At 42.9% G+C, this 125,290-nt stretch overlaps 2 protein-coding genes across 2 annotated transcripts; one reads left to right on the top strand and one right to left on the bottom strand.

Moving 5' to 3' along the window:
• Positions 1-7,853: 7,853 nt before the first annotated feature.
• On the top strand, positions 7,854-9,532 carry GJA10 (gap junction protein alpha 10). The gene is given in 2 exon segments (XM_068985477.1): positions 7,854-9,495; positions 9,498-9,532. Coding segments are annotated over 2 exon segments (1,677 nt in total).
• Positions 9,533-28,617: 19,085 nt separating this feature from the next.
• BACH2 (BTB domain and CNC homolog 2) lies at positions 28,618-114,846 on the bottom strand. Its single transcript, XM_068984945.1, has 4 exons — positions 114,604-114,846; positions 48,934-50,529; positions 36,495-36,701; positions 28,618-29,103 (listed from the first exon to the last, which is right to left on the bottom strand). Exons 1-4 carry the CDS (start codon positions 114,844-114,846, stop codon positions 28,618-28,620), a joined length of 2,532 nt encoding a protein of 843 aa, XP_068841046.1.
• Positions 114,847-125,290: the final 10,444 nt, after the last annotated feature.

The raw sequence follows: 125,290 nt of genomic DNA, 5'->3' as shown, positions 1-125,290 counted from the left end.
GTTCAAAATAGTGGCGTGGCTAGCTAAATGTGTTGGAGTAGATGCATTGGAGCAAACCAGTTGCTTTTGCCTGCTTTGTCACAGCAGGTACTGGTACAGTGAACAGTGCCCCAGAGGTCCTCACAGATAAAATCAGGGCAGTGCAAAAATTCCTTTTGGGTGAAGATCTGGGAATAGCAGGTAAGGATTGCCTAACTATGCATTATTTATCCATCCCTCTCTCTTCAGACTGGTGGTACTGGTAGGTTACAGTCTAGGCTTGGGGCTCTGAAGTTACTGAGGAAATGGCCATTTCTCCCAGTTTCTGCAGGGGAAGGAAGCCCTGATCTGAACAATTACTTGGTAGCTAACAAACTGAAATAGTGAACTGTGGTTGTATAGTTCTAGGGCTGTCTGCCATAAAGCTTGTCCTTTCCCCTTTCTTTGAATCCCCAGCATAGCCAAGCCCTCAGCTGGCCTTTAGCCCTTCTTCAGTGCATACTGTCACTCAGAACCCTGACCACCGGCTAAATGGGTTCACAAGCCAAAGTAAAGAAGCAACTAAGAGATACCACTGAATCACAAGAAAACAAACTGGATTACATAAGACCATAAAGATCTAAGATAAAGCCAGTACACACTAAAAGGAAAAAAGGATTTTGGCAGTGTGGTATAAGAAATAACCAAGTAGAAATATCAGAAACATAATGTTTAAAATAAAGGATCAAATGGAATGAAAACAGTGGATACAGATGCATCACTACAAACAAAGCTAGTGGAGGTGATGGAATTCCAGTTGAGCTATTTCAAATCCTCATAGATGATCCTCTGAAAGAGCTGCACTTAACATGCCAGCAAATTTGGAAAACTCAGCAGTGGCCACAGGACTGGAAAAGGTCAGTTTTCATTCCAATCCCAAAGAAAGGCAATGCCAAAGAATGTTCAAACTACTGCACAATTGCACTCATCTCACGTGCTAGCAAAGTAATCCTCAAAATTCTCCAAGCCAAGTTGCAACAGTACGTGAACCATGAACTTCCAGATGTTCAAGCTGGATTTAGGAAATGCAGAGGAACCAGAGATCAAATTGCCAACATCCAATGATGGATCATCAGAAAAGCAAGAGAGTTCCAGAAAAACGTCCATTTCTGCTTTATTGACTATGCCAAAGTGTTTGGCTGTGTGGATCACAACAAACTGGAAAATTCTTCAAGAGATGGGAATACAAGACCACCTGACCTGCCTCCTGAGAAATGTGTATGCGGGTCAAGAGACAGCAGAACCAGACATGAAACAACAGACTGGTTCCAAATCAGGAAAGGAGTACATCAAGGCTGTATATTGTCATCCTGCTTATTTAACTTGTATGCAGAGTACATCATTTGAAATGCCAGGCTGGATGAAGCACAAGCTGGAATCAAGATTGCTGGGAGAAATATCAGTAACCTCAGATACTCAGATGACACCACCTTTATGGCAGAAAGCAAAGAAGAACTAAAGGGCCTTTTGATGAAAGAGAGAGGAGAGTGAAAAAGTTGGCTTAAAACTCAACATTCAGAAAACAGATCATGGCATCTGGTCCCATGATGGGAAACAATGAAAAGAGTGAGAGACTTTATTTTCTTGGGTTCCAAAATCATTGCAGATGGTAACTGCAGCCATGAAATTAATGGCTGCTTGCTCCTTGGAAGAAAAACTATGACAAACCTAGACAGCATATTAAAAAGCAGAAACATTGCTTTTCCAACAAAGGTCTGTCTAGTCAAAGCTATGGTTTTTCCAATAGTCACGTATGGACGTGAGAGTTGGTCTATAAAGAAAGCAGGGTGCCGAAGAATTGATGCTTTTGAACTGTGGTGTTGGAGAAGACTTGAGAGTCCCTTGGATAGCAAGGAGATCAAATCACTAGATCCTAAAGGAAATCAGTCCTGAATACTTATTGAAAGGACTGATGCTGAAGCTGAAACTCCAATACTCTGGCCACCTGATGTGAAGAACTGACTCATTTGAAGAGACCCTGATGCCGGGAAAGATTGAAGGTGGGAGGAGAAGGAGATGACTGAGGATGAGATGGTTGAATGGCATCACCGACTTGATGGACATGAGTTTGAGCAGATTCTGGGAGTTGGTGATGGACTGGGAAGCCTGGCATGCTGCAGTCCATGGGGTTGCAGAGTCAGACGCGACTGAACTGAACAGATGCATGAATTAGTGAGTTGAAAACTAGGATTGTCGGATTGCTGTCCAGAGGAAGCAAAAAAAGGTAAATAGAAAATATGAATGTAGAAGTGGGATGAAGGACAGAAGTAGATGTCCTAACATTCAAGCAACACACAAGGTCAGAAGAAGAAAACATTTTAAAGATTGAGACGCCATAGGCTGCCCAATGGCAAAAAGTACCCCACATCTAGACACATACTGAAATTAGGAATATTAAAGATAATAAGAAAAATCTAAAGACTTTTAGACAGTAGATCATTGTGCGAAGAACAGGAATCATATTGACCTTACTCTTCTGAAGGGCAATGCTTCCTGTAAGAAAACTATTTTTAAAGTGTTAGAGCTAAAATTTTATGTTCATTTATATTGTTATTCACATGTGAAAGTTCAGTAAGATTTATCACTGAACAAGATCCACATTGTAAACATTTTTGGAGAGAGTACTCCACAAAAAAAAAAAAAAAAATGCAGAAAATGTTTCAAGAGCTAGGGGTTGAGTGAATTACCTGATACCTTGGTGATGTGTGTATAGGCAGACCTCAGGGATATTGCAGGTGTGGTTCCAAACCACTGCAATAAAGCAAGTCATGAGCCTCAGGGGGGTCTTGCTTCTGCCCACAGGAGTTTATATCACCAGGTGTGAACAAGGTGGCATTGTGAATACTGGAGACCATTGAGAGCACAAAGGTGGAGGCTATGGACCTGTGCCTCTTTCTCTACCCTGAGATGTTTATTCTCGCTAACCTTTCTGTTCCCTTCTGTTTCATATCTGAGTGTGTTTTAGGCCTACTAGTGACTCCACAGATTCAGCTAAACTTTTGGTGTAAAAGTAGGACCTTTAAAAAAATAAATAAAAAACAAAACCAAACTTTTCTTCTATGGCAGTGAATTCTCAGCCTCTGGTATGCTAATTTTTGCTGAACCCTTGGGCGAGCTTTGATGAAGCTCAACCCAGTGGTGCTCCTATGTTTCCCAAAGCTGTGTTACTGACCTCATCAGGACATTTCAGGTACTTCTGTGAGGTTTGTAGAGTTATTCACTCTGCCTGTCTTAAAGATAATTCTCCTCATTGCTCAAAGTCTTCAAGAGTAAAGATTAGATTGATTCATATGCTGAAGACTTTTTAAAAATTCAGATGTATGGTTGCATTTTTTTCTTTCTTTCTAGCTTGAATATTTATTTTCTTGAGTAGGTAACACATTTAGAGAATTCTGTGTAAAAGTATTCATCTCACCTCTTCCTCATCGTGTTCCCTTCCCTTCAGGCATCTAATGTTAGGACTTATTTTATATACCCTTATAAATATATGAATTTAGTATTTTGATTGTGGTAAAATGCATTTAAGCTTTTAAATCCATTACTGTGCAGGTGAACTTTAGGAGTAAATGTCAAGGGCTTTCTTGGACAATATACCCAATACTAGGCAAATACACACATTAATACATTGTGTGATTTCACCTCTAGTTAATTCTGTCAGTTTGTACTTGAGGCTAGTGTGCCAGGGTAGTGGAATTTAAACTCCGCACCTCAACCTGTCTACCTTTCATAATCATCCTTTCTTTAAAACTAAATATATAGGCAGATGATACTTAGGAATGATTTTATGTACTGTCTATGTATTATATGGAAAAGGCCAAGCTTAGAAGTGTGCCTCAGAGCTGTGACTTGAAGCCATTCTTGTGTTCTAGTGACACCATTGCTATCAACTCTAAGGTGACAGTAAGATTATGTGCTTCAGATGTGACGAATGGAAGATTCTGCAGGGCTGGGAGTTAGAAGATCTGGTCTCTGTTTGCCTTGGGCAAATCATTTGACCTCTCTCAAAACACTTTACAAAACTTTGACATGGGTTTCTAAGGTTTTCAGATTCTCTGCTGGACTGAGCTGCCTGTTTCAGCCTAATAGAATATTGCTAGAACACATAATCTACAGACAGGCACAGCCCCCTCTTGGTGGTCTGAAAATGTTTAATTTCCTTTTGAGCTATTTCTCCTTTCAGCCTGACATGATTTGCAAGAACACTTGGGGTTTGATTGTCACTCTATTATTACTTGTTCCCATTTGGTGAGGCCAGACTTGCCCCAGGCGGCTCTTGATGAAATTGGACATGACCCATTGATCTGTGACATCGATTCACAGAGCAATCAATTGACTGAAAGAAATGCACTGAAATTCAAATCACTGTAATCACCCACAAATTAAAAAGGAAAATTCTCATTTGTTTCACTTTTCATTTCCAAATATGGTACACCAGGAGGGGCTCCAGCCCTGTGCCAATTAGGAAAAAACAAGAAAATTTAAAAGCACCAAAGGACACCTTGACCTCAGGGGAGGACTAGGTTAGACTCCATTGATCAAAATTACTGAGCTTATTCTGAACTGGGCCCCACAGCCAGCAGGTCAGAGCCTTTATATCTGCAACCAGCAGCAGTTCCACTAATTAGCCACACATGGTCCAACTTAAAGGTTCTTGGAGCCCAGTCATTTTTTTATCTACTCCTAAGGTAAGTGGTAAATATATAGTATCTCTTTTGTTTGTGAGAAATACAGGAAATTTCTGTGGGGATACAAAGGTAATATTTGAAGTAAAATTCATGAAAGGAGCACCAGCTTCTTTATATTTTATTTGATAATGAAAGAAAATTCAAGAGTATTACTTGGACCTGAGGAAACACATTTGTCTAAAGGATCTCACTGTTTCATGCTAATATGCATGATTGTTTTTCTGTTTCATGTATTTCCTATTTCCAGTTTTCTTGCTATTTAAAAATACTAATTTCTGTGTTTTAAAGAGATAGTGGCAAAAAGAACATTAAATAGTTTAGGATTTCTAAATCGAGAATAGGTAATAAAATGAGTTAGCTTTTTCACTTTCAGGTTTTTTATATAAAATAGAAGCTCTAGATTTTTTTTAAGTGCTAAAGGAGTTAGTTTTTAATAAAGAACAATGGCCAGACAATATTAAAGGAATAATTATGTGAAAGGACTGAAATTCTTTAAGAGAGGATAGAGCTTAGTAAATTATTGTTTCAGTTAATGAGGCAATAGTCCAAAATTTTATAATCTAATTTTTATTTGCAAGTGGTAGATATGACTACTTTTTGAACTTTGAACAAGTGTATGGAGTAAAATACTAGAGAAGGAAATGGCAACCCACTCCAGTATTCTTTCCTGGAGAATCCCAGAGATGCGGGAGCCTAGTGGGCTGCCGTCTATGGGGTCGCACAGAGTCGGACACGACTGAAGCGACTCAGCAGCAGCAGCAGCATGGAGTAAAATAGAAAAGACTCATTAATACCTCTTCTAGATTCTGACAGGTACCTAGTGCTTCTAAAATTTTATTTTAAAAGATGTTTATGCATATATATGTACATACAAGTATGCATTTATATAAATGTGTGTACTAGATGAGAGTCAGTCATGCTTCCTTAGAAGCATCTCTCTCCTTTATCTTTTTGCCTCTGCCTTCAAGCTCTTCCTTCCACCCTCATGTTCTCCTACAGACCTCCAGTAACCTATATGAACTTCCTCATGTGTGCCTTCTGGGTCTTCTCTCCACACTTATATAATCACATATATATATATATCTCATATACATATGTGTACATATATATGTGTTTATAGGATTTTACTTTATTCAGTGAGCTACAGATGAATGAATTTGGAAAGAACTGACATCTTTATAAACGTTTAGTTTTCTAATCCCTGAGCATGATCTATCCCACCATTAAATTGATTTATTTAAATAGTGGTATTTGACATTGTCAACTCTTCTCTCCTTGAAACTCTGTTCTGTTTTGGTTTCAGTGACTTCACCCTTAGAGTTTTCCCCCTCTTTCTCATTGGCCATTTCTCATTTTTATTTGTAGACTTTTTTTCCCATGCTGTTTCTCAGGGTTCTGCCATTGGCTTACTTTTTCTTTTTGTCCATAGGTGATCTCAACCTATTCAATGATTATTTACAAATGCTTATTTATCTGTAGTTTGCATCGTTTGTTATTCTCTAGACCCAAATACCTTCTGGACATCTCCACTTTTGCTATTCAGTTTTGTTGGGTAAAATCTAATTTTTTTCCTAATTATAATTTCTTGTATTGATGTACTTAAAAAGCCTCCTTCTACTTCAACATTATAGGACATTCTCTTACATTTTACTTCAATACTTCTATGGTTTCGTTTTTTTACATTTAATACTTTATTCCATCTGGAATTTACTTTTGTGTTTGGAATAAGTAGGGAAAATATAACAATTCTGTGGGGTTTTTTTTTTCCTCATATTTTTGATTTGATATTCATAACTTCTTCACTGTCCATTTTATATGTTACTGGGAATTCCTGGTGACTACTGTGAAGTCTGAATGAAGTATGTATTGTTCATTGTTGAATTCCTTGGTATCAAGCACAATGCCTATATGATAAATTATATTACACATTATTGAATAAATGAATTGTGGAAGGAGAGAATTGTTTCATTATTTGTTTAACTTAACAACACTTACCTGTTTTTCCTCTGTTTTTTTCATATCTGGAAGTCGTCCACATTAGAAGCCTGTAGACTCTCAAGTATTTTAACCTCATTGAACCTTGAAAAACATCTTGTTTTTTTCAAGGTGAACCCAATGACCCATTCATGTCAGCTATGCTTTGATTCTTTCGCAGCTCCCAAGCTTGCTAGCAAAGCAGTTATATTCACTTTTCTTCTAAGTAAGCAGAGCTTGCGTGAAAATCTTCTGTTCCAGATATGGCTTTGTAGATCTAATCATATGTCATTGCTGGTACTGCTTCTGAGCCTGCTTAGTCTTTACTGCTACCCTGTGCCAGTTCCTGAGGGTTTATTTGGCTGAGTTCTATTCTCTCTACTTGTACTTTCAGTCTTGCAGTAGGAGCCATCGATAATATATAATGAGTATCTACTTGGTTTTTCTGTTGATGATTTTTCCAGTGATAGAGTCAAGGAGCTGAGTCGTTGAAAAGACAATTCAGTTCACTTATTTATTGATGCCTTCATATGTCAAGATCAAAATGAAATAGCATCTCTGTCTATAAAAAGAGTACCTTTTCAGAAAAGAGAACATAAGACAACTATCACAAAGCTCATTTTAGGCACGGTACCAAATGAGTAATACAAGCACTAGTGTTGTATGAATTCAGAGATGGGAAAATCACTCTGACTTGAGATGGCTGAGGAAGACTTCCTAAAGAAGTTGAGGCTTATTTAAGATCATGTAAGGCTGCCGTCTGTGGGGTCGCACAGAGATGGACACAACTGAAGCGACTTAGCAGCAGCAGCAAGATGTATGGTAAATATGGCATCTCATATGTTAGAAAAAATGAGCAAAATTATGGAATAGAATGTATTGTACAAATATGATGGCCAATGAGTATACTAGAATGACAGTTAACTTTGTATAGGAGAGAAGACTATAGGAAGGAATTGGGTTGGACTGGGGAGGGTCTTTAGTATTTTTTCCAAAACCTATTCCTTAGAAATATTTCAGCAAGCATGAACCATAAGTATTAGGGCTGGAAAATCCTTCATAGTTTTATTGACATGAAAAGAGGACCTGCTGTATTGATCATGTTTTTATATGTTATACCCATGAATTCTATTAATCTTAGTGTTTTCTGTATGTTTCAGACATTAGTCTCTTACCATGGGGGATTGGAATTTATTGGGTGGCATCTTAGAGGAAGTTCACTCCTACTCAACCATGGTGGGGAAAATCTGGCTGACCATCCTCTTCATTTTCCGAATGCTGATACTTGGTGTGGCTGCTGAAGATGTCTGGGATGATGAACAGTCAGCATTTGCCTGCAACACCCAGCAGCCAGGTTGCAACACTGTCTGTTACGATAATGCTTTCCCTATCTCCTTGATCAGGTTCTGGGTTTTACAGATCATTTTTGTGTCTTCTCCCTCTCTAGTATATATGGGCCATGCACTGTATAGACTCAGGGCCTTTGAAAAGGAAAGGCAGAGGAAGAAGTCACAGCTTAGAGCCCAGATGGAGAATCCAGAGCTTGAATTGGAGGATCAGCAAAGGATGGATAGAGAACTGAGGAAATTAGAGGAGCAGAAGAGGATCCAAAAAGTCCCACTGAAAGGATGTCTGCTGCGTACTTACATCTTACACATCTTGACCAGATCTGTGCTGGAAGTAGGGTTCATGGTAGGCCAATATATTCTCTATGGGTTTCAAATGCACCCTCTTTACAAATGTACTCAACCCCCTTGCCCCAATGCAGTGGATTGCTTTGTGTCTAGGCCCACAGAGAAGACCATTTTCATGCTCTTTATGCATAGCATTGCAGCCATCTCTTTGTTTCTCAACATACTGGAAATATTTCATCTGGGCATCAGGAAAATCATGAGGGCACTTTATGACAAATCCAGCAATGAGGGCATTGAGGATGAAAGGAGACCTCCATTCCATTTGAAAAAATATTCAGTGACCCAGCAGTGTATGACTTGCTCTCCATTCCCTGAAAAAATCTCCCTACTTCAAGCCAACAATCAACAGCAAGTGATCCGAGTCAATGTGCCGAATTCTAAAACCACGTGGCATATCCCACAGCCCAGGCAGCTTGATGTAGACCCTTGCCATAGTAAAAAAGACTGGGCTGAGAAGAATCAGCACAACGGACAGCTCCATGTCCACAGCCCATGTCCCTGGGACAACGGTGCTAGAATTCAGCACCCAGGACAGCAGCCAGACCATTCTTTATTTGGCTTGCAGAATATAAGACCTCACTCCTGGCTAGGTACAAAGATGGCTCCTAGGCATTGTCCATCACATACAACAGGACCCTGGGAGCAGTCCCAGGACCTACAACCCTCAGGGGAACCTCTTGCAGACTTGCACAGTCACTGCAGACACAGCGATGGCAGCATGACAGACAGCAGGGTCCAAGAGGCAAGAGACAGATCTTACCCTGGCAGTCGCAAGGCCAGCTTCTTGTCCAGACTGTTTTCTGAAAAGGGACAGCTGTACAGTGACTCAGGAAGCTCCAGTTCTCGAAATAGCTCTTGCCAAGGCTTTCCACACCGGGAAAACAGCCCCTCACTTCTGCCTTCAGCCCCTGGGCGAAGGACATCCATGGTAAGTAAGATCAGACAACCTGACTGATCATGGAACTTTCATAAGAGGTGTCCCCCTCTGTTCCCTTCTTAGCCTTATCTTCCCTTCTTAGCCTTCTCACCCCTTCTTAGCCTTCTCTTCCCTCCTTCTTTGTGTGTATATGTGTGTGTTGAGAGAGAGGGAGAGGAGGAGAGGGAGGTTAATTTATGGAGAGTTAAATTCATTCAGTACATTCAGTTAAGCTCAATTCATAAAATAAGCTTATTGAAAACTTTCTATCGATTAGTCTTATAAGTCCTGGTATATAAATGAATCACCATCTCTGCCATCAAAGCTCTCTGAGCCTGTATGGGAAATTGGGTAAACATATAAATGATCAAGTGAAATGTGCATGTTAGAGGGGCTAGTGAGCAAAAGAAGGAGAGGTCAGTTCTTTACAGACAGGTCAGGAAAAGCTTTATAGTTGAAATTACTTTTGAACTGAGTCTTGAGATATGAGTTTCTCTAGACCTGTGAGGACTGGGGTACATGGAAGAAGGCTATCTCAGTACAAGGAGAACATGGACAAAAGCTGAGAGGTGTGATAAAGCAGAGCTGTCTGGGGGCCATGTGTGTCTGGAGCACAGGGTAGTAAGGAAAACTTCAGAGATAAAGAAGACTGGAGAAGGGGGAATGGAAGCTTTGCAGGGAGGCAATGGAGAACCCATAGTGCTAGACAGTGTGTAACAGAGGAGTGCTTGGAATGGAGTTGCACTTTATAACATAATATGGAAAATAAAAATCAGAGAAGGGATCATTTGTAACCTTGAGTTGCCCTTGTCTCACTAAGGAAGGAGGGTATGCTCCATTGTTTTAATAATTCTGGCATTTAAAAGTCATATACAAACATTTGTGACATATTCCACAAAGACTAAAATCAATATTGTATTGATTTTAATTCTGTTCTCTGAAAAGCCACAATGGAATAAACATTCCTTGGCTATCATAGGGCACAATGGATATTTACTGTGGATTCTTCTTGATTCTGGAAATAAGAGTGACTCATGTTTTACCCACTGCTTGCTTCTAAGAACTTTTTTTTTTCCCATTAAAAAGAAAAATCCCCCATGTTAATAGGGGAACTTCTCAGCTGATTTGCTTTGTTGAGCCCATACATTTGCTTTTTCCTTTGTTTCATTCTTTGTGTTAATAATAATTGAATCCCTCTACACCAGTTTCATATCTTCTATGAATTTAGAGATATTTTCTTACTGCACTAATGCCTTAACTTGAGAAGGAACCATCCTACCAAGACTTTTTCCCAAAATGCTTTTTTTTTTTCAAACTTATACTCATTTCTTGTCAGTGACCAGCCATCTTCTCAGGAGGTTGATTATATTTAGGATCATTGTATGGGTTCTTGGAACCCTATGCCAAATTATGGGAGGGTTTCAACTCTGGCTTGAGTTAGTCATCTGGAGCTTAAAAAAAAATCTCCAGCCCAGGACCCATCCAATTCCAATTAAACCGGAAGCTCTGGAGATGGGATGCAGGATCAGTGTTTTTAAAACTCCCTTGGTGATTGCAATATGCCACCAGGGTTGAGATTCACCATCTTAGAGTAATCTTGTCAGTGGCCCCTGCTTCTTATCTGCATTTGTGAAGCCAGTATGACAATTTTCATCATTTTCTTTCTCGTACCTCCTTCCATGTGAGAGAAGCCTTTGTATTGGCAGAGAACTGAGGGAAGAACGGCAGCATTTAGTTGAGACAGATTTTCTTCATCTCAGATTATCTTTTGGGAGAGACAGGCCATGCTGCAGAGCTTGGAGAAAAGACGATGAGGGTGACAGGCCCTCTTTCTATTTTCATCTTCCCCTTTCTTCTTTGTTATGTTTCTAGGAATTATAAATAATGCCTCCAGTCACAGAGCTTTCCTACTAATGGTCACTTTCCCCCAAGCCTCTTTCAGAGTTGACAGGCCACTGCACTCCCAAGATGGTAGGGAGACTTGGAGATTGAGGTCACAGCTATCAACTCCAGAGCACTGTGGCTGACACATCATACTTACTGCAAACAGAGGGAGCTTTCATGAGAAATTAGAGCAGTTGGGACTTCCGCAGTGGCCAGTGGTTAAGACTGCACCTTCCAGTGCAGGGCAGGGGTTTGATCTCTGGTGGGGGAAATTCAGTCCCACATGCCTCGTGGTGTGGCCAAAAAAAGGAAAGACATTAGTGCATCAAGCAAAGGATTGTGAGCATCCACTTTCAATATATGGACTATAAACAGTTTTTGACACTGTATTAGGTCCCAGAGAACTGAATTTTTCAGGGTCAATCAGATGCATTCTGATTGTAGCAGTTGGTGTTTCAAATAAAATGAGTTCAAGTAGAGACCACAGTTTCTTTGCCACACATTCCCCTTGCAGAGAATTGTTCTGAAAAAAGAAATCCACTATATTTTAAAAGGTCAGGAAAACCACCTGTAAGAGCCATGATTTATACTCCAAGATATTTTGCTTGCCATCACCACTCAAATCCTGTAGTTTCTGCAAGTCTAAGCCTGTTGGTTATTGAATAAGTTTCTATCAAGTTTGATTCTTTAAGGATGGAGTTCATAGGGCATGGAGAGCAGACTTTTAGTCCTTTTAGTCTGGCCCAGTGAGCATGGGGAGGAAGAGTGGTTGAGTTTTAGGAACCCATGCTCCCCTCTGTAATGGAGAGGGCATGGAATGGCATTCATCAATGAATGCCTTCACTTGTCAGAGGTGCTGTGACGTAGTCATTCTATTGCCCAATTCCACTTTAAATCTGCAGAGAAGCTTTGAAAAATGGTGCAATAAGAACCTCTGCAGAAAGAGCCTGAGTACCAATATTTTTAAAGCTCCCCAGTGATTCCAATATGAACTACCACTGTAGAGTAGGAAGATTTTGGCATAAGGAAGATTGCCCTGTGAACGCCTCTGATCTTTTGTGATATTCAGTTCAGTTCAGTCGCTCAGTCGTGTCCGACTCTTTGCAACCCCATGAATCGCAGCACACCAGGCCTCCCTGTCCATCACCAACTCCTGGAGTTCACTCAGACTCACGTCCATCGAGTCCGTGATGCCATCCAGCCATCTCATCCTCTGTCACCCCCTTCTCCTCCTGCCCCCAATCCCTCCCAACATCAGAGTCTTTTCCAGTGAGTCAACTCTTCACATGAGGTGGCCAAAGTACTGGAGTTTCAGCTTCAGCATCATTCCTTCCAAAGAACACCCAGGGCTGATCTCCTTCAGAATGGACTGGTTGGACCTCCTTGCAGTCCAAGGGACTCTCAAGAGTCTTCTCCAACACCACAGTTTAAAAGCATCAATTCTTCAATGCTCAGCTTTCTTCACAGTCCAACTCTCACATCCATACATGACCACAGGAAAAACCACAGCCTTGACTAGATGGACCTTTGTTGACAAAGTAATGTCTCTGCTTTTGAATATGCTATCTAGGTTGGTCATAACTTTTCTTCCAAGGAGTAAGCATCTTTTAATTTCATGGCTGCAGTCACCATCTGCAGTGATTTTGGAGCCCCCCCAAATAAAGTCTGACACTGTTTCCACTGTTTCCCCATCTATTTCCCATGAAGTGATGGGACCGGATGCCATGATCTTCGTTTTCTGAATGTTGAGCTTTAAGCCAACTTTTTCACTCTCCTCTTTCACTTTCATCAACAGGCTTTTTAGTTCCTTTTCACTTTCTGCCATAAGGGTGGTGTCATCTGCATATCTGAGGTTATTGATATTTTTCCTGGCAGTCTTGATTCCAGCTTGTGCTTCTTCCAGTCCAGCGTTTCTCATGATGTACTCTGCATAGAAGTTAAATAAGCAGGGTGACAATATACAGCCTTGACGTACTCCTTTTCCTATTTGGAACCAGTCTGTTGTTCCATGTCCAGTTCTAACTGTTGCTTCCTGACCTGCATACAGATTTCTCAAGAGGCAGGTGAGGTGGTCTGGTATTCCCATCTCTTTCAGAATTTTCCACAGTTTCTTGTGATCCACACAGTCAAAGGCTTTGGCATAGTCAATAAAACAGAAGTAAATGTTTTTCTGGAACTCTCTTGCTTTTTCCATGATCCAGCAGATGTTGGCCATTTGATCTCTGGTTCCTTTGCCTTTTCTAAAACCAGCTTGAACATCTGGAAGTTCACGGTTCACGTATTGCTGAAGCCTGGCTTGGAGAATTTTGAGCATTACTTTGCTAGCATGTGAGATGAGTGCAATTGTGCGGTAGTTTGAGCATTCTTTTGCATTGCCTTCCTTTGGGATTGGAATGAAAACTGACCTTTTCCAGTCCTGTGGCCACTGCTGAGTTTTCCAAATTTGCTGGCATATTAAGTGCAGCACTTTCACAGCATCATCTTTCAGGATTTGAAATAGCTCAACTGGAATTCCATCACCTCCAGTAGCTTTGTTCATAGTGATGCTTTCTAAGGCCCACTTGACTTCACATTCCAGGATGTCTGGTTCTAGATGAGTGATCACACCATTGTGATTATCTGGGTCGTGAAGATCTTTTTTGTACAGTTCTTCCATGTATTCTTGCCACCTCTTCTTAATATCTTCTGCTTCTGTTAGGTCTGTACCATTTCTGTCCTTTATCTTTGCATAAAATATTCCCTTTGTATCTCTAATTTTCTTGAAGAGATCTCTAGTCTTTCCCATTTTGTTGTTTTCCTCTATTTCTTTGCATTGATTGCTGAAGAAGGCTTTCTTATCTCTTCTTGCTATTCTTTGGAACTCTGCATTCAGATGCTTATATCTTTCCTTTTCTCCTTTGCTTTTCGCCTCTCTTCTTTTCACAGCTATTTGTAAGGCCTCCCCAGACAGCCATTTTGCTTTTTTGCATTTTTTTTCCATGGGGATGGCTTGATCCCTGTCTCCTGTACAGTGTCACAAATCTCATTCCATAGTTCATCAGGCACTCTATCTATCAGATCTAGGCCCTTAAATCTATTTCTCACTTCCACTGTGTAATCCTAAGGGATTTGATTTAGGTCATACCTGAATGGTCTAGCGGTTTTCCCTACTTTCTTCAATTTGAGTCTGAATTTGGTAATAAGGAGTTCATGATCTGAGCCACAGTCAGCTCCTGATCTTGTTTTTGTTGACTGTATAGAGCTTCTCCATCTTTGGCTGCAAAGAATATAATCAGTCTGATTTCGGTGTTGACCATCTGGTGATGTCCATGTGTAGAGTCTTCTCTTGTGTTGTTGGAAGAGGGTGTTTGCTATGACCAGTGCGTTTTCTTGGCAAAACTCTGTTAGTCTTTGCCCTGCTTCATTCTGCATTCCAAGGCCAAATTTGCCTGTTACTCCAGGTGTTTCTTGACTTCCTACTTTTGCATTCCAGTCCCCAATAATGAAAAGGACATCTTTTTTGGGTGTTAGTTCTAAAAGGTCTTGTAGGTCTTCACAGAACCGTTCAACTTCAGCTTCTTCAGCATTACTGGTTGGGGCATAGACTTGAATTACTGTGATACTGAATGGTTTGCCTTGGAGACGAACAGAGATCATTCTGTCGTTTTTGAGATTGCATCCAAGTACTGCATTTCGGACTCTTTTGTTGACCATGATGGCTACTCCATTTCTTCTGAGGGTTTCCTGCCTGCAGTAGTAGATGTAATGGTCATCTGAGAGTGATGATAAAGAGCACTCTCCTGTAGCTCCAGGTGCTGAGGACCTTTGTACTTATTAGTCCCTCTGCCTGTGTTGCCCCACCTACCCAAGGACCTCAGTGTGACTGATGGTGTGAGCTGTGTGCTAAGGTCCCAGGGAGCACTCTTAGCCTGTGATCATGGAGGGGAGAGTTAGAGATGATGAGGTTGGAATGGGCAAGAGCTGATATGTCAGGCTTTATAAGCCATGGGAAGGAATTTGAGTTGGATGGCACAGGAATGGTGGTGGTCTGATATGTACATACATGTATATATATATATTTAATTAATTTATTTATTTTTGGCTGCACTAGGTCTTTGTTGCTGTGTGTGGGCTTCCTCTAGTTGTAGAGAGTGGGGGCTGCTCTCAAGTTGTGGCGTGCAGGGTTCTCATTGCAGTGGTTTCTCTTGTTGCAGAACATGGGCTCTTGGGTACGTGGGCTTCAGTAGTTGCGGCACATGGCCTTTGTTGCTGCAGGGCTCATGGGATCTTTGTTCCCAGACCAGGGATTGAACCCATGTCCCCTGCATTGGCAGGTGAATTCTTAACCACTGGACTACCATGGAAGCCCATGATACATATATTTTTAAAATCACTGTTTCTAATGAGTCTATTGTAGAGATGCTGTGGTCTGAATGTCTGTCTCCCCTAGATTCGTATATTGAAACCTTATCCCCCAGTGCAATAGTGTTTGAAAGTGGGATATTTGGGAGGTAATTAGATCATAAGGATGGAGCCCTTTCGAATGGGATTAGTGCCCTTTTAAAGAGAGCATCAGATAGTTCCCTAGCCCATCCACCATGTGAGGGTACAATGAAAAGATGACCATCTATGAGCCAGGAAGAAGGCTCACGCCAGACGCTGAATCTGCCAGTGCCTTTGTCTTAGAATCCCCAGTCTCCAGAAATATGAGCAATACATTTCTATTCTCTTTTTGTTTTTAAATATTTGTTTATTTTTGGCTGCATTAGGCACTCAGGATCTTTCATTGTGCACTTGGGCTTCTCTCCAGTTGTGGCATGCTGGCTCAGTAGTTTCTGCATGTGAGCTTAGTTGCTCCGAGGCATGTGGGATCTTAGTTGCCCAACCAGAGATCAAATTCACGTTCCCTGCACTGGAACGTGGATTGTTAATCACTGGACTGCCAGCGAAGTCCCTACATTTTTCCCCAGTTTAGGGTACTTTTTTTCTATAGCAGCCCAAATGGCCCAAGACGGGATAAGAGTGCAGTCAGAGAGACCATCTCGGAGGCTTGCATAGTGCTCAAGTAAGAGGGGAGTGACTCACTCCAGGGATACTACTATTAATGGTTTGAAAGAAGAATCTTTTTCTTTTTTCTTAGCTTTCAAATTAAAGTATACATGTTCATTGAAAAACATTCAATCAGTATAAAAGAACACCAAGTAAAATGTGAACCTGACTATGTGAGGGTTCATCTCTCACTCTCACCTGGACTCAATTCCCATTTCCCTCCACCAAAGGCCATCACTGTGAACAGCACGGGCTGTGTTCCCCTACCTCCCTCACTGCATTCATAATCTGTCTTGGAGTACAAATATATGTCCACATATATTTGTTATATGTTTTCAAAAATGTAAATATGATCCTGCTATAGAGATGTCTCTGCCGTTTGCTTTTGCTTAATTAATGAGATGTCTCAGAAACTCTTCATTTCAGTACCCATGGAGATGCCTCAGTTGGATATGCTTCATGCTTTTCCATGAGCTAGGTGAACCATAACATACTTAATGACAACTTAACCATTCTAACTTTTTTCTACTGCAAACAATGTTGCAATGAATATTTCATACATACTTTGATAGGTACCTAGAAGTGGAATTATTGGTTTAACAGGCATGCATATTTTACATTTTGATAGATGCTGCCAATTTTTGCTCAGGAAGGACTGCCAATTTATCCTCTTTCCAGCACATTAGCACTTTTTCTCCACACTCAGACATTATCTATCCCCACCCTCAGTCTGATAAACTAGAAATGTTTTCCTTTGTTTTACTTTGAATTTCCATGATCACTAGTAAAGTTGTTCCTATGTTTATTAGCCATCTGTATTTCTATTATGAATTATCCTTGTCTATTTTTTTGTTGAGATATTTGTTTTTCCTCTGATTTCTAGGAGCTCTTTTATGGTATTATATTAATGCCTTGTCAATATACGTATTGTAAGATTTTCTCCCAGTCTGCTTATTTCTTATCGTTGTGTACGGTGTCTTTAAACTTTTAATATTGTACTAAATCTAAAATCTCTGTGACTTCTAGGTTCTTTGCCTCATTTGAGAAGGTCTTTTTTGACACAGCATTATCAACACGGGTAATTAGATGGATGTTTGGAGGGTTGACTGTTATAATTTATTGAGCCTTTTACTAGAGTTTTCTATAATATATTAGTTGCCAAAGAATCTAAAGAAGAGGGAGAAAGTCTCCCATTTTATGGAGTCCCTGATTCTGGTCTAGACACTGCCATGGGTTTCCTCATTGTGACCCTGTGATTATTCCCATTTAAGAATAAGGAAGTAGATGACTTGTCCAAGTTATGCAATTAGGATGTGGTCAACCACAGTCTTTGGGACACAGCAGGAACATAAACGAATATTTACTGAATGAGCGAATGAGCTGGAATTTTACCCGAAATTTGTCTGACCCAACCCAAGTTCCTTTTCCCATTGCTGCTTCCTGCTCTCCCTGTGAAAGTGATAGTCATTCAGTCATATCCAACTCTTTGTGAGCCATGGATCCTCTGTCCATGGAATTCTCCAGGCAAGAATACTGGAGTGGGTAGCCATTCCCTTCTCCAGGGGATCTTCCTGACTCAGGGATCAAACCCAGGTCTCCTGCATTACAGTCAGCCTAACTGTAGCATATTTTTAGGATAGATTATAACAAAATGAATCATCTACATTTGGATCCATGTTCCCATTCCACATTATTGCAAAATCAGGAACTCTGGTTAGTTGTGGAGGGGACAAAGATGGAGATTAGGAAAAGGTTGGCCTTTTAGTTTTAGACCTGGAGTTTGGACACAACAAGCACAACTGGAAGAGGAGGAGGAGATGGCAAGTGGGATTCAGATCTTATGCTGCAACGCTGTCTGGCAACAGAACCTCTTACCTGGACATTCTTCTCTGGGGTGATGTGAGGAGGGGACTATCTTCTGCAGAGCATTTTGTTTGGATTTGGGATATTTGTGACACACACAGAGTCTTGGGTGGGTGGGTGGGACTAGCTTTTACTAGCCCTTCTGAGTCTATTTTGTTCCTTTTGTTTCAGAACATGCTTCTAGAACTTTCATCTATTATGAAAAAATAATCCATGCCTGGGACCAGAAAAAATGAACCCAGGAGACAGCTGGCATCTGTGAAATAAAAGTCGTATGTCTGTGAGCTCAAACTGCAGGAGAAACTCAGAACCATCCCCTCTGGAACCCCTGGTCAGGCAGTGGCTCTGCATCAGAAGCTCCCAGCTGGGCCCCCTGACCTCTGAGGTCAGCCTCTCACTGCCCTACTTGGCTACACTTCCTGAAGCTGATCTGATGCCTCACCAGGGAGGCACTGTATTCCATCAGAGAAAATCTAGGGGCCAGAGCTGCCGCCTGAAGGGAGGAGAAGTGGGATGTACTACCCTCCCGGCCAGCAGCCAACTCTGCAGCAGCAGCAGTTTGGACCCTTGAACATGGGTCCAGAGCAGCCTGGGAGCTCTGCCTGCAGCCTGGGCTCAGCATGCTTCCTGTCTGTACATGGGAGATAGGAGGGGAGCCTTTTGTTTTCTTCCTCTCATCAGCTCCTTTCTTGGGGATGAAGCAGCTGCATCTTCGTACCTACATGCTATGACATAAAATATTGATGACAACACTGGTGAACAGTGGCATCACACGACTTTATCCTTCTGTTGGACTCACACATCATCAGTGGTGATGCCATGACTGTGGGCCAACAGGTGCTGGTGGGATCTCATTACTGACCTCCAGAGGAGAGACTGGAGTTGGCACCACTTCCTCCTGCACCCCACCCTCCCAGGGGTCCCGAGCCATCCAGCAGAAGGCACTGAACATTTATAGAGCACTGAGGCCCAGATGGCTGTGATTCTACTAACTCTCCAATCTGTGAGGCTGGTTGGCTGAGTTCTGAGAATCATAAAGGTGGGGTGAATTCCCAAGGCAGGAGACACTTAGCTCCTCCATCCTCTGTCTCATGGCCAGAGTCTCCTATCTCTGGCCACACACCTTCTAACAAACGTTTCAGGTTATCAGGAGAATCAGTTTGTTCCAAAAGCACAAAATCCGCACTCCTTAGCCTGCACGTGGAGCCTTCAAGGGCGGGCTCCTGCCTCACGTTCATTCCCTCCCTCCTGGTATCTCCTGTACTCTCTGAATAAAGCAGATTGCCCTCCCAGTGTGACGGACCAGCCGCCAGTCTGTTGAGAACCTGCACAGAATAAATAGGTTGAGGAAGGATAAATTTGCTTTCTCTACTTGAGCTGGAATGTCAGTCTTCTCCCTTGGACTGGGACTTACATCATTGACTCTACAGCTCTCAAAACTATACCACTGGCTTCCCTGGGCCTCCAGCTAACAAAAGGTCTAGATTGTGAAATTTCTTAGCCTCCATAACTGTATGCACCAATCCCAACAAATCATCCAGTCAATCAATCAATCAACCTGTATCTGTCTCTCTAATAAAATCTCCCATTGGTTCTGTCTCTCTGGAGAACGCTATCCTGGATAACTGCCTGGAGTGTTGCAGAAGGGAGCTCAGCATTGACGGGCTGGTCTATGCTTCTAGCCCAACTGGCTCCTGAGTCTTCTCTGTTCTGAGTTTGCAGAGGAGGAAATGAGGTGTGGAGATGTGAATAAGTGTTTGGTCTTTTCTGCAGGGAGTTGGTAGAAGAGCCTGTGAAGACCAGGAGGATGAAAATGACACCAGGGCCAAGCCCAATTAGGTGCCATTTTCAGGGGCATTCCATATTCCAGGTGCTTAAGTCACATTATCTATGACCTATACAACTGTGTAAAGTTGTTGTTTGTCCCCCTTTTATAGATCAGAGAAGGCTGAGAGAGCTCAAGTAACTTGCCCCATAGCTAAATTCTGGCTGAAGTCCCTGCTTTACAGCTGGAATTCAAACCCAAATCTTGTTGCTTTAAGGCCCATACTCCCCGTGCTCTCTCTCACCCATAACCATCAGCAGCCCCTGCACAATGCTTTATTGACACATCTGTCTCCTCAACTAGCCTATGAAAACTTGAAGGGTAAGTCTGTGCATTTTAAATCTTGGATGCCCAGTATGTAGCCCCGTGGTGGTTGAGCGAACGTATGTTTATGTATAGATGCCAAAGACCAGACACTACTCATCACTTCCAACTCTCCAGTCTATTCCTTATTCCCTGGTGTCCTGTCCTTTCTTGTCAACACATTAATTATGAGAGACTCAGAAGCCTACATGGCACTGTTCTCCACTTCTGCACCCCCCCTTTTTTTGTAATTTAAAATTTCTTCACTCTCCAAAGCCTTTATCAGGTCATGAACTGTACTGCACAAATAGAGATTTAAAAAAAATAAAGTTAATATGACACAGTGTAAAATGCAATGCTTCCAGCAAATGCTGCTGTATCTCTGAAGGTTTCCAGCCATTGCTTTAGGATGAAAGTCAGTGCCTCAGGGGTACACTTGTCTTCAAGGGGAGAGAGTGAAAACTAGCCATGAAGAAACAGCCCTGCCTGTTTCTGGTTGAACAGATCTTCAGCAGCAAGTAGATGTCCAGATACGTAGGAGCAGGGGTCGGGGAGGGAACAGAAGGGATGATGCTCTTGATTCAAATGAAAGGAAAGACACTTTCATAATGGGATGTGGGAAGTGCAGCTTTCTCTGTCTCTCTGGCCCTTGATTCCCCGATACCAGGAAGTATATTTATTTATGCCAGGAAGACAGAGGTGCTCAGTGCAGAGAATTGGAAGCCCATTCCACTCTGGACACCATCACAAGCTTGTGGTGGACATGCAGTACAGTCATGGTAATGTATCCTAACTGAGGGGCTGGGGTGATGAGCTGCAGAAGAGTGAAAAGTTCTAGAACTATTTCCAAGAACTGCTCAGTGTTTTCCAAACAACATGCACTAGACCTGCTGGCAGGGAGAAGGCAGACCAGATTCCTCACTGTGCTCTAGAAGTAGATTCGATTCACACCTAAGGTGCATATTCAAAGCAGGGGAGAGAGGGACTTCCCTGACTCCATGTCCCCAATGCAGGAGGCCTGGATTTGACCCCTGGTCAGAAAAGTAGACCCCACATACCACAATTAAAAAAATATATGATCCTGTATGTCACAACTAGAAAGATCCTTCGTGCTACAAGACCAGATGCAGCCAGATTAATTAATTTAAAAAAACAAAGTAGGAAAGAGAATGACTGCTGTCCATCTGGGGCTGGGTGGTGTTTGAATGCTTCCCTTCTGCAGGATGTAAGAGCCTTATTCTGTATCAAACCACAGTGGTCATTCCCTGCCACAAGCCCTAAAGTCAGGTGGAAAGTGCAAATAATCGTTGGTTCTAAATGAACAGGTTTTCCTACAGAGAATTTTGGAATCATGACCCACCCTTTCCCCAGAATGGACTGAATAACTTCATGTCTTCAGGCAAAGGACTCTTTTCTTAACCTCTAACACCTGATGCAAAGAACAGACTCATTTGAAAAGACCCTGATGCTGGGAAAGATTGACGGCAGGAGGAGAAGGGGACGACAGAGGATGAGATGGTTGGATGGCATCGCCAACTCAATGGACATGACTTTGAGTAAACTCCAGGAGTTGGGGATGGACAGGGAGGCCTGGCGTGCTGCAGTCCATGGGGTCGCAAAGAGTCAGACACGACAGCAGCTGAACTGGCACCTGAGATGTTTGGACCATGGTGATTTCATAACCGAGAACATTTGCTAATCCTGTTAGATACTCCCTGAAGCTCTGACTCAGCGGGGAGCCCATGGAGGGAGTGGAGTTTGGCAGCTGGTAATTTCTGTTTTCCCACCTGGCTAATGGAGTTGGGCACTTCCAGAAGCTCAGATCCCAGCAGCTCTGCTATCTCCTGCTATCATGTGACTCCATCCTCACTGCCAGACCACTCATGAGTCCAGCGTACTCAGGTCATCTGGGATGCCCAGCATTCAGTATCTTGCCTTCCCTTTACAGCAAAATTCAGACTCATGTGATCAAATATTCTTTTCTGGCTTAGCTGTATTTCTGCCCTAACCACAATTCTAAACTCTCTGCCCTGCAGTTCACTGTATCTAGCATTGGTTTTTCCTTTTCCCATTTGCATTCATTCAGCTTTTTATTTTCACTTAAACCTATTACTATGAGATATAGATTCACATGCCTTAGTAAGAAACAATATTCTTCACCCAGCTTCCCCCAAAGGTGACTCTGCATAATGATAGCACAACATCAAAACCAGAAAACTGGGTTTCGTGCCTTTTGTCTACTCTCAGAGGTATTAGGGATTCTTTAAATGGAGAATTGAAGAATCGCATGAGTATTATCACATTTTTAAGATTTCTTATCAGATTAATCAGGTAGCAGGTAAGGGCCCAGGGCTTCCCTGGTGGCTCAGATGGTAAAGCATCTGCCTGCAATGCAGGAGACCTGGGTTCATTTCCTGGGTCGGGAAGATCCCCTGGAGAAGGAAATGGCAATCCACTCCAGCACTCTTGCCTGGAAAATCCCATGGACAGACGAGCCTGATAGGCTACAGTCCATGGGGTCACAAAGAGTCGGACATGACTGAGCGACTTCACTTTTACTTTCTTAGGTAAGGGCCCAAACAAGGAAGAGGCATGGCCTCTCTCGAAGGAAACAGTTCTGAAGGCCTCTGGCTCTATAATCTCCAACACAGGGATCAGAGAAAATCAGTTTACAATGCGTAATGATATGTCTTTATTTCATCAACAGAAATGGTGTCTAGACAAAATTCAGTTAACACTAGCAATTCAATCGAGTGAATTTTTTTTTGCACAATAGTGTATTTACAATGAGTAAATGAAGTTTCAATTCATTAGTTCATAGCAATGCTTTTTTTTCCCCAAAAAAAGGTAAAAATTCTTAGTTACAGAGAATAAGCATCAACAGCCATTTCATTTTTACAATAAAAACCACAAGAAAAAACCACAATCACTTAGGAAATAAAAAGACAAGCCTAAGAACTAGTACAACAAAATGATGCATTGAATTGTTACATTAATCGCATAGAATTTGTGTAAAAAGTATGTAGAAAAACACCTGATGTAACCTGTTACAGTCGTTGACCAGTTATGAGAGGTACAGAGGGTTATACAGGTAGATATGTGTGAAAACTGTCCGTATTGTTCGACCTGGGGAGGAAGAGGAGAGGGGCAGTAGCCCCTTGCATACACTGAGAAAACCCTGTTTTGAAAATGGCCTCTGGAGTTTGTAAGGCATAGATTGGAGGTGCACTTGCATTAGACTGGTTCTGGAACAAATTCTCACAGGCCCATAGGACCTCACAAGCAAAGGTGGCACTTGTCTTGAATGGCTCACCGTGTCTAACCAGCACCCGAGGCTCCTGAACGCCCGCCCGTGGACGCGTCCGGATCACTCACTAGAAGTGGCAGGTCTTTTACATCGGGGCGTGAATGGGCCTCTCAGCATTCACACGTGCACAATGCATTGTTAGGACTCACGTGGAGGTCACCCCTCTGCCTCCAGGCATGTTTTGGTAGAAGACTTAGCATCAAACTGTAGGAAGAAAAACCCTCTTTGTCCAAATCCCTTCACTCTTTCCTGTCCCCACAGGAGAGTCTGGTGCTGCAGTTGAGTCTACCTCAAATGCATACTCTGGGTGCACTTCTGTGACTAAGGTGGCCACTGTGTTATCTGAGGTCAGTCCACTGGAATGGAAAGGAAAGCCAAGGTTGGTTGTCCATTGCTGGAGAGTGAAACGTACACACCGTGTCGCAACCAGAGCTATGAAGGTGGGGCTCTGCAACTGAGTGGGTTTTCTTCGCAACATGGCAGCATCCTTGTCATATGACAATGAAAATGCATTGATACTCATTTGCTATAAATACTATCTCCCAAGGTGGAGTTTAGGAAAATACTATACACTTACTTTTCTTTGCAAGAAATGTTTTTGCACCGTCAGTAGAATAATTTATCCTCCATCTGCTGCAATAGGTTTTTTCTATGTACAAAGACTGCTTGCACACACTATTTGTGTACAAATACATTTTATTCTGCAGCATCCGTCTTTGATGCTTGGGTCAGGAGATAGCTTGGGCAGTATTCGGCACACACAGCTTACACACAGAATGCCTCTAGGCACACAGAATGCCTGCACAAATTCCAATTCCACACAGGCTTCCCACTGAGCACTGACGTGCCAACAATGGAACCCACAGCAAAATCCTCAATTTGGGGAAGAAAGACTAACTCATGATCCAGTGAATAGCTTTATTCTTTAAAAAAAAAAAATTGTGTTCTTTGCCTATTTATAGTGATTTGAGAACAAAACTTCATTCTTTTTGCCCTCTTGATCAGCAACTCCTCCAACAAATGTTAAGTACTAGTGGTGCAGTTTGAAGTCATTTATTAAGTGCCTCCTAGTTGAAACGGGGTATAATGTACAGAGCTAGGGAGTCTAAAGAGCTTTGCAGGCTTTTACTCATTTTGAGAGGATTATGCTACATAATCTAGCACATGGATCAGCTTGAAGGGGCAAGTGGGTTCTTCAAAGCTGTGCATTTTCACGCCTTTGTCTGTTCATTTCTTCTTCTTCAATGGCAATCATAAAGCATTTAGAGAGAAAGTGTAGGTTTAGACCTCCTGACAATAGCACTGGACTTCAGTGTGCCCACCTGGTTTTTAGAAGTCCCCTCATGTGAATTCTGTCGCTGGTCCCTGCCTTCCTTTTCAAGGAGAAGTGGCAGCTGACATACTAATCATCAGCCTTTTTTTCTTTTTTCTTTTTTACTTCCTTGGGAAAGCAACACAAGGATTAAATCCAAAATCATAGTGCATCTTAAAAGCAGCATACCTTTAGAAATACAGTTAATAAATTACTTGTACACTATACAAAATACCCTTCCCTACGGCAGCATCACCTCTGATGCCTGAGTCATTAATAAGGGAACCCAGAAGAGGAGGAGCAGGTGGCCTAGTCACTTTTCCAGCTTTTTGTTTGTTTGTTTGTTTTTGCCATGGTTTTGTTCCAGAATCAGTATGTCATGAAGTTATTTTATTCAAGGCACCCCCAGATAACGCAGAGAAACAGACATATACAGCAAAGCATGCACCTGCCCAAGCCGGACCAATCTGAACGAAGTGAGGTTGTCTGGAGACACAAGTAGAAAACAGGCAGATCCGAGGGGAGGACTAGTTTTAGGCAGATGTTAAGTAGCCACAGGACCACCTCCACTGTCCCTGCTGCAGCAGCCCATGCCTACCCCGGCCACTTGGAGACACAATTTCCTGTCACAAGGACCCTCCTGAACATTTCATGGCTGGAATATAAATGCCAGAGTTCTTTATATCTGTAAGGACAGAACCTTAATGGTATAACTAGATGTCACCATTCCACACAAACACTATTCCTGGCTATTAACTTGTTTTTCTCTTTCATAAAAGACTCGGGTTGCACTAATGGATCCCAGGAAAAGGAGACAGGCTGGTTTTAAAACTCCACTTAAGGCAACCTGGACCGTGGTTCCCAGCTAGTCCTCCCTTTGAATCAACCTGGAAATAATCTTGACAAGCACATGGTTCAGACCAGTAAGAGACACAGACACGTCACATCAACAACTGAAAAAAGCCAGTTGCTGTTTCTGGTGGACAGTGAACCAAATTCCAACAACTTGTTCAAATCTCCAAGAAATCGAAAGACAGTTTCTCCAGCAGTGTTTTTAACTGCTTCCCATGGTAGGCGTGGCGAGGGTGTGGTTAGGGAAGAGGAAGACATTTGAGGCAGGGGCTGGCCAGAGGAGGCCGTGGGCTGAGTTGGGGGGAGAGAAATACAGGAAACCCCCTCCCCAGCTGGAAGCCAGCAGCACAGGACAAAGGAAAGGGGGGTGTCCAGAAAGGGGTCAAGATGACCAGATGCACATGAGTGGGTACCAGGGTCATTCACAGCAATGAGCCAGTTTGGACCTGGTTATGATATGAGCAGAAAACATTCCTATTTTAAAAGAAGAGGAGGTCACTTAAAAAAGGCAGCAAGAGAGTTAAAAAACCAAAAAAAAAAAAAACAAAAAAAAAAAACCTTTTAGCCAACTCTTCCACCAGAACACACACCTATGATGGATCACGGCATTCACATTGAGTTTAAACGAGAGCTGTCCCCAGTTTCCCCAAAGGCAAACCTCACAGAGAAGCACAGAACTAGGCCAAGAAATTCCAACAGCCACAACAGAAACCGTAGCTTCAACTCAGAGCAGGAGAAAAATGTATCTTAGACAAGTGCAAACACACACACACACACACACACACACACACACACACACGAGAAAAAAACAAAAACCCAGAGGCAGGTTCTAAAAGTGGAACTATTTTCAAAGAAAAGCCTTTTTTTGTTTTTTAAACCCTACCGCATGAACCAACAAATTTCTGGCATTCATACATACTTAAACATTTAGCGCTAATATTTGTACAGAAAAAAGTTAATAATACTAAAACATGTTACTATGATTTCACTTTTCGCCTACATCATATACTAATTTCCCCTTTCACATGCAGCTTTAATATCGTCCAAACAATGGCACAAATGAAGAAACAAAATCAACCATCTAGTCCCCACGCCCCACCACCCCATCCCCACATTAAACTGTTCGGGACTCCTCCCCGCAGCCGAGCTGAAGGACCCACAGGAGAGGGGGTGCTGACCTCTCCCCCAGCACAGGCTTCAAGGGGTCTGCACCCCTTCCTGTAAACGCAGCCAGGGGCCCACACGCCCCCTGAGCCAAGGGAAGCCGCTCTCTGTGGGTTGCAAGCCAACTAGTTTTGCAGCAAAAGAAGAAAATCATCATTAAGAGAGAGTAGGGAGGTGCGTGGTGGGGGTAAGGGGCAGGTAGGGCTCCTGCACGCATCGTGTCCAAAGCCTCAGAATGAAATCTGCCTTCAGACCAAGAGAATTGGTGGGAAAACCTCAGAATGCAACTTAAAGCATTTGGAGAAAGAAGGGAAAAAGAAATACTTTTGTCTGCGCCAGGAACAGACTTCAGGCTACAACTGTCCTGCTCTCTCCTACTCGGGCGGGGCCAGCGGCATTAACCCCAGGATAGCCGTTTAAAGGTGGGACCCCCAGGGCGATGACTCAAACCCCCTCAGGTGAGTCCCGGGGGAGGCAGGTCTGGGGTTGGGTGGCCAAGCAGCCAAGTCCTTTGAAGGAGAAGTTCCTACTTGTCCTATACATCCGGAGCAGGCAGAGGCCTGGGGCAGTGTTGAAATGAATGGGACCTACTCCCTGGCTGAGAAACCAGTTCTAACTTGGTATCTAGGAGTTCCGGTATAACATCACGATTCCTGCTGTTTCAATGCACTTTCCAGTGAGATGTCCAAACTCTTTCCCCACTTAGAAATCTGAACATCAACTCTGAACTCTCTGTATTTTAACTTTGCTTAGGAAAAGGTGGGGAGGAGGTGAGATATAAAAATATTCAAGCAGATTATTGTCTACATCCTAGGATGAATTCATTATTTGGCAAGATTGTTTTTCCTACATAATTATCACCTGAGTGCTTTTTTTTTAATTAGCTGTTTTACTTTTTGAAGTAAGAGCAAAGAATATACAGTTTACTTGAGTTATACTGAAGTGACAACTTCATTTAAGAAAATAGGTTTGACCCAAAACTCAGTGCAAGTGGCAAAGTTGACCTTGACTGTACAGTATCCGCAAAAAAAACAAACAAAAAAAACCCCACGATACTCAACTGGCGCCATCTGACAGTGCCCAAATCAAACCAAACCAACAAAAAATAAAAGGTCTGAAATAAAATGTCAAAGAAAGCTTCCAACACTGAATTCTGTCCATAAATAAGCACAACTTGAACTGTGAAGCAAGAAAAATGACCAGGTTAACAGTTACAAATCGGTTCTAGCATCAGAGACAAAAGAAGAGGAATGTTGGAACCTGTTTATAAACGAGAAACCAAGTTTCCAGTTTTAGGATGAGAAAATTGAGGCATGCAGGACTTTTGCATATGGAGAGAGATAATATATTTCATATATATTATATATATAATATGTACAGTCTAGCTATAAAACTTTGATGTGTATAGAAGCTGTCTTCCATGAAAAAAGTTGAACATTCAGAAGAAATTCCTGAGATAGGGTTTGTGACATGGGCCACTGAGAAAAGAAATCCGTGGTTGGGTCCTAGAGGTGTTATAGTCTATCCCTGTAAAGACTGAAATGAACCCACAGACAGACAGCGTTGCCACTGTCGTCTTTCCTTGCCTGAACAAGGGGTAGCACCATTGTGAAGGTAACTATATGCTCCTGCTTGAAGGGAGGAGAGAATACTAAGAAACAGTATTGCTGCTAAGACCGCTGTAGTGTGCACCAGATTCCTTCTCGGTTCTTCCAGACGACAGACGAACAGCACTGCAAGCTGACCCAAGGACACCTGTGTGGGAGAGGGCTGAGAACTCGGGGGCAGGCCGTCACTGGGCGTAATCCTTCCTGGGTTGTTCATCCGTTGTACACTTATCAGTCATTTCCTGGCAGAAGTCCACGGTCACCGTTTGGCTCCTGGGTTCCAGGGGAGGCCCTCTCTCAGAGAAGGTCCCTGGGTCAGTGCCTTCCAGCCTCCGAGCAGAAGTACAGTTCTCTGAGGCGTTGCTGGGGGCCCAGGGTGGGCCAGGGGCCGCTGCCCCCTGCTCCAAGCAGCAGGGTGCACTTTCCCCCACTGCGCACTGAGGGGCGGCAAGGTTCTGCTCCACGCTCAGGGGCGCGGGGTTAATACTGGGGGCTGTGGGAAGACCCACAGGTCTGAGGACAGGGCAGTACCGATGCAGGGCCTGGATCTGCTCGGGGCTCTGGATGTCTCGGCAGACTTCCTGGGAGAGGCAAGAGAAGTTGTCCAGCAGTTCTCCCATGCATGCTTTCAGCTGATTCCTCTCTGACAACAGCTTCTCTTTCTCACACACCTGGATAAGACAGGAAAAAGAGGAGACCTGATCCAGCCTGAATGGGAGGAGCTGAGACCCTGTGTTCTGTGGGGGGTTCCTACTTCAGTTTTTTGCATCCTACATTAGAGTGTAACTCAAGAGTGACTGGGGCTTCCCCAGTGCCTCAGTGGTAAAGAATCTGCCTGCAGTGCAGGAGCCACAGGAGACATAGGTTCGAACCCTATGTCAGAAAGATCCCCTGGAGAAGGGCATTGCAACTCACTCTCGTATTCCTGCCTGGACAATTCCCATGGACAGAGGAGCCTGGTGGGCTACAATCCATGGGGTTGCAAAGAGTTAGACATGACCGAAGCAACTTGGCACGCATGCATTCATGAATGACTAGGTCAGAATCTAGAAACTTAAAAGCTCCCTATCCAGGGAGTCAGGACCCATATTTTCGCCATGTCTCCCATCTGAGCAGCCCACTGAGATGTGCCAGCGTCCCTGACACCTTCCCTGTGGCAGCTCTTCATCCTTCTCTGAGGCTTAGCCAAAAAAGTGAAAGTGTAAGTTGCTCAGTCTTGTTTGACTCTTTGCGGCCCCATGGGCTATACAGTCCATAGAATTCTCCAGGCCAGAATACTGGAGTGGGTAGCTGTTCCCTTCTCCAGGGGATTTTCCCAACCCAGGGATTGAACCCAGGTCTCCCCAGCTGCAGGTAGATTCTTCATCAGGGAAGAATCTGGCCAGGGAAGTCCTGGCCAAGCAACCAGCAAAGTCTCCACCCACCAGAAAACTGTAGACAGTCAAGATTCCAGTTTCCTGGTATTTGGGGTTTGAAGAGAATCGACTGGAAAACTCTTCAGTTCCCAACTTTATAGTTGAAAATCTCCCCTAGATACATTAGGGTTTGATTTCTGAAGGTCAAAAATAATTTAGCTGACCAATTCCAACTATAAGACATTTCGTAAAAAGGCAAAACTATAGAGACACACCGAGAAGGCAATGGCACCTCACTCCAGTACTCTTGCCTGGAAAATCCCATGGATGGAGGAGCCTGGTAGGCTGCAGTCCATGGGGTCGCAAAGAGTTGGACATGACTGAGTAACTTCACTTTCTCTTTTCACTTTGCACTGGAGGAGGAAATGGCAACCCAGTGTTCTTGCCTGGAGAGTCCCAGGGACTGGGGAGCCTGGTGGGCTGCTGTCTATGGGGTCGCACAGAGTCAGACACGACTGAAGCAACTTAGCAGCAGTAGCAGCATAGAGACACAAAAAGATCACTGTCTGCCAGGGGTAGGGGTTGGGGAGGGAGGTAAGAGTAACTGAAACACAGAGGATTTTTAGGGCATGCAACACGTCACCGTCACAGCAAATATGTATCATTATACATTTGTCCAAACCCACAGAACATCCAACATCGAGTGAGCCCTAAGGTAAATTATGGACTTTGAGTGATTGCGATTTATCAATACAGACTCACCCACTGGAACAAACACACCACTCTGAGAAGACTATGAGTGAGCAGAGGGAAGGAGCAGGTGGGAACTCTTATTTTCCCTTCAATTTTTCTGTGAACCTAAAACTTCTCTAAAAAACAAATCTATTTAAAAAAAAAACATAAAAATTGCAAAAAAAATTCAACCACTGCAGTTCCTTATGGTTCACCCTATATCAGCACGCTCTTAGCCTTTGCAGCAGACAGACTAAACACAACAGTCCTCTTACGATGACTGAGGACTGTGTAGTTAGTCTCAAGTACCCAGTCTCTCTGGACATGGAAAGTGCCCACAGAGGTGCTAAGACAAGCTTAGTGTACTAGCCCAGGGTTCTGAGATGTTCTCCTGAGAGAAAATGCCATATAGACTCTAGTGTTACTAAAATTCATCACCCTATCAGAGAGATGAATGTGGTCATAATTATCTGTGTAAGGACAGAACATAAGGAATCTCCCTGAGACGCACTGCTGTGAAATGGATGGAGAAACAGGACATTTGAAGGGGTGTGAAGTGAGTCCTGACCCTTTGCAAGGGTATGCTGAGGGCTGAGGAGTGGATGAGAGAGGAGGAGAAAGAGAGAGGGAAGAGGGAAGAGAGAGAGCCAGAGATCGAGCAAGAGACAGCGAGAGGAGAGTGAGGCGAACATGTGACCACAGGGTCTCCTACATGGGAGCTGCACGTGCTGAAACATGAATGCAATCTGGCAGGCAGTGTGGGCGTGTGTGTCAGAGATAGAGATTTACACGGGGAAAGGGCACCTGCTAAAATATTTACAAATTTATCAAGAAAACATGTTTTATAGATGAAAAATAAACAGATGTACACGTGCAACTCGAGAGAGAAATACATTTTGTGAGTTTGCAAAAGCAGAGTGAGAGCCATGAGGGAGACCAGTGGGAGTGAGTGGGTGGGACCAGCCTGTGGACACCACCCCCGGGGGGGCTGGTGGAAGTGGAGGTACGGAATAAAACACATCCGGAGGGCTCCCGAGGAAAGGACATCTTACACCAGTAGCTGTGCAACTTGGACCTCATTCCCTGGACCTGCAACTCAGCAAACTGAGAGGCAACACCATCCCGGGAAAGGATCTCGGTCTCAATTCTGCCACATCTTCTTGGCCAAGTCACCTACCCCTCCACACCCACCGACCTGCAACATGTCCTGGGCCACTTTCTAGAAGGAAGAAAATGAAATGCTCCCTGTGGCAGTGTTTTGGCTCTCTGCAGGAAAGGCTGTACAAATCCAGGCCTCGGTTAACAGCAAGATGCTTTAAGTCACAGGTGTACTGTGGATGAGCACGTGATACTCGCATTCCACGGGGAACGTAGCACCTTATTCAAGGGGTTTCCAAAAAGGCAAGTGGAGAACTAGGAGATGCCCTCCGGTTTCAGCTGAGCAGTATCAGCACAGAGCTCTAAGTTTCTGCTGGGTGTGTGGCTTAGTCTTTTTCAATTTGTTCAATACGACACAAGTACACAGAGAAGAGAGCCAATTACAAAAAATCAGGCATTTCTCAAATATGGGCGATTAGATTTATTCCTGTACCTGGAAAAGAGCACAGGGCCAGAATTACCATAGGCATATGCTTAAGGCTCGACAGCTTATCCGCAGCAGGCCCAGCCTTGCCTGAGTACCCAGCTAAGCCAAGAAGGTGTCCAGAAGACCCACACTCACCAGCAGCAGTATCTAGCTTCCTGATGTCAGCTTAAATTAAACATTTTTGTTGCTGTTGTTACATGTATGTGCTCAGTAGCTCAGTTGTGTCCAACTCTTTGGGACCCCATGGATTGTAGCCCTCCAGGCCCCTCTGCCCATGGGATTCTCCAGGCAAGAATACTGGAGTGGGTTGCCATGCCCTCCTCCAGGGGATCTTTCCAGCGCAGGAATGGAATCTGGATTTCTGACATTTCCTGCATTGGCAGGAGGGTTCTTTACCACTAGCGCCACCTGGGAAGCCTCGTTGTTGTTGTTGGTAGAACAACATTAAAGAAAAATTTTAAAAAAGAAGGAATTTTCAATCCCAGGACTCAGTCACAATTTCCGATACATTTTAGGGCAACAGACATTTCTTGAGAGGCTTGCACTGGAGACTCAGAGATTGTCAAGACTGCCCTTGTCATGAGGAATCTACAGTCTAGGGCCGGGATTGAGGAGACAGACCGCTACACAGAGATAATGCAAGACTAACGTGGTAAGTATGAAGTCAGACAGGGCTCCGAGGACAGAGACTCAGCCTCACCAAAGACTCAGGAAAGGGGCTTCTAGGAGGAGACCTGACTCTTAAGGAACAAAAGACACAGATAAGAAAACAGTCGAGGACTGTCCCAGGTATAGGGGACACAGCCGAGGCAGGAACACAGAGGTGCAAACAGCAGGAGATGCGGCTGGGGGAAGTGCACCCAGTTAGATTTTATTGGGGGTCCAGTTCCAGGAAGGGAGTGGAAGGTGACACTAGAAGGGCAGATTGAGTCACAGATAGCACAGTGCCTCTTGTTGAGGAACCTGGCCTTTATTGTGTAGGTGATGGGAGCTGCTGAACATGGGTACATCTTCCCTGCTTGGTGGGTGTTAATTAGATTAAAAAGAAAACAAAACATGACATCCAGGACTATCTTGAGAACGGGTAACATTAAAATAAATTTTCTTTAATTTTTAAATTGCTTTACAATCCTGTATTAGTTTCTGCTGCATAGCAACGTGAATCAGCTATACCTATACATATATCCCCTCCTTTTAGCCTCATTCCTGCCCCCCACTCCCTTCTTACCCCTGTAGGTGTCACAGAGCACTGAGCTGAGCCCCCTGTGCTGTACAGCAGCCTCCCACTAGCTGTCTATTTCACACATGGTAGTGGAGATATGGAAGTGTTACTCTCTTGGCTCATCCCACCCTCTCTTTCCCCCACTGTCTCCACAAGTCCAGACAACAAGTAACATTTATTCAAAGTTTCTCAAGTGGGCCTTAGGAAGCATCACTACAAACAAAGCTAGTGGAGGTGACGGAATTCCAATTGAGCTATTTCAAATCCTCAAAGATGATGCTGTGAAAGTGTTTCACTCAATATGCCAGCAAATTTGGAAAACTCAGCCATGGGCACAGGACTGGAAAAGGTCAGTTTTCATTCCAATCCCAAAGAAAGGCAATGCCAAAGAATGCTCAAACTATTGCACAATTGCACTCATCTCACACGCTAGTAAAGTAATGCTCAAAATTCTCCAAGCCAGGCTTCAACAATACGTGAACTATGAACTTCCAGATGTTCAAGCTGGTTTTAGAAAAGGCAGAGGAACCAGAGATCAAATTGCCAACATCCACTGGATCATGGAAAAAGCAAGAGAGTTCCAGAAAAACATCTATTTCTGCTTTATAGACTATGCTAAAGCCTTTGACTGTGTGGATCACAGTAAAGTGTGGAAAATTCTGAAAGAGATGGGAATTCCGGAGCACCTGACCTGCCTCTTGAGAAACCTATATCCAGGTCAGGAAGCAACAGTTAGAACTGGACATGGAACAACAGACTGGTTCCAAATAGGAAAAGGAGTACGTCAAGGCTGTATATTGTCACCCTGCTTACTTAACTTATATGCAGAGTACATCATGAGAAACCCTGGGCTGGAGGAAGCACAAGCTGGAATTAAGATTGCCGGGAGAAATATCAATAACCTCAGATATGCAGATGATAGCACACTTATGGCAGAAAGCGAAGAAGAACTAAAGAGCCTCTTGATGAAAGTGGAAGAGGCGAGTGAAAAAGTTGGCTTAAAACTCAACATTCAGAAAACGAAGATCATGGCATCTGGTCCCATCACTTCATGGGGAATAGATGGGGAAACAATGGAAATGGAGAGACTTTTTATTTGGGGGGCTCCAAAATCACTGCAGATGGTGACAGCAGCCATGAAATTAAAAGATGTTTGCTCCTTGGAAGAAAAGTTATGACAAACCTAGACAGCATATTAAAAAGCAGAGATGTTACTTTGCTGACAAAGGTCTGTCTAGTCAAAGCTATTTTTTTTTCCAGCAGTCATGTATGGATGTGAGAGCTGGACCATAAACAAAGCCGAGTGCTGAAGAACTGATGCTTTTGAACTGTGGTGTTGGAGAAGACTCTTGAGAGTCCCTTGGACTTCAAGCAGATTCAACCGGTCCATCGTAAAGGAAATCAGTCCTGAATATTCCTTGGAAGGACTGAGGCTGAAGCTGAAACTCCAACACTTTGGCCACCTGATGCGAAGAACTGACTCACAGGAAAAGACTCTGATGCTGGGAAAGATTGAAGGTGGGAGGAGAAGGGAATGACAGAGGATAAGATGGCTGGATGGCATCACCAACTCAATGGACATGAGTTTGAGTAAGCTCCAGGAGTTGGTGATGGACAAGGAAGCCTGGCATACTGCAGTTCATGGGGTCGCGAAGAGTCGGACACGACTGAGTGACTGAGCTGAACTCAACCTGAACTCTCAAATGTCTTATCTTGCCCTTAGGTTCTCATCAGGACACTGGCTTACCATGAGGCAAAGGAGTGTCATGTATAGCCTGAGGACTCAAACTCAGGTCTTGACCACAGTACGTGGCCTCCCTCTTCTTCAGGATGCCACAGACATGGCACCTGGGATGAATTTCTAGCATTGGGCCAGCAGGAAGGATGAGCTGAATGAGGCTGTACTGACTGCCTTCAAGGGTACAGTCAGGAACCAGAGGCCACTTGGATTTACTTCCTGTAGCTTAAGGTTGCTGATCCAGAAGGGAATGCAGACTACTGAGTGAGGGGGAGGCTTGAAAGATCAGAGAACAGTCCCAGAGACAAAAGACTCCCAGGCACAGGAAGAGGTGACAACCACTCTGAGGCAGACGCGCAGAATTCAGGACCCCCGCGCTGCTGAAGGGCTTCAGGAGATCAGGTGGCTGAGGGGCCCCTGGTGGCAGGCTGGCGTCCTGCCCCTAACCTACACCTCCGTGGGAGGCAGGAGAAAGCAGATAACAAGATCTGGGATCAGACAACCAGACTTGCATTCAAGCTCCATCACATGGTGGGGAGTTACCAAACCTCTCTGCACTCTGGTTTCCTCCTCTGTGAATGGAGATGAAGTAGTACTTAAATCATAGGGCTGATGTGAGGATTACATGGGACATCTACTGAAAGAGACCAGAATAATACCTGGTCCACATACGCAGCAATAAATGTTAGCTCTCGACTCACGTTGAATGGAAAAGAAGAAGAATGATCTCTATGGGAGGGAAGGAATGGCAGTTTCAGATTAGCAGAGGCAAGCTATTATACATAGGATGGATGAACAACAAGGTCCTAGTATATGGCACAGGGAACTACATTCAATATCCTATGACAAACCATAATGGAAAAGAATATGAAAAAGCATAAGCATATAACTGAGTCACCTTGCTGTACAAAAGAAGCTAACACAACACTGTAAATCAGTTAGACTTCAAAAAAAAAAAAATCAGCTCTATACGAATGTGAAAGTGAAAGTTACTCAATGTTGTCCGACTCTTTGCGACCCCATGGACTATACAGCCCGTGGCATTCTCCAGGCCAGAATACTGGAGTGGGTAGCCTTTCCCTTCTCCAGGTGATGTTCCCAACACAGGGATCGAACGCATTTCAGGAAGATTCTTTACCAGCTGAGCCACCAGGGAAGGTTGGTGGTTTGAGCACACCCAGGGACGACTGCCTCTGTGATCTACACAAATGGCTAAGATATAAAATACTGACATACAATCACACAGCCGCACAGACACACCTATATTACACATGTAAAGCTATTATTTTTTGTTAAGAATTCCTTTAAAAATCAATGCGAATGTCCCTGAATGGTGGCCTTTCTCTTTGCCTGTCTGGCCTTTGCTACTCAAAGTCGGTATCAGTCTTGGTCATTCCAGGTTGCTGACGACACAGGGCGGGTTGACTCACCAGTTTGCGGATTTCACATTCTAAGTTCTGAATACAGTCCAGCTTCCTCTTGCGGCAGCGCTGGGCAGCGATGCGGTTTTTGCTGCGCCGGCGGACGTCGTGAATGAACTCTAACTGCTCTGACGTCAGCTTGTGCATCTTGATCATCATCTGGAAGTCATTCCTCGGAAGGTCTGTGATTTGATCAACAGGAAATGGAAGTTTGACCTGCAACCAAGAATAACAGAACATGATTACGGCAGCTGCATTTTATAGTTTTCATTCTGGCGAGTGGAACATCAAAAAATGGTAAAATCTCCTTTTTAATGATGACCAAGTACTATGAAAATGACTGAAGCAAGCAGTGATGATTCTTTCCTGTTTCAAATACAAATAAGATGAAATATGCATACAGTCAAACAGAATGTGAACACACACATATTATGATGTGGTTATCATTCCTGAGATCTTAGAAGCAAACAGCATGGAAACAATGGAAAATGTATACACTGCCATGACCACAGCACTTTTGTAAGCAGGGCTCTACAATTAGTTGAAACCCACTCCCACTGAGCCTCAACTCAGTGAAGTAACAATTTATAGACAGACATCATCTGAGGAATCATCTAAAACCCTTGAATTAAGAGAGCCCTGTACACCTTGGAGATGCTGGAAAGATGAAACAGTTGGTGTGATTTGCAGTTACAGCAGCGTAAGGGAGACAGACATAGGGAGAGAAACTGGCGAGGCTACATCATTGTGACCTAGGAGTTAGAACTGGCTTTTAGTCCTTCCTGCCAGACATGAGACCTCAGGCTGGTCACCATACTTTTCTGAGCCTCAGTTTCCTCATCTGCAAAATGGGGCATGCTTTTTAGCTGCACAGTGCTATTATATACCCATGAGGCACTACGGATTTTTGGAAAATAAAATGGCCCACGCTCTCACATTTTCTTTTACAATGTGATGCTGACCTTCCCCTGTCAAAAGGTGGCATGCATGTTCCTGCCTTTTGACCAATACAATGAAGCGGGAGTAATCCATGTAACTTCTGACGTGACATCATAAAAGCTGTACAGTATCTTCTTAGGCCTCTTAGATCAGGGCCAACCTCCAGGCTGTGGACCAGTACCTCCTGACAGATCAGCGACAGCATTTGATTAGGAATAAAAGGCACAATAAATGTAATGTGCTTGAATCATCCAGAAACCATCTTCCTCACAATCAGTCTGTAGAAAAATTGTCTTCCACGAAATCAGTCCCTGGTGCCAAAAAGGTTGCGGACTGCTATCTAAGATTATGCTCTCTTTAGGACACCTTGTGGAGAGGCCCAGGTAGAGAGGAACTGAGGTCTCCAGCCAACAGCCAGAATCACCTCATCAGTCCCATGAATGAGCCACCTTGGATGAGGATCCTCCAGCCCAGGCAAACCTCCAGGGGTTGCCTCCTGCCAACATCTGACTTAAACCCCATGAGATATTCTGAGCCAGGCATGCTCAGATCGGTCACTTCTGAATTCCAGACCCACAGAAACAGTGAGAGATGTTAAACGATTGTTTGAAGCTTCATTGTTTGAAGCTACAAAGTTTTGGGGTGATTCGTTGCATGGGTGTGTGCTAAGTCTCTTCAGCTGTGTCTGACTCTTCGACCCTATGGACCACAGACCACCAGGCTTCTCTGTCCGTGGGATTCTCCTGGCAAGGATATTGGAGAGGGTCGCCATGCTCTCCTCCAGGGATTCTTCCCCACCCAGGGATCGAACCTACATCTCTTACATCTCCTGCATTCGCAGGCAGGTTCTTTACCACTAGTGTCACCTGGGAAGCCCTGGGATGATTTGTTACGCAGCAACAAATAATTGATGCAGATACTGTTTTCAGCAAGAGTCTCACTTTTAAATTCTTGCAAATCAAGGAAAAGGTGAACATCCTCCAAAGAAAGAACACTAGTCATTTTAGAGATGGATCTGTGTCCTAATGCTTCTTTAGCATTTAGCAGAGAACCAATGCTCTCTCAAGCTTCCTCAGCACCCACAAGATAGAGAACACAGACTGGCACCTTCCAGCAGTCTGCCACTACCCCCTTCAGGACTCCCTGTGAGGCAGAGACTTCAGGAGTCAGCTCTGGGCCTGTCCAGAAGCTTCTGGAAGTAGAAGGTTGAGCGTTGCTTGGCCAAGACACAGTGTTTCCCAGCTCAGGGGCTGAGCTCCTGCTTAACCTGAGCATCTGCTTTGGATACACCAGCAGATGGCGCTATAAACCTAAACTTCGTTCAGGCACTAGCCCAGCGCTGTCCAATGCAAACAACGCGAGCTGCCAGTGGGATTCTTACGCCTTCTAGTAGGAAGTGAAAAGAAACAGGTGACACTAATTTTAATAATATATTGACTAGGACCCAATGTAGCTAAAATATTATCAACAGTAATCAGCATAAAATTAATGAGATATTTCACTTTTGGGGGGATACCGCATTTTAAAAACCTAAGGTGCATTTTATACTTGGGTGTGCCTCACCATTCAGACTAGCCTCATTCCCAGGGCTCAGTAGCCACATCCGGCATGTGCCTCCCATACTGGACAGCATAGCTTTAGCAGACAGAACAAGTCGACTAGAGTGAACTTGGATAACCAGAGGAACAGACAGGCCACTCTGGGTTTAATTGATCAAAATCCTTTTGGTGAAGAAATGGCCCTACAGAACCTACAGGGTTATGTCTGGGCCGTTCAGGGGAGTGAGAGGAAGATCTTTAATCCTGAGCTCAGGCTTTTGCTTTGGTTGCATCAGAGGCAGGCAGACCCTGAGTGAGTCTGGACCCTGGCATTTGTGGTTACTTAATCCCTTGGCACAAAGGCAATCCTACTAAATGATCATTTGCCTTCCTGCGGCTGGGTGCGACGGCTCAGTCAGGTTACTTCATAGCTCTGAGCCTGTGAGACGTGGCATTTGCTGGAGGCTCCCAATGGGTGCTCTGATTGAACCTCCAAAGGGCGACCTCTGTCCCATGACACATGTCCAGTGCTGGCTCAGGAGGGCAGAAATCCCCACAGTCCACATAACAGCACAGTCGGCTCAGCCCTGCTCCAACCGCTAATGACGGGTGGTCAGCACAAACAGCTCCTTGTTATGGGCCCGGCAAAGGGCTTTGTCCACGGGCTGTGTTTGCACAGGGCTTATAATGATACGAAAGAATGTTTGATTTCCCTTTTATATGCCTTGGATAACAAACAGACTCAGATCCTGGACAGTACTTACACAACACAGAGGTCTGTCTGTTGGGCACATGGATGTCCCCACACCAGGCAGCAGGTGTGTTTTCACAACAGGGGTGACGATGCTTTGGGCCTCACAGCATCTCCCCCTCTGCTGACAACAAAGCAATTCTGCTGATGCTCTACACAGTGTTTGCTTATTTTCAGACAGAATATATACCTATGGCTCAGGCCACAGGGAAAGTCACAAGGCCTTCTATACCAAGGGCTACTGTATTTAACATTCTTTAGACAGCCTATATATATATATAAACCCATTATGGTAACAGCACCGAGGTTGACAGGAAAGAGGAAAAATCAACAAAATCAAAGTCCTTGAAGCAAAAGGCCATATAACTTTTCAGCAGAGCTGTTGCAACTCAAGCTGCTCTGCAGAGGTTGAAGGAAAATTGTCCACTATAGACTTTCTTCCATGTGAAAAAAATCCTCCCAGCCCCAACTACTCTGGTCTCTTTCTAAAGTGTGCTGCGACCCCTCGAGCAAGGGAGGGCTTCCCCCAGCTACCAAAGGGAAGCCCCTGACGTTGTTCTTGGAAAGGTGTGGCAAAAACCTTACCACAGCTATTCGCTAATTTTAGGGTAGGAAGTTCCAAACTGACAGGCATCTTCCCTGGAGATAAATGTCAGCCACAGACCCACTGAGGGGCTGGGAAAACGTTCCTTTCCCAGGCTGGCAGGCACCCACCTATTCCTCAAATGGGCTCAAAAGTCAGCTAAAGTGACTTGGCCTTGGACACTGAGAAGCCTGAGGCCCTCCTGCCTTTCTTCCAGCAAACTTTTCTAACCCAAATAGACCCAATAGGGCTTCACATCTTATTTACTGTCCCTCCACCCACTGATTCCTCCAGGATTTCAGTTCTCAGAGGTGACACAGTTTCCATTCCCCAGACCCTCATAAACAGTGAGGTGACGGGATGCAAAGTCCAGCGAACCAGCAGCATCACCTGTTAGGCGGCCAGCCTGCAGCTACATTCAGTGATCCGTCATGCATGAGGCTCAGCATAGAGGCACAGAAAGCTGACCAGGTTGTTTAGAAGGGTGAGGGCCCAAGGGGTCCAGGGAGCCCATGGTCTCTTTAGACAGGTGGTGCCCCAGCTTGGCTTCTCAGTGGAGACTCACTCTGAGTGTCAGGGGCATCTTGGCTTGTCTCATCCTCTAAGGACCATGGTGGAGGATGTTTTCACCTGGGACTCTGGGCTGGGTCAGTATTAATCAGAGGAGGGGATTTCACTCCTGGGGCCTCCAGCTCTGGAGCCGATGGTGAAATGAGTGGCCCCTGCAGTGCAGGTAACCTCTGGCCCCAAGGGCTGACAAAAAGTGGGAAGAGGCTGTGACATTTGGACAGTGAATGAAGCTTAAATATTCCTCCTCAGGGGCCCCACCATGGGATGCTGCCAGCTAGACCCCAGGGGCTGGCACTTCTTTCTCACCAGACAGAAATCAGCTGTTCCCTTTCTCTCTCCTGCCAACACCTACCCTGGTTCTACCACCCAAACAACATCCCCTCTCTTCCAGTGAAACAAAAATATCATTTAAGAATTGTATGAGAAATATAACTTCTAGCAGCAAATTCAATTATGAGACCAAAGAAGAGAAAAGAATTCCCACTCCCAAACACCAGCTCTCCTGGGCTTCCCTGTGACCTTTGTCACCTGGCACGCTTGTTACAGGCTGGTGATCAGCCAGTACTCTGGCTACCTCACCTCGCCATGCCTCTCAATACACATCTCACTTGCCTGATGTCTTTGGTGTGCTGGATGGGAGCTACTGGAGAGGCAGGACAGAGATGCAAATGTTGCAGAAAAAGGCGAAAAGAAGCACCTCTTTCGTCTAGAGATCCCAACTAGAAGCACCAGCCCCTGGGGTCAAGCTTCAATCCTATCTCCTTTCTTGGTTTCACTATTAGATGCTGAGCAGAAGCTGCAGGAATTGGATCCTGGGAGAAGGCAATGGCACCGGACTCCAGTACTCTTGTCTGGAAACTCCCATGGATGGAGGAGCCTGGTGGGCTGCAGTCCATGGGGTCACTAAGAGTCAGAATCAGACACGACTGAGCGACCTCACTTTCACTTTTCACTTTCAGGCATTGGAGAAGGAAATGGCAACCCACTCCAGTGTTCTTGCCTGGAGAATCCCAAGGACGGGGGAGCCTGGTGGGCTGCCGTCTATGGGATCAGACTCTGTTGGACACGACTGAAGGCGACTTAGCAGCAGCAGCAGCAGTACCCTGAGGATCTTAACAACGCAGTCACTTCTCCAAAACCTGTAACATATATGTTCTTCTTTAAAAAAAGTTTCTAGCTGTGCCATGGGGCACGTGAAATATAGTTCTCTGACCAGGGGTCAAACCCACACCCCTGCATTGGAAGCCCAGAGTCTTAACCACTGAACCTCCAGGGAAGTCCCTAACACTAATGCTCTCGAAAGGCCCTCAGATTCCTGTGAGCTGTCTGGGGATCTGATGCCCTGTGGGCTCACGATTCCAGTCCTCTTTGAATGAGGACAGCCGGCTTTGAGCCGGGCAGATGCCAAAGACAAAACCTCCTCTGCCAAAGACAAGCTTCTCACACAACTGTCCTTCTAAGCTCTAATCTTGCGGTCCAGTTTCTGGAACAAACCCAGGACATCTAGAATTTAGTTGTGATGCTACAATTACTGAGTCGTGTGATCCCAGGCAAGTCTTTTCCTTCTCTGTCCTGAAGTTCTTTGAGGATCTGGGAGTCAGAGGGATCCAACATCTGTCCTACTTAGCTTACAGGGTTGCCATGAAGAAAAAAACTGGATAACAACTGGAGAAAGTGCTTTGAAAAGTTGGAATTGCCTTATAATTATGAAGTATTGCTAATATTAGTAGTAGCTGTAGCAGTAGCATTAGTGTTTCAGTTTGTCCACCATCTTTCTTTGTCACAAAGTTTCTTCTTTTGGTCATACGGTATGCTTTGGAGTTCCAGATGCTAACAGTCTTTCCAGCCAACACGAAAACATTGTTTTCATTAGAAATATGGCCAAGTTCCATGCTGCCCAAAATGGTTTTCCTTTTATTAAGCAGACCAACGATAGTTACTTTTAAAAAGATTTCTGATTCAACAAGCCACAAAAATGACTGTAAAATCTTTATATCCAACATATGTCTGGAAGTCAGCATCTGGGTGGAAGAGTTAGAGTCAGACAGGGCTCTTCGATAACATTTCAGTGTTTGTTCTGGACCTTACTTTTCCCTGCCCTCACACATCCACAAGCATACACGTACACACAGCATCCTCATATGCTTTTACCACTCTTGACATGAAATGTGTTAATAAAGCAAATCCAACTAATCAGTGCCTTTGACTATATAAATAAACTGTCTTCCTGCTGCTTCTTTATTAAAATCTACAGTTAATGCTTGTGGTACAAAACTATTCACTAAGACTCTTACTACTTGGCACATGCTTGTGACTTTTCAATAATTTTCAAATTCTAAAAGCAAACCTGTAAACCACAATGAGGTACTATACCACTAGAAGGACTATATAAAAAAAGGACAATAACAAGTGTTGATGAGGGTGCAGAGGAACTGGATTCCTCATACAAGGCTGGTGGGAATATAAAATGGCTCAGTTACCTTGGAAAACAGCCCAGTCGTTCCTCAGAAGGCTAAACTTAGAGTGATCATATGATTTAGCAGTTCCACTCCCTGGTATATAATGAGGAGAACTGAAAATTTATGTCTATAAAAAACCTGAACACAAATACTCTTCATGGCATAATCCATAATAGCCCTCAAATGGAAATAGCCCAGCATCCCTCAATCAATGAATGGATCAACAAAGTTAGTGTATCTACACAGTGGAATATTATTCAGCAATAAAAAGGAGAGAACACATACATGATGAAGTGCCAGGTGGATGCAGTGACAGCATGCTGTATCATGCTGTACAGCAATGCTGTACTGAAAACAGGCTCAGCGATGGAGCGAGACACAACAGGCCACACGGCTAGATTCTACTGAAATGAAACATCTGGAATAGGCAAATCTACTGGAGACAAAGGTATGTTAGTAATTTCTTGGGGTAAGGCAGAGAAGCCAATGGCAACCCACTCCAGCACTCTTGCCTGGAAAATCTCATGGATGGAGGAGCCTGGAAGGCGGTAGTCCATGGGGTCGCCAAGAGTCAGACACGACTGAGCGACTTCACTTTCTCTTTTCACTTTCATGCATTGGGGAAGGAAATGGCAACCCACTCCAGTGTTCTTGCCTGGAGAATCCCAGGGAGAGTGGAGCCTGGTGGGCTGCCATCTATGGGGTCGCACAGAGTCGGACACGACTGAAACAACTTAGCAGCAGCAGCAGCAGCTTGGGGTAAGGGAAGAGGGGAATGAGAAGTGTTTGCTACTGGATATTGTATTTCTTTTTTTGAGGTGATGAAAATATTTTGGGATTAGACACTGTAATGGTCATACAACTTTATGAATCATTAAAAACCACTGAATTGTTCACATTAACAGAGTGAATTTTATGGTATATCAATTGTATTTCAATTAAAAAAAAAACCTGTGTGATATACACACACAGAAATCAAACATTACAAGAATACACAGAAATAAATCTTTCCCTATATTCCCTCTCTCCAAGTTTGCCTCCCATTTCATCTTATTATCTACTGCTCTAATTGTTTATAATATATTTATAAAGTAAACTAGAACCATGTTATGTATACTGTTTGTTACTTTTTTCACTTAATATGACCTATTCATTTTTTCATAATTGGAAGTAAGAAAAAAAATTCCCATGTTGACTTTGTAGGTATGAAGGCATGAAGAAACACACTGATCACTTGATTACATAAAACTTAAGCTTTTTAAAATGGAAAAAGATACTATAGAAATAGACTAGGAAAAATAAAAATTTTAAAAAATAACAAAGAATTCAAGAAACTTAATGATAAAGGTCATGGTTCTGAAATGACTTGACAATCATCAAACGTGATTATTTTTCAAGATTTGTGCTTGTGCTCAATTGCTCAGTTGTGTCCAACTCTTTGTCCCACCAGGCTCCTCTGTCCATGGGATTTTCAAGGCAAGAACACTGGAGTAGGTTGCCATTTCCTTCTCCAGGGCATCTTCCTACCCAGGAATCGAACCTGCTGCTGCTGCTAAGTCACTTCAGTCGTGTCCGACTCTGCGACCCCAGAGACAGCAGTCTCCCAGGCTCCTCTGTTCCTGGGATTGAACCTGAGTCTCCTGCAAATCTCCATATATATGAACAATTTTTATTTCATGATAAACAAAGACCAAAAATTTAGTTTAAAAAAACAGACTAGTAGAAGATACAGGCAACATGTGCAAGAAAGGATTAATATTCTTAAATTAAGGATTCTGTAAACTCATTAAAGTCAAACACCACACACACACACACACACACACACACACACATAAACGGACAAATGGCAAGTCCAAGAAAGAAAATACAAATGATGAATACATATAAGAAAAATATCAACTGCATTAGAAGTCATCATGTTTTGTCCATCAGACTGGCAAAGGTAAAAGGACTGGTGACCACTACTACTGGCAAGAACAGGGGGCAATGGATATGCTCGTAAGTTTTGCTGGAGGATGTGTGAATTGCTACCACCTTTTGAGAAAGTAAATAGGTAGTATTTAACAAATGAGTATAACCTTTAACCCACTTATGGAACTTTTAACTCACAAAAATAAAAGCACTGCCACTAAATAAATATGTTCACAAGAATGTTTATTGCAGCAATGTTTGTAAGAGGGAAATACAGGAAATGGAAATGTCTGCTGATAGGTGATCACTGAGTCAGCTGTGATGACAGGAACCAAGGATATTAAAGAAGCTTGTGTTACCCCTACACAGTTGACCTAGAGGCATGTACACAGTAGACAGCAATGTGCAACAAGCAAGTTGCTTACTAATTAAATGTGTGTTGTGCTGTGCTTAGTCACTCAGTCGTGTCCAACTCTTTGCAACCTCATGGACTGTAGCCCACCAGGTTACTCTAAATGCTATTAAAATAAAACCCAAACCCATAGACATGTGAATATGTTTACATATTATTGTAAGCACAGAGAAAGCCTGATAAATTTGGTATATTACAGGCTTGGTATGTTCTGCTTGATTATTTTTAAAAAGGAACTTCAAAAAGATGGTTGTTGATAAAGGACAATAGTGTGCTTATTTAAACTTTCCTCAAGCTGGAGAATACTTAGGATGAGAAGTCAACATTGACGAGATGGGAGGGTAAAGAGAGTATAACTAGAAATCAGAATATTCTGTTCACTTGGAAAAGAAGTCACCTGGAACCTTACATGAGAGCAGATCAGGGCAGAATCAGCCCAAGAGATACTGGCTTCTGAATCATTTATGATTCACTTTGTGAAGGGTTTGCTTTCAGTGTTATTACTGGAGACCACACTTCCACTGGGGTCAAAGAAACTCCCCAAAGCAAATAATTAGCTCAAAGAGAAGCAGTCATGCTCAGTCCCTGGGACGGTTCTTGGAAAACCTAATCTCTTCTACTTTAGGAAAATCAAACGGTCAAATTGGGAAAACCTTAACTTTACTATAACAATTCTACCCAAAATGTACTACTGAGAGGGGCTAAATGTGACTCCTGAAATGGCACTGAAATTTGGAAAATTCCTTTTGAGACTGTTTAGGAATGTAAAGAATAGATTCATTTTTTTTAAGTGAAAATAAAAATATTTTTGAAAATACTGTATATTTTTTGAGGGGAGACTAGTCCTGTTCATGACTACTGTGTAGGCTGAATAATTCCTCCATTTCACTGATTCATTTAAAACTGAAAAGTTCTAGGGACTTCTCTGATGGTCCAGTGGTTAGGAATCCACCTTCTGATGCAGGGAAATTGGGTTCGATTCCTGGTTGGCGAATCAAATCCCACATGCCTCGGGGCAACTGAGCCTGTGCGCCCCAACCAGAGAGAGGTTCATCTACTGCAATGATGAAGATCCCACATGCCACATCTAAGACTCAGTGAAGCCAAAACAACACAAACCCTGCAAAGTTCTAAGGCAGACAAGCGATAAAGCCTCAGCACAGGAAAGATACCTGTGCCCTTGTTGGTGGCACTCAGTTTCAAGAATTCACTTCAAGTTCTCTTTGGGGATGTAAGAGAGAGAAAAGGAGATTTTTCTGAAACTGACAGGTCCTTGGACATATGCAGCTGTCATGAACACACACCCTTTTTAGTTAATGGTGGGGATCCTCTTAAGAGAGAGACAAAAAGAAAGAAAGAAAGACTGAGAGACATTTGTCTTTTGCACGAGATATGTATCCTTAGAGAAATCATTATGCCAATGGACTCAGTGGGCTTCTGAATCCAGGAATGCTTATGAATAATTTCAGGGGAAAGAAAAGAAAACCTCCTACAAGTTGTGATCAGAGAGAAAGAAATGAGTGAAGAGAGAGAGAGAACACAAACTTTAACTGTTCTGACCAAACCTCCACCTTCTCAGGTGATGGACCCAGATGTGACTGTGGCTTGGGACACTGAGCCCAACCCTCCATTCCAAACCCTAGGGGATACAGTGTACTCAAACAGTTTCCCATTCAAATTTCCTTTTTATTGTGTCTTAGCTAAACGAAATCCTCTCAGTATATTTCTCTTTCCATTTCTGCTAGGCAGTAACGGAGGAGTGGGGACCAGGCTAGGTAGAAAGCGAGGAAGTGACCACAGGGCATGTCTGTAGTTGGTACAGGGAGCTTTGGAAGCTGTTTGCAAAACATGCCCAATCGAAACCCTTCATGTGCTTCTTGCCAACCTCACAGAGGGCTGAATAAACTGCACGTGGCTCTGTGAAAAGCCAGCTCACCCCGTGTGGCATTTCTGCTGTCTGGTTGGGTTAACGTCCCTGATTTACTAGAGGCTAATATCCAGGGAGCGCAGACGTGGATGAAGTGCACTGGCCTAATGAGAATCACGCTTCATTTCTGCCTGTGTTTTTCAGAGATGCAGTTCTCAGGAGGGGCTTGGCACTGGGCTTGCTCTGAGACACAGGTGGCAGTCTCATGTGAGGTCCCTGGCAGTCACTACCAGATCGTGACACAGACACCCTCAGCTCCTTCTGGGAGCTTCTCGTGTTACAAGGGAAGGGGGATTACCTGCGGTGTCCATTCTTTTCTTTCCTTGGCCACGTGAGTCTCGCTCACGATGTGGCTGGAGTTGCACCTGCTTCCTCTCCCAGCAGTGGGAAGATATGGATGGAGCCTTTGGGAATTTTTACCTAGAAAGCACTTCACTTTTAGTGTGGACAAGAACTGCTACTCAACCCCACTGCTCCTTAAAATGACTCTCACCGTTTGTGGGGCCCTTGGGCAATGACCCATGATACAGTTAGATGCGACCGACAAAGGTGCTTCCTCAGTGATACTGGGGCCAGGATGGATGGTGAGCTGTCCATCACCTGCATTCACAATGGACAAGGGATGACTCCAGGGTCCCTGTTGACAAGGAAACTTAAAGGTGCTGGGAAAGCATGGGCTTACTGTGAATCTCTCCAGTTTCAATCAGTCAATTTTGAAAGCAATTTTATATTTTTCTTCTCACTGAAGAAGCGAGGGGCAAGGATGAAGGTGACAGGTATGGCCTTCTTTCAAAGCAGACGGGGGCGGGAGGGGGGCGGATCTGAAGTACCTGCACACGCTTTCAGGCATCAGACTTTTTTCCCACTAAGCTCTTTGCCTCTGCTTTTTGAGGACTGAAATCTCGATTAAATTTCAAGTGCTGTCTGGAGCAAAACGGTTAATTCTGAATCACCTTGAAGCATTCTGCCTCTGCGGATGGGGGGCGGGGGTGCAGGTGTGTGATTTAGTCGCTCAGTTGTGTCTGACTGTGACACCATGGACTATGGCCTGCCAAGCTCCTCAGCCCATGGGATTTCCCATGGCAAGAATACTGGAGTGGGTTGCCATTTCCTTCTCCAGGGGGGATCTTCACCACACAGGGTTCGAACCCAGGTCTCTTGAACTGCAGGCAGTCTCCTGCATTGCAGGCAGATTTTTTACCGACTGAGCTACCAGGGGAGGATGAGGGAGGCGGTCCCTTAACTGTAAAGCTTTAATCTTGGCAAACAAGAACAATCTGGCAGTGGTGGGGGGCAGGGGGAGTCCAGATAAAGGACTGAGGGTGGATCACATGCTTGAATTTATGCGGGTTCCCTACCTCCTGGCCCCTGTCCTGCACAGGACACGACTCACTGTCTGCTTCCGAGAACGATCCGGATTCGTCGCTGGAGTTGGTTCCGTAAGACTGCTCACATTTAATCTGGGGTCGGACTTGGTTGTACATTCCGTCTCCCATCAGGCCTGGTTCCTGATGTTCTGTGGCAAGGAATCTGGCTCCCTGGGAACAGGGCGAGGAGGAGAACTCGCAGAGAGGGAGGCTGCAGGGCGAGCCCCCACTCCCATCCTCCGCGTAGGAGTAGGAGGAGCACGAGCTGGAAGTCCTTGTCCTGGTCTCCAACGGGGGCGAGCGAGGGCACACTTTGATTGGCACCGGGCAGCTAGTGTTGGGCCGCATCCTTCCTGGCAAGTGGTCCGCCATCAGCCCACCGTGAGGGTAGGCCTGTGAGCTGGGGAGGGACTGACCGGCCCCCACCCACAGGCCCTTTGGCACCGGCTCGGAGAGGTCTTTGTCCAGAGCGCTTACCCCAGAATACGAGTGCACCGCGGTGCTCACTTGGTCACAGGCGCTGGAGGAGAAGATGACGCTTCTCCGGTCCAGCTCTCCTTCCTGTTTACAGAGAGCCTCCAAGCCAGGCCCCTTGAGGGGCGACCCCATGGTGAAGCTGGACGCGTCCTTCTGGCCCATGTGGGGCTGTCCGTAATTCCCCGGGAAAGGGGCGTAGTCAGTTTTAAGGTCACCCTGAGTGATCCCCTTGTCAAAAGGGCACGCTGAACTCCTGGCAAAGTGCTGCTGAGAGGTACCGGGCAAGCCGGACGACTCCACACTTTTTGTTATGCTGAACAGAGACCTTAAGCAGGATGGGGAGGGCGCGCCCCTGGACCTCTCCAGGCAGGCGGCCCCGGTAGGGGGCGCGGGGACAGGAGCGGGGGCGGGGCTGGGCTGTTTCCGGTCCATTTCCACGTCGCTCGCTCGGTCTTTGACGTCAGGCTCATCTCCGGACAGGCAGAGCGTGATGCTCTCTTCTTCGTTCTCCTCGCTGGGCGGCTCGCTTTTAATCTGCCCCACGGCAAGCCCTGGTTTGAGGCTGGTGCCAGAGTGATCTTCACTGAATGTGCTTGCAAAACCTGAGGTACTGTGTGATGATGCGTTATAGACATTCTTGGTACATGCAAGCTGGTATTTCTTGTATCTGGGGTACTGCGTTAACGCGTCCTTGGCCGAGCTCTCCTTGGGGTCCGCGGGCACGTCGGACTCGGGCAACAAAACTTCCTTCTCTGCCACTGGGATGGTGGTGGCCTCAAAGCTGATGGGGTCTGGAAGCATCTGGTCCCTAGGGCAAGCCATCTTGGCCGTATCCGAATCCATCGTCTCCTCCTCTTCGTCCTCCTCCTCTCCCGCGCTGTCCTCGGGGTCCTCGTGCGGGCGCTGGCACGCAGCATCCTTCCGGCACACGAAGAGGCCATCCTCGCTGTTCAGGAGCTGGGTCTGCAGGAAGCTGAAGCAGGAGTCCTCCAGGTTGTGCATGCGCAGGAACTCGGCACAGCGGATGACCTCGCGGATGTTTTCTCTGCTGAGTAACAGCTTGGCGGTGTAGGCGAATTGCAACAGCGGCCCAAATCCCCTGGCCGTGACCTGCAAAACAAACAGGGAAATCGCCAACCGTTACCGTCAGCACTGCTATTGTCCCGAATCTCTCAACTGAAGCAAGATAACCAGACAGCGCTAATGTCCCAGGATAAAGACTGCAAAGGAGCAGTTAATCTCATTCTGGGTCAGCAATGATTCGGTTCCCAATAATTAGGGCCTGTCTCGTGCACGCCAGTGCTCAACTCATCACGATACACAGAACTGAAAATCACCAGGGTCAAGTGGCTAAACAAGATGACAACGGGTTCAGTGTTTACACTAATGAAATATCCTGGCAAAAATGCACGGTAACAATGGGACGCCTATTAATTTCTCTCCCCATCCATCCTGTGGAGAGCCATTGTACATCAGGAGTGCTGCGACGCTTCTTACAGCTCGCTCGAGCCAAAGAAAGCGTTATAATTTTCTTGTCAACTGCAAAACCGGCAATATGGCCCTGTTAAAAACCGGAAAGTCCATGGGGCTTTGAAAATAGTTTTTTTGCTCACTTACAAAGTTAAAAAGAGACATTAAAAGCAACTCCTATTTTTTTGCTCACTCATCATGGTTTCTAGTTGAGATTTGCCAGCCATCATGTCATATCCCATCTTAACAATGATACCAGAGATGACAGTCCTTAGCAGTGTTCTCAACAAGAAATTAACTCTTGGCCCATAAAACGAGGTTGGAGGGGGGGCAGGTGCAGAGGGTGTTGAAAAACTAAACAAACTGGCTGTCATTTAAATGGTTGAAGCTGCTGAATGGCACGGGACATGGGCAATTCTTTCCCTAATTATAAGCAGCAGCTCTGCCACACAGCTGTCTTCTTTCCTGGTAAATCTTCAGGGGCTGAGCCTTACTGTCATGTGCTGCTCATCCATTTCATTTTACACAGATTGGGAATGTGCTATTTATGCACAGCATGTGTACATGGGCATGCGTGCATGCACACAAACATGCAGAATGACTTGGTTAGAAATACGTTGCCTAAGGCCAGTTGTTTTTTCAGATGGAAATGGATGAAACCTCCTGGTGGTCAGGGCAGGCTTCCTTGTGTGTGTCTGTGTTTAGTCGCTCAGTCGTGTCCGACTCTTTGCCCTTACACTATACACAAACCCACGCATCCTCTAAGTTCTTGCAAGCACTGCTGACCCCATAAGGAAGGGAAGGGAGGCACATTCATGAATCACATGTACAAAACAAATGAAAGCAGTGGTCATGGGGTCCTTGCTGGAAGCTATAGTAACAGTGATTAAAAAATCTCTGCTAGGGGAATAAATGTGGAGCAAGATAAACCAGCAGGCTTGGTAAATGACTGCTACAGGAACAGAATTCAGCATAGCCCAGGCTCTTGTGAGGACCTGAAACTGTTGTTCAAAATTCAGCTCAGACATCGCTCCTCTGGGAGCCCTCTGCAGACCTCCTAGAGATTGAATGACAGCATCTTCTCAGTCCCCATGGCCGGAGTAAGGAAATACTCAGTCTTCCCCAAGGCAGCACTGATTTTACAGCACTGCACCTTGTCTTTTTAACATTTATTTGGCTACATCAGGTCTTAGTTGTGGCATATGGGCTCTTTAGTTTCAGCATGTGGGATCCGGTTCCCGGAGCAGGAATTGAGCCCAGGCCCCCTGCACTGGGAGCTTGGAGTCTCAGTCACTGGACCACCAGGGAAGTCCCTGTATCACTGCATTCTAAGGGAATGCCTAGTAAGGTAAATTTCTTAGATACAGAGATGACTGGAATTTTAATTGTTAATATTTTTTGAATACTTTCAATAAAAACCTACCACAAAAACACATGACTGCAAGACTCACATTATAGTTCTGCAAAGGCAATCACTGCCATCTCCCTTTTATTGTACTTAATTGTGTCTTTCTACCAGTCAAGGCTATGGATTTTTCCAGTAGTCATGTATGGATATGAGAGTTGGACTGTGAAGAAAGCTGAGCACAGAAGAATTGATGCTTTCGAACTGTGGTGTTGGAGAAGACTCTTGAGAGTCCCTTGGACTGCAAGGAGATCCAACCAGTCCATTCTAAAGGAGATCAGTCCTGGTTGTTCTTTGGAAGGACTGATGCTAAAGCTGAAACTCCAGTACTTTGGCCACTTCATGCAAAGAGTTGACTCATTGGAAAAGACTCTGATGCTGGGAGGGATTGGGGGCAGGAGGAGAAGGGGACGACAGAAGATGAGATGGCTGGATGGCATCACGGACTCAGTGGATGTGAGTCTGAGTGAACTCCTGGAGTTGGTGATGGACAGGGAGGCCTGGCGTGCTGCGATTCATGGGGTCACAAAGAGTTGGACACAACCGAGTGACTGAACTGAACTGAACTGAACTGAACTGAACCAGTGGACAGCAAAGTTTCTTCAGATCAGGGGCTTTTTCATTTCTCTTTGTGACTCTGAATCTAACTAGGGTCTCTAAATATCTGATAAAAGCTGGTATAGTACTGAATATGTCAGAAGTTCAACTGAGCCCCTAACATAAAACTACAGTGTTGACAAAGTGACAACACAGTTTGTTTGGTAAGTTTGGTCTCAGATTACTTTTGGAGAAAGGCATTGTGTCACCCAACAAACTACACCAATTAACTAATCAACAGTGGGCGAGGGTGCTTATTTGCTGTGTCCCCTATTACCTGTGGGCTTCCCTGTAGCTCAGTTGGTAAAGAACCCGCCTGCAAAGTGGGAGACCTGGGTTTGATTCTTGGGTTGGGAAGATCCCCTGGAGAAGGGAAAGGCTACCCACTCCAGTATTCTGGCCTGGAGAATTCCGCGGACTGTATAGTCCACAGTATCACAAAGAGTCGGACACGACTGAGTGACTTTCACTCACTCACTCACCTCTAGTACCCATATCGAAAGGGAGCACATCTGACCACGTTTGTTCTACTAAGTTGACATGGCAACAGATTCAGCAGATGTCTGTTTTATGTACTTTTCTCCTAGGAACCTTTAAAAGGGGGTGTAAGATAAGGAAGTGCATATTGATAAGTAACTAAAGAAGGTTGCAGAGAATGTCACAGGACCCATTTCTTCATTGTAACGTGGCTCCACCACAAAGAGAAAGTGGCAGAATCAAGACAGATTTGATTCCTTCATCAGGAAGCATCCTCTGCTCCCCCCCAAGGCAATCTGCCAGTTGCAGAGTGCATAATACACATCTTGAGTTCTGGCAGATGCGCTCATTATATGGCAAATCTGGGAAACTCCTCAATGCTATTTATTTATTTTTTCATACAGTGCTCCTTACACTCTCATCCCCATTGTTTTTTTTTAATGTTGATATGGTCTCAGTAAGCTGCACCACTGCCCCCATTATGACTGCGTTAAAGAAAATTCCTAAAGAGGCTAAGAGACACCCATGGGTGTCACTAGATCAGTCCTGGGAGCCACCACCTGCCTCAGGGCAGCAAGGAGCTGCAGGAAGCTCTCCACTTAGGGCCAGGCTGTTCCTTAAATGCAGGAGTGGGGCCAAGAATGCCAATAAGCACAGTCTCTACATCCCAAGTCAGTTCACCAATCCTTTTGGGTTCAGGAGACATGACGAGCTTGAAATGATGGTCACATGCTCACGAACAAGTCAAGAATAAAAACAGGGTTGTAAACTGTCATTCAAGCCCAGGTCAGAGGAAATGGTGTCCTCACCACGAAATCTTAAGCAACCATAATTAGCTCTTCCCTCCCATGAGGTTAAATCATGTTTTGTTATATTCAATTCTGCTACATTTTGTTCAGCTTCTGTGTGCAGGGTTTTGTCTAGTGAATCAATTATTATTCACCAAGCTCCTGTTACTGCCTAGCACCATTCTAGCTGGTTCTCCTAACGTACTGCAAGGCAGGCAGGATTGCCATGCTTTTTGTAGCCAAGGAAACTGAGAAGCAAGGAGATGAAGGAATGCATCCAAGGCATAGAGCTCGTAAGTGGAGAGCTGGGATTCCAACTAGTGCTATGAGGAATGGTTAAGTCTAAGACTCAGCACTGTCCTTAATAAACTCATGATTTAGCTCTGGAGAAGAGATATATGAACAAGTTAATTTTAAGTAACCTTGTTAACACTGAGAGGGCTGAGCGTCCAGTGGCTAAGATTCTGAGTTCCCCAATGCAGGGGGTCTGGATTCAACCCCTGGTCAGGGAACTAGTTTCCACATGCTACAACTTAAGAGTTCGCATGCTGCAACTAAAGATCCAGCATGCCACAACTGACCCAGTGTAGCCAAAAATGAAAACAAAAAACCAAAAGAAAAAAAAAAGAATGGAAAGGCTGTCACCAGAGTTGACATGGATATTTGTTTTCTGAGGACAATGTGACGTGAAATGATTCCTGAAAGTGGAAAGACAGTGCAAGCTACTCAAGATGGGGGATAAACCAATACTGAGAAAGCCTCTGCCTGTTTTAACAGCTGACATGATGAGTTGTCAGCTGAGAAATCCTGACCAGTTCAGAAGAGGAGATGGCTGAGGTCCATATGGTCTCTTGAACACGTGTAGTCAGGACACCTGGAATGCACTGAATTGCCTCCAACGGAGTCGGATCTGGGCTTCCCAGGTGGTGCTAGAGGTAAAGAACCCTCTTGCCAATGTGGGAGGCATAAGAGACCTGGATTCCATACCTGGGTCAGGAAGATCCCCTGGAGCAGGGTATAGCAACCCACTCCAGGATTCTTGCCTGGAGAATCCCATGGACAGAGGAGCCTAGTGGGCTACAGTCCATAGGGTCACACAGAGTTGGACATGACAGAAGCAACTTCGCATGCATACATGCACATACAGGTCTGATCTGGGTCAAGGGTTGCTTTGATACAATGGGTACCTTCTGAACTGCAACACCCATCCCTCCCAGCAGCCCATCTCTGGTGCATGTAGGCCAGTGTTAAAACAGGCAGAGGCTTTCTCAGTATTGGTTTATCCCCCATCTTGAGTAGCTTGCACTGTCTTTCCACTTTCAGGAATTATTTCACCTCACTTTGTCCTCAGAAAACAAATATCCAGGTACCAACGACAAATACCCAGGTACCAATGTGAAGCTGGATGTTTATGAAACTGGGCCACAAGCCTGCACTGTTATTTACATTCTGTTTGTAACAAATAAGGCTCTGATAATGGGGAAAATAAGATGGGGGTAGGAGGTGGAGAATCACACACAAAACTAATGACCCATAAAAATGTTATTTAAAAAGGTAATGATCACCAAGTTACAATGGAATGAAGTAATGAGAAATAGCAAGCCAGTCCCAGCTCACTGGTGTTAATGGAGCTGCGCTCCACTGCTCTAAGGGAAGCAGACATATCTAGGCTCAGAATTACTGTCAGGAATGGTCTAAAGGAATGATGAACAGAGGCAAATACAGTATTAGGGGCACCTGGGATAACAGTCTCACATTATGAAAGTAATATTTAGGTTGGATCATTTTTTAGAATGTTTTTTTTTTTTGCCATGCCTCAAGGCATGTGGGATCCTAGTTCCCCACCCAGGGCTGGAACCCACGTCGCTTGCAGTGGAAGTGCAGAGTGTTTACCGTTGGACTGCCAGGGAAGTTTGCCTTGGCTGTTGGATCGTTTTGAAGAGTATTTATTTCATCACATAGTGTGCAATACGCATTGTGCTAAAGATGAGACTGGCTCACACACTGGGCACAATGGAGTGTGCCCTGTGGGACCGAGGTCCACGAGAGGTCAGCAAATAACCTTGCCTTGCTCTCTGGTTGCTCCCAAGGAGGCTGTGACCTCAGTCAACAGTTAGCACACACGAGGCAAGTGGCACTGACCTTTGGGTTTTGGGTCTGAAAGAAACAAGGTCGGACCACCAGAGTTGCACCCTGTGGTGCGCATCCATGTGCCATTCATAGGTTGAAAATGTAACCCACTGAAGCTATGAGCCTCCACCCTTTGTTCCCCCAGGGTTCTGATGTACAATCTCTCTGCTGGAGAAGAAAGGGAGATGAAGTGATGAAAACGTAGGGAACAGAGGGGATGCTTAGGGGCTGTTACTGGGACTGGGGGGTTTATCCTCTGAGAATGTGCCCCATGTGCTGCTGGACAGAGCTGGTGAAAGGAAACTTCTCAACAATTTCATTGCTCTGGACTATTATAGGGATCACGCAGTTGGGCTGCAGGCATAAATTGAAAATAGGGTTTGGGAATTTTTATGAGACATGAATAGCATTCCATACTCGAGCCATGTGATGAAGGTCTCCTCTGATGGTTCTTTTAGTTTTCTTTTCAATTTTTCAAGTTTTAAAAAACTTTTGGCCACACTCTATAGCATGTGTGATCTTAGCTCCCCAATCTTAGTTCCTCACCCCCTGAATTGGAAGATGGAGGCCTAACCACTGGACCACCAAGGATGTCCCTTCTCAGCTGCTGTTGGCAGTATACATTCACGGTTGTAGCACTGATCTGCCCAAGGCTGATCAGATGGGTCAGGAGATCTGGGGACTGCACCCCAGGAGAGGGGTGGCACGTGCCCAAGGTTCCATAATCCCAGCCTCACAAAACATGGACTCTTTTATCTTCAGCAACATTACATCCCAGTGAAGCTAGAGCGCTCCTCCTCTCCCGGAACGGGGAAGAGAAGGTAGCAAAGCTTTGCCAATCGGTTTTTGAAAACACTGACTTGGGTTGTATTTGCACAGCAAGGCACTTGTCAAATAAAGAGAACAACACTGATGACAACTCACTCCTCCTTTCCACCCCCGCACCACGCTGCATCCTATTCTGCAGGCTGAAGACTGATTTAGAGATGAAGCATTGCTTCTAATCTTAATTTTCTAAAATTAATATCCATATTATCACATGTGTCTCCCCAAAGCAGCATGCTATACAAGCATACTACATTCAGGATGTGTTTGTTAAATTAACCTCACTATTTCAATAGAACTTCTGGTTATTTTAATATTAATTTTAGTTAACGATAGAGCCAGAGAAATCACTCTTTCCATTCCTAAAGTAACAATACAAAAACTAAAGCAAGTTGATTTATATCTACAAGTATATAATTTCATATGGTGGGTTTTTAAAAATCTATTAGCGAATGTAGCTTATAAGCATGAAATTAAGCGTCTTTTCTCTCCTGTGCAGACTTGAATTGGGGTTTCCAGACACAATATAAAGTTCCTCTCCTGTTTGTAAATCTGTCCCTGAGACTTATCTGATCACTTAATCATTGACTGTCTTTTGTTTACTCATTCATTCATTCACTGACCACACAGTGGGCACTGACTATGCACTGTATGACATCTGAGGGTACCAGCTGTCTTTCATCCAAATCCCAGTTCTACAATGTACCAGGTAACTTGAACTGCTTACTTAATTGTTATATGCTTCAGTGTCTCTCCAACTGTAAGACCAACAGTGCCTGCCTTGTAGTAAAACCTATGGAACAGCTTCTAGCATTGAGTAACAGCAATTATTATTGCTGTTATTACAAAAATGAATAACATATAGTCTCCTTCTCCAAAAAGCTAACATTTCACTGAACAGAGACAGATGTTCAGTACAAATGTCTAGAATGTAATGTAAGTATGTAACAGGTATCTGCAGCTTGCTAAGGCAGGACCAAGCTAGGGGAGTAATCGCTAAGGGTGTCCGCATAGCCTTCCTAGAAGAGATGACCTTTTGAAGGCTGAGCTGAAGTTCATCACAATAAGAAAGGCCTGGCTCATTCTTCAAATGCCATTTTCTCAGTCAGGCCTTTCCTAGGCCTCTAATCACACCTGTCCTTCTAGCCCAAGACTGCCTATCAGACTTGCAGGGCCAAGTGCAAAGTAGAAGCATGGTCTTACTGTTTGGAGGTTGAGAACTTCAAGATGATGGATGACATGGTGGGACTTCCTTGGAGGTTCAGTGGTTAAGACTCCACACTCCCAATGCAGGGGGCCCGGGTTCAATCCCTGGTCGGGGACCTCGATTCAGCATGTCACAACTTTCATGTCACAACTAAAGATCCCACATGTGGCGACGAAGATTCCACACATGGCAGTGAAGAGGTTGCATCATACAGCTAAGATCCAAATTTAAAAAAATCTGAGAAGAGGATGACAAGGTGCTTCTGAGCATGGGACCCTAGGCAATGACATAGGTCAAAAGCCCATGATCTGGCCCTATAAACACGCACTTGCTGTCTATGCCCGGCTGTTGAAATGGTGATCTCAGGGGGGTGATGTCATCCGAGGGTTGAGCCAGTGAAATTCATCTGAGTGAAACTCCAAGGGTTTAGGGACACGGCTACTGGGGATCAGCAGTGTAGGTCAAGTGACTCTCGGGGTTATGGGTATCTTGGACTGAAATACAGTCAGCACGAAGAAACTTTTTGATTGGTGAAAAAAGAAAAGAAGATCATGTAGGTTAAGTGGACAGAGCCCTGCTTGAGTCTCCATGATAGGGTCATGATCCCACATTTGAGTCAGTTCACAGATCCAGACTCTAAAATTAATTCCCAGGAACTCTCGAGGAAGAATCCTACAGTAATCCATGCTGCTGCTATGATTTCTTCTGCAAGGGTCTGCAGAAATGTATTGAATACATCTTGTAGTTTTCCTAAATAATGAACTAAGACAAGCTTTTTTAATTTCAAAAACTTCAACAGAAAATTATTCAGAAACTGTCTATATCAGAAACAAATCGATCTATGTATCCATCCCTGCCTATCTATGAACTGAAGTAGTTGTACTACTTTACTTATTTAAAGATTTTTTTTTTGATGTGGACCATTTTTAAAGTCTTTATTGAATTTATTATAATATTGCTTCTGTTTTATGTTTTTGGTTTTTTTGGCCATGACGCATGTGGGATCTTGGCTTCCTGATCAGGGATCAAACCTGCACCGCTTGCATTGGAAGGTAAAGTCTTAACCACAGGACTGTGGGGAAGTCCTAGTAGTATTACTTCAATACAAACGTAACAGGACCATCTCAATAGTTCTAACCAAACTACTAACTTTGAATTCTATCACTTAATTTTAGTCTGATATTATAAACTCATATGCTGATTATTTCCTATTGTCTTTCAGACTCACATCCACTCTTCTTTTGCTTTTCCCTTACTTGTATTGAGAAACAATTGACATACATTCCTGTATAAGTTTGAGGTGTACAGTGTGATGGTTGGATGGACATATACTGTGAAATTATGACCACAGTAGTTTCAGCTAACATCATCTTCTTGTGCTTCCCTGGTGGCTAAGATGGTAACGAATCTGCCTCCATTGCAGATTTGATCCCTGGGTGAGGAAGAGCCCCTGGAGAAAGGGATGGCTACCCACTCCAGTATTCTTGCCTGGGAGAATTCCGTGGACAGAGGAGTCCGGTAGGCTGCTGTCCATGGGTCACAAAGAATCGGACATGACCGAGCAACTAACACATCATCTTCCCATATAAGACACAATAAAAAGAAAAAAAGATTCTCCTTATGATGAGAATTTCTAGGATTTACTCTCTTAGCATCTCTCCTGTGTATCACAATCATGCCCATTCTCTTTATGTTTCCTTCTCTAATGCTGAAGCTAGATTAGTTTTTACACTTTCTCTTTAAGCTTTGTTTTTAAACCAGGCTCCTTTGTCAGGTGACTTATTCTGCCCTTAGGGGCACTGGTGGGAGATGAGAGGTAGGAAGAAAGCAGTTATAGTTCCTGATTCTTCCCGTTTTCTTTCCTTCCCTGGTGGGGTGTCTGGAAGTGGTGGTCTCCTCCCTGATGCAGCCCCTCCTCCATGCTCAGAAGCCACTTTTATCCCTCCAGCCCTGGGAGTGGGAGCCGCAACCTGCCGTCATTAATCACTGGCTTGAGTCTCCTTCCACTTCCTGTTCTTTCAGTTTTCCAACACCTGTTTAACCAATTCCCTGTCTTAACCCCCTCTCTTTGAAACACCTGGCATGGTTTCTGTTTCCCTGACTCAATCCTCATCCATTTTACAGACAAGGAAGCCAAATGAGGTGAAGCCCAGAAAGGTGAAGGGATTTTCCCCAAAGTCACATGGCTGGTCAGCCAGGGCTTCAGTAAAGGCTTCTGAATGCAGAGTTCAACTCTCCCGCTCCTTTCATTAAAAAAATGGTTTTAAATATCATACTGGAGCATAGTTAACAACACTGTCAGAGTTGCAGGTGGACAGCAAAGGGACTCAGCTATACGTATATATGCATCCATTCTCCCCCGGAGTCTCCTCCCAGTCAGGCTGCACATCATACTGAGTAGAGTTCCGTGTGCGATACAGTTGGTCCTTGTTTGTTATCCATTTTAAATATCTTCCTGCTCCTTTCATACTGGCTGTTGTTTCTCTGAAGTGAACCAGAAAAGAAATGATATTTCACATGGACACCCAGGATTGTATGTTTTATTACATTCTCTAAAACAGTCACTTTTCTACAGCTCTATCCAAAGGAGTCTGGCCAACTGGATGTGGTACTTCCCCAGTAGGAAGAAGGGTGAATCTCACATCTGGTTCTATCGTCATTTATATGATTCAGATTCAGTGCCTAGATTTCTCCTGAAGAAGGATGCAAACTGCTAAGTCCCTCTTTGCCTGATGAAACCTGGTAAGTCAAGGGAGCTCTTCTATCACATAGGAATTTGATAAACCAGCAAGCTCAGCTCAGCTTTAGTTCTTGGCATCTGGAAGACATCAAAGCAGAAATGCCTTTCTGGTGGGGGCTATGTTACCCCAAAGCTTTGTTCCAGATGGGAAAGGCAGCCTGGTAGGGCTCATGTCTAGGGGGCGTGTCACGTGACCCCTGCCTGTGTCCATTGACTCCAAATGATCTTGGGGTTACCTAACAGTTGAAACTGCCCCTGAGGTATCTGGGTGAAGAGAACAGGGAAGGAAACGCAAACATTCATCATCGTCTTTCCTGGAAACTGGCAACGCTTCGGCCCTACGGAACCTTCACTTCACCTGGGTGGTTTTACCTCCTCATCTCACTGCTTCATGTGTGGCCTTAATTATTTTTGCCTTCAGTTACCCGACAGTTATGTTTCCCAGCTAAATGATGGGCAAGAGTCACAGGTGATTCAAATAGAAGGTACTGTATTCATATTTACTCTAAAAGCATACAATAAAAACAGAAAGTCTCTCTTCTGAAAAATTATGTAATGAAGCTCATGGAGTAATTTTTGAAAATTCAATTTCAGTATAACTGTAGATCTTAAAATAGGTATAAAATAGCAGTAACTTTTTACATTTTTCAGTGTAAAATGAAAGTGAAAAGCATCCTACTCACTGGTAAACAAGTAGTAAAACCTGCATCGAGGTTTACAGTTTCATTTGAAAAACCACCTCCAACAGAAAATTATTTTTTAGAAGGTTTTAAAAATTACCTAATTTCCATTTGAATGACCCCTCCCCTCTTTTAGGAAACTAATGATCTTCACAGACTAGAATTTTCTTGAGTCAAGGTTTGGTTTTACCTCCTAGACCCCTCTAGTCATTTCAAACCAACCATCAACCATTTGATGTTCAACTGGATAACACAAAACAGTTTTTAAAGCTTCTAGTCTTGAGAAGTTTAGTTTCTCATCAGAGCCTTCTAACAGTTCTTCCTGCGCTCAGTCACGTCCAACTCTGCGACCCCATGACTGTAGTCTGCCAGGCTCCTCTGTCCATGAGATTTTCCAGGCATGAATGCTGGGGCAGGCTGCCATTTCCTACACCGGGGGATCTTCCAGATTTAGGGACTGAATCCACGTCTCTTGAGTCTCCTGCATTGGCAGGCACATTCCTTACCACTAGCGCCACCTGGGTGCTTCCTATTAAGCCAAAATTCCCAACCCTGAGCAACTTCACTTTCACTTTTCACTTTCATGCATTGGAGAAGGAAATGGCAACCCACTCCAGTGTTCTTGCCTGGAGAATCCCAGGGACGGTGGAGCCTGGTGGGCCGCCGTCTATGGGGTCGCACAGAGTCAGACACGACTGAAGCGACTTAGCAGCAGCAACCCATCCCTGAAACCTAACCAGTTACCAGCCCCTCTCCCCACCTCACTGCCCTCTGAAACATCTTGAGCTTGACTACATCTCCAGCAAGATACCTGGACTGAGTCGATGCTCCAGTCACTAGAACAGAGGACAGAACTATCACCTCTCTTTGTCTAGAGTCTATTTTCTATGAAGGTTTATTTCACTGCCACTTATTACTTATGTTGGTACCAATTACCATCTCTGAGCTGCTGCTTTTTTTTTCGCCCAAGCATCTGCTACCGATAAGCCACATGTCCATCTTAATCATACCAAACTGATTTCTTAACCCGAGTGTACACCCGTGTCAATATTCAGAAACTGTTCTTATTATGTAAATTGTTCTCCAGGAAAACTTTTTAAGATTCACTTTCTTCCTTTTTAAAAAACCTGTAATGCCATATCTTCACCTCCAGATTTCCGATGTTTTCCTGGGCGTCACAGTTTCTCAAAGATTTTGACCTTAACAAGTTGGGCCATCATTATGACTTGCTTGTCCTTTGGGAGACTTCATCCAGATGGGGGGCTTAGGTGTTTTCTTCTACCTGGGGTTTCCATTTCTTTCTCCAAGTTTTTCCTCAGTTTTCCACCTACTGAACATTCTCTATGACATACAATATAGAGGTAATTCAGGGCTCTCTGTCATCCTCAATACTAAATGGTCAGCCCCAAAGAGTAGCTGTTGGTCTCCTTATCTTTTTGCTCCACATAGCACAATACATTTCTTTTCTCTCTCCCTCTTTGAAAGGTTTCTACTCATTTTGAGCTTGGGTTTTCTTGATACTGTTTTTGCAGGTCCTGTATACCTTTTCATGGGCTTCCCAGGTGGCGCCAGTGGTAAAGAACCCACATGCCAATTCAGGAGAAGTAAGAGATATGTGTTTGATCCCTGGATTGGAAAGATCCCCTGGAAGAGGCAACGGCAACCACCTCCAGTATTCCTGCCTGGAGAATCCCATGGACAGAGGAGCCCAGCAGGCTACGGTCCATAGGGTCACAAAGAGTCAGACACAACTGAAGGGACTGGGCACGCATACCTATTCATAGTTGTTCATATTTTCCTACCGTTCAAAAAAATCTGAGCAAAACAGAGAACTGCTGGCACAATTACCATCCTTTGTAGAAAAAAAATAAAAAGGTCCTCATCTGAACTTTGTTTTGGACATTCATAGCCGTCCTGAGTCATCTTTCCCTACATAGGCGTAATTTCTACATTTTTCTGATTTTAAAAAAGAATTTCAAAAGGTCGTGAACCCCAAACCAGAAAACGTCTAAAGGAAAACACAAGGCAGAAACTTCATGACACCAGATTTGGCGATAATTTCCTGGATATGACACCACCACAGGCAACAGAAGCAAACAGAGGCAAATGGGACTACATAAAATTTAAAAACGTTCGTGCGTGAAAAGACACAACAGAAGGACATCTCTGGTGGTCCAGTGGTTAAGAAAATGCCTTGCAAAGCATGGGACGTGGGTTTGATCCCTGGTTGGGGAACTAAGATCCCACATGCTACAGAGCAACTAAGCCCCTATGTCATAACTAGAGAGTCTGTGCAATGCAATGAAAGAGCTCACATGATTCAGTGAAAATCCTACAGGCTGCAACTAAGACCCGACACGGAAATAATACATAATCTTAAAAAGACACAACAGAGTGAAAGGCAACTTATGGAATGAGAGAAGAGATTTGTGAATCGTATATTTAGTAAGGGGTTAATATCAATAATATAAGGAACTCCTATAACTCAACAACAAAAATCAAATAATTTGGGTTTTTTCAAAAGGCAAAGGACTTGAATAGGTATTTTTCCAAAGGAGACGGACAAATTGCCAACAAGCATATGAAAAGATTCTCAAGAATCTGAAAGAAATGCAAGTCAAAACCACAATAAGAGATCACCTCTGACACATCAGGACAGCTACTATCAAAAAAGGACTATTTTTAAAGTAAGATGTTTATTGAACACGGTATAGGACACTTAAAAATGGTTAAAATGGTAAATTCATGTTGTGCTTTTTAAAATCAAAATAAAAACAGGTCTCAAAATAATTATGGACAGTGCAAAATCTCCTCTTTGACTATCATGTTCTCTAAAATGATACGGTTTCTTCTAAGGATTCTCTTGTGTATACTCTTGTCAGTTCATTTTAGTTAGTCAGTGTTAGGACCAAAGTAGCAATTCTAGTCTTGAACTGTCTATCCTCTAAAGGTGAAACCACCAATAGGGCAAATCAATAACCGCTCAGGTATTCTGTTAGTTGAGGAGAATTCTGAAAGCTACTTATATAGCTGAAGTTCTGTATCATGCGTCTCCTTTGCCCTAATTTTGTAAATGGGAATTGAAACCTGGAGTCCGTAATTGCTCCGACTATATAATCCATAAGGAGTTCCTCCTACACTGTCAATTTCGTTTCTCTCCTATTTCCTCCCAGTTCTCTTTAGAAGGCTCCTGCCCTCGGGTTTCTCGACTTGCTTACAGTTTATGGATACATGCTGCTGCTCTGCTTTTCTGCCCAGCTGGTCACATTTTTCATTTGAATAAAGAATTCCTTCTCATGGCCATATCTCCATGTCATGCCCTTTTGCTCGCGCAGTTACTTGAGCTATCTGAGAAATTCTATTTATCACTCTGGCAATAATCTCCAGCTCAGTTTCTTAATGACTCCTGCTTCATCCAAATAAGCATTGCTTCTGTCTTCTACTTCTCCTTGGTTTATCAAGTGATTCACCAAATACTCTGCACTTTCCTGTCAACGTCAAAGCTGCTTGCTTCTGCAATAATCAGTGTCATGAGATTAGCAGGATATTTGTCCCTCCCCCTGCCCCCCCCCTCCACTTTCAGTTTAAAGCATGATCCTTATGCACGGGAGGTCCTCAATAACTATTCGCTGAACTGAATTGAACTAACCCTAGTAATGCCTGCTGGGGCAAGCAGACAACCTGAGTCCTCCTTTCACATGACAATCCATCACATAGTTGAAGGCATCTGTCATGCCTGGCTAGGGAATTTTTATTTTTTTCTTTCCTTTAAAGAACTGAAGTCATATTCTCCATCTGAAATAAAAACTGAAGAACCGGCAGATCACACGTCTCTTATGGAAAACGTCATTTTCTTCTTGACCTCTGGAAGCAAGTGGGTTTACATTCCACTAACACCCCAATCGCCATGAGGACTAGGTGCCACCAAGGGAGAATCACTGGTCTTTGGTGGGGAAAATAATCTAACGCTGACAACCTGGGCAAGTACTGCCAATCTTTCATTTGCAAAATAGGAATAAATAAATAGGGACATGCTGAATAAATTCAGATAATACATCTAAAAGGCTTTTGAGACAAACACTAAAAATTCTAAAAAGATGTGTATCGTCTTTTCAAACAGAGCTTTTCCATTTGCAATGGAAGTGGGTGTTACTGTGGCTTACAGAAGAACAAAGCTACAGACTTTGCCTTACAAGCATGGTTTAGATGACAGCAGGGACAGTATTTCTACTGTCTTTAGTTTCCTCCATCTAAGTCCCTTACTATCCACCCTAAAACAGAAGCCAAGACACGCTGACTGGGTTATCCAAGGCTGTACAGTAAGCCAGGGTAAACGCATATATGGGAACCAGACGTTTTGCCAAAGAGACCATGTATTCCTGATTTCTCTTCCCTCCTCCTGTTTCCACAACGGGCTCTGCCAATGGGCAAGAGTCAATGCTGATGCGATGCAGGCGCCATCTGTGCTCTGCGAGGACTTAAACAGCGGCCACCAACCTTCCGTATGTGAGCCGGACCATGGCTGCCCCGGAGTTAAAGGACTAGCAGACAGAACACACAGCTCTGCAGTAATCAAGGTTGCAGAAATCAGTATACTCCTAGATCGGCGTGTGAAGTCAAACTGATGTCACTCAGCTACTCTCCCGCCTAGTTCTCACCTTATCTCTATGTGATTCCCATCATCAAAGGAAGGAATGAAGAGGGAGTCCAACCATCAGTGTGGCCAAGGCTGCCATTTTTGCCTGGATCTACTGGGCTCTTGCCCTGCCACCTTCAACAGCCTTCCGTGGGAACTCGGGCACCAGGCTTGCAAATGACATCAATGGTATTGGATGTAAGCCTCCTATGAGAAGGACACTATGTCCAGGATAGAGGCTATGGAGCATGAAGGCAGGGGCCTTTTCTGACTTTTTTTTTGGCCATTGCACTTGGCATGAGGGATCTTAATTCCCCAAACAGGGACTGTATGTAGAGTCTTTACCACTGCACCAGCAGGGGGAGTCCCCTAGGGGGTTATTTTGGACAGTGGAGTCATCTCTGGTAGCACTGCTGCTGAAGCAGGTGAGGCAGAAATTTCCACCAATGACTGGCAGGCTGTGTCCAGTTTCTGTGGGGCTGAAACACACTTTTCATGCTAACTCAGGGGATGGTGAGAAAAGGAAATAACCCACAGGTGCATCCAGAATGCCCCTTGGAGGCTGTTCTGGGCCACCTATTTTGAATGTGGCTTGGAACTGTGATGAAAGACCTCTTTATTTAGAGCTCCTAACCAGGGAGACAACTTTTTCTACTCTAAAGGAAGATATCTCTTGAATCCTGAAAACAAACTTTTGATTTCTGAGAGACACCAAATCTCAAGAATAACAGCTGTTTGGGGTGAATCAATGTATTTCAGAATACAGCTTTAAGGATGTGAGTTCAGGCGCCTACAATACTTGGTTGGGGGTGTTCCCGTATTTTGACGGAATTTTAGTCATCAAAGCTGGAAATCAGACTACAATGGAAAACAAGCCCTCCAGTTTCCTTGCTCTGTCAGAGCAGGAAATATTTGGCTCCTGTGAGTGAGGACCCTAGAGCTCATCCACAGTGGATGATCAGCAGCCTTCCAGTTCAGCGGAGTTTTGAAAACCTCAGCCATGCTAGTAGGTATCTGGATGGCACCATCATTTCTTTAACAAGTGTAGGAGGCCAGGGCTTAAGAACCTCTGGGTAAAAGGGTCATCTTTGTGGTAAAAATTCTGAGACTCAAAGCAAAAGGGAAAACTAATACCACTTCTCCTGTCCTCTCTGCTGATACCACCTCTCCTCTTTGCTCAGCTTGATGATCTTTCTGGATCCTCTATTCCAGGGAGGCTGAAGAGTCTTTGGGTAAATGTTCCTGACATGGACCATGTTTCCAGTAGCGATGACCTGCTTTAGAGAGCAAACTGTATGCTCTTCCATCTGACCTTTCGGATTCCCCCCCAAACAACTCCCCTTTCAATCTCATCTTCAGTTATCCTCTTGAGCCTGACCACCAGCCTTTCTCTGGCCTTCTAGCATTTGCTCGAGCTGTGCTCACTGCCTGGGTCCATTCTTCGCTTTGCTTTACTGATGCCAATTGTACCCATGAAATCTCTGGAGGACAGGAGGCAGGGTGTCCTTCAGTATGGAATGCAAGGCTAAGAGAAACCGCTGTGAAGGAGGTGGCAATTAAATTGGATGCCCACCCCCTTACACACGCTCTGGACAAGAGCTGCTGCCCACAGACCCCCAGCTCTGGCATTCAATCACATGAGTACATGAGTGCTGTTTTACATTGCTATCTGAATGCTGTGCCTTTTAAAAAACTTTTAAATTTTATTAATAATGTGCTTATTTTTGCTGTATATAAAAGTGATTCAATTATACATGTATATATACATATTATTTTTCATATTATTTTTCATTCTGGTTTATCACAGGATACTGAATACAGTTCCCTGTGCTATACAGTAGGACCTTGTTGTTTATCCATTCTATATATAATAACCTGCATCTGCTAATCCCAAACTCCCAGTCCTTCTTTCTCCGACCTCCCTCTCCCTTGGCAACTCCAAGTCTGTTCTCTGTGTCTGTGAGTCTGTTTCTGTTTCATAGATAAGTTCATTCGTGTCATATTTTAGATTCCACATATAAGTGATATCATATGGTATTTGTCTTTCTCTTTCTGAGTTGCTTCACAGTATGATAATCTTTCAGTTCAGTTGCTCAGTCGTGTCCGACTCTGCGATCCCATGAATTGCAGCACACCAGGCCTCCCTGTCCATCACCAACTCCAGGAGTTCACTCAAACTCATGTCCATTGAGTCGGTGATGCAATCCAGCCATCTCATCCTCTGTCATCCCCTTCTCCTCCTGCCCCCAATCCCTCCCAGCATCAGGGTCTTTTCCAATGAGTCAACTCTTTGCATGAGGTGGCCAAAGTACTGGAGTTTCAGCTTCAGCATCATTCCTTCCAAAGAATACCCAGGACTGATCTCCTTCAGAATGGACTGGTTGGATCTCCTTGCAGTCCAAGGGACTCTCAAGAGTCTTCTCCAACACCACAGTTCAAAAGCATTAATTCTTCGGCGCTCAGCTTTCTTCACAGTTCAACTCTCACATCCATACATGACCACTGGAAAAACCATAGCCTTGACTAGACAGACCTTTGTTGGCAAAGTAATGTCTCTGCTTTTGAATATGCTGTCTAGGTTGGTCATAACTTTCCTTCCAAGGAGTAAGCATCTTTTAATTTCATGGCTGCAATTACCATCTGCAGTGATTTTGGAGCCCCCCAAAATAAAGTCTGACGCTGTTTCCCCATCTATTTGCCATGAAGTGATGGGACCAGATGCCATGATCTTCGTTTTCTGAATGTTGAGCTTTAAGCCAACTTTTTCACTCTCCTCTTTCAATTGCTGCAAAAGTGTCATGCCTGTCTCGATGAGAAATTCCTGAAGGTCTGTTTTTATGGGTTATCTACATGTATTCTAATAAAACCTCAAAACTATCTGCATTGTAAAGAAGAGTTTGTTGTTTCTTTTCAGAAGCCAATAATATCACACATTTTAAAGGAATTCACAAAAGGCCACATTTTCACCTCAGTTAGATGATACAGTATTCACAGAAGGTTGAATGATAGGAAATTAGTAGGTCACAGAGTACTACTGGGGTCATGAGGATTTTTGTGTACATCCTAGGTATCTCGTATCAACAATAATCCATCCAAAAATATTGAGCATTTGCTGTGTTGGGTGCTGAGGTAAACAGAAGCAGAACAGACAGTCTTACCCTGGAGGAACTCATGATGTATTATCCCTAATTAAATGTTAAACTATATATTGTCGAGACTCCTGGAATGACAGAAAGTGTGAGAAGAAGAATGGGTCTGACGGGCTGTGTGATAGCACTAGGCTTGAATGAGAGCAGGCTGGAGAACAGAAGAGCACACAACCCATGCCCTCCGAATACTGAGATCGTGACCACGGCCGACGTCAGAAACAGCCTGATGGCCGTCTAGATCTTCGTAAGCATCTTGTATTTAACACCTTCGTCTGCCAAGAGAAACCAGGGCCCTCCACCCCATCTGCATGAAACTTCAACTGGCCCTCATAAAAGGGATGCCAAGGTAGAAACAGAAACGATCTGTCAAGAAAGGCTGATGGTGCATAGAAAACCACAGAGCACAACAAATGGGGCCTCGGGGGCACCTGTATACCATCGCTGCAGGAGCTGGAAGCTCGTTTGAACGTGGAGGCTGGGAGAGCTACCTGGACGAATAAAACTGTTTCTTTCTTTGGATGCTAAGTGAGAATCAGGATTTTACATCTGGGGGATGGGAGGGAGCTTCTAGATCAACTGGAGAAAAAGCAAAGTCAAAATCCTCTTTTACATACTAAAGTAGGAAAAATGACATAGTGGGGAGGATATTTCAGAAAGTCAAACAGGAACAAAAAAAGAGAATATAAGGTAACAAGCTAAAATGACGAAATGTCTAAGAGGCAACTGCCATAAGCCAAAGAAGCTGGGCAGGGTCAGAGTTCACAGGCAGCTCCAGGGGACACTGAGTGCACGGATGCCCTGTGAAGTCCGTCCCTCTTGAGGGTGTGTTGTTCTGCCAGCTCTGGGGTGGGGACTTGAACTGCCCTGTTCCCAGCTGTGCCCCTGAAGCCAAGCACTGCCCCGGTCAGCTGCACAGACCGTTCAACATCCTTGCTCTTAGTGGGGAGAAAATCCAGTTCACTCCTCACCACGGTCACAGAGTAGATACCAAACACTTTCTCTGGCATATGGAAGGGACAGAATGTCAAAGGGGTTTTTATTCCACCTGACCAGATAATTAGGTAATTAGCACCGTTAACAGGCAAGGCACAGACAACGTGTATATGTGTATCTTTAGGGAGGCATGTTTTTCAAAAATGTCCCATCAAGTGCTTTTTATTACACTTTTTTTTTTTTCTCCTGGAGAAGCATTTCATTTCTCAAAAAGGATGCTGGGCACGTTTCCTGTCCATGCCAGTATGGCCCTTTTTCACTTCATCAAGCTGGGCTACAAACAATGAAGAAGCTGTTTCTGATCCCCCACGGATCTTACAACAAACCCTGCGGTGCTGGCTGGCTCCTTTCTCCCCTCCAGGCACCCTCCACCCCAACCCTGGTTGGGGGACACATTTCAGGAACGCTGTCTTGCTGAAAAATTAAAAAGACCAGGAGAGGGAGCACAAGGACACAAGAGGTGTATAGATCTGGGTCTCAGGGCAAGTCAGAGAAAGAGAATGAGGCAAGGAGAAGCCAGTTGCCTCAACAAATAGATGTGGAATCTGAATGGTGTACTTCTCAGGGAGGAAAGAACGGGAATTTGGGATCTGTTATTTGTTCACCACACCGAAAACATTTTCAGCTGATCTTAATGAAAGAAAACCTAAAAGGCCATTTCATTTGTTCTTCGTTCATCCTGGATGATAACATTACTTTATCAATTGCTATTATTTGTTGTTGTGGGGTCCACCACTAAGTCTGTACGTGCACAGGGAGGATTCATTCTGATCAGGCTTCTCTCCTGCGTGCTGAATTTCCTTCAACTCTGAGAGGAAGAGTGAAACAAATAAGAGACTTGATGCACTTTACCTGTATAGTGTTAACACTTTGGGCCTCCCTGGTGGCTCAGTGCTAAAGAGTCTGCCTGCACTGCGGGAGACTTGGGTTCAATCCCTGGGTTGGGAAGATCCCCTGGAGAAGGAAATGGCAACCCACTCCAGTATTCTTGCCTGGAGAATCCCATGGACAGAGGAGCCATGGATAGTGGGCTATACAGTGCATGGAGTTGCAAAAGAGTTGGACACGACTGAACGATTAACACTTCCCTTTCGCTTTTCAATAACACCTGAGAGCCAGTACCTTCCCCGGGTCATGTTAGTTCACCTTCACCGCTTAGCGACAGGGGAGCACCTGCGTCAGCCTGGCGAGGGTTCCGCCTCACCTGGAGACCAGTGGGTCCTAGTTCCACCACAGTCCTGAGTCTGAGGAGATGTTTGAGCTGAGGAGTGTGACACCTGGGACAAAGCAATGAGATCAGCTGTTCTCCCTCTGGGGCTTCATGCTGTGGGATGCTGGCTGGTGGACACCTTGGCAACGTAGGGCACAGACCCCTTTGTTCCTTTACTTAAGGCATACTGCCCACCTCCCATGGTTCTACAGAGTCTCAGGTGTTGGGGGGATAAAACAGTGAACAAGGAAGGAAGGGTCCTGGTCTGAGAGATTCTAGGTGGATGGGGCAGAGACAGGTCAGCAGCCTGATATTAAATAAGAGCTGGAATGGAGAGGAGAGCCTTTATGCTCTACCAGCATACCCAGGGGCTGGTAGAAGGGCGTCTGGTTCTGAGGAAGTGACACATAGGCTGAAGCCTGGATGAGGATCAGCTGGGTACTGGAAGGGAACTGGTGGATCCTGCAAAGATACAGGAGTGAACCTAGCGCACCGTGAGGGGTGGCAGGAATACAGCTATGGTGGGATGCTGGGGTGTGGGGGTGTGGACAAATGAGGAGGACCATTAGGAGGGAGAGCGGGCAATGTGTGAGGACCCAAATCAAGACTGAGAATGATTGAAAGAGGGTCACAGTGCTTCTAACTCACTCACTAAAGCCATAATCTGGACCGCATCAGTGACAGTAAGGTTCCAGTGGGAAGCTGCCTGGGACACACATCACACTTTTCCCGTGTGACGATTCCAGCAGGAATTAAGGTTCACAGGAGTCACCAAGGTAGTTTAGGATTCCGAGTCATAAATTATTAGGGAGGATGTGGCTCAGAATTCTGTAGTCTAGAGCTTTCTTTAAGGGAAGACAGCCATTGATATTTTAGCTACTGCATGATGTAGGATTTTTTAAAAACAGCCAACTTGCCCAGTCAATCATCCTGGTCTGGCAAGGAGAAGGAGCTGAAAGTTCTTACAAAACTTAAATTAAAAAATTTAAATAAAGATGAATGGCAGAGAGACAGACTAGTATAACATGAGGTGGTGTGTTGAAAATAGCAATGGTCACAGATGGGGAAAAGGCAACCTTCCTCTTGGCCATTGAGTCTGGTGGTACCTGGGGAGCAGCTGACCAGTTCTGTGGTGATGGTCCCTATAACTTCTTCCATCATCACCTGAATGGACTTCAGACTGCAAAGTGAACTTTCTGACTCTGACCCTTCTGCCTCCCTCTTATAAGCACTCTTGTGATCACCCTGAACCCAGCTGGATAATCCAGGAAAATCTCTGCATCTCAAGATCCTTAATCCCATCTGCAAAGTCCTTTTTGCCATGTAAGGTAGTGTATTCACAGGTTTGGGGGATTAAGATGTAGCCATCTTTGCGGGGGGCATTACTCTGCAGACCACACTGGGTTATTATAAAAATCTATGCAGCTGTTGTCTTAGCTGTGTCTTATGGCTTCAGTGCTTCAAAACTAAGGCTGCAAAGGCAGGTCCTTATGTAAGTCAAGGTGACCTACATATTCAGATCTTTTTGTGATCAAGTGGTGTGAACTGAGCCATCAATGGGTAAAGTGAAGAAAAAGCATGAAAATTTCAGAGTTCGGGCATTTTCTCTTTGCTATCACTGTATGTTTAAATATTTTTCAGCATCCTCTTCATTATTTTTTGTGTAAAGACAAACTTGCAGTGCTGCATTCGTGGAAATTTCTATGTGGCACAGGGAAACCTTGAACAGGGGCTCGAGGGACTTGCTGTCTCCATGTCTACAGCTGACTGGACTGTGACCCCAGGGCTTATTTTCCCACCAGTTAAAAGCCCAGCATGTGCATCTTTAATGAAGATTACTATTGTCATCACTGAGACGAGGGGTTAAGAACTAGGGGTCTGGAGTCAGGTTGCTGGGGCTTATATTCTGGTTCCTTAATTTAGGAGTCGATCTTTAGGCAAGTTAATTAGTCTCTCTTGCCTCAGTTTCCTCATTTGGCTTCTGGGGATAATAACAGTAGCAATCTCATAGCATCAATGAGTTAATCATGTATTGTGTATGAACCAGTGCCTGGCAAAGAGAAAATACAGCCCTTTTCCTTAGTGCTGGGTCAGATGATTTTTAAGACCAAGTTTTTATGATTTCCAATATATCACAGAAAAGACTCCTTTGACTTTCTCACTTCCCGTGGATCACGCTGTGCTAGCAAGATCCTTTAATATTTCTCCTTGCTGCCAATTAAGTGCACCAAGTCAAAATTGATATGTAAAAAAATTACTGTCCCATGATCACCTGGTGGCCTTGCTAATAAATCTTAGCTTAATGAAGCATATGTATCTTTTCAGAAGAACAGGGTACAACCAAAACTAGAGGGATATGGGCTCCAGCTTAAAGTGCCTTTAAAAAGCTCACTGCCTAACTGTATGCCCATAAATGCAAACGCTATAATTTTTTTGAGTCAAAGATCATTTTCAAAAAGCAAGAACATAGAGTGGAATCTAAAAGAAATACAAATGAACTTATTTCTAAAACAGAAAGAGACTCACAAACATAGGAAACAAACTTATGGTATCAGAGGGGAAAGGGGTGGGGGAAGGATAAATTAGAAAGTTGGGATTAATAGATACATGCTACTACATATAAAGCAGATAACTAACAAGGACCTACAGTATAGCATAGGAAACTATACTCAATATTTTATGATAAACTATAAGGGACAAGAATCTAAAAAAGAATATATATTCTCTCTATATATATCTGAATCACTGTGCTGGATATCTGAAACTAACACAATATTGTAAATCAAGTATACATCAATAAAAAAAAGAGTTCAAAGCTAAAAAAAAAGTACATATACATCTATCTCACGGTAGCTTTTAAAGCAGTCTACAAGGTCCAATGAGTCAGTTTGGAGAGTAGGCCTTCAAATAGCTCTCTTCCACTTGAAATCTGAAGTGTGGAAAGTGGAGTGGATGTATGTTTTACAGAAAGAGTTGGCAATAAAAAATAGAGGACACTCATAGCTGAAGCAAGCCAGGAGGAATTTATATAGTGAGTTTTAAATCACACTCAAAATTGGCTTGTGTTATCCAGTGGAAAAAAAATCCCATTGATTTTGGGTTTCCTGAAGATGTTTTCTGGGTGAGGCAGACCCTCGACCAGGCAAAGCTTCAGATGCAGACTTCTCTGTTTTCAAAAGGATTTGGAGAGGCAGAGATGTTGCTAATAGAATACAGGAATGAAAATGAACAATACATTTCTTGGTATTGTGCTTCTCAGGTAGCACTGTGGGAAAGAATCTACTGCCAATGCAGGAGATGCCAGAGATGCAGGTTCGGTCCCTGGTTGGGAAGATCCTCTGGAGAAGGAAATGACAACTCACTCCAGCATTCTTGCCTGGAAAATCCCATGAACAGAGGAGTCTGGAGGGCATCAGTTCATGGGGTCGCGAAAAGTCAGACATGACTAAGCACACTTTGGTATTAAAATAGGCTGATTTAATTCTATCATAGTGGCTGAAATTTTTCCATCTTGTTATTAACTCTTTAGAGAGACTTGAACTCAGTTTTTTCTTTTTGTCTTTACCCCTTTTCTTTTTTCTATTCAAACACGTCTATATATAATCTTTATATCCTAATACAAAACATAGTGTTCCATTAAAAGAAAGCCAGCCCTGTAAGTCCACTGAACTTCTTCTTTTGTTCCTCTGATACTAAAATCTTTATATTGCTCAAATTATTTTCATATTCATTGGGCACACAATAGGTACTCAATAAAGTTCCTTGGCCCCTATCTGTTAACATATTTCTTCCTTTAGTCTTTTTTTTTTTTGGCCACATGGCATGGGGGATATTAGTTCCCCAAACACAGATTGAACCCATGCCCCTTGCAGTGGAAGCACAGAGTCTTAACCACTGGACCACCAGGGAATTTCCTCTTCCTTTAATCTTTGGTTTACAAACCACTTGCTATATCACTGGCTCCAAGAGCCTCCCCTTCAGACTCTCCATCATTTATTGGGAAGTTTAACCCAAACTGAGATAACTCTCATAAGACATCTTGGAGGCAAAAAGGTTCAGAAAAAATACAACATCCCACTTATCAAAAATTAAGTGCTTTTTTTCTCATTTCAGCTCTGGCAGCAGAAGGGAAATATCAGCCTTCAGAGGTCCCCATGAAATATCTATCAAGATATGTGAAATGTTTTGTTTTTTTTTTCATTTGGGTGGCTTATTTCATAATACAGTTGATGTGTTTCATGAGGAAAATAAAAAGGTCAATTCAATTGATCAAACATGGTTTTGGTGACAGACATACATACATATAAATGCTCACGCTCTCCCAGTTATAACTACACTGAATCTAATTTAGAGCCATAAGATCTAGGACATTAAGAGTTAATACTTAAACCCCACCCTTAATTCATTTTGTCATGCCTGAGTATCACTCTTCCCATAGCAAGCAAGAACACCCACTGTTCGGAGGCCACTAGACAGAGAATGAAATCAGCTATAACATCACTGTGCCACAATGGAGGGAATTAGGGATGAGCCTGGAGAACAAGCTTCGGTGCTCTTTGTATGTGAGAGCGGGAAGCAGGACAGGAGGGAAAGAAAGGAAGACAAAATAAAAACAGTAAAAAATAAAAAAGCTGGCACTGTAGCTCCAGGCAAGCTCCTGCTTGCCTTCCATCTATTTCAACCAAGGGCATCTTTAAGGCTGGGCGCAGACACCTATTCTCGTTATAGCAACACAGGCTATTAGCAGCCTAAACTCCCAAACGAACTTGAAAGAGTAGACGAATCACAGTGATCAGAACTGATGGAATGCGCCCTTCTTATCCTTTCTCCTGTAACTGTGCATGTGGGCAGGAGAAAGGGGGCTTCTCTTACTCAGCTGAAGTGCCCCTTTGTTTGCTTATTTTAGGAATGGTGTGAATTACCGCTCTTTCAACAACATTATGGGTCACAAACCCACTAAAATGAAACAATCACGCTGTACTTCTTTATCATGAATCATTGCTTTAATTTTTAACCCAACTCAGCAGGAAATTATGTGTTTACCCCATGCAACTTTCATTTGATCATGGAATTAATAAAATCTCTGTTACCTAACAGAATACCATGGGACTATTTGAGAACAATGACAAATTTAAGGAGGGAACTGCCCCCACCCCCACCCCTTTCTCTGACAGCTGCTTGGTTCTGGGGTAGTAAAATCACACATAAAATAGCAAAAAGCAAATTTACTAATTTGCCTCCTACATTTACTACTTCACCAGGAGGAGCTCTGCTCTCTATAAATTCTTTTTTCTAAGGCTTCCTCATCAGATGGACTAGGTTCTGCCAGTAATACTCTTAAATTGTCATCTGCTTATAAACTTTTTAAAATGTTATTTTTTATTTTTGCAAAGTGGGAGAAAGTATCATGCAGTGAGGAATGACTCGCTTGATGTTACCTGCTAGTATGTACTGTGAACTTCCTTTGTCCTGTCTAAAGTACATTTTTCAATGAGAAGAATGACATTACAAAATAGTTCTTCTTGGCTGTATTCAGAAAATAGCTACATATATTCATTATTAGGACTCTTCGATTTTATTGAAAAATACCCATTTGAACTCAAAACATGTGCAGAAGGTTAGCTATTATCTTAATCCTAAATTCTGCTATTATATTTCCATCACAGATGTTCTGCGCTGATAGAAAAGTCGGAGCTATTTGGATTTGACAGCTTGGATTAATAACTACCCATCTCGAATCATTAATGATGCTGGTTCCAGTTCAGTGATTGAAATGGGTAAAAAAAATTTTTCATCTTATTCTTTCCTTATGAAAGAGCTGTTGGCTTGGCAATGCATTTCTTTCTGGAAAAAAAAAAAGTCCTTTTGAAGGGGAGAATACTAAAAACGGTGTAGGAAGTGCTAGAGAAGAATAGAAATTCATTTTAAAGCAGTGTACCATGTACAAATGCTGTCTTACAAATAGGATTATTTAATTTAAACCTTAGATCTGTCAAGCTTCATTACTTCAAATGGAGCCTGTCGTTTCTTGAGTTCATTATATACTGAGATTATATGACAATTTATGTTAGGTTCAGTCATTGCTGAGATCCAAGGCAGTTAAAAAAAAAATTACACAGCAGTGTCAGTAAATAGAGCAAAGTCATTGCAGTGTTGGGAAAGGCAAAAAGCCATCTTGCTAAATGAGGATCCAAGCTGTCCTGTACCGAGACTGCTTCTAATAAATAAAAGGCCTCTGGGAAAAGTGCTGAGCGCACGCTGGATCTATTTTCAGCTTGCATCAGCAGCTGCTGCCCCTGGGATCACATCTTTACGCATACTCTACACCATATGTAATCACTCCAGCGCTGCAACCAGTAAGATAATGAAAGAGCATGGCATAAATCTATACTCGAGTAGAATGCTAAATGAGAAAAATAATACAAAAAGGGGGGAAATAAACCACATTTTCAAGTCATTAGGAAGAAAGACTTTGACATATGAAGTGTTGCAACCATTAATAGCACTTATCATATAGAGTGGAGACAAAGAGACAAATTAATCAAACTGACAGAACTGGGACATTTTATGCTAATGCAGGCTCCTGGGTTTTAGTCTGTGTTCCTCTGCGTCTGGAAAACTGATACCATTACAGGGCAGGAAATTGTATGAATAACATGCAACAGATCATAAAAATTCACACACCAATTGCAGAAACACTGCCAAAAAGCTCAGTAAAAACAAGGATGGCGACCTCCACAGAGGAACTACCAGCAAGTCATGAATGCAAATATGTCCAGGAATATCTCCCATTCATGCATTGTAATTAACTCTAGGCTTCTTGCTCATAATTATAGTGATGAAACCGAAGCCTGAAGAGTGAACTCTGCCGCTACCCAGAAGAGGCTGTTTGCCATTAGCTGGAATGACTGTAGCTCCAACGTAAATTTACTGGCCAGGTTGGGTTAGTCTTTAAAAAAAACCAAAACAACAAAATAAACATAAAGGGAGGAGGGAAAGTCATAAATTGCTAATGCAAAGAAAAGATAAGCCAACATTTTCACGTATATTTGTGCGAGTGATAGGAAGAAAGGGAATCTGATATTGAAAACATTTTTCATAAAATACACACTGTCCCTGACTTATAAACAGCCCTTACTTTATGAATAAGCTGGACTTCAAAGTGAATGGTAGGCAAGCCCTCAGGAAGGCTCAGCAGAGACACTGCCCTTTGTCTTCCAATTGTACACTCCTAGGGTGGCTGGTGAGGTAGGTCTACTGGCTCATTCATACAGATCCACAGAGATAGTAAACGACTGCCATGATCGAAGATCTCTATATCTTCCCAGAGGAAGCTCCTGTATCCTTAGCACTGGGTCCTTTAGCTGCCACTCCAAATAATTTTCCCATAAAAAAATTAACAACAAATACCAACAGAAGTTAGGCACGGCTAAAATAACAGATCAGAACTAGAATCCAATGAGATCATCTTTGCTGGCATTCAAGACTCTGGTTCGCAACAATCTGTTCCAGTTCTTCCTCTCATTCTCACCTAATATACACTACATATTTTCTTGCCTCTGGAACTTTCCTAAAGGAGACCTGTCATGATATTAACCAAATGGCTACCATGTGAGTATTGTCCTAGATGGTAGATTTGCAGATTAAAAATAGCATCGCCACTACCATCACCACTCAGAAATCATGCACAAAGATCTTACTGTCCAAATGAGGAGACAGACCAGCAATAATTCAATTACAAAGCAACGTACAAACTGCAGTGACAGAAATATAGAAAGGTGTGACACACATATAATGGAGGGACACTGGACCCCAAGGGCCTTTTCCCACCTATGGAAATGCCACTCACACCTCCTCTCCTCCATGAGATCATCTCTCATTTGAACTATCTACTCTTTCTTTGCAGTGTTACAGCCCTTCACTTATTTCTAGATGATAGAAATAAATTCTCTCTCTCTTTGCATGATGATAAACATCTGCCCAAGGAATAAATTTTAAAAAATGAAAGGCAACAAAGATAGAAGGGTATCCTGTTTCCAGGATAAAAGACACTCTCAGCGGTTCAAACAATTAATTTCTTTAACAAGAGATAGAGAAAAATTTTTTTGGCCACGCTTCATGGCATGTGGGACCTTAATTGAACAGTGATCAAACCCATGCCCCCTACATTGGAAGGTGGTATCTTAACCACAGGACCATCAGGGAAGTTCCACCAAACAACTAATTTTTCAACAAACTTCTAGAACACAATTTATCTAAGCTGCCTATCCTAAGCCTGTGTTCCTTAGCTACTGGGCCACCAAAAAATGGAACCTGCATTTGCGTTGACCAATGCACAAAATGATGGAAATGTTTCAAGTAGTGTCAATGTGAAGATTCTTCTTATAGTCATGTCACTTGCATACTAGGAAAAAAAAATCTGTTTCAGGGGAGGACTCCTGGCTTGGTAAAATGAAAAGTGAAAAATACAACCTGGCTTTACTTATAAAGATGGCAGTAAGTTTGGCTATATGCAGTACTGTACAGAAAAATACTTTAAAAGCACCCTTGTCCTAGGTTGGTCTATGATTATAATGAGAATCATCAGGTAAGTCTGTTCACAGTGACAGATCTGGGAACACAGCTACACCACTGGGGCTAACCTTTATTATCAGGGACCATGCCTGAGTGGCCACCCTCCAGAGGGAGCAGAAGGCTCAGGTCTGGGTTTTCCTGAATGCCTTTCAGCCCTGAGGATACCTGTGGAGGACCCAGAACTGCAGTAGGAAGATCACTTAACAGTGCAACTGAGGAACTCTGCTGGCCTCCACCCAAAGGAGCGGAGTCTTCTGCTGCTTTCTCTTTTTTATGAAGTCTGTATAACTTTTATTTCTTAACATCACAAGATTTAAAATATATTATTTTTCATTCTGTGTTACATTTTGTATAATTTTAGCATATTTACCATTTTACCCTTTTGTTAATACAATCAGGTATACTGTGGACTGGCTATACAGACCTATCAATTTTCAGTATTTTTACCAATGACAGGGGATAGAATGGCCTTATTCTTTATGGTGTTAAGCGTAAGGAGATGTTTGAATTAGAACTAAAGTTTAAAGATGACAAATTCTGATTAGGCTCAGTAGATAGTACTATTTGGGGAAGAAAAAAAAGATACACCCTAAATACAAAATAGAAAAATAATGATTCAAGCTTATGTATGATGAAGTGTTAGCTGCTCAGTTGCGTCTGACTCTGCAACCCTGTAGACTGTAGACCTCCAGGCTCCTCTGTCCATGAAATTCTCCAGCAAGAATACTGGAGTGGGCAGGCATTCCCTTCTTTAGGGGATCTTCCTGACGTAGGGATTGAACCCATGTATCCTGCATTGCAGGCGGATTCTTTACCGTCTGAGCCACCACGTGAGTCCACGTATATGATGAAAGCCAGTAACATTTATAGTGATTCCTGTTTTAAATATTCTTCTTCATTGAGAACATGTTCTCTTTCTAATCATATTTAAAGGCAGGAATCACTATAAATACATGATGAAAGCCAATAAGATTTATAATCATTCCTGTCTTTAAATATAATTAGAAAGAGAACATGTTCTCAATGAGGAAGAATATTGGGGAATATGATGGTGAAATCTGAAAACTGATGTTTAGATTCCATGAACTGATGAGCATTTTATTTAAATTGTTTATTATTACAGCCTCTTATTATTTCACATAAGTATATTAAACTCAGAAATAAAGTGACAAAAAGATGAGAAAGGAGGTCACATTCAAGAAAGTCTTTGAAGAAATGGGATGATGCACTACAAGAAAATGATTCTAGTGACAATGTCATAATTATTTTCAATAGGAATTCTTTTCATAATATTGCACCTGGGGCATAGCATTGAGAACCTGACACATGGACCAAATCTTAAGCCTTTCCTGTAAGTAGTTGTTACCTACAGAAATCATGTGATTTGATCCACCTCGGTCAATGGGAAATGATTTGACAGGGTTAGACAGAGCTCTGTGTCCATGGGTGGCGAGTACAATGAAATGATAATAACTCTTGCTACAATCATGAAAAGTAAAGAAAGGCAGACAGGGCAGGGCCAGGAGGGAAAGTGGTAGTTCTGTGGGACTCAAGTGGCTGGAGATGTTTTTTTCTTCTTGGTTCTGCTGGATCTTAGCTGTAGCACTCAGGATCTACTCAGGCCCCTCACACTGGGAGCCACTGGACCACCGGACAAGTCCCTTCCTTTTTGTTTATTTTGTTTTTGAGATGTTTCTTAACAGACGGTTACAGATACTGCTGAAGTTATAAGTTTGGGAGGATCAGTTCATGCAGAGAAGAGTCTAAATTCTTTGCTAGGACTGAGGCCAAAGACAGAGGATGAAGGTATAGCGTAGGGAAGATGAGGGAAGGGTATGAAGGGCTGCATTGGGAAGTGGGAGGTGGTCCTGGCCAAGTTGGGAGGGGAGGTGGCCACTGGACCAGACACTTTCTGGCAATAAGCACTATTGAATTATAAGCTACTGGAAGGAGGTATCAACTTTCCAGAGTGTTTTTTTTTTTTTTTTTAATATAAGAGATATACAATTCTTTTTTGCTTTTTGGATGGTTTAGGTCCTTTATAGATATCTTGAATTTGGTGACTTCCTATTTTTATTTTTCTGAAAGGCACATTGCAGGATTGTATTTTAATATAATTGTGCCTTTCAGACCTATTCAGCTATGGGTCCAGTGCATGTGAATTACAATAAATATCTGAGGGACATCCCTGGCAGTGCAGTGGCTAAGGCTCTGCCTCCAATGCAGGGGTCTCATGTTTGATCCCTGGTCAGGGAATTAGATCCCGCAAGCTGCAACGAAGATCAAAGATCCTGAGTGCAGCAACTAAGAGCTGGCACACCCGAATAAGTAAAGAAAGAAATGAATAAATAAATAATATTAAACATCTGAATGGAAATTTATGGATTATATTGTCATTATATATTTTTATGTCACTTCTTCCTCCCAACAACTTGGGAAGTGAAATGTGATGGTTTCTATTCTCATTTTAGATGTACAAAATGGCACAGAGAGTTTGAGCAACTTGCCCAGGTTTGCTCAGATTACATGTGATCTCCCACACCTCTACAGCCATTCTAACAAACCAGCTCTAACACATTTTCTTTTTCTCATTCCTCCTAAAATCTATTTTTCCATTTTGATTTCCACCCCTTACATATTTCAAGAAAGAGTGTGGGTGTTGTGCAATGTAAGAGCCAGAAATGAAGACCAAGAAGGTAGAGACCACAGTACAGACCCTAGCTTTCAATGTTCCCACCACATGGCTATTCATTCATGATAAGACTGCACCTGCACATGCTGGGAGCTTCAGTTTAAACCTTTGGGAAATATCTTCAATGTCTATGGGAACTTGCCATCTTCCTCCTCCTGCTTTAAGTGGGGGCCAAAATTTTCCATGAAGTCTATTCGTTTGAATAGCACATAATCCTTCCTTATAGGGTTTCTGTTTATTGGTTCATTCATCAAATATTTATTGAGCATCTACTTTGTGCCAGACACTGTGCTGGGCTCAAGGAACAGAATGGCAGATAAGACAGGCATGATACTTGAAACCTGTCCTGCACTGTGCAATTTGGTGGCCACTAGTCATGTTCCAAATAGGAAAAGGAGTACGTCAAGGCTGTATATTGTCACCCTGCTTATTTAACTTCTATGCAGAGTACATCATGAGAAACGCTGGGCTGGAAGAAGCACAAGCTGGAATCAAGATTGCCGGGAGAAATATCAATAACTTCAGATATGCAGATGACACTACCCTTTATGGCAGAAAGTGAAGAGGAACTAAAAAGCCTCTTGATGAAAGTGAAAGAGGAGAGTGAAAAAGTTGGCTTAAAGCTCAACATTCAGAAAACTAAGATCATGGCATCTGGTCCCATCACTTCATGGCAAATAGATGGGGAAACAGTGGAAACAGTGTCAGACTTTATTTTGGGGGGCTCCAAAATCACTGCAGATGGTGACTGCAGCCATGAAATTAAAAGACGCTTACTCCTTGGTAGGAAAGTTATGACCAACCTAGACAGCATATTCAAAAGCAGAGACATTACTTTGCCAATAAAGGTCCGTCTAGTCAAGGCTATGGTTTTTCCTGTGGTCATGTATGGATGTGAGAGTTGGACTGTAAAGAAAGCTGAGCGCCAGAGAATTGATGCTTTTGAACTGTGGTGTTGGAGAAGACTCTTGAGAGTCCCTTGGACTGCAAGGAGATCCAACCAGTCCATTCTAAAGGAGATCAGTCCTGGGTGTTCACTGGAAGGAATGATGCTGAAGCTGAAACTCCAGTACTTTGGCCACCTCATGCGAAGAGTTGACTCATTGGAAAAGACTCTGATGCTGGGAGGGATTGGGGGCAGGAAGAGAAGGGGATGACAGAGGGTGAGATGGCTGGATGGCATCACTGACTCGATGGACGTGAGTCTGAGTGAACTCCAGGAGTTGGTGATAGACAGGGAGGCCTGGCGTGCTGAGATTCAGGGGGCCACAAAGAATCGGACACGACTGAACGACTGAACTAAACTGAACTGAGTCATGTGTGACTGTTTACATTAAAATTAATTAAAATGAAATAAAATTAAAACTTCAGTTCCTCAGTCCCTCTAGCCACATTTCAACTGCTTGATAGCCCCATGTGATAGTAGCCACCATATGTAAATGTAGACAATGTGCAGAACATTTCCACCACCACAGAAAATGCTATTGGACAACACAGATCTAGAACAAGTAACAGAATAAACAAGTAAGTTGATGAATGTATCACCAAAAACCATGACACAATTTGAGGTCTTTTTCTGTTTTCTTTTGGTCTTTAAAAGTCATCTTATCTCTTTCTTTTCCAACAGACACACCTAATTTCACGGCCTCATGACTTCTTGCTTAGGCCACTGGAACAACCTGGCCATTGTACCTTTCTCTCTCAATCCTTCCTTTGTACCACTGCCTGATTCATCTTCTTAATGACAGTTTGTCAACCTACTTCCTGCAGAATAAAACCCAAGCCCTTCAAGCATGGCATTCAAGGTGCTTTATATTCGGGCTTAAATGATCTGTCTTGCCTCGTTTCTTGCCGTGTCGTCTCCCTATTCTACATGTTAACACCGTAAAATGGGGTTATTGACATCAAATGCATCACTCTCCATATTCATTCCTGGAAGCTTTATTTAAGTTATGAGGATGTCCACAACAGCCAGACGTTCTTTATAATTTCACTGAGTTGAAACATGTGAAGACAAGGAGAGAGGGAGGCAGAGGTGTAGTTCCTCAGAACTCAGAAAGGATAAGCGTAAGTTACCTATGTGAGTTCTGAAGAAATTCTCAGCTCAGAGCAGTCGTCAGGGAGAGGGTCGTTTTCTACCTTCACCAGGAGGAAGGTAAAGAAACAGGAGAGGAAGTAGTATAGACACTTAGGGATCCATGCAGGAGTGCTAGGATGTTTTGCAAGAAATATACAAATCACATGACCAAAACACACACACACAAAGTATTTTCATCTAAATGTTCGTTATGCAAAAACCTTACATTTTCTTATGTGTATATGTGTGTGGGTGTGTGTGCGTGCGTGCGTGCTCTGGTGTGTCCAACTCTTTGCAACCCTTTGGATTGTAACCCGGCAGTCTCCTCTGTCCATGGAACTTTTTCAGGCAAGAATTCTGGAGTGGGGTACCATTTCCTTTTCCAGGGGATCTTCTGGATCCAGGGATTAAACCCTCATCTTTGGCACTGCGAGTGGATTTTTTACCTGTTGAGCCATCAGGGAAGCACATATTTCCTTGTATTTTATATAAAACTTATAAAAATATGCATGACCTGTGTTCCCAATACGATGCCATTGTGGCTTAATTTGGGGCAGGACTGCAGAAAACAAACAGGACTAGTAGACAAAATGTACTGAATTATGGACTGCCTCCCAAACTATGTATGACCCACTGTCATAATTTTTAATATCTTCTCTAACACAATTCATTTTGCTTAAAAATTAAATTTTGCTTAGAATGAGTTTCATTCTAAGCAATACTATCTGTGAAATCGCAGGTCTACCATGTGAGCTGCACTTATCAAATATGTCATTAAAATAAACAGTGATTTTGAAAACAAATTCTTCACTTATCACTTGAAATCATTTCACTTTCAAGCTGTGCTACAAATATTTATCGGATGGGAAATCCTGGGATCAGGAGGCTGAATAATTATTCTAAGTGCTAAGGTGGGAGACACTGGACACAGCCTCTTATGTTTTCCAGTCTGGGACACCAGGCAAGGGTGTGCCACTCCCCTGTGGTTGGGGGTGCTCCTGATCGCTCTAAAGAGTGAAGTGGTAAAAAGTGGCAAAGACATGAAGCATTGATCAGATCAGTGGATTTCCCTGGTGGTCTAGTGGTTAGAAATCCGTGTGCCAATGTGGGGAATGGGTTCGATCCCTGGTCGGGGAAGATTCCACATGCCCGTGGGCCACCACTACTCTAGAGCCCGTGCTCTGCAACAAGAGATGCCACTGTGATGAGGAGCCCACACACTGCAATAGAGGAGTCCCAGCTTGCTGCAACTAGAGAAAGCCCTCCTGGAGCAGAGAAGACTCAGTGAAGCCAAAAATAATAAATACATAAAAATAAATCATTGATCAGAAATATCAGTGTCCTTTCTGGGACTGGTGAGAACCAATGAGTTAACACTGACAGGGAGCACAGAACTTTCCAAATGTCGACTGTAGTTTTCTCAATACTTTGTAGTGGAAGAGTCATGTGGGAGCCTCACTGCCCTTCAGGGACTCCTGGGTTTGGGTTTGTGGATGGCCTCGGGGGACCCTGGTGGCAGCTTCCAGCCTCTGTGGTGATAGGCCATCTCCTCTGTGTCGAGTCCAGAACTCCTGGTACTGCGGTGGAGAGGCTGCAGCTCAGTAAGGGCGGGACGCTGACTTTCTCATACCAAGGATGCTCAGAGCTGATTGTGTCCCCGAGAGTGACCCAAGGCAGCCTCTGGGGCCACCATCTGAGACCATCTGGACTCAGTGGTTTGCACAGACACCCAGCTGCGCGATGCCTCCACAGCTTCTGTCAGAGGCTCAGTTTTCCTGCACAAATGGAAGAGAAACCTGCCTCCCCAAAGGACGGGGATTTCATGTAACTCTTCTGCCATGTTTCTCTCACCTCTCCAGTGGGGCTGAGCTCATAGAAAACTGGTGTTAAGGCACTTCAGCGAGAAGCCAGGGATTTGAAAGCCCCTTCTAACAGCTGTTAATGGTTGTCGATGAGCGGCAGACACCAGGGCTGGCGGGAAGAGAGCCAAAAATAACTCCACAGCAGTGTTTTTCAGGATTCAGTCATTTCTGATGCTGGAAAGGAGGGGCACGAGGAACTGAAGCAACAGCTCTAGGAACACAGTGAAGGGGCTGGAAGGATGAGGGCCCTGGGCTGCTGGTTGCATGGCCCAGTCTTGCTACTGCAGGACTTCTAAAACTTTTCTCAAAAACCTGGTATCTGAGAAAGACTCATATGAGAAAGTGGAAAGACAGGAAGGGAGACTGTCGTTGGAGGTGAACTGAACTCAGCCCTTGCATGTAGGGGGTGGGCTCCACGTGCTTGGGCTGTGCACTAGGGGAGCTTTGTCACGATGGCGCTTTTGGTATGTGTGGTTTTTTTTTAATTTTTTTAAATTTTATTTTATTGACGTATAGCTGATTTACAATGTTGTATTAATTTCTGTGGTACAGCAAGTGGTTTGGTTATCAATGTATACACATTTTGTTCATATTCTTTTCCATTATGCTTCATGACAAGGTACTGGATAGAGTTCCCTGTGCTATACAGTAGGATATTGTTGTTTATCCATTAATTACATTAATGAAGACATGAATTAACTCCCAATTCATCCCTCTGGGCAACCACAAGTCTCTTCTCTATGTCCGTGAGTCTGTTTTAAAATGACAAGCTCATTTGTGTCATATTCTAGAATCTACGTGTAAGTGATATCATATGGTATTTGTCTTTTCTCTGACTTACTTCACTTAGCATAATAATCTCCAGGTCCACCAGTGTTGCTGCCAATGGCATTATCTCACCTTTTTATGGCTGAGTAGTATTCCATTGCACACACGTGCCATATCTTCTTTATCCATTCATCTGTCGATGGACATTTAGGTTGCTTCCGTGTTTGGCTATTGCAGATAGTGCTGCTGTGAACAGATGAGTGCATGTATCTTTCTGAATTATAGTTTTGTCAGGATATATGTCCAGGAGTGGGACTGGTGGATCACATGGAAACTCTATTTTTAGTTTTTTAAGGAACTTCTGTGTTGTTTTCCATGGTGGCTACACCAATTTATATTCCCACCAACAATGCAGGAGAGTTCCCTTTTCTCCACTTTGGTGTGTGTTTTTAATCTGCATTTTATTCTGTGGGATTTACAAGCCCATTCCATGGTCGAGGAACTGGTTTAGGCATCTTATCCTAAGGAGCCCTTCCCACTAACTCCTAGACTTGCCTGATTGGATTGCCTTCTACTGTCTTTCTGTTCAACCTGTTTTCTCTCTAACAGAGATGTGTAACACCATGGGCTTCAGGAACTCAAAGTCTTTGTTTTCTTGTTTTTCCTAATAACCAGCCTCTGTTTCTGTTTTAAAATCATATCCTAATTTTTATCAGCCATTTCCCCAATAATTACAGTGACTTCTGTTTTTGTTTTCATTTTTACAATGTCCCTTGTAGCTCAGTCGGTAAAGAATCTGCCTGCAGTGCAGGAGACCTGGGTTCGATCCCTGGGTTGGGAAGATCCCCTGGAGAAGGAAATGGCAACCCACTCCAGTATCCTTGCCTGGAAAATCTCATGGACAGAGGAACCTGGTGGATCGCAGTCCATGGGGTCGCAAAGAGTCGGGCACGACTGAGCGACTAACAACACAAGGGAGGATTTTTTTTTCCTGACGTTTTTCCCTATCACTCAATCCAGATGTTCACAAGGCACTTTTAAATCTTCCCACTCGCTTGCTGAAAATTCTGGTGCTCATAGTGAGTAAAACTAAGTCTTAGAATTCTATGTGAATAGTATCCTTGATCTTTCTGGGTCTGGCAAACAAGCCATCACCCACTCAAGATGGAGACAGGAAAGTGGCAGATGAGTCGAGCTTCATTAGGGCCAAGTCACGCCAACATAACTTCGTCTCTGGTTTTGCTGGGATCATGCTCAGAGAATGCAGCAGAAATAGCACCTCAGGATTTCAGTATGGCAGCTGACATGTATCTTAGGTCACTCTTTCAGTAATATTAAAAAATGGGGTCTGGAAGATAGTAAAATTAAGCGATCATTGGCTAGGTGACAGATGGAATGTCAACTTCAACCTGAGGGAAACCATCTGGTGATAAGACCTAGCCTTCTGCCCACTCTGTCATGCTTAACTTCTATCTCTGACTTGGAAAGATGTGGGTGATAAGCTGGTAAGATATTCTAGGAATCAGATCAAGACCCTAAAAGATGACCATGGGCTTATATTATGGAGTAAATGTATAAGGATGCAATTTAACAAAAATAGATGTCAATTCCTATACTGGACTTTAAAAAGTCAATTTCGCACAATAATATAAACCGACTTTTTTTTTTTTGACTATTTTTTAAAAAGTGTTAACTCTGTGAAAAAAAAAGGATGGGTGAGTTCTGGCTTAATGAGACGTGTCAAGACTGTGACATAGTTGCCAGGAAACTTAATACAGCCAGAGTTACATCAAGAGATGTATTGCAGAGACAGGGTTATAGTTTCCCTCAGTTCTTTACTGTTCAGATCACATTGAGACTTTCATATTTAGTTCTTGTGCTGTATGTTAAGAAAAGACCAGACCACTATATTCTTCTACTTCTCTGTACATTCATTCTATTAATTTTTGAAAGTTTGCTATCGAAACTGCAACTAAAAATCTTAATTTATCTACTTTAAAAACTAATATATAGTGGAACTATATGTTACCTTGTTTTGTATTTCCCAAGTCTCCTGTAAATGTCATACTTTCATAATTTTTAAAAAGTTTTTTTTTTTTAAAAAAAGAACAGGCCAGACTAAAAAGCATCATGATGAACACTGAATCCATGTCCCTGGTGGCCATGGAACCAGGGATGTTCAACCTAGAGAAAGGGAGACAACAAGAGTTGTCTTCAGAGAGCTAATGAGCGATCGTGGAAAGATGAAGTGAGATTTGTTCTCTTTCATTCCCAAGGGCATAAATAGAGTCACAGATGAAAATTAAAGGGAAGTAGATTTCTGCTAAAAATGAAAAAAAATTTCTAGTAATCACAGTTGTACAAAATGGGAGGGGCTCTCAAGCAGTGGTGCGATCCCTGTTGCTAAAATTGTTCCAGCAGAGGCTGGAGAGGTACCTATGTCGCTGTCCTAAAAGGATTCCAAATTGGATAACAGATTGGACTAAGTGCCTTCTGACATGCCTCATCTTTTAACTTTCAATCCTTGATACTCCTCACTTTCTACCACAATAATGGAAAGGAGTTAAGGTTCTTAGTGCTCCATAAACACCGACAAGCAGCAAAGTTCTTGCAAAAACTGACAAGCAACAAAGACAAGCTGGGTAGTATTTGCATTTACTCTGGATACCACTGGCAAAACATACGGACTTGTGAGTTAGCAAAACAAACAGAGCTTTCTTAAACTTCCCCAAGTCTTCTATAAGCCTGTGAATGACACATCCTTCAAGCTACTTTAGTTTGGAAATCTGACCTAGTCCAACCAGTCTGCTGAGATCGTGAACAATTTGCAGAGAACACAGGGAGCTTTGATAGAATGTAATGAAAGGAAGTATTAAAAAAAAATAAAGGAGTCAGTGATTTCCTAAGTATGTAAATTTTCCAAGACCTTCGTATCTACTCAACAAAAATTCAACTGTACAGTTGCAGAACCTGGAAATTAAATAAATGCAGACTCAGCGGTATGAGTTTCAAGACATTTACACGGGCATTATTTCCAGGCATGACTTCCCTTGTTGAACAAGTAAGACCTTTCTATTTAGGCCTGTCAGGGAAGCAAATGGAGTCTGTCACACGGAACTACAGTTTTGTTTGAATGGATAGCGGCACGCCCCATCTTGTATTTTTTCAGGGCTTGACATAATAACAGCCATTAGAAAATATCATAAAAGCTGTACACACTATGCCATTCTGTACATGTTAAAATGTCAAGAGAAAACAGCCCAAAGCTTTTCCTCTTCAGTAATCTCTTGGATAGGTTTTAGGACTGAACCAGACAATCTCAACATCTTTTCTGATGAGTGGAAAAGAAACCAGAATAAGTGACTACAAGTATTGACAGAAGAGATGGAAGACATAAGGCAATGAAATAAGTGAGAAGAGGTGTGGGATATACTCTAAAACATGGCAACATGTACTGTGAATTACTCATGGTTGATATTCAAGAAACATCTGCAATCTATCAAGAATCATCACAGCTTGGGAGAGAACATACTTCTGTGCCAGCAACCTAAGGCCAAGGGAAAAGAGATGCTCCTGCAACGAAGGGAACACCTGGAGGTCCTGGGGGTCACTGTTGCAGCTCCTGTTTAGACATTCATTTCCTGTTCTGATGATTAGGACCTCACTAATGCAAATTCTTGCATGGGTCTCTCAGGTCCGTGATCTTTCTTTTATCTAATTAGCAATTCTAACGCGAATTCTGGACACAAAGTTGAGGTGAACAATTGAACTGGGCCTCAGCTTGTGAAGTTGGCACTGGAAGGACCTTGTTTTGACACTGGCCTCTGATGGCAGATGGCGTTGTTGGTTCAGAAGCTGCCATTTCAGTTTTGCAAGAAGTAACAAGGAAGAAAGCCTTGGATGGGAAGATGATCATGCCCTTTCAGAAATCTCCTTTAACTCAGAGCAAGTTACAGTTACAAACAATATCACATATTAATATTTTGTTTCCAAAAAGAATTTAAGTGAATTCTAAAATCCAAAAATAATCTACTACAGACGAGCAGTCAGTGGAGGTCAGACTGCTTAGGACTCAGGGAATTATCCAATTCAACAACCGATTGGAAAAAGGGGCCCAAGTGTGTAGGAAGCACGAAGGAAGGTGAATTTCAGGAACTTCTGAACCAAAAGACAACCGCATTTTAAGTAAGAACAGTATGAACTAGATAGAAATTTGCCCCCAAGTGCAGTGTAACTAGAGTACTAACTAATGTTAAACCTAGCAGAGGACTGACCAGTGGATGTGTTGGGTAACTCAGGGGTGATTTTGATGTCTTTTTTCTTACAATGTAATGATAATAACGTCTGGAAGACCCACACATGTGTACAAAATGCTGTAGTGCTTACACTTACACACACACACACACACACACACACACACACACACACACACAATATACAGGCATCCAGAAAGATGATGAAACACCTACAGTTATAACATAAAAGCCTTACCCCTTGGACTCTGCTTGTTTGGTCTGTCTGAAGGCATTCCACTTTTTAGAACTTGTATGTTTTTCCTTTTGGGGAAGTAATGCTGTTAATGTGGCTTTTAAAAGCCTAACATAAAATCTACCATCTGAATCAATTTCAGGGGCATAGTTCAGCCATATTAAGTATATTCACATTGCTATAAAACAAAGCTCCAGAATGTTTTCACCTTAAAAATCTGAAATTCTGCAACCATTAAACCACTCCCTTTGACCTCCTAGGACCCAGCCTCTGGTACCCACCAGGCTATTTCCATTTTAATGAATCTGAGTACTTTAGATACCTCATTTAAGTGGAATTGTGCACTATTTATCTTTTTGTGGCTGGACTTTTTTGATTGATATGGCTTTTAAATAAACGAGGGAGGTGGGAAGGGAAGCAATGAAAGAGAGGAAGAGGGCAAACTCACCCTGGATTCTATTTCTGGCATTGGCTAGAAAGGGAGGCCCCTGGAGTGTTGTCTTGGGCTGGACATGTTACAGCTACTTAGAGAGGGTCCTCCCAACAGAGTGGGTTCAAGGCCCATCATATCCATCAATAAACCTCTTTTGAAGGTCCTGTCAGAGTCCTGCTTTCAGGAACACTCTCTGAAGTCCACAAGATCTCAATGATTCTTCAAGAATTCCCATGAAAAGTTCTCAGCATCTTTCTGGGGGAGAAAGAATCTGAATCAATAAAGCCTCATTATTTTAAGTGTAGCCTCTGTCGGAATCTTGGAAGGAGCGCAGAAGAGGCCATGGAATGTGAATGAATAGACTCTGAGCTGTCAGAGCCTGCTCTTGAGGAACGAAATATGCTTAGAATGTGTGTCCCTTGTGGATGCAGGCGGAGGGCACAGAAGGAAGGAAAGTTTGGGTTCAGAACTGAAAGGCAGTCTGTGAAATTCAGTCACATGTCAAAGGGGTCACTGGCAAAAAATGTCTGGGAACCACTGTGACACCCTGGCTGAACCTTGCAGGGCCACTCCCACCAACGCCGCCTCACATGTCACTGTGACCAGAGCCACGTCTTCAGCACAAAATCCCCCTTTCCCAGCAAAACTTCCTCCCAGCGTCCAGAACGCAGGGGCATCTCCACATGGGAGCTAGACTCCGAGAGGCAAGTAACAGTGCAAACTGGGAGTTCACCTTTCATTTGAGTGGATGGAACGCAAATGACCAATAGGTTAATTTGTAAATGAAAAAACAATTCTATGAGAAGATTTATCCAAGGTAACCTTAATTATCCTTGCACAAGCCCGTGGTGGAATTCTCAGTAGATCTTTAATCTTTTGCCTTTCCCTCTGCCTCACTGCTGATGGCCCCCAGGTCCTGCCTTTCACCCACCCCACCCCTCATGTCCTCTCTCAAACCTCCTCCTCAGGCAGTTTTTCTTTCCCACCTCAGTTCAGGGCAACTGCCATCCTTCTGGTTCTTAGGGCCAAAACCTCAGTCATCTTGAATACTTTTCTTTCTCTCATATCCCACTTCCAATCAGCTAGTGGGAAGTCCTGGCAGTTTCACCTTCAAAACAGAGTCAGATTCCAAGCCTTTGCATTCCTCCCCTGCTACCACCCACCTACAAACTACCTCTCACTTGAATTATGCATTTTATTTATTTTTTTATTTGGTCACACCGTGTGGCACGTCGGATCTCAGCTCCCCAAGCAGGGATCGAACCCATGCCCCCTGCACTGGGAGCATGGAGTCTTAACCAGTGGACCACCAGGGAAGTCCCTCGCTTGACTTACTGCAGCAATAATTAGTTGTTTAGTTGGTATCCCTACTTCTGCTTTTGCCCCTTTGTAGCCTATCCTCAACCCAGCATCCAGAGCCATCCTTTAGAAAGACAGGCTGGATGATGTTACTTTCCTGTCTGCTGCTGCTGCTGCTAAGTCGCTTCAGTCGTGTCCGACTCTGTGTGACCCCGTGGACGGCAGCCCACCAGGCTCCCCTGTCCACAGGATTCTCTAGGCAAGAGCACTGGAGTGGGTTGCCAGTTCCTTCTCCACTGTCTTGTCTAGAACTGTCACGCGAGTGTATGTTCCTCGGTTCTTTGTCTCGTCACAGCAAAGATTTGGAGTGATGGACATTAAAGCCCTCGGCGCGTCACAGCTCGGGTCTTGGACAAACCATGTTACAGCTCTTAGGCAAATCAGTGTTACAGCTCTATTTTATTTAGAAGATAGCAGGAGAATCCATCCTCGAAGCAAAGCGTGAGGGCATGCCAACCCAAAGACTCGAAGAGAAGAGAGTGGAGGAGTGCTCTGGGGAGGGAGAGAGAGTGAGAGAGGGAGAGAGAGAGAAAGAGTGCACGCACGCGGGAGAGAAGGAGAGAGAGAGAGCGCTTTGGCCCCTCCTTTTATGTGTTTTTTCCTCCCGCGGGCCTGCCCTCTGCAAACTGGGCTCAGCCAGGAGTGCTGCTTGTTCTGCCTGAAGTCTTCACTCTGGTCCTCGGACCTTCCTTTGACCTTCCTTGTCTTTTAGCCACCGCCATCTTGGACTCCTTTTCCCTATTCTACCTACCTAACAGAACCTTCCAAAGGATCCCATTTCACTGAGTAAAAGCCAAAGTCACTAATATGGACCATCATGCCCTCTACGTGCTGTCTCCTCTCAACAGGCCAGCTCAGACTTCGTCTCTGTTAAGTCCCCTGTTTGGTGAGCCCTTTCTGAACTGTCATATCTAGAATTTCAGCTAGCCATCTAAATGTTCATGGACAGATGAACAGATAAAGAAGGTGTGATACATATATATAAAGGAATGTTACTCAGCCATTAAAAAGAATGAAATGATGCCATTAGTAGCATTATTGCAATTATCATACTAAGTGATGAAAGTCAGATAAAGATAAATAGTATATAATATTGCTTATATGTGGAATCTAAAAATCCCGATACAAATGAATTTATTTAGAAAACAGAAATAAATTCACAAACACAGAGACAAACCTATGGTTACAAAATGGGAAAGGGGTGGGGAGAGATAAATAGGGAACTGAGAGTTAACAAATATATACTATTATATATAAAATAGATAAGGTCTTACTGTACATCACAGTGAACTCTATTCAGTATCTTATGAAAACCTATAATGAAAAAAGAATCTGAGAAAGAATGTATATGTACATATATATATACGCATAAATAATATGTATACATGGGGCTTATATGTATAAGTGAATCATTTTGGTATATACCTGAAGCACTATCAATCAACTACACTTCAAAAAATTTTTTTAAAAGCTGCAATGCCAAAATGGAACAAAACAAAATTTCAACTCCTGTCCTCACTAACTACTAGGCTCCTTGCTTTATTTTCCCCTGTTATGTTGATCGCCAACTTACACGTACTCTTGGTTCTTATATGTTGCCCCTAATGGGAACATAAGCTCTGGGAAGGCAGAGGGTGTTCCGCTCCCTGCTACACCGGGTGCATAGAAGGGCAGACACGGCTGGCGCTCAGGGCAAATCTGGCCAATGAATGAATGGCTCCCTCTGGTCACGCAGGTCTTACTGCCAAAGTCTCCTCCTTGGAGAATCCTTCCTTGTGCACCCTATCTGATGTCACTTCTCCTTCTGTCTAGCACATCATCTCGTTTTATTTTATTTTTTAGCACTCATCACAGTCTAAAGTTACCTGTTTTCTTATTTGTCTCTTGCATTAAAATGTAGGCCCATGAGAGCGCCAACTTATTTTGTCCTGTTCATGGCTACACTTCCAGCACTTAGAACAGAGCTTGGCACAGAGTAGATGCTCAGTAAATGCTTCTACTGAATGGAGCACCTTTATGACAAAATCGATCCAAATCCATTATTTTCCCCCCCATTTTTTAAATCCAGAAAATTAAATGCACATCCCCATACCTTTTATTTCAGCTCACCAACAGTTTTAAATTTTGCTAAATTTGCGCGCTCTCCTTGATTGAACTGTGCCTGAAGCTGTTTAATACCTCTGGTGTTTTAAGCAAAAGAAAAAGTGTGATCTCTTCTCTATAACTTTATTATCTATCTATACACATACATACACCCACACTCCACCACATAACCATTCAAACCTTTCCAAAACCATTCAAAAGTATATCTTGACATTTCATTCTTAGAAACTTTAGCATGTATCTCCTGAGAACAAGAATATTCTACAAAACCAAAATACCAATTTCCCTCCCAAGAAAAGTCATGTTGGCACAGTGTTATAAATCACACTATACTGTCTGCATTCAGAGTCTCTAAATTGCTCCAAGAATGTCCTTCATAGATTTTTTTTCCAGTTTGGGAGCCTATTAAGACCACTTACTGAATTTGGTCCCACTTAATTTTCTTTGACCCCATCATTTTGTCTTTAATGGCAGTGACACTTTTGAAAAGTTCAGGCCAGCTGTCTTGAAGAATGTCTCACAGAGGATGTCCAGCCATAAAACTATGTTCAAAAGTTAACCCAATTTATCCTTTTATTGTGTGGTTAGTTAACCAATTTAATATACAGAGTTCATTTTTTCTATTTATTTTAAATTTTAGAGTTTGCTGTTTTTCATCTTTTTTTTTTTTGGCCACACTGTGAGGCTTATAGGATCTTAGTTCCCTGACCAGGGATTGAACCCAGGCCCTCGGCAGTGAAAGCGTGAAGTCTTAACCACTGAACCACTGAGGAATTCCCTACTTTTCATCTTTTTGATTAAATTTCAATTTCTTGATTACATAAAACATTTAAATGGTTCAAAAGTCAATACCAAATAAAAAGATACATTTAGAAAAGCCACTTGCATCTTAAATTCTTTCACTTTGTTTTAGTCCACTTTCCAGAGGTCACCTTTTCATACCTTTTGTTTAACTTTTCCATTTCTTTTATATTTTATATATGTATGCATTATAAATACATATCCATATTTCCCCTCGTTCCTTAATCAAAAGGAAGCATACCATACCTAGTGTATGCATGCTTCTGCATCTTGCTTTTGCTTTCCAAAATATATCCTGGAAATTATTTCATATCAGCACATGGAGATCTTTTTTTTCTTCTATATGCAGTTGCATGGCTGTACATGCATGGATAATCCTGCATACATGTTGTTTTGTTACTCATAAAAACCCATTTTTTAAAAGCTGAAGGATAATTGCTTTACAGTATTGTGTTGGTTTCTACCAAACATCATCATGATAAACCCATTCTTCATGAGAAATAGACGGGGAAACAGTGGAAACAGTGTCAGACTTTATTTTTTTGGGCTCCAAAATCACTGCAGATGGTGATTGCAGCCATGAAATTAAAAGATACTTACTCCTTGGAAAAAAAGTTATGACCAACCTAGACAGTATATTCAAAAGCAGAGACATTACTTTGCCAACTAAGGTCCATCTAGTCAAGGCTATGGTTTTTCCTGTGGTCATGTACGGATGTGAGAGTTGGACTGTGAAGAAGGTTGAGCGCCAAAGAATTGATGCTTTTGAACTGTGGTGTTGGAGAAGACTCTTGAGAGCCCCTTGGACTGCAAGGAGATCCAACCAGTCCATTATCAAGGAGATCAACCCTGGGATTTCTTTGGAAGGAATGATGCTAAAGCTGAAACTCCAGTCCTTTGGCCACCTCATGCGAATAGCTGACTCATTAGAAAAGACTTTGATGTTGGGAGGGATTGGGGGCAGGAGAAGAAGGGGACGACAGAGGATGAGATGGCTGGATAGCATCACTGACTCGATGGACGTGAGCCTGAGTGAACTCTGGGAGTTGGTGATGGACAGGGAGGCCTGGTGTGCTGCGATTCATGGGGTCACAAAGAGTCGGACACGACTGAGTGACTGAACTGAACTGATGGACTGAATTCTGTCTCCTCAAATTCATATGCTTAAATCCGCATCACCAGATAACCATATTTAGAGACAAGTCTTTTCAGGAGGTAATTAAGGTTAAATGAGGCTGTAAGGGTGAGGCCTTGAGCTAACAGAACTGGCATCCTTACACGAAGAGGAAGGGACACCAGTGTTCTCTTTCTTTGTGCACAGAGTAAAGTCCATGTGAGAACACAGAGAGAAGGTGGCCATCTGCAGACCAAGAAGAGAGGCTTTAGGATAAACCAAACCTGCAGACACCTCAGTCTTGGACTTCTAGCCTCCAGAGCTGTAAGAAGATAAATTTGTTGCTTACGCCACCCGTTCTGTGGTATTGTTGTTATGGCAGTCTGAGCAGATTAATACTCGGATCCTAAGAGTTAAAGAGCTACAGATTTCCCAGGAAAACAAGCTAAAGATTGATTTCAGAGAAAAATCACTTTTTAAAAAACTTCAAAGACATTTCTGGAGGCTCCTGGGGAGGAAGTAAGGAAGAATCAGCATTCCACTGACCACAGAGTAGGAAGCAGTTTGTATTAAGTTGCTGCAAACACCAGTGTGAGCCTTACAGGTGCAGGCCCACTGGAACATCACTTTCTATTTTGGCTCGCTCCTGAAATCTCAGTCACACACGTGTCAGTTGTCTTCTTGCAGACTTTGGGCGTGAAGGAGGGAAACCATCTCATTATTGCAGGGCCCTCAGTGGTCCAGGCTTTCAAGGATCCGGGGATGGCCTTATGGTGTCTTCTTTGAACAAAGCCAGGCTGAGGATGGGAGTAGCTTCTTTTACTTTTGGTTTGTTTATTTATGTGGTTGCTCTAGGTCTCTGTTGTTGCACGCGGACTTTTTCTAGTAGTACGTGGGCTTCTCACTGCGGTGGCTTCTCTTGTTGCGGAGCACAGACTTTAGCTGCGGGCTTCAGTAGCTGCAGCACGTGGGCTCAGCAGTTACGGCTTGCAGGCTCTAGAGCACAGGTCCAGTAGTTATGGCACTCGGGCTCAGCTGTTCCTCAGCATGTGGAATCTTCACAGACCAGGGATCGAACCCATGTCCCAGCCTTGGCAGGCAGATTCTTATCCTCCAAAGTTGCACAAGATTTGACTAGACAGTGAGAATTTCCTTCTCTATCTGGAGATGCAGAAGGTCAGAGTCCTGGAAAACATCTGCGCTATTTTCACTGAAAATAACACTAGTAATTTCCAGAGGAGTAACTCTAGAGAATATACAGGAAGGAAGAGCATCTGTAAGTTTCAATGATCATGGTAAACTGAAATATGAAAAAGGGGCTTAAACTTTTAATAAGAAGGAACTAGAAGAAATCTATCCCCTTTACCGCTTCGGGGGTTAATTTTCATTTCACCAATGAGACTGTGAGTGCGAGTGCGGTTCGGTCCAAGTTAAGGACTCTAGTCTCCTAGTCAGGAGCATGGAGGGCCCTGAGCTAGAAGGAAGGGACCAGGAGCACTGGTGCTTCTAGAAAGAAACCTGATGGGGTCACAGAACTTGTGAAATCACACATTAATACTATACTGCAGAGTTGTACATTTTCCAGCATCATGCTCCACACTCCACTTGATCTTCATTCCTTCCTTCCTTTCTATCCACTGAACTGTTCAAATAACCTTTTTATTATCGCAGAAATGTAATAATGTATGCTGCAGGAAATTGGAAATTCAGAGAAGCAAAACAAAACCCATCACGTTCCCACCATTCACAGGTCACCACTCTTAACACTTTAGCACATGCACTTTGTCTCCTTTACACACACACACACACACACACACACTTAGAGTTTGTAGTTTTTAACCAAACTAAGATCATACTGGGCCTATTGTTTCTCAGCCTGCCTTTTCCAATTATTACCAACTTTCCATTTCAGGGAAATTTCCTCTAATATCCAGACCACATTTGAATTTCTACAACTTCCCCCCAAAGGTTCTCTATAACTGGTTTATCCAAATGAGTAACCACTCCAGGACCATATTCTGCATCTGGTTTTTAAATCCCTTAACTCTTGTTTAATTTAGCATAGTCCTACTTTTATGACACTGACTCATTGAAGAAATCAGGTCATTTGTCCTGCAGAACATCCCACCTTCTGGATTTGCCCCATTACTCCCTCAGGCTGTTGTTATGCTTGTTTTTCTAATCACTGGTTTTCCTCTAACTGGAAATTATATCTAAAGGTTTTATGAGGTCAAGTTGCACACAGAACACATCATTGAGAAGGGTGTGTATTTCATGGATATCATCAGAAGACATCTAACACCAAGGTGACTCACCAGGAGTGATGCTCAGACTGATTCCTGCCTGGGTTTGTGTGTAGAGCGTGTGTGTGTTGTTACTTTGTATCTTGTTGTGTTGCTTAGCTACTGTACTAATGTCCACCAAACATTCATCATAATGGCTTTAACCATAAGTGAACACCTTTTCTGAATTTGTGCCTAACACTTTAAAATATGTGGCACTGGATTACAAACGCCCTGGAGGTATTTCTAGAAGCTCCGTCCTCCAGAAATTCAGTGCAGTAAGTCCCTTACATACAAAACTTCAAGTTGTGAACTTTCAAAGATGCGAATGTATGTCTGGTTCCAGCAAGGAACCAGAATCTGCCATCAACATCAGACGTGAGTAACACTGCAGCTTGCCTTCCATCTCCTATTGCTGACAATCCTTCAGCTCTACCATCTCCCAACTTCTCTCTCTCCTCCCATCAGTAACTCTTCTTGCCTGTTCACGTGATGCCAGTCCCTGTGTGCCAGCTGATGTACTGTACTCCTGTACTTCTCAAGGTCCTGTACTGTAAAATTAGAAACATTTTACTTTTTGGGTTTGTTTTTTATGTACATACTATTTGTGTGAAAAGCATTATAAACCAATTACAGTACAGTACTATATAGCCGATTGTGTTATTTGAGTACGTAGGCTAACTTTGTTGGACTTTACAAACAAGTTGGATTTATGAACACACTTTCAAACAGAACGCATTCGTATGTACCTTCTTGTAGGTCCTTGCATCTATCTGTGCTATGTAAGGTGTGATGATCACAATATCCCCTGGGAGGCATACTCCCTAAAAGGTCATTTAGGGAGCTCCTCTATAGGTACCTTCAGTCCAGTAAACTGTTGAGGTTTAACTTCCACAAATAAGCAAAGATAAACTTAAAACCAGTCATCCAGAGAAGACTGTTCTTAGTGGAGGAACCAGAGATGAGAGTTTCAGTGCAGGAGTTGAGGGTTAGCCCTGGCCCTTTTTTTTCTTCTCTTTTCTCAGCTGCTGCTGCTGTTTAGTCACTCAGTTGTGTCCACCTCTTTTCGACCCTGGGAACTACAGCCCTCCAGTCTCCTCTGTCCATGGGATTCTCCAGGTAAGAATACTGGAGCGGGCTGAATACTGGAGTGGGTTGCCATTTCCTTCTCCAGGGGATCTTCCTGAACCAGGGACTGAACTTGAGTCTCCTGCTTGGCAGGCAGATTCTTTATGGCTAAGCCACCAGGGAAGCCATCTCTTTTCTCAGAGGGGTCAGCAATTCCCAGTTGTCTCAGCCATGCCCTATGGGCCTGTGTTCCTCATATCCGTATCATCAGCTGTGCACTCTTGGTGCCTTGTGAACATATAAAGTGCCATAGATAGACACGAAGGCTGGACAGCCTCTCTCTCCACTGATGAGTCCCACGCTCAGTTTTTGGGACCTCTCAGCTCATCACCAGGCACAAACCATTGTCAGTTCATGTTGGGACCAGGTGAGCCTCCTGACTGTACCCTCTATCTGAAGTAGTCTATGAACACATCCATCCAACATTTCACTGCTAGACAGCTATTTCTTAAATTTCTTTTTGTCATGTTCCATTTGGGCTCACTTTTTGGCTCACAACTATTGGCTACTCAATCAAGATTAAATTCTTTGTCTAAAATTTATTCTTTCATAGAAGGCCCCATGGAATCTGACCCTATTTTGAATTATTTCTCCAAACCTACCCTTTGTGCTAATCAGAGATGACTCCTCAAGGCCCTGTTACTGCTTCTTTTGGGACCTTTGCAGCATCAGCATCCTTTCCTGAAGGATTTCTTTCTTCTCATTCCCTGAGAAAGTCTGATCAATCCGGTGAGAGTTGGTTTTAGGAGATGGAAGGAAAACCCCATCCCACCACCCCACTGGAACCTCAGCAGCAAAAACAATGGCTAACACGTGGCATGGCATCTACAATGAATGCTTTTGAATTGTTCACACCTTTTGATTCCTATGGTTTGCCTTGATTATTCAACTATTAATATACTGTAAGCTCTTTGGAGGAGATGGTCTTATTTGATATTTCTAAGTTAAGGCCCTCCAAGTCCATTCCTCTTTTTCTATGAAGTACTGTCCTTAAGCCATCTTAAAGGCTTAAAGGACTTGTTTGTCCTTTAAGCACACACACACATCTCTGGAGGTAATTCTGTGTTTGTTTCTACCCTATCCCAGTGTCCAGCATCTTGCACTATTATAAAAATATCCTTGAAAAGAGCTAAGATCCCCCACACGTAGCCAGGATACTATTTCTTCTGCTAGCGAGAAAGAACATCTGGTCGACATCTACCGTAATAGCCTCAAACAGGAGGCGAGGAGAGATTGTTGGACAGAAAAGGAAAGGTCATCTCATTTCGCCCCCATGAATATCCTACAAATCTGAAGGATTTAAGTCACCTGCTACTCAAATCCCCAGAGTTACAAAAGGTGTGCTTCAAACATCTTCTCCTAGAATCCTGCATATTTCTTACCCCTGAATCTTGGTGGTCCATATTTTTAATCTTCCCACCTTCCTAGTTGTAGGATACCACTTAATTCCTGGGATACAACAGCTCTGCTTGGCAGAAAGAATATTCTCATATAGTCTAGGGCATTCCTTGGAAGGAAGAATGACAGCTAGCGTGACAGTGTCTCTCGTGGTACAAGACTGCTTATCATTACAGAGTGAGACCCTTGAGGATCCTATCTCTCAGTAGACATTTTCCTGGTCTTTTAGGAACTTTCCTGTTTTTCCCACCCTTCTCTTTTAGTGAGTAATAAACTAAGAGTAGTAGATAAGTTGTGAGAAGTCAGAGGGTATGTAACTCCATCCCAACCTGTGCCATTCTGCACGGCTTGGCACCCATGCATGTGGCCATGCTCTCTGAGACCTGCTCTATTTTACCTATTTCTGGTCGCTGATGCCACCTCTGCAAATAGCATCATCCCTATACTACTTTTAGGAAGAATAACCTGTCATTCGGTTTTGCATCTGGAGAAATAAAAAATAAACAAACCAAGAGAACAAAAATGGAGACTCAGAAATAAAGAATCGGGAAAAAATGAGTAGTGATGACATTTATTTAATACTCTTCTCTATACAGCAGAAGACAAAACGAAATCGTTGTTACTTCAGCAAGCTGGAGGCCTGTAATTGTGACCTTCCATATTCTTCCTTTGATTTCCTTCTAAACTCAGGAATCTTTTGTTGGCTAAATACCAGCCTTTTTTTTTTTCCCATCCCCGGGCCAACTTTTTGGCTTGCTTGGGAACAGCTGCCAGTTCTCTATGCTGCCAATCAGTCAAGAAACGTGCTCACATTGAGGGCCTGGCTCCATCCCACCCAGGGTGCTGAACGCTCTCACTTTTTCACACACAGCCTTTGCCAGGCTGCACATAGAAGTCCAGCTCAGACAGGAAAGCTCACTGTATCACCAGTGAGCTCGGAAGAGGTGCCAATGTCAGTGAGAGAGACTGTCAACATATTTGAGGAGTCGATGGCACAATGAAAGATTTTGCTATGTGTACCAAGTAAATGAAAAAAAGAACACTTCTGAAATATCAGGAAAACCAAAAGTGCCATTGTTTACTTGCTCCCTGAAAGTAAAACCAACCTACCCCTTTGTCTGGTCTATGATTTGGTTAAGAACCCAAACAAACAAGAAAAGAAACAGAAAGGTATTAACTGATGAATGCCAACAACTATTTTACTTTCTTTGTGTTTCTAAGAATAGCCTTTTCTACTGAAAACCACACACCACTACAACGCCTGGATATGCTCCCTTTTATTCAGGAATTTTCTGAATCAATTTCCTGCTTTACAACTTGTCCAACCAAGATTCCAGGTGTTCTCACCATAAGGGTCCCTTTCCAAAGTTGTCTGCTTGTATAGAACACCTCCAGAAATGTCACGGACACTCTGACAATAGAGCTGAAACCTGAAGATGTTTGGGGACATTCCAAGTTTCTGAATGGAATGTGAATCCATTAAAATGATTAGGTAATTTTACTGATATCCTCCCATTTGCGCCAAGTGGTAGAGCTGCCAAAGAAAAGACAGAATCAAAACCGATTCTTGGATTCCAGCTCTGAGTGATTTGGTGTGGAAACTGTATTTTCTTGTAACTCATTTAAAAAACACACCATGCTTTCACTGTTTAATTGCAATCTCAGTTTTCAGGAAGCAACGAGAAATGAGATCTATGATTGATGTTTCTCTCCTGTTCGGCTTTCAGTCTAAATGGTCCTGCGTTTTTATTGGCAAAGGAGGGCAGGTAATAACAGTGAACAAGAAACCTATTCTAAGAAGCACTGGCTCAAGTGAAGTACCACTACACCATGAGTGACTCAACCGTGTACTCAAGAATGATTGCTCTGCATCGATAAAGCCATGCTAATTGGACAGTGGCTTGCTGCCAGCTCATGTTGGCATCACCTATAACACCCCTGGCTGACAGCTATTATGTCTATCACACCTTTTTTTGGGGGGGTAAGCTGGATGGGAAGTGGAAATAATTTTGAAAAAACCATCCCAAGTGCTATTTAACTTATCATGAATTAAAAGTTTAATTAAGTATCCTGTTAAAGGCCTGGGTTCTATGATTAAATGTGACAAAAATAATACTCCTGATTCCTGATCAAGTGAAGAACTTTATAGCTCTGAACTCTTGTCTTTAAAGCTATTACTAATTTTAATTGAAATAGCTAAGAGATTCCATAACAGAGCAAAGAAAGAAATGTACTGGATGTTTAATTCATATAGAGAGAAGAGTTTTAAAATGAATAGATACACTGAAAACTACTACAAAATTTAATTCAAACAACTTTACTGTCAAAGGTTTTTATAAATGGACCTATTTTAAAATGTTGATGACCGTTTTCATCCTACATTATACAGGGGGAAATAGGTATAGTCAAAGAAAGTCTTAAAACTGGCTTTGAAATCAGGTCACTTAAAAATAATTCTTAGACAGGTCTTAGTTTTTTGTCTACTTAACTCCTTCTACTATGCCAAAAGAGGAACACATCTCTGCTTAAAGTTCTTTAAATAGGACTTACTGGCCTCAGGATTTAGAAAATGTAAGAGGTTTGGAAATAGCTTATCTATTTCAGTTTTAAAATTAGCTATTGCTGTGGCTATTTTCACCCCAGATTTCCTTCCCTCTGTAGCAGTGCCACTAAGCAGCCTTCAGAGATGGAATCACAATAGCATTAACACCCCATTTTGTGGCTTTGCTTTTATTGCACCCCCATCTGAGACAGAGGCCCAGATTTCAGGGCTGGAAGTCACCTCTGTGTAACTATAAATATGTTCTGCCTTCAGGCAGTTCAAAATTATCAGCATGAGTCTAGGACTTGAAAACTTCTTACTTGCCAGCAAGTAGTTACCTGGAATATTTTGACTTATTATTTATTTGCTTTTTTTTTTTCATCTGCTGCCAAGTCTCACTAATGCAACTTGGAAAATTGCACCACAGCTTTTAATGAGGACCCTGAGGTAAGAGTCATTTCATCAGAAAAGGTTGTGCTTTCCTTCTAGGGGAATAATAACACCTACTGTCTATATAGCACCATCCTTCCAAGAAGTTTAACTTATCACATTTCATTAATCTAAAGAGCAGACTTGAAAGGCAAACTGTTATCCAGTATTGTTACTCCCTGCATATACACATGGACATTGACATCATTAAATGAAAATAAGTTTTTTCAAGATACTTCTGAAATGGTTATAGAGTAGTGATCTACATTTTCTACAAGCTGTCTGTGTTCTAGGTTATCAAATAGCCCAGGGGTTCTACAGCTCTTGAGCTGTCATCTGTGAACTCTCGTAAGACCATCTCCAAAAGGTCAGGGAGGATTTACAAACAGAAGTAAGCTCACATCTCTTCTGAAGCCGAATGATTCTCTCCTTTCCAGACCAATCTGCTTCCCATCTCCCTGGTCTTTCCCTACCTCTCAATCCAGACATCTTGTCTCTCTTTCTGACCTGCAGGATTTTTTCCCTCTCCCTCCAGTAGGAACCTAGAAAAATTCAAAGACCATCAACTTGTCGCCTAGCCTAGGTAGCTAGGGATCATCCAGTTCAACTCCATCAATTCTGAAGGATGAACCTTGCTAAGTTGAGTATTCCCACTTGCTCAGGAGACCCTACCCCCTTTCAAGTCCTCAAGAGCAATTCTTTTAGGGACTAGTCTTGTTGTCTCCCATATCAGCAAGTTTTCTCTCTCTTTTGGAACTTTCCCATCCACCCAAGTATGAGTCAGGATGAGCTCTGCTGTGCAAACAAACACACACTAAGTCTTAATGCCTTAACATAAAAGTTAATTCCTCATTCATGTCACAGTCTGATTTGAGTCAGATGGCTCTCCTCCAGCAGTGACTCAAGAATCTAGGTTGTGGTTCCACTACCTAGGAGTTCTCTGACAGCAGTTCAATGGATAAAAAAGAACATGAAGAGCTCAGGCTTACTCTTAACTGCCGCAGGCTAGAAGTGACATGTGACTTCCTCTCACCTTTCACTGGCTGGATCTAGTTACCCAGCACACCTAATTGTGAATGTGGTCTTCTTGTGTGTTCAGGAAAGAGAGGAAAATTGGATATGAGTGCATATTGATAATCTTTATCTTCAGGGGCAAGTGTGCTGGAATTTCTCCCTACTGAAAACAAAAGCCCAAAGAAAACCTCTTGTGACTCTATTTCCCTCCAGTTTCTGGCTCACCTCTCTACTCGCTTTAAATCAAAGGCTTAAAAATGTAGCCTGTGTGAACTTCTTCAAATACTTCACTTCTTGCTAGAACAGAACCCAACTGGTTTTTGCTCCTATTGCTTTCCCAAGTGCTCAACGAAATCATGAATGGCTTCCAAATTACTGGATGGTCAATTTTCAACCGTCACCTTAGGTCACTACCAGCTTCATCTGACATAGCTGATCACTCTCTCCACCTTGAAATACTTTCATTACCTGGCTTCTGACACACTACACTTTTTGTTGTTTTTGCTTTTCTTTCTATTTCAATAGCTGCTCTTTCTTGGTTTACCCTATCACCTCTTCTTTTTCTCTATAACCTCTTAGTTGTGGAAAGACTCAAGAATCAATCCTAAGACCATTCTCTCTCTCTCTCTCTTTTTTTTCTATCTATACTTATTCATTTCGCATTTGTATGTGGTCTTGGGACTTTCAATACCCCCAGTACTCTGGTATTAAAATTCTATCTCTGGGCTGGATTTCTCCCATGAATCTCAGTCATGTATATCCTTACTGTGTAGCAGACAACTCTGAAAGGGCTTCCCTGGTGGCTCAGACGGTAAAGAATTTGCCTGCAATGCAAGAGATCCAGGTTAGATCTTTGGGTAGGGAAGATCCTCTGAATAAGGAAATGGCAACCCACTCCAGTGTTCTTGCCTGGAGAATCCCATGGACAGAGGAGCCTGGAAGGCTACAGTCCATGAGGTCTCAAAGAGTAGGACATGTGTATGTCCTTACTGTGTAGCAGACAACTCTACCTAGATGTTAATAGGCATCTCAGACTTAATATGTACAAAACAGAACTCCTAATCCTGCCCCACCCGCACCATCTGAAACCTATTTCCTTCAGGCTTTCACCAATCCCAGGTAACAGCAACTTCATCCTCCCAACAGTCTGCCCAAACCTTGGAGTTATCCTTAACTCTTTCTCTTTCACCCTGTATTTAATCTACAGAATAATCCCATAAGCTCTACTTTCAAAATATTACCAGAGGGACTTCCCTGGTGGTCCAGTGATTAGGACCCCATGCTTCTACTGCATGGGACCGAGGTTTGATCCCTGGTCAGAGAACGAAAAGCCCTCAAGCTGAGCAGCCAAACAAACAGATGTTTGCAAACTTTAAAAAAAAAAATTACCGGAATCTAACACTGATCACCACTCCCCTGCTATCGCCCTGGTCTGGGCTCTCATGTCAGGCCTGGTTTGCTGCCTCAGCATCTTCAATGCTTTCCTTGCTATGCCCTTGTCCTCTTTCAATTTATCCTCACCCAGCAGTCAAAGTTATCTTTTCCTGTAAAACCCTCCACTGGCCTCTCAGCTCATTCCAAGGAAAGGTAATGCACCCTGCTTGTCCCTGATTCTTCTCTGCTGTGCCACCTTCCACGCACCCTTTGTTCGTGTTATTACTGTGTGTCAAACAGGCCAGGCCGTTCTAGCCTCAGGGCCTCTTCCTTGCCATTCCTTCCACCTGGGTCACTCTTCCTCCACAGGTCAGCACGGCTGTCTCCCTCACCTTTTTCAGGTGTTTATACAAAAATCATCCCCCAGGGACTTCCCTGGTGGTCCAGTGGTTAAGAATCCACCTTCCAAGGCAGTAGGCACAGGTTCGATTTCTGGTCAGAGAACTAAGGTCCCACATGCCTCGGAGTGACTAAGCCCAGTGTGCCGCAACTGAGAGAGAAGTGTTAGCATCGCAGCTAAGATCCCATGTGCTCCCACGTACTGCAACTAAGACCCAATGCAGCCAAATATAAAATAAATAAATACATTAAAACAAAGTCATCTTCCAATCAGGCCTTTCCTGACCACCCTATTCAGAATGGCAATATCTGAACCCTGATGGTCCTTAACCCCCTCCCCTGCTTTGTTTTCCTCAGTGGCATCTAACAAAGTCCATGTTGCATTTATTTATTTGCTATCTCTTCTTCTCCCCTACTGGAATGTCAGCTCTGTGTGTTCACTAGGTTCATCCAGTACCTAGAACGCTATCTCCTGGTACAGCCTTTGATAAACATTTATAGGATGAATGAATAAATGAATGAATGAATGAATGAGGAAACAGAAACTCAAGGAGGTTGACTGGCCTGCTCAAGACCCCACGTACAGTTAGTGCCAACGTCCAGATTGTGGTTTTCCCAGCCCCTCATGGTTGATGCCCCTCAGTTCCTAAAATTGGCCTACTCTACTTGAGAGGTTTGTCTAGGCGATAAATGAGGGGGCCAAAGGGCTGGCTCTGTGCTTCGGGGTTGGGGAGTGCTTTGCGTTTCTTGGTCAGGCCATGTTCCAGAGACCTCCCCCACCCCCACAAGAATCACTCTCGGGCTCAGAACGCTGTGGGCATCCTCTGCTCATCCAGCATGGAACACTTTCTGTAGTATGACATCCTGAAAGCACTGTCCAAAGATAATTATGCCTGTCTTATAGTTTCTTTAAAAAACTGGGCCGAAGCCATTCCAGGAACATTAATGGCTTTCATCGTCTCTAAAAACTTTCAGACAAGAAGATTCCATCATTTCCCTGCTGGCCTCTGGGCCCAGAAGCACTGCACAGGAACTTTCTTTCCTGCACCCTGTGGTGGAGACTTCATAACAAATGCCATTTTTTTCAGAACCCTTTTGGGTCAGTTTTCCCTATTGTTTAGCACTATCAAAACAAGATCTGTCACAAAACATTGGGAGGGAGAGAGAAAGTGAAAGATACAGGAAAAGCAAAAGACAGAGATAGTGAGTGAGCAGAAGTCTGAAATATATTGACAGTTATGAAAACCTAAGGTCTGCCTGAAGGGGCCATATGTACGTAAGTCTACCCTACAGCCATTCCCTGGGTGAACCTTCTCCTTCTCTGGAGAGTGAAAGAACCCGGCAGACAAGCCCAGAGAAAGGGACCAGAGCCTTGGCAATAACCTCTCTCCATCTTGTTTGTTTGTTTATTGATGGCAAATGAGAACTGGGTATATTTAAGGTATACAATGTGATGTTTTGATATATGCATACACTGTGAAATGATTACCACTAAAAACAAATGAACGAATCTGTCACCTCCCATAGCTATCTCTTATTTTTGGGTGTGTGGTGAGAACTCTTGAGATCTACTCTCTTGGTGAATTTCAAGTATACTATATGCTATTATTAGCTACAGCGACCATGCTTTACATTAGGTCTCTAGAACTTATTCATCTTATAACCGAAAGTTTGTACCCTTTGATCAATATCTCCCCTTTGGCCCTACCCTTCAGCTTCTGGCAACCACTGTTCTATTCTGTTACTATGAGTTTGACTTTTTTCCTTAAATGCCACAGGTAAGTGAGAATATGCAATATTTGTCTTTCTTGGTCTGGCTTATTTAACTTAGTATAATGTCCTCTATGTTTATTCATGTTGCCACAAACATCAGGATTTCCTTTTTTTTTAAAAAGCTAAATAATATTCTCTTGTGTGTATGTATGTGTGTATTTACATACAGACCTCATCTTCTTTATCCATTCATCTGTTGACAGACACTTAGGTTGCTTCCAGATTTTGGCTATTGTGAATTATACTGCAATGAACATGGGACTGCACAAAGCTCTTTGAGATAGTGATTTTATTTCCTTTGGATATAGACTCAGAGTGGGATTGCTGGATTGGATGGTAGTTCTACTATTTTTAACTTTTTGAGGCACCTCCATACTATTTCCCACAATGGCTTACTAATTTACATTCCCACGACAGTGCACAAAGGTTTCTCTTTCTCCACATCCTTGCCAACATAGCAAGAACAGCCTTGCCATGCTTGGCACATCAACCACTTTCTCTTCATCTCTAACTCAAAATACGCTTACTATTATACATCAGGTGATCTGTTTCATTGTTGAATGAAAGCACTAAGGGCAACGCCTTATCCCCTAGTCTTTGGTAACACACATTCCTGGATGTGCTTTTCAATGAGGAGCCAACACTCAAGTCACACAAATCCTGGGGACTATCTGTCATTCCATTTTATGGGAGGAAAAAAAAGGAAGACAATTTCTTGACTCTTTGACTTCTAAGAGGCCCCTTTCAGTTGAGAGACTACACTGGCACTGTGGTGGGCTCAGCTCTGCAGGCAATGGTGCTGCCCATCGGGGGTCAGGGTTTGGGGCTAGAATTGCGCAAGTGGACAGCAGCTGCAGGCTGGAGCCGGGTCTGGCCTAAGCCGACTAAGCAGGGCAGTAGGAGGGGTAGCAGTTTGTATCTGGAGATTTCCTAGCCAAAGATGGAGCTTTTGGATTTGGCCGTGCTGGCCCATGAGAAGCTCGGTGGCTGGCCGGCTGAGAGCACAGAAGTGAGCCGAACGAGAACAAGGCTGGGACAAGGGCCAGAAGGTGATCTGACCATGATGGATTATGATGAAGATTTCCAAGGAGCTAATGAAATGCTTTTTCTTACATCATAGGAACCAAATGCCAGTGAGTTCCAGGCAGCTACTTTTCAAGGTAGTGTTTGTGATGTTGATTCACCACTTAATTCAAATTCTATGAAGTCATTCACTGAGCTAAGTAGGACAATGATCTTTGAGCCTGCAAGGACCTTGCAGTGCGCACACAGCAAGGAGAGAAAACAATGCCCGGTGCTTGGTTGGGGCCACAGGACGGGGCTCTGAGCAGAGGCGACAGGCTTGGAAGTGGGTCTCAGAAAAAAATTACAGACCCACAAAGGAAAATACCATGGAGGTTTGTTTGCATGCCCATTAGCGGGAAGCTTAGAGCTGGGTTACTGACAATATGAATTCACGTATCATGGGAAGGAAAAAAAAAACGCTTAGTTATATCTGAAGGGTTCAGGCACATAAATAACCAGAATGTTTTAATGATTTGGAAATGCAGATGACACAGGGGCAGAAATCATTTCACACGACTAGAAAGAAGAAAACCAGCATTTAGCAGATTCTCACTTAACTGGAAGACAAACAACCGAAAAGTTCCAACAGCAGATTTTTGTGTGACATCTCCACAGTGTGCCTCTGACTACAGCGCCCAGTGCCAAGGAAATAAGTGATCATCAGGGATTTGATCTAAAAAGAAACTTTTAGGTTAGGTTTTATTGCCTTGGCATTGTATTATGACACATAATATAAGGACTTCAGAATTGTAGGGGGTTTTACAGGTAAGAACTGGGGCTCAGAGAGGTTAAGGGACTAGACGAGGATTACAGAGCTTACTGGGATTGGGGGAGGCCAGGGCTTATAAGGTACAGGGTCCAGGGAGTTTTAAGACGTGGTCAGCAGTCATGGAAGAGAGACTAAATTATGTAAATTATGGTTTTCATTTGTAAATATATTTTAAAATAATCTAACTTTTTAAAAGCGTATAAAACATAAATTAGGTGGTTCTCAAACAGATACAGATACTAAATTAACTGCAAACTCCACCCCCTCCCCAAAACCATTCTGGGTAAGTGGGATTCTTGTCAGATATTTTCAGAGAATTCTAGAGCGAAAGTAAATTCAAAAGGCATTCTTGACACCCGCCCCTCTAGAGACGAAGAAAGAGTCTCACATTTGATGAAGTCCTACTAGTTTAAATGGAGACTTTTATATTTATCCTATCACCTCATGATGGATTAAGTAGCTGCCCATTAACACAGACGAGGACAGTCCAGCTCAGGATCACTAGTCACCAGGCAGCTGCCTCTCCTTGGCCTTCCCACATCACTTGGCATATAAACGTCCCTCCCTACCCCAGCCCCGATTACATGGCCTTCAGCTGATTGGCTCTTTGGCATCTTGTATCGGGATCTTTTTAGTTATGCTCTTGCCAGGGGTGTGAGGAGTAGTGATGGAGCCTTTCACATGGGTACATAGCAAAGAATATTCATGTGAAACTCTATGCCACCTTCACTTTGCCAGCTGGCCACTCTCCTGCTTTGCAGACATTGCTTAATAGGGGACTGGATCTGGTGATCCTTCTGACTCCCTGTCTTTTTTTTTTTTTTTTTTGAGGGGGGGGGCGGGTATACAGCGACTTTTAAAAATTGAAGGACAGTTGATTTAAATTGTTTCAGGTGTACAGCAAAGTGTTTCAGATTTATAGATAGGAATATATATGCATCTATATTCTTTGGGCTTCCCTGGGGGCTCGATTCTTTTCCATTATAGGTTATTGTAAGATATTGAATCTAGCTCCCTGTGCAAATAATGTTGTCTTAAAGTCTATTTTGACTAGTATCAATAAAGCTCCCCTAGCTTCCTTGCTGTTTATCTATTTTATATTTTGTATATAGTAGTGTGTATATTTGTTTCTTAGGTTGAACTTGAATGTCTTTCTGCAGAGCAGGTGCTTGCCTCACCATTGCCTATTTCTTATATAATGAAAGTGAAAGTTGTTCAGTCATGTCTGACTCTTTTTAACCCCATGGACTATACAGTCCATGGAATTCTCCAGGCCAGAATACTGGAGTGGGTAGCTGTTCCCTTCAACAGGGGATCTTCCCAACCCAGGGATCAAACCCAGGTCTCCCACATTGCAGGCAGATTCTTTATCGTCTGAGCCACCAGGGAAGCCCACTTTTTATATATAACCTGCTTTATTCATTTTTATGATTTCTAGGCCTCTGGAGGCACTGGATTTATGACCTCTGGGACTTAGAGCTAGTTGCACCCATCACTCCCTCAGGGTGACTGGGTCCTTGGTTTCTCCTAGGAGTGCTGTGAAGAGCTGCTCTGTGGATCATGGCACAACTCTGGGGCTCTCTTTGTACAGACTATGGGTGTGAGCTGTGCAGTGCACAGCCTGTGCAGCTGTCAGTGGCCCTAGTGCTGGTGGTGCATAGGAAATGATTCTGGCCTGAACACAAAGCCTAAGGCTGCTCAGTGTCACTCTTAGTCCCACAGAAATGAAGAGGAGTCAGGATGACGGAAGAAGAGAAACAGCATATGCAGTTCAAAGGGGTGACCAATCTAATGGTCTGTCAGCATGAAGCCTATCTTTTGAGTGTCGGCAGCTCAAACTAGTCAATTGAGTATCATCTCTGGACAGAGCAAGTACATCTACTAGTGTCCCCAAGGTACAGAAGTGACTGGACTCCCCAAAGTAATTAAGAAACCTGAGTAGGGTATTTTCAACAATGGTGAGAAAAGCACAGTTTACGCTTCTTAGAATCTAACTATATTAACTGTGAAAACGACCGCTTGCTTTTACTTTGCTCCTGGGCAAGGAAGGTGCTGTGAATACTTTCATTCTTTTACTCTCAAGGTAAGTCAAGTGTTCCTTCAACCATTTGAAAGAGAAAAATCATAGCAACAGCCCCAGTGATTCAGATCCCACATCTAGGATTGTACTAAACTTCGGTCAAACGACTCAAAACCCGAAGAGTAAGTGAACTAGAAACTATGAGAGGCTGCGAGCCACAGGTGAGGTTCAGATTCACGCTTCCGAGACTTGAAATGCATCAAATAGAAACCGGCTCAGCCACAAACCTAACATGTGGGTAACTTGATCATCAACCCGCAAGTGGGGATGTGGCATTGCGCCCACCTTCCAGGTCCACCTCCCAGTCAACAGGCCTCTGTTAGCAACCACACGAACAAACCATAGTACCGTACCTCCTCGGGCAAGCTGACCACCAAATCATTTTTCGTCTGTCCGACCAGCGCCTGCCAGAAGTATTCACTGCATGCGGCCAGCACAGCTCGGTGGGCCCGGAACTCCTTCCTTTCCACGATCAGGGTCACGTCACAGAGAATATCCTTTTTGCGCTGGTCATTGAGGCCCAGGAGGATGTTGGTGCAGTGGACTGTGGACTCATACACATACATGGGGGAGTCAGGCTTCTCATCCACAGACATGCCGTTCACACCCTGAAAGAGAGCAAGCCAGCCTGGGTCATCGTGGCTCCCTGCGTCAGAGAGACGGTGAGAAAGGATGCTGACCTCCTGTGAACCACCACCCTGATGGAGTCAGGCTGAAAGGCGCAGAACTGTCTGTTAGCATCTTATGCTCAGTTAGCACCGTGAACTCATAAAACATCTGGAAAGTCGTATTCTATGGCTGACTTTTCTCCTTTCCCCTTACTGCGTCTTTTTAAACCCCAATGGAAACAAAGCCAGGTCTTTTAATGGAACACCCCAAACACTCAAAACACATACCCACTTTAAAACTTGGTAGTTTTGATTTTGTTAGTGGACTGAAAGGGAACTTTCACACATACTCAGTCCCAGTGCAAGTATTAACTGAGCTTTGTGTTAAGAGGAAATGAATCATTCAGAAGTATTGGCAATGCTGCCTTGATGAAGCACGTGTTTAAGTTTCTGGGCTGAAATTTGGCCAAGACACCAAGTGGTTAAACATCTAATCACAATGCGTAATTTAACATGGGAACTAAACGGACTGTGTATGATGGAGTGGATGTAGCCACTTATCTATTGCAATTGCCCTCCACCACTTCAAGCTAAGCTACCATAATGCTACTACTGTCATGAAAGGCTCTTGAAAAGAAGTGGAAGTGTGCTATCATTACTCCAGCAGACTGGAGGTACACTCTCTTCAAGGGAATACAGTATATCACACTAGCAGTCAAAAAAAAAGATATATTCAACAGTGAAGATTACTTTTACAAAGAGGTTCTTTGCTTTAAAAAGTGTCCACTGACGAATTAAAAAAATCTAATTAATTTACCTATCAGTTGCGCTAGTGGTGAAGAACCTACCAGCCAATGCAGGAGACATAAGAGATGTAGGTTTGATCCCTGGATCAGGAAGATCCCCTAGAGTAGGAAATGGCAACTCTCTCCAGTATTCCTGCCTGGAAAATCCCATGGACAGAGGAGTCTGGCAGGCTACAGTCCATGGGGTCACAAGAGTCAGACATGACTGAAGTGACTTAGCATGCAACAGTTTTCCAGTAATGTTTACACTAGTATGAACTTCAATAGTGAGTCTTACTTTCTTTTTGGCTTTATTCTTATTTATTTCATTCAAAAAAACTTAAACAATTTTTTTGTGGTGTTGCCTGGCATTCAGGATCTTAATTCCTTGACCAGGGATTGAACCCATGTCCCCTGCAGTGGAAGCGTGGAGTCTTAACTACAAGACTGCCAGAGAAGGCCTTCTTATTTATTTTTTAAAGAGCTTTAACACACCATAAAATTGCATAGCCTAGAGCATGCAATCTTGACATATTTTGGCAGATATTCACAACTGTGAAACAATACTAAGTCACTTCAGTTGTGTCCAACTCTTTGTGACCCTATGGACTGTAGCCCGCCAGGCTCCTCTGTCCATGGGATTCTCCAGGCAAGAATACTGGAGTGGGTTGCCATTTCATTCTCCAGGGGATCTTCCTGACCCAGGGATGGAACCTGTGTCTCTTGTGTCTCCTGCACTGGCAGGTGGGTTCCTTACCACTAGTGTCACCTGGGAAGTCCAAAAATGTATTCTCCAAATACAGTAGTCCCTTGGTATCCACTGGAATTGACTCCAAGACTGCCCACAAATACCAAAATCCATGGATTTTGAAACCATAATCACAATCAATACACTGAATATATTCTTCACCACTGAGTCTCTTTACATCCCTTAACAATCTCTCCCTTGCACTCCTCCATTCACCTACTGATGGATACTTGGGTATTTCCAGCTTTGGGTTGTTACAGATAAAGCTCCTCTGGATTAGTGTATAAATCTCTGTATGAATGTAAGCTTTCATTTCTCTCATGTAAACACCTAGAGATAGAATTGATGGATCATTTTGTATGTGTAAGTCTAACTTATAAAGAAACAGCCCCTGTTTTCTAAAGCGGCTGTGCCATTTTACATTTTCAATGGCAATGGATGAGAGTTCACTTCTTTCCCATCCTTGCCACCACGTGGTATGGTCAGCCTTTCTAAGTTTGGTAGTTATAACAGGTGCATTGTGGCATCTCTCAGTGATTTCAGTTTGCTTTTCTCCAGTGACTGAAGATATTGAGAATCTTTCATGTGCTTATTTGTCATCTATCCATTTTCTCGGTAGAGCATTTAATCTCAGAGTCGTGGGTTCATGCCCCACATTGAGTGATGTGTTGGGGCTTCCCTGGAGGCTCAGATGGTACTTCTTGCAGTGCAGGAGACCTGAGTTCAATCCCTGAGTCAGTAAGATCCTCTGGAGAAGGCAATGGCAACCCACTCCAGTACTCGTGCCTGGAGAATTCCATAGACAGAGGAGCCTGGTAGGCTTATAGTCCATGGGGTTGCAAAGAGTCCGGTGTGACCAAGCGACTAACACTTTCACTTTCATACCTTTTCTCTGGAGAGATTCTTTGCCATTTTATACTGGGTTGTTTCCTTATTACTGAGTTTTGAACGTTCTTTATAAAAGTTTTTAATAAAAGTCTATCAGATATGTGATTTGCAAATGTTTTCTCCAGGTCTATAGCTTGTCGTTTTATTCTCTTAGCAGTGTCTTTCAAAAAGCAGAAAATCTTCATTTGATGAAGTCCAGTGAGCAATTTTTTCTTTAATGAATCATGCTTTTGGTGTCATATCTAAAAACCCTTTGCACAAACCAAGGTCACATCTTTTGTCAGATTTACAACTAGATATTAATATTTTTAATGCAATTAGAAATGGTTTTGTTTTTAACTTACATTTCTGATTTTTCATTGTTAGTATATAGATATATAAATAATTTTTGCATTTTCATATTGTATCCTGCAGCTTTGTATAACTTGCTCATCAGTTTCCATAGACTTTTCAGGGTCTGGAGTTTTAATTATAAATTCAATTTAAAAACTATTGTCAAATTTATTGGCATAAAGTTACACATAATATTTCCTTATGTTCCTTTAATATCAGTAAAATCTGTACCAATGGCACCTCTCCGCCTCTAGATACTAGAAATTTGTGTCATGTCTTTTTTTTTTCCTGATCACTTTGGCTCAAGGTTTATCAATTTTATTGATATTCTCAAAGAACAAGCTTTTGCTTAAATTGATTACTTTCTGTTTTCTATTATACTGAATTCTGCTCTCATTATTATATCCTTTCTTGTCCTTACTTTGGGTTTAATTTGCTCTTCTTTACCAGTCTCCTAAGGTGGAAGTTGAATTCATTGACCTGAGATCTTTCATCTTTTCTAATGAAAACTTTATTGCTATACATTTCACGCTAGTTACTTTAGCAGCAAGAAATGTTGAACTTTTATTTTAATTCAGTTCAAAATACTTTCTAATTTTCATTTTGATTTCTTCCTTGATGCATATATTATTTGGAAATAAATTAACAGTGAGTTCCCTACATACAAATGAGTTCCATTTCAAGAGCATGTTTCTAAGTCCAATTCGTTTTTAAGTTCAACAAAGTTAGCCAAGGAACACAACTAACACAGTCGGTTATAGGGTACTGCACTGCAATAGATTTATAATACTTTTCACACAAATAACACATAAAACACAAACAAACAAAAAAGCCTGCTGGGAGAGAAGGAACCAGAAACCCAGCCTCTGCTCACACAGGTTTCAAGTGAGGAAGATCTGATAGGCTAGACCATGGTATCCTGGATGAAATGGAGGGAACAAGACCCTTGAAGAGAAGTTACCATTAGGAAATGGAGAATTCAAACCTAGAGGGACATTTTGGAATAATATGTGGAGCTGATGACACCAGCTCCTCTAGTCCTATGTATCTTAGTCCAGAGGTTTGTTCTAGGAACCATGGCTGAGCAAGGGATACAAATATGCCGCCTGGGAACCCAATGTGGAGCTCCACTGAGGTGTGAGTGGGGCTGACTGCTATATGGCAGGATTGGACAAGGGTTCACCTACCAGGCAGGAACAGTCATCAACAGTGATAAAGTCAAGGCAGCAGGTGGATTCTCAGATTCTAGTTCACGAGTATGATGGTCTCTTTCTGCAGATGACATACTATACATAGAAAACCCTCAACATGCCACCAGAAAACTACCAGAACTCATCAATTAATACAGTAAAGTTACAGGATACAAAATTAATATACAGAAACCTGTTGCATTTCTATACACTAACAATGAAAAATCAGAACAAGAAATTAAGGAAACAATCTCATTTACTATTGCATCAAAAATAATAAAATATCTAGGAATAAACCTACCCAAGGAGGTAAAAGACCTGTAATGGGAAAACTGTAAGATACTGATGGAGGATTTCTCTGGTGGCCCAGTGGCTAACTCCACGCCCCCAATGCAGGGGGCCTGGGTTAGATCCCTGATCAGGGAACTACATCTCACATGTTGCAGCTAAGAGTTCACATGCCTAAACTAAAGATTCAGTTCAGCCAAATAGATAAATAAACTAAGTATTTTTAAAAAGATACTGACGGAAGAAACTGAAGATGACACAAACAGCTGGAAAGGGATACTGTGTTCTAGGACTGAATAATTAATACTGTTAAAATGACCATACTACCCAAGGCAATCTACAGATTCAATGCAATTCCTATAAAATACCAAGGGGTTTTTTCACAGATCTAAAGTATAATTTAAAACATTTTATGGAAACACTAAAGACTATGAATTACCACAACAATCTTGAGAAAGGACACAACTGGAGGCATCATGCTCCCTGGCTTCAGACTACAGTAAAAGCTAAAGTAATCAAAACAGTATGATATTGGCACAAAAACAGACACATAGATCAATGGAACAGAACAGAGTGCTTAGAAATAAACTCACACATTTATGGCCAATTAATCTATGATAAAGGAAGCAAGAATATACAATGGAGAAAAGACAGTCTCTTCATTCAGTAAGTGGTGCTGGGGAAACCAGAAAGAATGATATTAAAATGTCACTCTTTATAAAATTAATGTCACATCATATATAAAAATAAACTCAAAATGGATTAAGGATATAAATTTAAGAACATAAAAATCCTAGAAGAATACACAAGCAGAACACTCTTTGATATAAATTATAGCAATAGTTTCTGGATCTGTCTCGTAAAGCAAAGAAAATAAAAACAAAAATAAACAAATGGGATCTAATTAGACTTAAGTGTTTTTGCATAGCAAAGGAAACCAAAAGAAAAAAAAAAACAAATGAAAAGACAACCTACAGAATAGGAGAAAATATTTGCAAATGATGTGACTGACAAGGGGTTAATATCCAAAATATATAAAAATCTCACACAACTCAATATCAAACAACAACAACAACAAGCAAACAACCCAAGCAAAAAATCAGCAGATCTAAATACACATTTCTCCAAAGAAGACATACTAATCGCCACCAATCACATGAAAAGATGTTCAACATCACTAATTATTAGAGAAATGCAAATCAAAACAATGAGGTATCACCTCACAACAGTCAGAAAGCCCATCAACAAAAAATCTGCAAATAATATGTGTACCTATGGTTGATTCGTGTTGGTGTATCAGAAACCAACACAACACTGTAAAGCAATTATTCTCCAATTAAAAATAAATTAAAAAAACAAACACATGCACACACACACAAGAGTCTACAAATAATAAATGCTGGACAGGGTGTGGAGAAAGTTCAACCCCTCTACACTACTGGTGAGAATGTAAATTGGTGTAGCTACTATGGAAAACGGGATGGAAGTTCCCGGAAAAACTAAAACGAGAACTAGCATGTGATCCAGCAATCCTCCTCCTGGGCATATGCCTGGAGAAAACTCTCATTTGGAAAGATACATGCACTCCAATGTTCACAGCAGCACTACTTACAATAGTCAAGACACGGAAGCAACCTAAGAGTCAATCAACAGATGGATAGGGACGATAAAGAAAGTATATATCTGTGTGTGAAGTGAAGTGAAGTGAAGCGAAAGTCACTCAGTCGTTTCTGACTCTTTGTGACTCCATGGACCATTCAGTCCATGGAATTCTCCAGGCCAAAATATATATATATGTGCATACACATGCAGACACACAATGAAATACTACTCAGACATAACAAGAATGAAAATTTTCCATTTGCAGCAACATAGATGGGGTTGGAGGATATTGTGCTAGGTGAAATAAGTCAGACAGAGAAAGACAAAGACTGTATTGATATCACTTGTATGTGGAATCTAAAAAAAAAAAATACAACATACTAGTGAATATAACAAAAAGGAAAAAATATCTATCATTCCCAAGACGCTGTTGCTAGACTCTAATATGTCTGAGGGTTTTCTTGACTTTATTACATTATTCCTGGATAATCCTTACAATACCATGCCAAGCCCACTCTGTGCCTCTTGGTTTTTACATTCCTACCAGAGTTTATCATACCCCCTCCCCGTTGGCCCCTCTTCAAGCATAATGGAACATGATGTTTCTCTTCTTTTAGAAATCAGTCAGCCCTTCCCATGCTCCAGTTATCATCGGTGCTCTTCTAGGAATCCTGTCTAATTTGTCTGTTTTGGACTGACCAATGCCAACCAGAAATCTGGTTCTCCTATCAATGCATTATGTTATTATTATTATTATTTTTTTACCTACCGTACTAATATATAAACACATTTTTTCCCCCTAATGCAGCAAATCCTGAAATCTGTAGCAGGACCCATGGGATCTAAGAATGAAGTACTTTGTAGTGAGTAACAGCCCAGAATAGCATATAGGAATCTGACAGCCAGTCTTTACGCTGAGCATTAGACAATGTGTTAAAGTGTGCAGACATTAGCTGAAATCAGATTGTAAGGAAGCTTTCCAAAGGTTCTGATTTGGGTTTTGGCTGGATCTCATTCTTCTTTTTGTAGGCCAAAAACCCTCCCAGCTGCACAAGTACACACACATATACCCCAATCATCTTATCATATGGTTTGGCAGTAAAAGATAATTAGTATAATTTTATCAGAGTATGCTCATCCTCTCAAAAAGCTACACAGACCACAACTCTTATCATTCAAAGATGAAGCGTTAATGAATACAGACTCACTTGTTAACTCCCTCTTTCACTCTTCATTCACTATTGGGTCATATTCAGAAATTAAAATGCCTAACACTTAATTCTGAAGGCAAAAGTCTACATTGAAAAGCCAAGAAAAGAAAAAGAACTACAATGGGAAACCTGAAAAGTTTCAATTCACAAAAAAGTAGAACGTTAAGTTTTTCAGATAATGTGTCATGTTTACAATGTTTCATAAGAGAAGACATGAATATGCCTTGCAAGTAATGAAAAAGACCAAATTACAAACCATTTCACTTGAAATTTCAACCACACTTCTCCTAGAAACAGTGCATTAAGTAAACACTTCTGTGAATCAAACACTAAATTATTTAGTATTTGCTGAGTAAATTTCTGCTCTTATGAAGCACTCTTTAAAAGTCACTTACTACAGAACTGTAAGGGTTAGTTTATATAAAAGAAAGTTATCAAGTCTATAGAAGTTTTAGAGTGCACTGTGCCATTAAAATTACGAAGTTATTACTTTGGGATTGGAAACACTTTTTAATCGCATCAGGACTCAAACTTCTTACTTAAAGTGGAAAGCAATCCAATTTTGGCATTTTCTAATGGAAAACTGCAGTGCCTGTCACTTAATGTCTCTAATGCCTTTAGATAGCTAAATTGAGGGCCTGACATGGAGCACTAAAATGTTCCCTGTTCTTTATTTACTCAAACACTCCATCTGCGTGTGTACTAGTTAGTGGCTAGGGAACTGAAATTTAAGGCCGTTATTAGGAGGAAGCACTTAGAATTATATCATCAAATCCTTAATAGCTCTGAATGGTTCTCCTACTTCAACATAAACTTCCATTTTCCTTGACCTTTCAGGAGGAAGTTCAATTTACTGATACAGTTTGTGACAATGGTTTTTACTGTGCAGTTGAGAAAAATTAGGAACCATCATAACAGGCCCCAATTTCAGCGGTAATTTAGCTGTTGATGTTGTTGTTTTACTTCTTATAAACAGAGCCAAATAAAAAAGAATCAAAACTTTCAAACTATTGGGTAACATAATATTAGCGACAATGACTAGCATTTCCATTTTCAAAAGTAAACTGGAAGTCTTCCTTAGCAGTCCAGCGGTTAAGACTGCCTTTCACTGCAGGCAGTGTGGGTCCCATCGCTGGCCCGGGAACTAAGATGTCGCATGCTGAGTGGTGTGGCCAAACACAAACAAAAACAAAAGTACATTTATGCTATGGCTTCATTAAAAAAAAAAAAGTAAACTATTTGTAGAGGAACAGTATGATACAGAGACTGAGCTAAAAGAAATACTAGAATGTCGGCAGCAGATGGTATGAAATAATCTAAAGCCAATAAAGAATTAAAGATTTACTGCATATCCACAATACTGGAAAGAACTGGAAAATTAGATAAATAAAGTGTTTGTGAAGATATAAAGCCACAGGGACTCACACACTGACCACTGGTTCAGAGTCCTTGGGAAACACTTTGGCGTTATCTAATGAAGTTGAAGATTGTCACTCAGTAATTCCGTTCTGAGACTACACACAAGTGATGCTTCTGCATGTCTGTAGCAGAACTCTGGACAAGAGTGGTCACAGCAGTGTTGTTCAGCTTCTCACTGGAAACAACGCAATGTCAGCTGGTAGCAGAATGAATAAACACACTGAGGTATATGCATATATTGTTTTAATGGAAGAATACAGAGCAAATTAAGAGTCATATGCAACATGGACAAATCTCACAAACCTAACACTGAGTACTGAGCTAGAGAAGCAAGGCACAAAATAACAACACGGTTGGATTCCATGGACATCAAGTTCAAAAACAGATAAAACTTCAGTATCTATGGATACACACATAGGTGGTGAAACTAAAAAGAGGACTCAGGACTTGCCTGGTGGGCCAGTGGTTAAAACTCCATGCTCCCAATTCAGGGGGCACTGGTTCGATCCCTGGTCTGGGAACTAAGATCCCACATGCAATGCAACAGGGCCAAAAAATAAAAACAGAAAAAAGAAAAAGACACAGAAGGGAGAGACTTATTAGAAAGTGGTACTGGGAAGGTCTCAGGGGTGCTGTCACAAAGTTCTATTTCTTGACATCAGTGATAGGCAGATATTTGTCTGCTTTTTATTGAATTACACATTTGCTTATGCACTTTTCTTTTTCTACATTGTATTTTATAAAAAAAACCCCTATGATTGTGTCCTCAGACACTCAGTTGTATCCAACTCTTTGAAACTCCATGGAATGGAGCCCACCAGGCTCCTCTGTCCATGGAATTTTGGAATGGGTTGCCATTTTCTACTCCAGGGGATCTTCCTGACCCCGGGATTGAACCAGCATCTCTTGCATTGCAGGCAGACTCTTCACCACTGAGCCCTCTCGCTCTAAATGGAAGATTTTAGGAACGAGTTTACAGCTCAAGTTCCCTGCCTCAGGTTCAGTGACTTAACTACAAAGGTCCTGGGGTGGACTTTGGGTTTTAAAGAAAAATACATACCCACATCTTATAACCTACAATTTAAGGTCTGAAGGGACCTTAAAGGCAATCAAATCTAGCTGGACATTTTAAATAAGAATCTTCAAAAATGGGCAGAAAACAGGGACAAGGCCCTTCAGGAGGTGGTGAGACATCTGAGAACAGGCTTATTTCCAAACAAGCCTCTTTTCAGAGATATCATGTTTCATCTTCTCTCTCTGAAAACCCAATCACTTCAATGCACTTCCACTTCCTTATCTATAAAATGAGGAAATGGACTAGGTGACCTGCAAGGTATTTCTAGTTTTAATTTCAATGGTTCTGTGAAAGTATAGAAAGTTTAAGAAAAACGTGAAATGTGAGCCTTTCTAAGTACAGTCTTGAAAAATCTTTTTTTTTTTTAATCTTTTTTTTTTTTTTTTGGAAGTTAGAGATGCTCAAAATAACATAGCTGGTTGGAATGGAGAAATACCACCACAAAACTTTTGGGAAAGATGAACAAGAAAGGAAGACTTTCCCCAAAACAATCCAAACTTTTTCTCCTTAAAAACAAGTCAACCCAAAGGAAGGATGGATCAAGGGCCAATCTGTTCATACCAATGGGATGCAGTGCCCACTGGGACTGAACAATGGTTCAACACCTTGCTCTCTTCTCACCCTGCTCCCCTCAAAGAGGGTTGTGGTGTGCAGGATGGGTTCTCAGAAACTGTAGCTCTTGAATCAAGTGGGATGTCCATCAGCTCCTCCTATCGGAATCCCCACCCAGTGATGTCAGGTGACACAACAGTGATGTCAGGCTGTTCGGGAGCCAGCAGGAGGTTATGATTCGGATTTAGCAATCACATAGGACATATACTGTCATTTCAAAAAGCAGATGAAAGAATTACATGCTTTGAAATCAATGGGGGAAAGGGATTCCATGCCAGACT

This window comes from Capricornis sumatraensis, chromosome 13, assembly GCF_032405125.1.
Source record: "Capricornis sumatraensis isolate serow.1 chromosome 13, serow.2, whole genome shotgun sequence".
Classification (NCBI taxonomy): Eukaryota; Metazoa; Chordata; class Mammalia; order Artiodactyla; family Bovidae; genus Capricornis; species Capricornis sumatraensis.
The sequence above is the reverse complement of the archived record's forward strand: the minus strand, read 5'-3'. Positions and strand labels throughout refer to the sequence as shown.

What these genes read in the sequence shown, in the direction of transcription:
- BACH2 (XM_068984945.1), bottom strand. Translation starts at nt 114,846, where the DNA reads ATGTCTGTGGATGAGAAGCCTGACTCCCCCATGTATGTGTATGAGTCC. An exon ending in TGGTCAGCTTGCCCGAGGAG is followed by an intron (nt 50,530 to 114,603) that starts GTACGGTACTAT and finishes TTTGTTTTGCAG; the next exon opens with GTCACGGCCAGGGGATTTGG. An exon ending in TGCAGGACAGGGGCCAGGAG is followed by an intron (nt 36,702 to 48,933) that starts GTAGGGAACCCG and finishes TCTTGGTTGCAG; the next exon opens with GTCAAACTTCCATTTCCTGT.